Below are 105,100 nucleotides of genomic sequence, written 5' to 3' on the forward strand. Positions count from 1 at the left end.
GGGCACCTGTCGTACCTCTGGTACCAATTCATCTGGGATAGGCCCAGAGCTCCCCTCTCTGGTCTGCTCTCCTGCCCAGCCTCATACCCTCTCTGCTGAATCCCACTCAGGGCAGACTCCCCCTGGTCAGATCCATCCACCACCTGTCACACGCCTCCAACCCCTACAGCATCGGTCTGCTATCACCCCCCTCGCCCAACCACTCCTCACACCACCCCCTCAGAAACTCCTATACCCAGACCTCACGAGTATAGATATGAAGGCCTCCATTTTCCTTCCACATTTATTTATTTTTATTTAACCTTTATTTAACCAGGTAGGCAAGTTGAGAACAAGTTCTCATTTACAATTGCGACCTGGCCAAGATAAAGCAAAGCAGTTCGACACATACAACAACACAGAGTTACACATGGAGTAAAACAAACATACAGTCAATAATACAGTAGAAAAATAAGTATATACAATGTGAGCAAATGAGGTGAGATAAGGGAGGTAAAGGCAAAAAGGCCATGGTGGCAAAGTAAATACAATATAGCAAGTAAAACACTGGAATGGTAGATTTGTAGTAGAAGAAAGTGCAAAGTAGAAATATAAATAATGGGGTGCAAAGGAGCAAAATAAATAAATACAGTAGGGGAAGAGGTAGTTGTTTGGGCTAAATTATAGATGGGCCATGTACAGGTGCAGTGATCTGTGAGCTGCTCTGACAGCTGGTGCTTAAAGCTAGTGAGGGAGATAAGTGTTTCCAGTTTCAGAGATTTTTGTAGTTCGTTCCAGTCATTGGCAGCAGAGAACTGGAAAGAGAGACGGCCAAAAGAGGAATTGGCTTTGGGGGTGACCAGAGAGATATACCTGCTGGAGCGCGTGCTACAGGTGGGTGCTGCTATGGTGACCAGTGAGCTGAGATAAGGGGGGACTTTACCTAGCAGGGTCTTGTAGATGACCTGGAGCCAGTGGGTTTGGCGACGAGTATGAAGCGAGGGCCAGCCAACGAGAGTGTACAGGTCGCAGTGGTGGGTAGTATATGGGGCTTTGGTGACAAAACGGATGGCACTGTGATAGACTGCATCCAATTTATTGAGCAGGGTATTGGAGACTATTTTGTAAATGACATCGCCGAAGTCGAGGATCAGTAGGATGGTCAGTTTTATGAGGGTATGTTTGGCAGCATGAGTGAAGGATGCTTTGTTGCGAAATAACAAGCCAATTCTAGATTTAACTTTGGATTGGAGATGTTTGTGAGTTTGTAAGGAGAGTTTACAGTCTAACCAGACACCTAGGTATTTGTAGTTGTCCACATATTCTAAGTCAGAACCATCCAGAGTCATGATGCTGAACGGGCGGGCAGGTGCAGGCAGCGATCGGTTGAAGAGCATGCATTTAGTTTTACTAGTATTTAAGAGCAGTTGGAGGCCACGGAAGGAGAGTTGTATGGCATTGAAGCTCGTCTGGAGGGTAGTTAACACAGTGTCCAAAGAAGGGCCAGAAGTATACAGAATGGTGTCGTCTGCGTAGAGGTGGATCAGAGAATCACCAGCAGCAAGAGCGACATCATTGATGTATACAGAGAAAAGAGTCGGCACAAGAATTGAACCCTGTGGCACCCCCATAGAGACTGCCAGAGGCCCGGACATCAGGCCCTCCGATTTGACACACTGAACTCTATCAGAGAAGTAGTTGGTGAACCAGGCGAGGCAATCATTTGAGAAACCAAGGCTGTTGAGTCTGCCGATGAGGATGTGGTGATTGACAGAGTCGAAAGCCTTGGCCAGGTCAATGAATATGGCAGCACAGTATTGTTTCTTATCGATGGCGGTTATGATATCGTTTAGGACCTGGAGTGTGGCTGAGGTGCACCCATGACCAGCTCTGAACTTGGCCTACTCAGAGGACCCAAATTCAGAGACCTCCTCGCCCCTCCCTCCCTGTGATTGCCCTCTGGAGGTCCCACAGAGGAAGCCATCTGAAGTGGATGAAGGATCTGTTGGGCTAACACTCCCCAAAGACTGCCCTGATGAAGAGCCAGGTAGGCTACTGTGCCGTATTGGAGAGAGAGACTTGAATACACGGGCATATTCATTACGGAAACCGTTTACCGTTTATAAACCAAACGGAAGCAAAAGAGCAAAACAAGAGTTTCTATTGGACAAATTCAGGTAGGTCCCTTCCCGTTTTGTTCCGTTTGCTTCCATTTAATACAAATGTTGCAATGTTTTGCAACAGAATTGGAGTAATGAATATGCCCCAAGTCTTACTAGGCTTTTGGTAGATTATCTTGTGTTCATGTCAAGTTGTGATTTATCTATGCTTTGCTTCCATAGGCACTACCATTCCTATAGTTTTTTCACTCAGTGACACTAACGCTAGCTATAATGGTGGCTGAAGGTAATAAAACAAATGGAGGGCTGGATGACTGTGCTGGCACCTAAACAACTTTCACTGTAACAAGAACATTTATTTTTCTTCATTTTTTTCATGTAGGTGAATGTACCCTTTAAGTGTCTGTAGTTGAGCACCACAGTCCCCCTGGCTGTACCATGAACCTTTCCATGGTTGTATAATACACACTGTTGATTGCATAAATGTTCCAACCTATTCCTGGGCAACCATGAAAGCTTGCAGACACGTCAACCACACAGGACCAGACGTCTTTGAATCGTATTGTTATTTTCCATGAAGGTTTTGCACATTCTTGTTAAAAGCCCTTGAATGTTCGAGGTATCCAAAGAATGCAGCAGTTTATTCAAAACAACGGGTCTATTATTCTATTCTATTCCCTTCTTACTGTAGATCTTGAGCCCCCGCGGTGCACTTGCCCCTCAGGTCTGACAATGGTGACGACCTTCATCGCTGTCTTCATTCTTCTTTTCATTTTCTTCGCCATTTTAGGTAATCTCACTGACAATACAGTGCTTGGCATTGTAGACCCGGGCTGTGTCTGAAAACGTCACGAGCCTTTGTCACTCAACTCCTCTCAAAGCTCATTGGGGGAGGAGGTCCCTTGCATCCTCTCCTCCAATAAGCTTTGAGAAAGCAAGGATTTTATGGCTAGTAACGTTTTCAGACACAATGTCATATCTTAATATATTTACAGTCATTTAGCAGACACTCTTATCCAGACCGACTTACAGGCACAATTAGGGTTATATTCACAGATTTTACAGGCACAATAAGGGCACATCGATTGGTTTTTGACCTAGTCAGGTCAGGGATTCGAACCAGCAATCTTTCAGTTCCTGGTCCAGCGCTCTTAACTGCTAGGCTACCTGCCGCCCAAGACAAGACGCATTTGACAGTAAAAAAGGATGGAAGCATTCAACAAACATCCATTTTACCTCGTCCTCGCTCACTCTCCTTTGCATCTTGTTTGTCTCCTCCTCAGTCAAGTTCCTGTGTTTCCCACCCAACCTGAAAGACATTGTGCAGCCATGTGGCGTTAAAGGGAACTGCAGTGTCCCAATGCCAGTCCTGCTGCCCAAGCAACCCATCAACTTGACAGGAAACGTCAGTGCAGGTGATGCCATCCGATCCACTGATACATCAGAATTGTATAGGTCTTCATTCAAATGCACAAGCAATCTGTAGACAACTGGCCAAATGACTGGCTATGACAAAACGTACAAACTGAACAATGTCTTGCATAACCCAAATAACGTGTTCAGGTTATGTCTGTGTTGACAGTTCATTTGTTGAAGCACCCATCCCCCATCCCACTCTCCCTCAGGTTGCCTAGGTCCAGTTGGTGCTGGTCGGAAGGCTTGGAGGATTATCGGGGGGATGTTGGCAGAGGACAAGTGGGGCTGGCAGAGCAGTTTACACTGGAGAGGGAAACATGTGTGCAGGGGAGACATCGTCACCCCACTTTGGATCATTGCTGCAGCCCACTGCTTCATCCAGTAAGGGGGAGGGAGAGAGAATAAATGCTTTATTCATTTCTTTTTTATTACGGTGTTCATATTATGACATCCTCAACAACTCCTTTTGACTCTGAGGCTGTGTTAATATAGAAACGGTACTTATTACATTAGATAATATCTGCCTTCTATTTCCCTGCATTCTCCATAAACCAGGTACAACATGTTGTAGGAGTCAGAGTGGCAGGTGGTTGTGGACACGCTCAGTTTGACGGACACATCAGCGGGCCATACATTTTACATTTTAGTAATTTAGCAGACGCTCTTATCCAGAGCGACTTACAGTAGTGAATGCATACATTTTTTCCCCCCCGTACTGGGTCCCCCGTGGGAATCGAACCCACAACCCTGGCATTGCAAACACCATGCTCTACCAACTGAGACACATGGGCCATCGCTACAGAGCACTGCAGATCCTCTATCACCCCAGCTTCTCCATAAATAACAACGACTATGACCTTGGGCTACTGCGCACCGTGGCTGACATAGACATGGGAGGTGAGAAGAATTCATGTTGAAGGTTGTTCAGCGGAGGTTATATGGCTATATGTATGGTTACTCCTATTCTGATTTCACCTGTTCCTGTTTGGCATTTGTCATGTTCATGGTTTCTCTCAGGCATGAAATCTAACTGACAACGTAACACTATATCAACACAAAAAGTATCTCAGTTGGTAGAGCATGGTGCTAAGATGGTGGGTTCGATTTTTTTATATTAAAAGTAGAATGTGAAAATACTACCTCAGGACCGCTTTTGATTTAACCATTGACTCATTGGGTACATGTGAGCTTATCGTCAGTGCAGTACAGTCAATGTGCTGCACAAAACGGAGAAAACTGTCAGAAACGGAGTGAAATGGCGAGGTACTATTTGAACTTGTCTAATAAGAAACTGTTTTCTGTTGCAAAAAGTTTTGCTACGTTGTGTCCTAAATGTGAAAATGCACCACTCCATGTTATGATTTTGACTCTTTTACAGATGGACACATTTGAAGAATCTGGAACCCCAACAATGAATTATACCTCTGACAGCTAGATTTTATTAGCAGCAATATGACCACTTACATTTCTGCAAAGTATTATGTATTTTTGGTTCACATTCCATTTTTGTATTAAATAAAAATGTCCTTTAATCTGACCATTTTATTGAAAGCACATTCTTATTCAAACCATTATATATGGTTAGTATACTAATGCATGGATTGTTGGATTCAACTGGGACTGGGTTTGTTTCTTATCTGGAATTGCTGACAATAGTCACGTAGGGGAAAAAGCAGTGTAAAGTACCTTGTTATATGAATACACATGTGCACAGTCATAGTGACACACCGAACTCTGACCCCCCATCTCTCTCTCTCTGTGTGTGTGTGTGTGCGCGCGCCGCGCGTGTGTGTGTTGAAGTGTTGAGAGCTTGCACATATCCTCTGCTCTAGTGCTTGGAGGTTCGCCTTATCATATTTCTGGGACTTCCTGGATACACTAAACTACATGCACAATAAGTCAATATAGCTCCAATATTTGTGGCAACCATGCTAATTATGTTTTAGGCTATAGCCAAATATACTTCTACGGCAACGGACAGCTAGAGGATAGGGACACAACAAACTAGTCAAACTCGTCTGCTCAGTTTTGGGATTTCTACCCCTGCCCGTCGCCCAGTAGGAAGCCGAAAAAAGTGTCAGTTAAAATAACAGTGAAGAAAAAATGTGTTCAGTTGTAAACCGACTGAAACCTGCTCTGGCCTACAGGCTGTGGCTCCAAACAACCAGGTACTCGCGTAAAGTTCCAGCCCACATCGGCCCGGGTTTACGCATCAGCAAGCAGCCTCTTGAATCGGTCATCATACGACCTTACTGCTCCAGGATGGAGTTGGGAAAAGGACCTTTCTTCAGGCAGGTGAGTTAGCCACTGCAATCATTTATATTTTTAGCTTTTGGCCAAAGTTTGGCATGCTTAAAAGTTCTATGGCTGAAGTTTCAACTGGGTTCCGCCGACTTGTTGAAAGTACAGTGAAAATATGATTTTTTTGTTCTCAGTGCATGTAAACAAGTATTTTGCAATTGGTCAACATGAGAATTAGGGGGAACGTATTTTCCAGGCATCCTTCGTTATTGCATTAACAAAAAAAGTGGAACAATGGAACGTTAGTAAACTGTAGTAGAGGGGGCGTGTTCAAGTCGCCACTCGTACGGAGGACAATGTTTACACATTTTCTGGCAAAAAAAAATCACTAGATTTGTGATAACTCAAATCTAAATAAAATCTAAATAAACCAAACTTAACTAGATAACCAGGTGAAACCAAGAAAAACGTAACTAATTACATAACACAAGTACGCCATCTTCATGCTTGTGTGAGACTTGATATTCTGGATTTCGGGGGCGAATAACACTGTCTACCGGTTTGCTAGTTAGCTACCAGTGTCGCCTCCGTCTGATGTGTACCGGAGCGTCTTTCACTCCCGCTTGCCGAACACTCTGCCCTCGCCGTCGTTAGCAGAACTGCGAGAAAACAGTGCCCGAAATGCGGGGGCGGAGTACACGGTCTACCGGCGTGCTAGCTACCTCTCCCACCGGCTGTGTACCGGAGTCCTAGCTTGTTAGCTAGCACCCAGTGTTCTAAACGCCTACTAACTATCCTCGTCAACAGGAATGCGGGAAAAGTGCCCGACAAGCATGGGCGAAGGACACTGTCTACCATTACCCTTGCTAGCCACCGGTGTTGTCGCGCCCCCCCTCTCCTTCTTCTGTGGAGTTTATCGGCGGTTGGCAACTTTATGGTGCATTACCGCCACCTACTGTACATAATCGCCTCCATACGGGAGTCAGCTTAAAAATGGACCAATAGAAGGATAAAGAGGGGTTCCTGCAATGCCCACATGTAGGACCGCCTCAAAGTATGAAAATCCACCTTGACGGTGACTCTTGACACAGAACTGCAGCCAAAAACAAACCCCTTATCACCATAAAAGACTACACACCCATATATTATCATCCACGATCAATATACAGGCATGATGTGTGTTATGTAATAGCATACTGTACTGCCCCCTCATCTTTTATAACCTATGGTTACTCACTCACCTGTATTTGCTTGTTCCAACCTTTTACAGCTGTTTGAGTCAGTGAGCAGCACCTACACCTATCTACTGGCTGATACAGAGAGCAGGGAGGCGGTCCTCATTGATCCAGTACTGGAGACAGTGGACAGGGATCTGAAACTTGTAGAGGAACTGGGTTTCAACCTGAAAGTGGCAGGTAACTTGGATGTCACTAAAACATGGACAAACACACAAGCATGCACTCGCTAGCACGAGCACGTCAACACACACATTGACATGCACTCACTCACCCATCCACTTACACACTAACTCACTCCTCACACACACACACACACACACACACACACACACACACACACACACACACCACTAATCCTACATCCATTTTGATCTCCTTGTTTATCCTATCCTTGTTTAAGATGACATATGACTCACACTGTACCCTGTCCCCCCCATTAGTGAACACTCACTGCCATGCAGACCACATCACAGGCACGGGACAGCTGAAGAACAGGCTGTTTGGGATGAAGAGTGCCATCTCCAAGCACAGCGGGGCCAGTGCAGACATCCTGCTATCAGAGGGAGATAAGATCAGCTTTGGCAAACATGTGAGGACAGACCTACCTGCAGCCATATAGCTATAGAGAATACAGTATGGGTCTGGGCCTACCCCAATTTGTGGTCACCCAAAATCCATGGTCCTGGAGAGTCATAGGTTTACATTTTTTATTATTTTTTCAATTGAGTACGAGTGCTGGGCTGAAACAAAAGCCTACACATCATGTACTGTTACTCTCCAGGACCAGGGTTGCTGTCCACTGCTCTAAATGCTTCAGCTGTATTCACCTTCTTCATCTCTCCTTCACACTCCCTTTCTCCACTTTACTTCCCCCTCCCTTGTTATCTGTAATCCCTCTTACTGCCTCTCTCGTCCCTCAGTATCTGACGGTGAGGGAGACTCCAGGACACACAGACGGCTGTGTGACGTTGGTGACAGGGGACCAGAGCATGGCTTTCACCGGGGACACGCTGCTAATCAGGGGCTGTGGAAGGACAGACTTCCAGCAGGGTAACGTTAACCTTTTCCACACTACTAAGCTAAACCGAGCAGAGCCAAGACAAAATGTACTGCAATGCACTGGACTGGTTGGGCATCCACAAGACTGAATCCATGCTGAACTTGACAATGTGAAAAGAAAGTATCTAAGCCAACACAGTACTATAGTGTGACTCAGTCATATTCTCTCTGATTTTTGACCTCTGTGTTGATATATCTAGCCATGGAGTTATTATCAGGCTATATCACAGACTTTCATCCCTATACACTATTGTTTCCCAATTCTTTGGTCAGAACTGTTTTTAAACAATGCATGAAAAGTTTGTGGATCATTGCCTCACCCACACTTGTTGCGTTTTATGCTTAGTGGACACAAGGTGGCAGTATTGTAGTCTGATCACAAATAGTCACTGAACCATAGCCTACTCCTGGGTTACGTTCAATAGAGCATGCAACGGAAAACGTTTTGGAACGGAAAAACGTAAATTAGTGTTTCTTATCAGACAAGTCCAGGTAGTCCCTCCCTGTTTCAGTCCGTTTGTTTGGGGTCCAATGAAAACAACCCTGATCTGTTTGTTTATCTACTTCCCAGGCTGCTCTAGGAGGCTCTATGAATCAATCCACCAGAAGATCTTCACATTACCTCCTCAGTGCCTCGTCTTCCCTGCACATGACTACAAAGGTTGACAAGACATCCTCTTTATGCAATAGTGTTATTGTATTCCAGTGTAATGTGTATATCCCCTGACCCCTTTCCTTGCAAGATTTCCTTTTTTACATCTATGCTCTTGGGGATAGCCTCACCAATAATTTCGTACAAGCATACCCAGAAGGCTTGTATACTCTCACAGTGCTATGACTATCCTTTCCATAGACTTTACGAAGTTAACTTGTCCAGTGTACTGTACCACCACTCTTCACCATTTGTCTACTTTAATTTTCAACTCTGTTCTCTTCTGAGTCATACCTAAGCCAGATCAGACTGTGTGTTCTACAGTTGAGTGTAGTCATTGAATCATCACTGTGTTGTATTGCTAACAGGTCTGTTAACCCTGTGCTGCAGGTCAGACAGCCTCCACCGTGGGCGAGGAGAGGAGGTTTAACCCCCGCCTGACCAAGAGCGTGGAAGAGTTTATGGACATCATGACCAACCTGAACCTCCCCAAGCCTGCTAAGATAGGTATCTCAGACAGTCCACCCTCTGCAGCGATTCTATTACAATAGAAGCTGTTATTGTGTATGATATATTATATTACTATAGGGCCTATTATTATCTAGATTATATGCAACTATTGTATTACAATAGAGTTATTATCAGTGGTCTTTCACCTCACTTAAACCTTATCACGGGAATGAGCATGACAGAGCTATCTGTGAAGAAATGGCAATATGTTACACATACTGCACTCTTTCAAACTGTCCTTCGATTTGATTACTTGTTAGTGTAAGCTCTTCTTAACTCACTGATAGAAACAAGATGTTGATTTGTTATTTCTCTCTCTGCCAGATATTGCGGTGCCTGCAAACCTGGTGTGTGGACTCCATGAGGTTTGAATGTCAAATCGATTTCAGGATTTCACTTTAAGCACTATTGGGAGGAAGAGGGAAATGATTTTCACCCAGCCACAACTTAATGTTGTATGTATTTTATTTCCAATTTGAACATGCATTCCTCCTTGTTTGCCTATGGGGGAAAAAAAGCAGTGGTCATGATTTGGTGGGTGTACAGATACTGAAATTGTATAGTAAAAGATGCATTAATGATAATTGAACATTGCCATGTACATTGTAACATTTTATAATACAATCTCCTGGAAAAATGTGAACATTAAGATGACCTAGGTTTATATTAAATCAAGATTGTTCAAATGTAAATGTCTGAATTAACGTTTCTTTGACTACACCTGTATAAATTGTAGAATTGCAGTGTAACTTATTGAAAATGCTCTTATACAATGAGGGAAAAAAATATTTGATCCCCTGCTGATTTTGTACATTTGCCCACTGACAAAGAAATGATCAGTCTATAATTTTAATGGTAGGTTTATTTGAACAGTGAGAGACAGAATAACAACAAAAAAATCCTGAAAAACGTATGTCAAAAATGTTATAAAATTATTTGCATTTTAATGTGGGAAATAAGTATTTGACCCCTCTGCAAAACATGACTTAGTACTTGGTGGCAAAACCCTTGTTGGCAATCACAGAGGTCAGACATTTCTTGTAGTTGGCCACCAGGTTTGCACACATCTCAGGAGGGATTTTGTCCCACTCCTCTTTGCAGATCTTCTCCAAGTCATTAAGGTTTCGAGGCTGACGTTTGGCAACTCGAACGTTCAGCTCCCTCCACAGATCTTCTATGGGATTACGGTGTGGAGACTGGCTAGGCCACTCCAGGACCTTAATGTGTTTCTTCTTGAGCCACTCCTTTGTTACCTTGGCTGTGTGTTTTGGGTCATTGTCATGCTGGAATATCCATCCACAACCCATTTTCAATGCCCTGGCTGAGGGAAGGAGGTTCTCACCCAAGATTTGACGGTACATGGCCCCGTCCATCGTCCCTTTGATGCGGTGAAGTTGTCCTGTCCCCTTAGCAGAAAAACACCCCCAAAGCATAATGTTTCCACCTCCATGTTTGACAGTGGGGATGGTGTTCTTGGGGTCATAGGCAGCATTCCTCCTCCTCCAAACACGGCGAGTTGATGCCAAAGAGCTCCATTTTGGTCTCATCTGACCACAACACTTTCACCCAGTTGTCCTCTGAATCATTCAGATGTTCATTGGCAATCTTCAGAGGGGCATGTATATGTGCTTTCTTGAGCAGGGGGACCTTGCAGGATTTCAGTCCTTCACGGCGTAGTGTGTTACCAATTGTTTTCTTGGTGACTATGGTCCCAGCTGCCTTGAGATCATTGACAAGATCCTCCCGTGTAGTTCTGGGCTGAATCCTCACCGTTCTCATGATCATTGCAACTCCACGAGGTGAGATCTTGCATGGAGCCCCAGGCCGAGGGAGATTGACAGTTCTTTTGTATTTCTTCCATTTGCGAATAATCGCACCAACTGTTGTCACCTTCTCACCAAGCTGCTTGGCGATGGTCTTGTAGCCCATTCCAGCCTTGTGTAGGTCTTCAATCTTGTCCCTGACATCCTTGGAGCTCTTTGGTCTTGGCCATGGTGGAGAGTTTGGAATCTGATTGATTGATTGCTTCTGTGGACAGGTGTCTTTTATACAGGTAACTAGCTGAGATTAGGAGCACTCCCTTTAAGAGTGTGCTCCTAATCTCAGCTCGTTACCTGTATAAAAGACACCTGGGAGCCAGAAATCTTTCTGATTGAGAGGGGGTCAAATACTTATTTCCCTCATTAAAATGCAAATCAATTTCTAACATTTTTGACATGTGTTTTTCTGGATTTTTTTGTTGTTATTCTGTCTCTCACTGTTCAAATAAACCTACCATTAAAATTATAGACTGATCATGTCTTTGTCAGTGGGCAAACGTACAACATCAGCAGGGTATCAAATACTTTTTTCCCTCACTGAAGAAGGTTCCGTTCATGGTTTAGTATTCATGAATGCTGACTGACACAATTGAGCTCTTCCACATGGCCTTTCCAGCATCCCCAAGTCAAGGCAATACACACACACACATCCTCTACACACACACAGTACTCTGACTGTTGCCAGCCATGGCCTTTTTGCATACCAGGAAAACCTAACTCTTCTATTTGCATTTGAAATCACTGTGGGCCAAGTTTCCATTGCGAGAGTCCAAAACTGGTCATTGCCATGCCTTTGTGTGCTTGTTTCTCTATCTGACTTCTATCTACCACTTAATTATCCGGTATCATCCTGTTATTCTCTCAGCCGCTTTATATAATACCATATTATAATGTCCTGAATACATCAACATAATCGGCTTAGCCTTAGGATTCCTCTTAGCTGTGTGTCTAGCCTAGTAGCATACTACATTCGTTTTTGTCCCACGGTCCATTGACTAGTCTACCTGGTAGACAGGTTTGGGGAGATGGGAGTGTCTGGCTCTGACTCAACCATGTCTCTGTCTCTGAACCTGCCTGATGATTTCATAATAATGGTCCACTGTGAGCTCATACTTCTCAGATACTTCTCAAAGGTACTGTATCCTTTCTTCTGTATGTAAATATTTGAGTATGGTTACTTGAGCAGTTCATGCCTTTGATGCTGTGACAAAAGTGACCGCTTGGTTTTGACTGCATTGAAAGACACCGGACACACCATGTGCGAAATGACTGAACTTTTAGGTTTCTACTGTACCCTTCGGATGGAAATAGAGAAGATGTATTCAAAGTGGGAAAAAAAGAAAGAACTAGAAGTCTGAAGAAAAGATGACATTGTGTTGTTGTCACATACATCTTCACACCACTTCATCTGCCAGCTGTCCCTGTCACCACTAGAGACAAACAGAACACCCATATTAGGCAACTCTTTTCTCACCTACCGACTGACAGAAACGCCCGCGTTCATTGTTTTGAAATGCACAGGGTGTAACCAGTGTTGCCATCACGCCTAAGCTATGTTTTATTTTGAACTTAAAAAAAAACAACATACATAGACAAACAATATGCAACTTAACATGTTGTGCCACAGTGTTTCGCCTGTGAAAAGGGCACTATTCTTTGACTTTGTTGTGCGTTTTTACAATTCACCAGCTGTTCGTTCACCCAGTCTGTACCCTGCCCCTTCCATCTGCTCTCTCTTTTACCCCATTCACTCTCTTTGCCCACTCACGGTCTGCTACCAACCCTGACTCCAGGCATTCTCTCTCACCCTGTCCACATGCCCTTGTTTAGGGGAAGACTGAGGGAATAATCTATGATTACACTATCAGCTCATTGAGACAGAACTGTTAAGGGGGCAGGGGCTGATAAAGGCCCTTGGGTATAGTAAAGAGAGTGGAGGAGAGATTTACGTGGCAGCTATTGATGCTTTCCAAGGGCCCTTGGCATTGAAAGTGATACAAGACCCGCGAGGTGTGTTGGCAGTGTGCCAGGCCAAACTGCTTTTGCTTTAGCCTATAGCGAGCCTATAACGAGGGCATTACAATGACAAAGCCATGTCGTCGCGGGAAATCCCAGAGCAAGAGTTCTCATTTCGGTGCGGAGCCCCCTAACAAACAGACCACAGAAACTGTGTAGTCAGTTAGTGACGCGCTCAGGCGCATTTTCACACCAACCTTGTGTCTGTTAGTGTGCCCGCCTCACATGCATTCCATTTCACCTGTTGACGACGACAGCTCACTACGATCTGTCATTTTCACTGGGAGTGATTTGAAAGGATTTAATCAAACCAGAGCGGAGAAAGGAAAATAGAGACATCAAAGGAATCCAGGCGGGATATGACAGCAAACAGAAACTCTGAAAGTTCTCTGGATATAGTTCGTATGATTGAAAGCGAAAGCGCGCGCCCGGTCCAAACCCATCACTTCTTTATTTAGTCACTGTTTTTATGAGCGTCTATTTTCTTCAAATTCAGCGTCAACAATACACGTTCCCCACAACAAAAACGCTTTTGAAGAGAGAACGGCATATTCTCAGGTAAGGCATTAGTTCTGTGTTTCTGTTCTGTGTCGCTGTAGTTTGATGCATTGTAGCTGGTGAATGATCGCGATTTGATAACACTAGGATTATTATTATTCCACAGTAGCTACCTACAGTGTTAATTATCTACTTAAAGTGGTCGTCTGTTTATAAATGGACTTCATTGGTGTCATGAGAAGGTATGATGTCACTTTGAACTTGACAGAGCATGTAAATAAATGGAACACAGAATCTCTATAATTGTTTACAGTACGCCACTAGGCTACTGTAGCCCACTTTCTAAACTATTTATATAAATAAACGGTAGGCCTATGCCATTTATATAAATTGACTATTTTAAATAATACAGCTATCATTAGTCTGTTAGTTCACACCAAGCCAAATAGCCTACTTTTTAAAAAACTATTTATGCAAATTGTGTACATGCTTTAACTTAAATAACAACTTTTCGGGGGGGTTTAGTCGTTTTTAAAATGTCAGAATGCTTGGCTGTATGATTATGAACATCCAGATACTCAAGATTCTATGACAACGTTCTATTTGATTACCCAATATTTGGGACTTTGTGCTTGAGGTAGTTAGATGGGCTAAACATGTCCTCCAGGCCTATAGCTTTTCAATGTGTCATTTTCACTGTGAAGATATGAGATGACCCGATGTGTTTCAGTTCAAACATGTTTTTCTTAATGTCCCAAACCTCCTTTCCCATGGCATCCTCAGTTTATGTAAACTCACATTTGTTTACCAGACTCTTCTGATATATGCTGTTTATCATTGTTTATCATTTCCATCGGGCGCATCGTGTAAACAAAGGAGAGGGGGAGTATAGGATGACGCTGACAAGAGGTGGAGAGAAAAGATTGCCTGGGTGGGTAGCCATCAGGGGAGTCGAGAGCACATATCTCTCTTCTGTGTTCAAATCTCTCCTTCTTTCTTTTTCTCTCACGCCCCCTTTTTTTTGGCTGCACTTGTACAGACATCTCTATATCTGGGAGCTAGCCTGTCATTAATGGGTCGTTATTTCGCTGACCTCAGAACGGAGAGATTTGCTCAGCCCACTGGAATCTCTGCTAATGTTGTTGAACTAGCATATATTCAAAGTCTGTGTAATTAGTGGTGTCTTCGGACCATTCCAGTCAATTTTGCAGTGTTGAAATATGCACAAGTCACATTTGCTGAATTTTTCTATTAATGCAGTGGTATCATAGTGTGATAATCTACTTTATTGGAGAAACAATTAGGCCTATAGGGTATCTTACTTGCTAATTAACATACAGGAAATACAACTAATCATCTTCCCTAACAATCAATGATCCTAGCTTGTATTTTAATCTTCAACCCTTTGGTCCCATAAAAACAAAAAAAATCTATTCCCCAACAGTAGCCAGTTGGCTCAGCTACAGTATCATTCTAGGAGTCTAACAATAGGCCTATCTGCCCTCACACCTAGAAGACAGTTAGTCATGATATCTCACCTCTCATCTGACAGACAAGAGCTGTCCAGCCTTGGTTGTATTCATTAGGTACCAAAGGGAAAAAAACTGACTGAAGTGGGGAGGGACTTCCTGGACTTATCCAATAAGAAACGCTCATGTTTGTTTTTAAAACATGTTTGGGTGCCCTAATGAATATGACCCTGGTTCCTCTCACCTGCTCTTTCTGCTCAGGCTGCAGTGTGGTAATGACAGTTTCTTCTCTCGGCCCATAGTCCCCCTGTAAACTAGAGATCGGCCGATTAATCGGAATGGCCGATTAATTAGGGCCGATTTCAAGTTTTCATAACAATCGGAAATCGGTATTTTTGGACGCCGATTTGGCCGAATTTATTTTTCATTTAATTTTGATCAATCATAATCACTAGTTAACTACACATGGTTGATGATATTATTAGTTTATCTAGCCTGTCCTGCGTTGCATATAATCGCTTAGGTACACGTTGCTCCAACGTGTACCTAACCATAAACATCAATGCTTTTCTTAAAATCAATACACAAGTATATATTTTTAAACCTGCATATTTAGTTTATATTGCCTGCTAACATGAATTTCTTTTAACTAAGGAAAATGTGTCACTTGTCTTGCAACAGAGTCAGGGTATATGCAGCAGTTTGGGCCACCTGGCTCGTTGCGAACTGTGAAGACTATTTCTTCCTAACAAAGACAGCTGACTTCGCCAAACGGGGGATGATTTAACAAAAGCGCATTTGCGAAAAAAGCACAATCGTTGCACGACTGTACCTAACCATAAACATCAATGCCTTTCTTAAAATCAATACACAAGTATATATTTTGAAACCTGCATATTTAGCTAAAAGAAATCCAGGTTAGCAGGCAATATTAACCAGGTGAAATTGTGTCACTTGTCTTGCGTTCATTGCACGCAGAGTCAGGGTATATGCAACAGTTTGGGCCGCCTGGCTCATTGCGAACTAATTTGCCAGAATTTTACGTAATTATGACATAACATTGAAGGTTGTGCAATGTAACAGGAATATTTAGACTTAGGGATGCCACCCGTTAGATAAAATATGGAACGGTTCCATATTTCACTGAAAGGAAAAACATTTTGTTTTCGAGATGATAGTTTCCGGATTCGACCATATTAATGACCCAAGGCTCGTATTTCTGTGTGTTTATTATATTATATTTAAGTCTATGATTTGATAGAGCAGTCTGACTGAGCGGTGGTAGGCAGCAGCAGGCTCGTAAGCATTCATTCAAACAGCACTTTTGTGCATTTTGCCAGCAGCTCTTTGCAATGCTTCAAGCATTGCGCTGTTTATGACTTCAAGCCAATCAACTCCCAAGATTAGGCTGGAGTAACCGATGTGAAATGGCTAGCTAGTTAGCGGGTGCACGCTAATAGCGTTTCAAACGTCACTCGCTCTGAGACTTGGAGTAGGTGTTCCCCTTGCTCTGCATGGGTAATGCTGCTTTGAGGGTGGCTGTTGTCGATGTGTTCCTGGTTCGAGCCTAGGTAGGAGCGAGGAGAGGAACGGAAGCTATACTGTTACACTGGCAATACTAAAGTGCCTATAAGAACATCCAATAGTCAAAGGTATATGAAATACAAATCGTATAGAGAGAAATAGTCCTATAATTCCTATAATAACTACAACCTAAAACTTCTTACCTGGGAATATTGAAGACTCATGTTAAAAGGAACCACCAGCTTTCATATGTTCTCATGTTCTGAGCAAGGAACTTAAACGTTAACTTTCTTACATGGCACATATTGCACTTTTACTTTCTTCTCCAACACTTTGTTTTTCCATTATTTAAACCAAATTGAACGTGTTTCATTATTTATTTGAGGCTAAATTGATTTTATTGATGTATTATATTAAGTTAAAATAAGTGTTCATTCAGTATTGTTGTAATTGTCATTATTACAAATAAATTGTAAAAAATCGGCTAATTAATCGGTATTGACGGTTTTTGCCCCTCCGATAATCGGCATCGGTATCGGCGTTGAAAAATCAGAATCGGTCGACCTCTACTGTAAACCACCATAGCCTATCTCGGTGGGCTCTGTCATAGCTCTGAGGTCATACAGCTCAGACTGGTCACCATGTATTCCTGGGAACCTGATGTGTCAGGACACAGTGTGGGGATGACAGCTTCCTGATAGCCCTCCTTAGACTACCGTATCCCTCCATAGACCACTGAAGCATTGCTAAGTGGGCTCTGAGGTCATACAGCTGAGACTGGTATGGTCACTACCCACTGGGCATACACCGGTTGAATAAAAGTTGTTTCCACATAACTTCAATGAATTTACGTCGAACCAGGAATAGAAGTTGAATTGACCTCTGCCCAGTGGGTAGGGTCCAAAATGGCATCATATTCCCTATATGGTACCCAACTTTTGACCAGGTCAAAGGTGACCATAGGGAATAGGGTGTCATTTCTGACATACAAAAATGTATCATGGCGCTGGAGAGGATGGCTGCTGTTTTATTGGCTCTTAACCAACCGTGCTATTTTTTTTATTTTTTTTCGCATTGTTTCTAACTTATTTTGTACATAATGTTGTTGCTACAGTCTCTTATGACTGAAAATAGCTTCTGGACATCAGAACAGTGATTACTCACCTTGAATTGGATGAATCATTTTTCTTTAATGAGTCGGACGAGAGGGATTTACCTCAGACACCCGAACAGGCACTCATCCCTGTCATTCGCAGGAGAAAGAGATGGAGATTTCGCGGAAGGAGATTGGGGTGCCTTGTGAGGATCAGGCGATGCGTGGCTAATCTGGCTTTGCCATCCGTACTATTAGCCAACGCACAATCACTGGAAAATAAATGGGACAAACTAAAAGCATGTATAAGCTACTAACAGGACATTAAAAACTGTAATATCTTATGTTTCACCGTGTCGTGGCTGAACGACGACATTAATAAAATACAGATGCCGGGTTATACACTCTATCGGCATGATAGAACAGCAGCATCGGGTAAGACAAGGGGTGGCGGTCTATGTATATTTGTAAACAACAGCTGGTGCACGATATCTAAGGAAGTCTCAAGGTTTTGCTCGCCTGAGGTAGAGTATCTCATGATAAGCCATAGACCACACTATCAACCTAGAGAGTTTTCATCTGTATTTTTCATAGCTGTCTACATACCACCACAGACCAATGCTGGCACTAAGACCGCACTCAATGAGCTGTATACCGCCATAAGCAAACAGGAAAACGCTCAACCAGAGGCAGCGCTCCTAGTGGCCGGGGACTTTAATTGCAGGGTAACTTAAAGTAGTTTTACCTAATTTCTATCAGCATGTTAAATGTACAACCAGAGGGGGAAAAAACTCTAGACCATCTTTAATCCACACACAGAGACACGTACAAAGCTCTCCCTCGCCCACCATTTGGCAAATCTGACCATAATTCTATCCTGATTCCTGCTTACAAGCAAAAATTAAAGTTGGAAGCACCAGTGACTCGGTCAATGAAAAAGTGGTCAGATGCTAAACTACAGGACTGTTTTGCTAACACAGACTGGAATATGTTCCGGGATTCTTCCGATGGCATTGAAGAGTACACCACATCAGTCACTGGCTTCATCATTAAATGCATCGATGACGTCGTCACCACATTGACTGTACGTACATACCCCAACCAGAAGCCATGGTTACAGGCAACATCTGCACTGAGCTAAAGGGTAGAGCTGCCACTTTCAAGGAGCGGGACTCTAACCCGGAAGCTTACAAGAAATCCTGCTATGCCCTCCGACGAACCATCAAACAAGCAAAGCATCAACACAGGACTAAGATCGAATCGTACTACACCGGCTCCGACGCTCGTCGGATGTGGCAGGGCTTGCAAACTATTACAGACTACAAAGGGAAGCACAGCTGAGAGCTGCCCAGTGACAGGAGCCTACCAGACAAGCTAAATAACTTATATGCTCGCTTCGAGGCAAGTAACACTGAAACATGCATGAGAGCATCAGCTGTTCCGGACGACTATGTGATCATGCTCTCCGCAGCCGATGTGAGTAAGACCTTTAAACAGGTCAACATTCACAAGGCTGCAGGGCCAGACGGATTACCAGGACGTGTTGTCCGGGCATGCGCTGACCAACTGGCAAGTGTCTTCACTGACATTTTCAACCTCTCCCTGTCTGAGTCTGTAATACCAACATGTTTCAAGCAGACCACCATAGTCCCTGTGCCCAAGAGCACTAAGGTAACCTACCTAAATGACCACCGACCCGTAGCACTCACGTCTGTAGCCATGAAGTGCTTTGAAAGGCTGGTCATGGCTCACATCAACACCATTATCCCAGAAACCCTAGACCCACTCCAATTTGCATACTGCCCCAACAGATCTACAGATGATGCAATCTCTATTACACTCCACACTGCCCTTTCACACCTGGACTAAAGGAACACCTATGTGAGAATGCTATTCATCGACTACAGCTAAAGGCCCAGGTGGTAAGGGTAAGTAACAACACATCCGCCACGCTGATCCTCAATACGGGGGCCCCTCAGGGGTACGTGCTCAGTCCCCTCCTGTACTCTGTACTTCACTCATGACTGCACGGCCAGGCACGACTCTCCAACACCATCATTAAGTTTGCCGATGACACAACAGTGGTAGACCTGATCACCGACAATGACGAGACAGCCTATAGGGAGGAGGTCAGAGACCTGACCTTGTGCTGCAAGGACAACAACCTCTCCCTCAACGTGATCAAGACAAAGGAGATGATTGTGGACTGTAGGAAAGGAGGACAGATCACACCCCCATTCTCATCGACAGGGCTGTAGTGGAGCAGGTTGAGAGCTTCAAGTTCCTTGGCATCCACATCACCAACAAACTAACATGGTCCAAGCACACCATGACAGCTGTGAAGAGGGCACGACAATAACTATTCCCCCTCAGGAGACTGAAAAGATTTAGCATGGGTCCTCAGATCCTCAAAAGGTTCTACAGCTGCACCATTGAGAGTATCCTGACTGGTTGCATCACTGCCTGGTATGGCAAGTGCTCGGCCTCCAACCGCAAGGCACTACAGAGTGTAGTGCATACGTCCCAGTACATCACCGGGGCCAAGATTCCTGCCATCCAGGACTTGGCGGTGTCAGAGGAAGGCCCTAAAAATTGTCAAAGACTCCAGCCACCCTAGTCATAGACTGTTCTCTCTGCTACCGCACGCATGTTAAGCGGTACTGGAGCACCAAGTCTAGGTCCAAGAGACTTCTAAACAGCTTCTACCCCAAAGCAATAAGACTCCTGAACCCAGACTATTTGCATTGCCCCCCCCCCCTTCTACGTTGCAGCTACTCTCTGTTATTATCTATGCATAGTCACTTTAATAATTCTATCTACATGTACATATTACCTCGACTAACCGGTGCCCCCGCACATTGACTCTGTACCGGTACCCCCTGTACATAGCCTCGCTATTGTTATTTCACTGCTGCTCTTTAATTATTTCTTACTTTTATTTCGTACTTTTTTGGGGATGTTATGCATTTCACTGTTGTATTCGGCGCATGTGACAAATAACATTTGATTTGATTTTTGATTTGACATATAGTGCATTACTTTCGAACATTAAAGGAAATAGAGTGCCATTTTGGATGCATCCTAGGTATTCCAGGGCACCTGATCTGTCAGATGTCACAATGTGCTCATGGCTAACAGGTCAGGTGGGGGTTGGATAGTTTCGCTGTAATCCTTTGGAGAGTACTAGAGACCTGAGCAATACAGTAACTGTAGTCTATGGAAATGCCCTTTATTGTTACTGATGTAAATGTCCTTCATTGTTACACTTGACCGCTATTGACATTCTGTGCTAGCCCATTGTGAGGCTGGCAGACGAGACAGACTAGTCGGTTTGAATGGAGCACAATTCATCATAATCAGTATGTTGATTACATACTTCTCCGTCAATATGCAGAATGGCATACACAGATGACAGTAAGTTTCCTTTTTTAAGTCTTCTGGACTCAAGGAAGAGATACACTTTAGCTACTTGAACTGCTGGTGGGTTATGGATGTAACATTGTAACACCTGATGCCTTTCTTGAGGATAGTGCAGCAAAGTGCTCACCAATGCAGAAAATTCTGGTGTTTTTATGTTTCTCAGGTGACAGCAGCTTTTGCTCAATATCAGCCAGACAAAGGTTAAAGGCACAGTCCATACATTTGATTTTCACCCTGAAATTCTCTGGAAGACTGAGGGGGATGTGTTTGCTAGTGTACCCTTCTTAAAAAACTAAGAGTAAGACAAATATGACCAAACATGTGCAAATAATATACTTATACTCATTGGTGTAAATGGTTTTGTTTGTTTGTGTTTATACTTGGTCTGGCCACCAGGGACAGCGAGAGTGTGGACTGTCCCTTTAATTGAATGTCAGGACCAGGTCAACCCCTAGCAGGGCAGTTGTGTTCATGTGTTGTCTGTGTAACATTTTTCCCTGGTGCCCTTGCTTTGAACACATAGTGAAAACAAACCCTCTGCATTCACTCACGCATACAGCATGCCATACTTAAGTATCTTGTTTCTTAAGTTTGTCGCGCTACAGTGCCTTGTAAAAGTATTCACCCCCTTGGTGTTTTTCCTATTTTGTTGCATTACAACCTGTAATTTAAATATATTTTTATTTGGATTTAATGTAATGGACATACACAAAATAGTCCAAATTGGTGAAGTGAAATGAAAAAAATAACTTGTTTAAAAAAATTCTACAAAAATTAAATGGAAAAGTGGTGCGTGCATATGTATTCACCCCTTTGCTATGAAGCCCCTAAATAAGATCTGGTGCAACCAATTACCTTCAGAAGTCACATAATTAGTGAATAGTTATGGACGCTCAAGTTTTCTGTTTTTTTGTCATTGTCTTGTTTCACAATAAAAAATATTTTGCGTCTTCAAAGTGGTAGGCATGTTGTGTAAATCAAATGATGCAACCCCCCCCAAAAAAAAATCAATTTTCATTCCAGGTTGTAAGGCAACAAAATAGGAAAAATGCCAAGGGGGTGAATACTTTCGCAAGCCACTGTATATAGCCTAGCTCTTGTCACTTGTCTTGATTGTGAATGTACGTATGGTTTTGAATAGGCTACACAGTGCTTAGCCTACTTTTTCTTTGTCATTTCTCCATACAATTATATTGGGGAATTATGGTCACAGTCAGTGTGACTCTGTGAGAGACAGGCACTTGCCCTTCTAGTCTTAGAAGTGTTTAAAAAAAAAAAGAAGGTTGTTCTGAACCCAATGCCTGCAAGTTGTTGTTAAATTCGCGTGAAATATGTGTCATTTAATTCCCCGTTAACCTCTATGGGCTAGGTGGGACGCTGAAGTTTAACAGGATCCAAACCTGACCTCAAGTGGTTATTAAAGGGGCTAGAGGAAGACCATTGCCTCGTACACACACACACACACACACACACACACACACACACACACACACACACACACACACACACACACACACACACACACACACACACACACACACACACACACACACACACACACCAATCAGTGTCCTATGGCTGCTAGCAATAATTGCCCCTCAGGGATGAATAAAGTTGTTTGAATTGAATTGAATCACAGTCCTGTAATCCTGTTAACACAGGTGGGTCAAGAGTGAACAGACTTCCACTTCTTTAGATATGATTGCATATTACCAACTGCAGTGCGAGGGAGGAGGGACAAGTATGAATGAACTCCAATTGTGTACTTTTTTTCTCTATCTCTTTCTGTGTGTTTGTGTGTTGGTAGTAAGGATTGTGGAATCTAATTATTGTGGAATCCTTGCTTCTGTTCGTGTATGATCGATCACTGTTGAGAGGGCGTGTATGTTCTTGTGTGTGTTCTAGGGGTATGACGCTTCAACTGTTGCTGGTTATTGCTGAGTCGAGGGGAAAGATTAGAACTACAGTGTGAGAGATTGAGTGAGTGAGTCTTCAGACCTCGGACTTGAGGGTTACGCATTGTGTCACCTCCAGATAGGACAGTAGCTGGGGCCATAAACTGAAAATGATCGACACGACCATACCGACCATGCTGATATTGTTCATTACGATAAGTAGCCTATACTAGAGAAGTTTGAAATGAAATACATTTAGTTAATATGGGTGATTGTTAATGGGACACGTGATGGCTACAATCATCAATCTAGTTGTAGTAGTTTAAAGGGTAATACAAAAAAACTGGTGCACATTCATGTTATAAACTTATCCATCTATTTATCGGTATCGCATCATTTCAGGAAATCTAGCGCAACTGGATCGCACAGCTTTAACACACACACACACACACACACACACACACACACACACACACACACACACACACACACACACACACACACACGCACACGCACACGCACTCACTCCTTGGGACTGCCTCTGTTTCTTCCACTCTCTTATCTCTCCTGACACTCCTCTGTAATCAATACCTATTTTCAGCACATTAACACAAAAATGTTCAGCTTAATCTTCCTCTCTATTATACCTTTTCCCCTTAATTATGTCCCTTTCTACTCACTTTCTTTTCCATCCTTTTAAATTCGTCTCTTTGTGTTCTCTCCCTCCCTCCCGTCCTCTCTTTTCTCTGTATTGTTGTCCATGGGCCCTGGTCAAAAGTAGGCAATAGGGTGCCATTACAGACTCAACCCTGGTGTGTTTGTTTAGCTTTTGTTTTGTTGCTTTTAAATAGCATCTGTGTTGACATGACAGAATGGACTTTACTCCTGCATGACTCTCTCTCCAACACTACAGTCTCTCTTACTGTTGATAGTGTATCTCAACCGGATAATGCAAACGTCCGTTTGGGTCGTATGGATGTGAGTCAGTCTTGGTTTAAACAAAGATTTCTCCTCACCAGCATTCACTCTAATTTTGCCCTCTTCCCAAAGCATGACCTTCATGTGGTGTCCATTACATGTAATATCTACATTTATGGAATGGAAGTAACAGTAACTAATAACTTCACCATATGGAATTTGGCATATGGTATTACTAGGTCAAATATGTATGTGTAATTATGGGTATTGATGAATGGTAGCCATCCTCTTCAACATGCATGCACACACACACACACACACACACACACACACACACACACACACACACACACACACACACACACACACACACACACACACACACACACACACACGCGCACAATTAAAAACACAGTATATACATAGTTCCTGCATGCAGCCATACACTATTATTCTATAAACAACATAGTATTGTATGTTCTGTGTACAGCTCTGTGAAGATATATGCCACACACTCTGACTGTTTTTCATCTCCTCACTGGAAATATGACACTGGCCTCTGACATTTTAGAACCCACTCCCCCCCCCCCCCCCACACTTGTCTCCTCTCCTCCTCCACTCTCTGTCCCTCTCTCTGTCCCTCCTCTGCCTGTCTCTGTGTCAGTGTGCCAGTCTGATGTTTGGAAGCCCTCACTCATATCAGAGTTGTATATTTATCTCCATGCCGCCACTCCTCCAGGCCCCATCGCCTAATAAGGCCTGTGCAGGGAGAGAGAGAGAGAGAGAGAGCAGGAGGAGAGGAGCGAGAAAGGGAGAGAGGAGTTCAGAGAGACGGAATGAGAGGAGTAGAGAGGGAAAAAGGAGAGGGTGGGAAAGGTTTGGACAATGGGAATCCAGACTATTTTCCCACGTGTGTGTGTGTGTGTGTGTGTGTGTGTGTGCATGTGCATGCATGCATGTGAGTGTGTGTGTGTGTGTGTGTGTGTGTGTGTGTGTGTGTGTGTGTGTGTACTCGGATGCTGCCTGTGAGTGTGCACTCGGTTTGCTTGGTCGTTACATCATATTTGCTGCTATTTTACTACTGATTACACTCGTATGAGCAAGTGACATAAAGACATTAAATAACCTAGTTATCGCTGAGAATTCTCCATCTAAGACCTCACCAGTGATGCATATCGTTCATAATGTGGCTTTGTGTTGTGCGGGAGCAGTGTATAGTAGTACTATGTACAGTGAATAGTACTTCAAAGGTGAATCCTCTTGTTTCTATGTATATCTGTGTATGGTTATTGTAAGACCACATCATTGCACTGACTCAAATTTGTGTGCCATTCTTCCCCACAATGCACTTCAAAAAGCTGGGAGGTGAATAGGCATTGTTTACTGTACAGTACCCTCTGTCCATACAGCGAAAGCCTTGCGCTAACAGTCCTTGTCCTGAAATACAATCCCAAGCCACCTTCTCACATCCTGTGTTCTCTCCTCTCTTTCACTATCACTTTTTCCTGAGTGTTTTCTCCATCAACTGTAACATCCTTTCTGGAAGTCAGGGGGATATTCTGCTTTAAAGTGCTTAGTGCTGCTGACACACTGGTGTACTGCTCATAGTGTAGTATCACTTCTGTGAACTGTCACCTGGTTCCTTTTGCTCTTAACCATGCGGTGTATTGAATTACCACTATGTTCAGTGTCCTTGCCATCTGGGATCCTTGGGACGTCACCCCATTGAAGTTCACATTTAAAATGGGCAAGGTAAGGGGTACTGGTCAAGGACATCCAAGGATCCCAGATAGCACTAACCCTATTTCGTCAAGTCATCAAGTCATGTACAATCATCCCATCTCCTTCTATCCTTCTATCCTACAGAAATGCACCTTCACAATATAGACACCCCGAGGAGCCGATGGGAGCAGGGCTTGCGGCCGCCATGGGTCACCCGATTGGCTGGAGGGCAAAGCCCCGCCTCTTCAGGGGTGGAGTCAGACACAGAGAGCAGCAGCACAGAGAGTGAGAGGGTAAGGAGGAGTGGGTCTCACGTTAACTTGCGTCAGGTGGTTGGTTGGGTTGTTTGTTTATTCTGGTAATGTGGTCAGAGTCAGACGCTGCGATCCAAAGCGACTCATCATATACATCAGTGTATGTGTCCAACGCTGGAATTGAACCGGTAACTTTGGCGCCGCAGTCATCGCACTCTAACCAACTGAGCCACCGGAATGACTTTTAGATCCAGGTTGAATAGTCTCTTTTCAGTCTTCTGTGTGTCTCTTCTCTACCTCTCAGTCCCCAGCCAAACGTTTAGAGGCGCGGTCACCGAGGATCCTACTATTGCCCTCCATGCTGCAACAGCGAATCACAGAGATCGACCAGCAGAGGGAGGAGCTAAAGATAGAGGTGAGACACCGATGGATTAATGAATGAACCAAGTCAAACCCTGATTGTGTCTCGTATCAAACCGTTTTTATGAAGAGTGGTGGCTGTTCAGTAAATTAACCTGATGAAGTCTGATTCTGGATCTGTTCAAAACAAACCAACTCCTTTTTTCTAATGTCTCCTTCAAAGGCACATTCTGCATTCTTCTTTGTGGGACTGACCTCTCTATCTCTCTCCTGTCTGCCACTCCAGCTGCAGTTGGAGATAGCCCTGTTGGAGGGCGAGCTGCAGGAGGAGAGGAACGAGCTGCGCAGACACACTCTGGGTCTACAGACACTGCAGGAGGAAGGCAGGCACAAGGAGACACACAGACAGACGGACAGACAGAAGGTCAGTAGTACTGAACACACAAGGAGCATGAGAAGCCACGCAGACAGTCACAGACAGACTGACGGACGGTTAGCGGTACACAGACAGAGCGCCATTCAATACCATCCAAAGCATCCTGTCTTCAGGCGGTATGTTTGTATCTCATGGTTTGGGACTCGAGAGTGATATGGCCCGAACATGAGTAGCTATAGCAGTGAGGTAGACACCGAGTCACTCCATGTGACACTTTACACTATAGGCCTAAGCTATGTGATAGCGGAATGATCTGACAAACAGATGGATCTTTATATAAAGGGACGACTGTTCCCTCTCTCTCATCCTCCTCTTTTCTCTCTCTCTGTAGGAGCGAGCCAGTCTGGAGGTGGAGAGGGCCCGGGTTGAGGAGCTGAGGAGTAGGTTGGTGGAGAAGGAGACACTGATCCCCAGTCAGCCAGAGGGCCAGAGAGAGCAGCTACTGGTCCAACTACAACAGGTGATTTACTGATCCAGGAACAGTCACTGACTGGGGTGGTATTCATTAAGGCACGCAATGTTTTAAAACATTTTGCAAAAGAAAAAGAGCGCTTTTTAAGTCCAGGTTGTCCCTACCTGTTTCAGTCCGTTTTCTTCCGTTTAGTACCTTATGAATAGTACCCAGTTAACTGATTTTATGCCTTGCCATGAGACTGCGTGTAAAAGAGAATGCACTGCATCTTCTTCCTGTTCGTCTGGCTAGATGTACTAGGGGTAGTTCACAGGTAGCCTAGCCTGGCAAGGTGACATCACCTGCCCTGAGACCTGAAGTGAAGTCAACTTTGTGCATTGGAGAGCTAGCTTTTGGTCTAGTCTCATATACAGTTGAATTCAGGTGCTAGTGACAGCATGGTCTCACACTGCCTCTGGTTGGAACCCATTTAACATCATGTGTTCTAATTCAAATCTCTCTGGTCATGGTTATAAAGGATTGCATGAGAACCCAAGGGGAAAGAAGAGGAAAGAGTGCATAAGGACATGAAGACGAAGATACAGTATAACAAACAACAGCGCCATAGAACATAGCCCTAGCCACATTCACAACTTACTGCCTTGGGACACGATAGCTAGCTAAGCTGGCCTCAGGGGCACAAAGACATAGTTCCGTTCTATTTCTGTTAAGTTACTGTATGTTCTTTCTTGTCGGCGGTACTAGTTATCTTTGTAGTACCTCTTCTACCTGATAGGTCAAAGTGTCATAAAGGTATCTGAGACAGACATGCAGGCAGACAAAGGGTTCATTGTGCATTTTGGCAGTGACACTGACATGGCGTGTCATTCTGATGACAGAGGATGTGTCCCACATGGCACCCTATTCCCAATATAGTGCAGTACTTTTAACAAGAGTCCTGGTCAAAAGAAGTGTACTATATAGAGAATAGGGTGGCCTTTGGGACACACACTAGAGACCTAGGACTTAGGGTTTATGGTCTGTGTTTAATTAATGTTCTTGAATGGAGTGGTCTAACCAGTTGTTTTTTGTTTTAGTGTTCTAAGCCACAGGCTCTTTCTGTACTAATCGACAGCTTTCTTCCATTTTCTGTCTGTTCCTCTCCTTCTGCATCTTTCTTTCATCACTTTCTCTCTCTGCATCCCTCCATCACACTCTCTTTTTCTCTCCATCTCTCTCTGTTCTGTCTCTCTTTCCTCTCTCTCCCTCTCCCTCCATCCTGCTCTCTTTCTTTCTCTCTGTTCCATCTCTCTTTCCCTCCGTCCCTCTCTCTCTCTCTTCCAGGAGAAAGAGATGGTGGATGCAGCCGGCCGGGTGTTCGAGGACTGGGAATTCCGTGTCCTGGAGAGTGAGGCCGGAATAGAGGAGGAGGAGAGCGAAGGAAAGATTGAAGGGAAGGAGAGCGGGAACGAGGAAGATAAGGAGAAGGAGATCTCATGCCAAAAGCATGCTGTTTACTCAGCGCAGGTAAGCCAGGGTCGACAAATAAAAGACGACAACATTTCAGAGAATCTCACATCTCCAAGCAGGTTCTACTGGTTTGGTTAGAAGCGTATCCCCCACCACAGACTCTCTCTAAATGCCCCCTCCCCCCCCACTCTGTGACCCCAATGGTAGTCACTCTCTGTTTGGAAACGGCTCCTCACAAGTAATCCCCATCCCCTCATCCTCCTCTTCTCAAACGGAGACATGAACGTGAACTCTCCCTTCTCCTCACACTATACGGCATCACCTTCCACTGTCACATGACTGCACAAACAAGTTAGGCAATTGCATCAGAAGCCCCTTTGGGAGGGAGGGAGGGAGGGAGGGAAAGTGGAGAAAGATGTATAGATGAAGGGAGAGCTGGTCAATTGAGGAATTGGAGGAGGAGAGGAGAGGGACTAAAAGTAGAGAATGGAGAGGGAAGGTTAAAGGGGTATGGTGATAGTGGTGTGGAGGGGTTGAAGGATAAAAGGAAGGATTGTATCGTGAGGAGAGAGAAGAAAGAGGATAAACTTAGGATATCATGTGATGAGGAGGAAAAGTGGGAGAATAGAGAAAGATGAAACAAGTGATAGTGATGGAAAGAGGGGAGGAGAGAGTGGGAGAGAGTTGATTCAGCTGCACTGTGGCCTTGCTTGGGTTGACAGCTCATCTCTATACCACTCTCTCTCTCGGTCTCTGTCTCGGTCTCGGTCTCTATCTCTTTCTCTATCTCCTCCTCTCTCACTTATTAACTGTGCTGAGCTGACATCACTAATTCTTTCTTCCCTGTCATCTCTCACTCATCTCCTCTGTTATTCATCCCTCACTCCTCTCCTCTGTTATTCATCTCTCACTCCTCTCCTCTGTTATTCATCCCTCACTCCTCTCCTCTGTTATTCATCTCTCACTCCTCTCCTCTGTTATTCATCCCTCACTCCTCTCCTCTGTTATTCATCTCTCACTCCTCTCCTCTGTTATTCATCTCTCACTCCTCTCTGTTATTCATCCCTCACTCCTCTCCTCTGTCATTCATCTCTCACTCTCCTCTGTTATTCATCTCTCACTCCTCTCCTCTGTTATTCATCCCTCACTCCTCTCCTCTGTCATTCATCTCTCACTCCTCTCTGTTATTCATCTCTCACTCCTCTCCTCTGTCATTCATCTCTCACTCCTCTCCTCTGTCATTCATCTCTCACTCCTCTCCTCTGTTATTCATCCCTCATCTCCTCTCATAACTCAAATGGATGTTGGAAGGTCTGCCATTGAACATACCTAGAGTAATTGACTATTAATATAAGACATGAGACATAACAGATAAGATACTGCGCATATTTAAAACAACAACTCTATAATACTAACAACAACAACATCATCTGTCTAACATGCCACTGAACATGCAGTACATGAATTACAGGAGACAGAATGATGCGATGTTTAATATTAAGTGCCTGACGTTTCATTGGTCGATTTCTTTTCTTTATTCATTGATTTCTTCAGGAGCGAGTCCAGCAGCTTGAGAAGCAGTTGAAGGAGATGGAGAGAGAGAAGGATAGAGAGATGAATGCCTTGAGGAAGGAGAGGAAAGAGTTGCTCCACCCCACTCAAAGGGTAATAAGGGAACAGACACTGATGATCAGCAAATGTCATAACTTTAACTTTATTCATTTATTATTTATCAGGGAAATGATTATGTCTTATATTCCCGGTGGCTCAAGTATGATAATATGATACATTAAATGAAGTGTCTGAAGTCCCGCTTGTGCCGTCAAACCCCTGCAACTTATCCAGAACACTGCAGCCCGCCTCGTTTTCAACCTTCCCAAGTTCTGTCATGTCACCTACTGATCTACTGATAGCTACGTTATTGAGGAAAAATGAACTTTCTATGCCTGTAATATGTGGTTGTCCCACCTAGCTATCTTAAGATGAATGTACAAACTGCGTCTGCTAAATGACTAAAATGTAAAATATAAATGAAGTGCTTGGAAGCTAGATAAGAATGTCCATTGTTGCTAGTGTTTTTATTCAATATTCATAATGGTTGTCTGAAGCGCCAAAGTGTATGATTTGTCAACTCCCTGCTTGGACAGTGATATTGTTTGTTGTTGAACCAATGATATGCCTTTGATTAGAATTATAACAGGGCAAGTTGAAAAGGGGGAGGAGACTAGTTAGAGACAGGGAAAGAGCACAACTGAGCATAGAGAGTGAGCGAGAGAGAGGCATGACTGAAGGGAGGGAGGGAAGAAACAGGGAAGAGAAAAGCAGAACAGGGGAGGGTGACTATGAGGGAGAGAGAGAGGGAATGCGAGAAGACAAGCTGAGATAACTTAAAAGCGTCGCAACAACACCGGTAAGCTGAGAGACACTACAAATCAAATATGCATGCTTCAAGTGTCTGTAGATTGGGTTAATCAGAAAAGGCATTTAATACAGGCTAAGTGTGTCAGTTAATACTAGGACAAGAGAGGGAGTGGACAAGGGAGTGGCAGATAGGGGGAGAAAGGAGGGACAGACAGTGTGTTTCTGTACAACTGTGTCTGAATGCAATATGACTTTGTATGACATGCTAGGGTAGTCATATGGGTAGTAGTCACTAATGAGAAGAGATGGAACTGTTTTTGGCAGAGAGAAATTGATTTCATTGCTCATCCAGACACGAGAGAGAGAGAGAGAGAGAGAGACTGAGACGGGTTAACAGAGAATACATGCCGCTTCTGAATTGCTCATGTGTCTGTGAGTCAGGGAGAAGGGGTGGGAGGGAAGGAGCGAAAGCGAGATATTGTGAGAGGGAGATCATTTTTTTTAACTCATTAGGGTGGTTCCTGAGAGCTGGCATGCGTTTTCCATTCTCAGTGAGTTTCAGAATGTATTTTACTACTTGTTACACTCCCACTATGTCATTTCATTATGTGCCATGGCTAAATGTTGACACAACCGTCTTAGTGTGTCGTGTGGTCATCCAGGTCTGATGACTGACGGTCTGGCCAACCTAACTGACATGTCTAGGTCATTATAATAACAACATTCACTTGTCTCTTTTTTCACTCTCCTCTTCACGGCTGAGTTTATGCCATAACCGGTTATATAACGGTCATACTCCCATCTCCTATCAGGTCTTGAAAGAGAAGAAGCCACTCACTGATTGGTCCAACATCCCCAGCTCGGTCCCTTGCATGATGTCACTCTCGCCGCTGACCATTCACAAATCACCTCAGGTGTGTTGCCGGGCCGTTACCATTGACATGGATCATGTTTGCCAATTGTATGTGACACATACAGTGGCAAGAAAAAGTATGTGAACCCTTTGGAATTACCTGGATTTCTGCATAAAATGTTAATACAATTTGATCTGATCTTCATCCAAGTCACAACAATAGACAAACACATTCTGCTTAAACTAGTAACACACAAACAATTATACGTTTTCATGTCTTTATTGAACACCCCATCTAAACATTCACAGTTTAGGGTGGGAAAAGTATGTGAACCCTTGGATTTAATAACTGGTTGACCCTCCTTTGGCAGCAATAAACTCAACCAAACGTTTTCTGTAGTTGCTGATCAGACCTGCACAATGGTCAGGAGGAATTTTGGACCATTCATCTTTACAAAACTGTTTCAGTTCAGCAATATTCTTAGGATGTCTGGTGTGAACCGCTCTCGAGGTCATGCCACAACATTTTAAAATCGGGTTGAAGTCAGGACTCTGACTGGGCCACTCCAGAAGGCTTATTTTCTTCTGTTGAAGCCATTCTGTTGTTGATTTACTTCTGTGTTTTGGGTTGTTGTCCTGTTGCATCACCCAACTTCTGTTGAGCTTCAATTGGCGGACAGATAGCCTTTCATTCTCCTGCAAAATGTCTTGATAAACTTGGGAATTCATTTTTCCGTCGATGATAGCAAGCTGTCCAGGCCCTGAGGCAGCAAAGCAGCCCCAAACCATGATGCTCCCTCCACCATACTTTACAGTTGGGGTGAGGTTTTGATGTTGGTGTGCTGTGCCTTTTTTTCTCCACACATGTTCCTTCCAAACAACTCAACTTTAGTTGAATCTGTCCACAGAATATTTTGCCAGAAGCACTGTGGAACATCCAGGTGCTCTTTTGCGAACTTCAGACGTGCTGCAATGTTTTGTTTGGACAGCAGTGGCTTCTTCCGTGGTGTCCTCACATGAACACCATTTTTTTTTAGTGTTTTACGTATCGTAGACTCATCAACAGAGATGTTAGCATGTTCCAGATATTTCTGTAAATCTTTAGCTGACACTCTAGGATTCTTCTTAAACACATTGAGCATTCTGCACTGTGCTCTTGCACTCATCTTTGCAGGACGGCCACTCCTAGGGAGAGTAGCAACAGTGCTGAACTTTCTCCATTTGTAGACAATATGTCTTACCGTGGACTGATGAACATCAAGGCTTTTAGAGATACCTATGTAACCCTTTCCAGCTTTATACAAGTCAACAATTCTTAATATTAGGTCTTCTGAGATCTCGTTTTTTCGAGGCATGGTTCACATCAGGCAATGCTTCTTGTGAATAGCAAACAAAAATGTTGTGAGTGTTTCTTATAGGGCAGGGCAGCTCTAACCAACATCTTCAACCTCGTCTCATTGATTGGACTCCAGGTTAGCTGACTCCTGACTCCAATTAGCTTTTGGAGAAGTAATTAGCCTAGGGGTTCACATACTTTTCCCAACCTACAATGTCAATGTTTAAATTATGTATTCAATATAGACAAGACAATCATTTGTGTTATTAGTTTAAGCACACTGTGTTTGTCTATTGTTCTGACTATGATGAAGATCAGATCAAATTTTATGACAAATTTATGCAGAAATCCAGGTAATTCCAAAGGATTCACATACTTTTTCTTGCCACTGTACATAAACACTGATTTGATTAACTTGTTGTTTTTCTCCTAGTAATGTACTGAAACACAAACTCACAGTGTTATTCCCTAACTTCAGGAACAAGCCAAAGAATCCGCCAGTTTATCCCGGAGACGGAGCTCGCACCGCAACAACAAGCTCGCTGATAGGCCGGTCTCGGCGCAAGGTGAGCTATGATTGGTGTTTAATTATGAATTCCTTTGTGTTTTTCATTTGCTTTACCTCAGAGCATTTATACATTTTTGCTTTCTCTTGCTCTTTGATCCTCTGTCTTTGTCTGTGTATTTGTTTAGTTTCACCCCATCTCTCTCTCTTTCTCTGCTGCTCTCTCTCTCTTTCTCTCTTTCTCTCGCTCTCCTCTCTCTCTCCCTCTCTCTTTCCCTGTCTCTCTCTCCCTGTCTCTCTCTCTCCCTGTCTCTCTCTCTGCTTCTCTCTTTCTCCATCTATTTCTCTGTCTGTCTCTCTCTCTCTTTCTCCATCTCTTTCTCTCTCTCTCTGCCTTTTCAGTTCTGCTAAGGCGTGTCAGTAGCAGACGTAGCTGTTTGTTATTACCATGCCATGAGCAGGATATAGCTGTATGAACTGGATGAGCCAGTGGGGCTACTAGTCTATGGCTGTTCTTTAGAAATTCTGTTCAGTTCGTTTGCTCCACTGTTGCCTAAATCCCATTTCTAGGCTCTCTCTCTAACCCACTGTGTGTGTGTTTGTGCGTGTTTGTATGTCTGCACTGTCATCCATTCTCTCCCTCTAATTTCTCTCCTCTGCTCTCTCCATTCTCTCCCCCTTTCTCGTGCTCTCCTTACCATGTCTCTTATATAATATAATAAGTGCTATGTGTGCTGTTTTTGTGTCCCTTCCTCTTTCTCTCTCGCTCTCTCTATCTGTCTCTCTCTCTCTCTGTCTCTCTATCTCTTTCACAGGGCTGGTGAGAATGGTACCTGACAGTCCGAGCCCAGAGCGCTTCACTTCCCCCCTCCCCTCTCACCGGCACAGCAACGGGCACAGCAACGGGCACAGCAACGGGCACAGACCTGGGCCCAGCAATGGCAGTGGTCTCCTCACCCCCTGTAACAGTGCTAGTAGCTCCCGTGCTGCCAGGTCAGTGGAGGGAAAAAATGTCTAAAGTCACACAAAGTTTAAAGGAACATGTTAGTGTGATTGTATTGTGAGTGAATAAGAGGAGGTATCTGATTGGCTGTCAGGAGGAGAGGGAATGGATGAGTTGTCTGTGGAAGATTGATTGGGTGATTGGGTCAGAGTGGAGATGTAGTTGATGTGAAGGGGAGTGTGATAGACTGGTCAGGTGAGTTTTCTAGGTGTGTGTGAGTGAAATATAAATGCAGCTCTCACTCTGTGTGGGCGTGTGTGCATGTGTCTGTATGTTTCTACGTCTGTGTCTGCGTCTCTGACGACAATAATGCCAATAACTCTGCTGACATGCATGTATTTTTCCTTCTCCCTCCAGCCCGAGTCTGGGACTGTTAAACCTGGTGGAGATTGAGAGGAGACTGAGGGAGGCCAAGGCAGAGAGAGAGCGGCTTCTCAAAGAGAGGGTGAGTCACCACCACTAACATCCCTAATCACCAGGGACACACAGCTTTAGACATGCTGGGTCATATTCATTAGGGCACACTGTAACAAAACGTTTAAAAACGTTTGTTTATTATTGGACGATTAATTCAGGTAGTCTCTCCCTGTTTCAGTCAGTTTTCTTCTGTTTGTTGCTTAATGAACACAACCCTGTTGTGTGACAACTGACTGATTACCATACATAATTAACATGACCACCAGAAGAAAACAGACTGTGAAATGGAAGAACACTTCATAGAAAATGAACAAAACTGAACTATGTCATCACTACTGTGTCTCCAACACCGAGCAAATACACTCCCCAATGTATTTATTTGGACAGTGAAGCTAAAACTTGTTTTATATGAAGCATCAGTACAGAATTTCACCTTTTATTTTAGGGTATTTTCATACATATATGTTTTATTATTTAGAAATGAATGCACTTTTATGTATCTAGTGCCCCCATTTTGAAGGTGTCATAAGTATTTGGACAATTTCACTTATAGTGTATTAAATGTAGTCAAAAGTTTAGTATTTGATCCCATATTCCTAGCACGCAATTATTACAACAAGCGTGTGACTCTACAAACTTGTTGGATGCATTTGCTGTTTGTTTTGGTTGTGTTTCAGATTATTTTATGCCCAATAGAAATGAATAGTAAATAATTTATTGTGTCATTTTGGTGTCACTTTTATTGTAAATAAGAATAGAATATATTTCTGAACACTTCTACATTCACGTGGATGCTACCATGATTATGGATAATCGTGAATGAATCGAGAATAATGATGAATGAGAAAGTTACAGATGCACAAGGATCATGCCCCCAAAACATGCTAACATTTTAAGTGAATTTGTCCAAATACTTATGATACCTTCAAATGGGGGGGATAGATGCATAAAGTGCTTTCATTTCTAAACAGTAAAACATATGTATGAAAATACCCTAAAATAAAATGTGACCTTCTGTACTGTCGCCTCATATAAAAAAAGTAATCTCAAATCCAAAATGCTGGTGTATAGAGGCAAATGAAGTTATAGCTTCACTGTCCAAATAAATACGTAGGGGAGTGTATATGCCTCAGCCTAGATATTGTACTTAATCTTAATCCCCCTGTTTTCAATTAAAAGTATGCCTCTTTCTAAAAACGAAAAACTAATTGAAGAAGGTCTTCAAAGGGAGGCACCTTCTCCAATACGATTAATAAGGACACGAGGAGATAGGATACAAGGAAGTGGATAATTGAGATAAAGCCTGTGTGTTGATCCAGGAGGAAAGGAGGCAGGTGGTAGTGGAGGAGAGGAGGCAGAGGGAGCTGGAGGGCCGAGGAGCAGCAGAACTAGTAGAGTCCCAGACCAGGCCGGTCCCTGACCCAGAGGAGCAGCCCAAAACCACCAGTCCAGTCCCCAGCTCCCCTGAGGTCTGTCTGTCTGTCTGTCTGTCTGTCTGTCTGTCTGTCTGTCTGTCTGTCTGTCTGTCTGTCTGTCTGTCTGTCTGTCTGTCTGTCTGTCTGTCTGTCTGTCTGTCTGTCTCTCTCTGTCTGTGTTCTCTATAGTGCTATACATCCTTTCTCCAACCTCTCCTTTCTCCCGGCTTATTGCTCCCTCAATCTGTCTTTCTTTCTGTCTGTCTCCTTCTCACTAATCTTGTAACGATCTGTTTTTTTTGTGCATATTTATAGTGAAATTATATACATTATACTCATTATTTTCCTCAGCGCTTCCTACCTCTCTTCCTCTCTGCGAACTTTGATCTGCGGGCCCACGTGGAGTCGCTGGGTCACGGGGTGGCGGGGTGCATGGGCCTGCGTATGTCCCCTCGCCGCTGTGCCGGCTTCTTGACCAAGCGAGGAGGGCGGGTCAAGACCTGGAGGAGGAGGTGGTTCCTCTTCGATATGGACCACAGGCGGCTAGCCTACTACACAGGTGAGGGGGCTGAGAGAGAGAGAGACTGTGTGTGTGTGGTGGGTGTTGGTATGTATAAGCCTAAATGCTAGGGTTGTCGCGGTGACCCTTTTACCGCCACACCGGCAGTCATGAGTCATGACCACTGTAAATTTCCATGTGACGTTGAGTTAAGGTAATCTCCTGTTATGCACTCTGGACATGCTTAGATAGTACCCAACTTGCTAATGATCATCAGTTCCTAATGGCCTGGTATTCAGGGCTCTGTTGTCCCTCTAACCACTCTGACATCAATGCAAATGAATTTAAAAATCACATCAAACACTTTTCATCAAAACAGTATCGTGCTTTTAAAACTCACCTCACTGTGAGGATCAATTTGAAGAAAGAAGTTCAACAGCAGGTTGAACCTGAGTGTAAGACATGGTTATTGTAGATGTTGTTTCAAAGCCTAATGGACAGCTTTCTAAGGTGATGATATTTTAAAAACACCCATAGGCATATTATAGTTTATGCATCAAAATAAAAAAAAATCAAACTTTATTTGTCACATGCGCCGAATACATGTGTAGACCTTACCGTGAAATGCTTACTTACAAGCGCTTAACAATGCAGTTCAAGAAAGAGTTAAGAAAATATTTACCAAATAAAATAAAGTAAAAAATAATAAAAAGTAACACAATAAAATAACAATAACAAGGCTATATGCAGGGGGTACCGGTACCGAGTCAATGTACAGGTTAGTCGAGGTAATTTGTACATGTAGGTAGCTGACTATGCATAGATAATAAACAGCGAGTAGCAGCAGTATAAAAAACAAATGTAAATAATCCGGTGGCCATTTTGTTAATTATACAAAAGGCTTGGGGGTTGAAGCTGTTAATTAACCTTTTGGTCCTAGACTTGGCGCTCCGGTACCGCTTGCCATGCGGTAGCAGAGAAAAAGGTCTATGACTTGGGTGACTGGAGTCTTTGACAATTATTTGGGCTTTTCTCTGACACCGCCTAGTATATAGGTCCTGGATCGCAGGAACTTGATCACAGTGATGTACTGGGCCGTAAAGGCATTACCCTCCGTAGTGCCTTGCGGTCAGATGCCGAGCAGTTACCATACCAGGCAGTGATGCAACCGGTCAGGATGCTCTCGATGGTGCAGCTGTAGAACTTTTTGAGGATCTGGGGACCCATGCCAAATCTTTTCAGTCTCTTGAGGGGGAAAAGGTGTTGTTGTGACCTCTTTACGACTGTCTTGGTGTGTTTGGACCATGATAGTTCATTGGTGATGTGAACACCAAAGAACTTGAAACTCTCGACCCGCTCCACTCCAGCCCTGTCGATGTTAATGGGGGGGGCCTGTTCGGCCCGCCTTTTCCTGTAGTCCACGATCAGCTCCTTTGTCTTGCTCACATTGAGGGAGAGGTTGTTGTCCTGGCACCACACTGCCAGGTCTCTGACCTCCTTCCTATAGGCTGTCTCATCGTTGTCGGTGATCAGGCCTACCACTGTTGTGTTGTCAGCAAACTTAATGATTGTGTTGGGGTCGTGTTGGCCACTCAGTCGTGGGTGAACAGGGAGTACAGGAGGGGACTAAGCTCACACCCCTGAGGGCCCCCAGTGTTGAGTATCAGTGTAGCAGACGTGTTGTTGCCTAACCTTACCACCTGGGGGCGGCCCGTCAGGAAGTCCAGGATCCAGTTGCAGTGTGAGGTGTTTAGTCCCAGGGTCCTTAGTGATGAGCTTTGTGGGAACTATGGTGTTGAACGCTGAGCTGCAGTCAATGAACAGCATTCTCACATAGGTGTTCCTTTTGTCCAGGTGGGAAAGGGCAGTGTGGAGTGCGATTGAGATTGCGTCATCTGTGGATCTGTTGGGGAGGTATGCGAATTGGAGTGTGTCTAGGGTATCCGGGAGGATGCTGTTGATGTGAGCCATGACCAGCCTTTCAAAGCACTTCATGTTTACCGATGTGAGTGCTACGGGGTGGTAATCATTTAGGCAGGTTATCTTCTCTTCCTTGGGCACAGGGACTATGGTGGTCTGCTTGAAACATGTAGGTATTACAGACTCAGTCAGGGAGAGGTTGAAAATGTCGGTGAAGACACTTGCCAGTTGGTCCACGCATGCTGTGAGTACACGTCCTGGTAATCCGTCTGGCCCTGCGGCTTTGTGAATATTGACGTGTTTAAAGGTCTTGCTCACATCGGCTACCGAGAGCGTTATCACACAGTCATCCAGAACAGCTGGTGCTCTCATGCATGCTTCAGTGTTGCTTGCCTCGGAGCGAGCATAAAAGGCATTTAGCTCGTCAGGTAGGCTCGTGTCACTGGGCAGCTCGCAGCTGGGTTTCCCTTTGTAGTCTGTAATAGTTTTCAAGCCCTGCCACATCCGACAAGCATCAGAGCCGGTGTAGTAGGATTCAGTCTTAATCCTGTATAGACTCTTTGCTTGATTTATGGTTCGTCTGAGGGCACAACGGGATTGCATACACATAGGCTTATGAGCCCAAGCCCATTTTCTTTTTTTAATTAAAATTATTATTGTGCAGTTATACAGTACTTATCGCTTATTATTCATGGCAGAAAAACATAAAATAAAACTATTTTAAGATGTCTTTGGTGCATAATTACCCCAAAATTAAACAAATTTGAGTAATCAATCGCCTTTGAGTGTGGATTGTATTAGTATGCATACTGGATGGACTGGTTACCTAATGCTATGCTCCAAAATGTCTATCCATGAGTCTGGGAGAGAACGTATAGCCCTAGGCGATGCAGTCAGTAAATTGAGTGTGCAGGGCGATTTTGAATGGCCTAGTAATAGGGAATGAATTGGGTGACACATTACCTTTAGCTATACAGAATATCTCACCACCATGCATTTCCATCTCTTCCTCTCTCCTTTATTCCTTTCTCGAGCAGGCAGACGGGCTGTCAACAGTTTAATGAAATATGTTTCATTTGATAATGGGCATTCTAAATCAAAACTAATTTGACATATTAGTAAAGACAAGATTAAATTGAGAATAGTTTCATGGGTGAAAATATAATCACTTGATGAGAGAACAGCTGTGCAGCCTGAGGCAAGTAACAGAAATGCAAGCTTTTTTAAATACTTTCTCAAATCATGAATAGCCTGTAGTCGCATCATGCAGGGACGCAACTTTGGTTTTAGAAGTGGGAAGGACATAATTATTCAAAAAAAGTGAAGTCAGATAAACACTCTAAACAGCCTACTGCTCGGAGGCATCCCCATGGTCCTAAAGCACACCGTAGCCTAGTTTTGTATCACATTCCAAAACTGGGGGTGGACCATGTCCCCCTCCCCCGTCCCCAGTTAAATTTGCGCCTCTGGCATGCAGCCCATATATGTTTTGATTTCTAAGAGATTCTAAGGTTTGTATCATTCACAACTAAAGTTGTGAAATAACTCTGAATCTAGCATAATATAGGACCTGTTTCAAATGATCACTTTTACGCTCAGGGACTAATTAGGGACTGATTTAGACCTGGGACACCAGGTGTGTGCAATTAATGATCAGGTAGAACAGAAAAGCAACAGGCTCTCAACCTCGTAGGGTAAGAGTTGAGTATCCCTGGCCTATGGCATTGAGCATAGCCAGATAACATACAGTAGGCCAAATCATATTCTGTTCCTCCGAAATACATGTTCTTCATATCATAATGTTTCTTTAGACCTGCCTAAAATAAATAATGGAATGTATTGTGATGGTGTATATTCAATTGATTTATTATACTTATTTTTTTTTGATGTTGCAAGGTGTGCATCAGCAGCTTGTATTCAGGTTGTATTCGTGGAGGTCTGGAGATACTAAACGTGTTTATGTTAATTGCCGGTCAATTACCATGAGACTGGCAGTCTTTTGCATGACAATAACCGGCTGACAAAATGTAATGACCGCCACAGCCCTACTAAATGCCTATGTGATTTGTGTCTGTCTCTCTCTTTCTTTCTCTCGTTCTCTCTCTAATTGACTATTGTTTACCTTCAGACTGTGATGAGAGGAAGCTAAAGGGGGTGATCTACTTCCAGGCTATAGAGGAAGTCTACTATGACCACCTGCGCACAGCCACTTCAGTGAGTCCTCATATACAGTATTTTATCACCATAGAGAGGGAACAATGTGCCCATGATATCACCACAACTGTTAAAAAGATGATCCATTCATGCATTCAATGCTTGAACCAAGTCCCAAGAATTATCGCTCTCTCACCATTCATCTCACTCTCTCTCACTCTCCTCTCTCTCTCTCTCTCTCTCTCAGTCTCCGCGGCCCAGCCTTACGTTCTGTGTGAAGACGTACGAGCGCCTCTTCTTCCTGGTGGCGCCCAGCGCCGAGGCCATGAGGATCTGGATGGACGTCATTGTCACAGCAACAGACGAGCACAGCCGCTACTGACTTTGACTTTACACCTGCCCCCTTTCCTGTGTCTGTCTGACCTTCCCCTTGGGCTGAACCTCCATTCACCTGGCTGACTTGGGTAACCTGGCTACAGTTTCAGCAGTTTACATTATGTGGGGAAAACTGCGCCGAACATAATATTCAGGAAAGCGCTTCCTGAAGGAACTGACATTTGATTCTGGATAGTTTCTTAGGAGCTTTGGTGGCATGGGACTGAGTGGCAGACTGTTACAGGTTCTGTGTGGAACAAGAGATGTTTAGAGGATGGAGGAGGGACAAGGCCATGGGAATATAAAGACGTGGATGTGCAAGCTGGAGCAACCATTGGACATTGTGGAGTCAGTGCCAACCATGATATACTGACAGACAAACCTATGATGTTTTTATTAGTCTCAAATCAGGATTTAATGGTTGGTGTCTCTCTACCAGCTGTGTTTGAGCTCCCTCTTGTGGCCAGATTGAAGTATTGAAGTACTACAGCTTCCGTTGAAATATACAGGTAGCTGCCAAAATAAAGGAAACACCAGCATAATGTGTCTTAATAGGTTGTTGGGGCCACCACGAGCAAGAACAGCTTCAATGCACCTTTGTGTGGATTCTACAAGGGTCTGGAATTCTATTGGGGGGATGCGACACAATTCTTGCATAAGAAATGCCATACTTTTGTGTTTTGTTGATGGTGGTGGAAAACATTGTCTCAGGCACCGCTCCAGAATCTCTTATAAGTGTTCAATTGGCTTGAGATCTGGTGACTGAGTTGGCCATGGCATATGGCTTTACATAGTGTTAATGCTCATCAAATCATTCAGTGACCACTCGTGCCCTGTGGATGGGGGCATTGTCATCCTATGGTGGCATAGCCATGGTAGACAAAATAATAGCCAAAGTAATGGCCTGCCCAGCATTTTTATACATGACCCTAAGCATGATGGGATAGCAATTGTTTTAATAACTCAGGAACAACACCTGTGTGGAAGCACCTGCATTCAATATACTTTGCATTCCTCATTAACTCAAGTGTTTCCATTATTTTGGCAATAACCTGTACATGTATATCTATGTTGACCAAATATATATTTTTCATCTGTCAAAAGGGCTGTTCAGAGTCAATAAAAACACTGACCGAGCATTCAGTTCTCAAAATGGATTGTTTTTTTTTTACTATCAACACAGAAATACTATATGCTTATACATATGTATTATTACTATTATTTTTATTATTATCATTAAAGGTTATTCATACACTTTTGTTGACTCTTTGTGAAAACAACCTTCCCTACTGATTCCCATTGCTTTAATGTCTACTTGAAATCCACTTTTTAAATCATGCTTTTATTTTTACTTTCCTGCCAGACAACTATAGAGCTATACAAACTGGCACAGATATATTGGTATTGACCGTTTCAAATTGATGGGAATTGAATGGGAACCATGTTTCTCTTGCCCCCAGCTGTTGTAACATGAAGAGAGGAGATTGTATTATTTGTTGAATTACAATGACAACAAAATGTATTTCCATTTCAAAATGAAGAAGAAGATAATATTGTCGAAGGTCCTCATCTGTTTTGGGAAGGGTATGTGTATCAAAGGAAGTGGTGCCGTTAAAACACTTACAACATCTGTCTCAGCCATACACCCTATAGATAAAGGTCTCAGAAAGCAATGCGGGTAAGAGTTGAACAATAACGACATGTTTATCAAAAATGTTTTTGCTTATTTTAACTTATCATTAACTACTGTAGTATTTCATTAATGTTATTTATGTGATACTGCCCAAGAAGAAGTGTTTGGAGGATATATTGGAACGGGTTCGTCTTAGGCCGGCAAACCGTGCCAAAACATCTTCCAAACACCGGCTTCGAGGGCATTATCACTCGTATACAATGGGTTCAGTGTTGCCAACTAATTTTCAGGGTAAGTTGCTAGAGGCAGGTTGATTTGTTGCTAAAAGTTGCTAAATGACGTTGTGATGTCATTGCGTGATAATGTAAAACTACATCATTACGTAGAATACACAATAACGTTACTCAAATTGACTGGCCATCTCGGCGAAAAATCTGATTTGACATTTGTTCAGGTACAGACTCCCACTCTTTTCTGTACTTCTGGCTGTACAATTTTGATTGAGACATGTTTATTGATGTTGTAAGTTCTGTTCACGATCAAACATTCGTGACCAACTATATTCATTGAGTTTGGCTTGTCGAACTCGTACTACTGCAGTCAGCTAACAATGATTTGCAATGTACTGAAATTGCTGCTGGCCTTCTGCTGACGTCACTCACAATGCACTTTTGCAGCCAGGCACGTGTGTTGTGACTGAGTGTGTGACAGAGAAAATAGTTTTTGTGTCATTTAGAGGGAAAATACGTGCATTTTAGCATTTGAGTCACTTTTCAAAAGTTGCTAAAAATTCCAAATACATTTTTAAAAGTAGCTAAATTTGTTGCTAGGTGCTGTCTGTTAGGGTTTGACCAACTATTTGTTTGCATATCCTATATAATATAACAATTTGTTTGCATAACCTATATAATATAACACAGAAGCTATAATACACTATTAAGTTTACTAACTATAAGATAATTGCATACTGCTGAGTTAGGGGAAGTGGCTCATGTGATGTTGGGTCATGGGGAGAGAATGCTGATACTGTAAAACAGGGTTTTGCAAGAGCTGTCTGTAGAATAACAGCAATAACAGGAGATGGGTGAAATGTACATTGTGCAGTCACAAGACAAGGCAACTGCTAAAGATAATATCTACGCCCGGCAACAGGATGCGTCTCGAGGTTAGGATCAACCTGCACGCCATCGATAGGCTGGAATAAGTCTAAACCATATTCTAGCCTCTACTATGACAAGCCCTCAGGGAGAGGGAACTAAGTCTGTCAAGTATTTAAAGAAGAACTTATGATGTCATTCCAGTTCTCTGTCTGCCCTGCGTGGTGTTACAGTGAGCCCGTATATACGAACAACATATTTACCATTCAAGTGTTTGCATTAATTAAAGTACAAAGAAATCAGAAGTTACAATGTGCTGACTATTTTGTTCTGATACCAGATTCGAATTGATGCAACCCAACATGTCTGAAAAGAAAGTTGCCAGGGTAGTCTGAAAAGTTGCTAAATCTAGCAACAAAATTGCTAAGTTGGCATCACTGAACGGGTTACCAACATATTCAAATAATTATTGACATATTTTCATTAAAAACGTTATTTTGATGATTTTATTAATTCTATTTCATCCTTCCACAAGATTTAGTCCCGACACATATCTAGGGTTGCTACCCAAGTAGGCTGGCCGTTCATTCTATCGGTTCGGTTGCAAGAGACGCGAGCCAGTCATTAAGTATTTTTGTTCTTGTAGCAATAGCCTAATAAAGTTTGCTTAACTATATATATTTGTCTGCCGTGACTACAACACAAAGCATATTGAAACAGTTCTGTATCTATGGACGCGACCCAGTCGTTCGTTCTAAATGTTCCATTGCCATACTGGCTGGCAACGTTTTTATCCCTTGCTTGCTAGCTAGCCAACTACGGATAACTTACAGTCACGTCAAACAGTGCAGACAGAATAATAACAGTAGCTGCATTTGTTTAAGCCGTTTTCTAGTGACATTTATTTGGTTGCATCCATAACAATGAGCTAATGAGGCGCAATTTTGCCTGGCATAGAACATACTCTCTTGTCAGGATATTGTTATTCAGAGGAGCTAGCCAACAACCCAGCTAACACAAGCTCTTTAAACTGAAGCTGTAAAGACTGCAAACTAGCTGCATTTTGTTTCGTTTGACCTTTTCTTTGTATATATCCATCAAAATTATGCCATCTGATTAATGATTTCAACTGGCTGAGAAACGCTTCCTGTCTGTCTGTCTGTCTGTCTGTCTGTCTGTCTGTCTGTCTGTCTGTCTGTCTGTCTGTCTGTCTGTCTGTCTGTCTGTCTGTCTGTCTGTCTGTCTGTCTGTCTGTCTGTCTGTCTGTCTGTCTGTCTGTCTGTCTGTCTGTCTCGTCCCGACTCCTGACCCTTACACGTGTATTACTATAGGACAGCTGGAGATCGAATTTGAATATTGAAACAATGTTGCAAATGTCAGAGACAGAAAGGTTTATACAAATCTCTGCTGTTGAAAACTAAATGTTAGTCCAAAAAAAGTGAGATAATCTCTAGAGGCTTTTTATAGTGGACATCAAGTTTATAAAGTGCCTGGCTGAGCTGATGAGACAGTGGATTGTGCAGTCAGATGGAACAGAGTAAATAGGCATTTTAACGTAATAGATTTAGCCGGTGGTAATTTGTGGAATAAACACCGGCTGGAATGCAGTTTTAACCATTCAGCATTCAGGATTAGACCCACCAGTTGTATAAACTATATTATACTGTACACTGATTGTACAAAACATTTCATATCCTGAACATCCCTTATCCCCGTTCCTACCTCTCCCAATATTACCTGAACCTTGAATAAGACAACAGTCTTCCATTTGTGTTTCCTGAAAGCGTCAATATTGATGTTAAAGGTGCATTATTACTATTTACAACCGTTCTTTGTTTTTATTTCTGGTGATTGAGCTTAGTTACTGTGTTCACATGTTGATGCAGGTGGTTTATTAATAAGTTGGAGAAAGAGTTTTCATGGAATCCAATGGGCTGCTATAACATTAGCTAGCCTAGCATGTTGACGAAAACGGTTGTTTCATAAAAAACTTGCAGTATTTCAATCTTCTTGATTTGTCAGTTAGGATAATGGAGTACAGCGCCATCCCTGGATTGAGGTACATTTCCCAAGCCGGCTCCACATTCAGGGATAGAACCGTTCTGACTAGAGAGAGAAGTAATGAAAATCTAGTTGGATTTTTTATTTCCTTCATTTAACTAGGCAAGTCAGTTTAGAACAAATTCTTATTTTCAATGACAGCCTAGTGGGTTAACTGCCTTGTTCAGGGGCAGAACGACAGATTTTTACCATGTCAGCTCAGGGATTCAATCTTGCACCCTTTGGGTTACAAGACCAATGCTCTAACCACTAGGCTACCTGCCGCCCCATTTGAATGGCTAGGTTACACCCTGACTACACCGGCCACATTGCGTGTGTGAGCGTTGCAAAATAAATGTACACACTTGTCATTCAATCATCCAACACTGCCTGCGTGCATCAACGAGTGTTTGATGCCACATGCTAAAATAGAAGTTGCGAGTATCGCGTTAGTCAGAACCCACGTTGTTCTCAGGGCAGGTTTGCCAGTTTTGACTAGCAAAAGTGACTTTTCTTTTTCGTAGCAGGTTAGAAGAACTTACGCAACAGGTTAGGAGAATTAACATGGCAGGTTAGAAGAATTAACATGGCAGGTTAGGAGAATTGTCAAAATTCAACAAAGAACCAGCTAGAAAAGGGAACAATATTTTGAGCTGCATAGTCAGGTAAAATAACAACCCAATGTTCATCTCCATGGAGAAACTGCTAGCAGCAGCTATCTAGCTAAATGTCCATGAATGTTTTATGTGTGTTTCGACCTGTCCCCAAATTAATATAGTTGGTTCACAGTTGGTTTTGGCATTTTAACCTGTGTTTCATGATCACGTCTGGTGGGGATACACAACATCAACATACATAGGATGGTGCAGGCGGACGCACCCACAGAACCGGTGTAACCATGGAGTTAGGGTGCAATGGTGGCACCCACTGAATTGACTTTTTTCAAACATTGTATTTTTTTTCGGACCCTCCCAGGAACAACACCTCAGTATTAGCCAGTCCCTAGTGGTAGAGGGCGCTCTGTGACTCTGACCTGCAGCAGCAATGCCAACCCAGCAGTGAAGACTTACAACTGGTACAGAGTCAGTGGGAGCAAGATAGTCCCCATAGAGTCTAGATCTCAGTGTCTGGTTCTGCAGTATATCAGTGAGAGTGGACTGTTATGTTGTGAAGCACAGAATAGCTATGACAAAGATAGGTCCAAGATCTTTGTGTATCTGCACCACTGCATCTCCACACCTGCAGGTAGGCCTGCTCCTGTAACAATCAAAGCATATGTGTTTTGAGAATGTACTTTATTCCTATCACAGATAAAACAGATTGCTGTGTAGTTTTAAGTGTATGCGAGATGAGACTCTATACACAAAGATCACATTGGCATATTACGCCACATCATTATTTTTAATTTTATTTATTTTTAGGGGGTGGATCAGCTTTAATATTGCAGATAGATTGTTGCTTCCATCAATGTAATTGTCTGCGTCATTTCCAATCCCCCATATATTTTTGGGGTAAATATACAGTTGAAATCGGAAGTTTATATACACCTTAGCCAATTACATTTAAACTCAGTTTTTCACAAATCCTGACATTTAATCCTAGTAAAAATTCCCTGTCTTAGGTCAGTTAGGATCACCACTTTATTTTAAGAATGTGAAATGTCAGAATAATAGTAGAGAGAATGATTTATTTCAAGGTAGCATTACCTTTAAATTGTTTAACTTAGGTCAATTGTTTCGGGTAGTCTTCCACAAGCTTCCCACAATAAGTTGGGTGAATTTTGGCCCATTCCTCCTGACAGAGCTGGTGTATCTGAGTCAGGTTTGTAGGCCTCCTTGCTCACACACGCTTTTTCAGTTCTGCCCACAAATTTTCTATAGGATGGGGTCAGGGCATTGTGATGGCCACTCCAATACCTTGACTTTGTTGTCTTTAAGCCATTTTGGCACAACTTTGGAAGTATGCTTGGTGTCATTGTCCATTTGGAAGACCCATTTGCGACCAAGCTTTAACTTCCTGACTGATGTCTTGAGATGTTGCTTCAATATATCCACATAATTTTCCTACCTCATGATGCCATCTATTTTGTGAAGTGCACTAGTCCCTCCTGCAGCAAAGCACCCCCACAACATGATGCTGCCACCCCTGTGCTTCACGGTTGGGATGGTGTTCTTCGGCTTGCAAGCCTCCCCCTTTTTCCTCCAAACATAACAATGGTCATTACGGCCAAACAGTTATATACACTGCTCAAAAAAATAAAGGGAACACTTAAAAAACACAATGTAACTCCAAGTCAATCACACTTCTGTGAAATCAAACTGTCCACTTAGGAAGCAACACTGATTGACAATAAATGTCACATGCTGTTGTGCAAATGGAATAGACAACAGGTGGAAATTAAAGGCAATTAGCAAGACACCCCCAATAAAGGAGTGGTTCTGCAGGTGGGGACCACAGACCACTTCTCAGTTCCTATGCTTCCTGGTTGATGTTTTGGTCACTTGAATGCTGGCAGTGCTTTCACTCTAGTGGTAGCATGAGACGGAGTCTACAACCCACACAAGTGGCTCAGGTAGTGCAGCTCATCCAGGATGGCACATCAATGCGAGCTGTGGCAAGAAGGTTTGCTGTGTCTGTCAGCGTAGTGTCCAAGCATGGAGGCGCTACCAGGAGACAGGCCAGTACATCAGGAGACGTGGAGGAGGCCGTAGGAGGGCAACAACCCAGCAGCAGGACTGCTACCTCCGCCTTTGTGCAAGGAGGAGCAGGAGAAGCACTGCCAGAGCCCTGCAAAATGACCTCCAGCAGGCTACAAATGTGCATGTGTCTGCTCAAATGGTCAGAAACAGACTCCATGAGGGTGGTATGAGGGCCCGACGTCCACAGGTGGTGGTTGTGCTTACAGCCCAACACCATGCAGGATGTTTGGCATTTGCCAGAGAACACCAAGATTGGCAAATTGGCCACTGGCGCCCTATGCACTTCACAGATGAAAGCAGGTTCACACTGAGCACGTGACAGACGTGACAGAGTCTGGAGACGCCGTGGAGAACGTTCTGCTGCCTGCAACATCCTCCAGCATGACTGGTTTGGCGGTGGGTCAGTCATGGTGTGGGGTGGCATTTCTTTGGGGGGGCCGCACAGCCCTCCATGTGCTCGCCAGAGGTAGCCTGACTGCCATTAGGTACCAAGATGAGATCCTCAGACCCCTTGTGAGACCATATGCTGGTGCGGTTGGTCCTGGGTTCCTCCTAATGCAAGACAATGCTAGACCTCATGTGGCTGGAGTGTGTCAGCAGTTCCTGCAAGAGGAAGGCATTGATGCTATGGACTGGCCCGCCCGTTCCCCAGACCTGAATCCAATTGAGCACATCTGGGACATCATGTCTCGCTCCATCCACCAACGCCACGTTGCACCACAGACTGTCCAGGAGTTGGCGGATGCTTTAGTCCAGGTCTGGGAGGAGATCCCTCAGGAGACCATCCGCCACCTCATCAGGAGCATGCCCAGGCGTTGTAGGGAGGTCATACAGGCACGTGGAGGCCACACACACTGCTGAGCCTCATTTTGACTTGTTTTAAGGACATTACATCAAAGTTGGATAAGCCTGTAGTGTGGTTTTCCACTTTAATTTTGAGTGTGACTCCAAATCCAGACCTCCATGGGTTGATAAATTGGATTTCCATTGATTATTTTTGTGTGATTTTGTTGTCAGCACATTCAACTATGTAAAGAAAAAAGTATTTAATAAGATAATTTCTTTCATTCAGATCTAGGATGTGTTGTTTAAGTGTTCCCTTTATTTTTTTGAGCAGTATATTTGTTTCATCAAGACCAGAGGACATTTCTCCAAAAAGTACAATCTTTGTCCCCATGTGCAGTTGCAAACCGTGGTCTGGCTTTTTTTAATGGTGGTTTTGGAGCAGTGACTTCTTCCTTGCTGAGCAGCCTTTCAGGTTATATTGATATAGGACTCGTTTTACTGTGGATATAGATACTTTTGACCTGTTTCCTACAGCATCTTCACAAGGTCCTTTGCTGTTGTTCTGGGATTGATTTGCACGTTTCGCACTAAAGTACGTTCACATCTAGGAGATAGAACGCGTCTCCTTCCTGAGCGGTATGACGGCTGCGTGGTCCCATGGTGTTTATGCTTGTGTACTATTGTTTGCACAGATGAATGTGGTACCTTCAGGCGTTTGGAAATTGCTCCCAAGGATGAACCAGACTTGTAGAGGTCTACAATTGTTTTTCTGAGGACTTGGCTGATTTCTTTAGATTTTCCCATGATGTCAAGCAAAGAGGCACTGAGTTTGAAGGTAGGCCTTGAAATACATCCACAGGTACACCTCCAATTGACTCAAAATATGTCAATTAGCCTATCAGAAGCTTCTAAAGCCATGACATCAATTTTTGGAATTTTCCAAGCTGTTTAAAGGCACAGTCAACTTAGTGTATGTACACTTCTGACCTACTGGAATTGTGATACAGTGAAATAATCTGTCTGTAAACAATTGTCGGAAAAATGACTTGTGTCATACACAAAGTAGATGTCCTAACCGAATTGCCAAAACTATAGTTTGTTAACAAGAAATTTGTGGAGTGGTTGAAAAACAAGTTTTAATGACTCCAAACTAAGAGTATGTAAACTTCCGACTTCAACTGTATCTACACACACACACACACATACATACATACATACATACATACATACATACATACATACATACATACATACATACATACATACATACATACATACATACATACATACATACATACATACATACATACATACATACATACATACATACACCACCGTTCAAAAGTTTGATGTCACTGAGAAATGTCCTTGTTTTTGAAAGAAAAGCTATTTTCTATCCATTAAAATACCATCAAATTGATCAGAAGTACAGTGTAGACATTGTTAATGTTTTAAATGACTATTGTAGCTGGAAATGGCAGATTTTTTTATGGAATATCTACATAGGCGTACAGAGGCTCATTATCAGCAACCATCACTCTTGTGTTCCAATGGCACGTTGTGTTAGCTAATCCAAGTATATCAATATAAAAGGCAAATTGATCATTAGAAAACCCTTTTGCAATTATGTTAGCACAGCTGAAAACTGATTAAAGAACCAATAAAACTGGCCTTCTTTAGACTAGTTGAGTGTCTGGAGCATCAGCATTTGTGTGTTCAATTACTGTCTCAAAATGGCCAGAAACAAAGAACTTTCTTCTGAAACTCGTCAGTCTATTCTTGTTTTGAGAAATGAAGGCTATTCCATGTGAGAAATTGCCAAGAAACTGAACGTCTTGTACAACGCTGTGTATTACTCCCTTCACAGAACAGTGCGAACTGGCTCTAACCAGAATAGAAAGAGGAGTGGGAGGCCCCGGCGCACAGGAATGGTGCAATTTTAATCCCTCAACTAACTGAATTTATACCTTTTATGCCACATCTTTGGTGACTGATTTTGAGTTTCTTACAGTTGTAATACCCTTGTTTGAACTAGGTATTGAGTTTATTCTTGTTTAAACCAAGTATTGAGTTTATTTGTTATAATTCATTTGTATTATATTTAAAAGATGATTGAATTGCTCCTAAACTGTAATGTTGCATTATGCTTTTTGAATAAATATTTATTTAATGTATAAGTGAATAGTTTGGTTTACTTTGAAGTTTAGGTTTTGACCAATTAGGTCGCTTGTTAAGCTGTGGCCAATGGGAGTTGACCTGGTTAACGGGAGGCCTGGGAAAAAAGAGAGGGAGAAAGACGTTGATAAAAGGATGGACATTTTACATTAGGACCGTTGGTGAAGAAAAATTATAAAAGAAGACGACAGAACTAGAACAAAACCCATACCTACTAAGACATGAAGGGAAATACATATTTTATTTTCTAAAAGAGTTGTTATAATTTTGTTAAAACTTAGTAAAGACTGAAGCTATCGTCTCGTCGTGGAGGTATCTGCCAGCCTTGAGGTTAGCCTAGCATCGTGTGACACCGGGAGATAATTGCTTGGGAAGCTTAACGAGTTCGTGTTCCCATGGGATATCGGTTACGGCTAAGGAGTACTGTCTGCATGGGTAGCTGTGCTTGCCTTGGACTTTGTCAGGAAACCTGCATGGAACTGCCATACTTCGCTGAGGGAATATCTACTAAGTAGTGAGTAACCACAACGTGAGGTGCTTCTGGATATTTTTCGGTGTCATCTTTTTTTTTTTTAGCTTCAACGCGGGCCAACGGTTTATTTAAGCAAACTTGAAATAATTTGGACACGGGTTGTGCACGACTCATTGGGGTTTATTATTTTTTTTGATGTTGTGTCTGAAAATGTATTTGTGTTTTGAAAATGTTTTAATACACATATGGAACCTTATGTATGTTGCCTTGGTGGAGTCATTGATTATTTCAATTTAATGCATGGGATAGTTTATCCTGATTCAATAACAGAAACCTTTAATAATTTAATCTGAAGTTAATACCCTATTGTCATAACCCTAGATAGTTTACAATAGGAATTCTTATTGGCGATGTCCTTCTCACCTAACATCCCATGCTGTTGAGATACTCTACATAAGTTAATATTGTGAGAGTCATATTCGACCCTGGTGAGAGGGTTACACAGTCATTTCAATGGGCATAGTTACAGTGCCACAACACTGAAATGCAGCAACCCAAAATGATATCAGTTATGTTAATTGATGCATTATAAAGTATGTTTATTTAGTTGACCAATCAAGTTCAAATTACTATTTTTTTCATATCCACTTCTAAAATGCATTGCCAAAACATTCTCTACATGCCGTTTGAGAATAGGTTTAAAGGGTTTAGATATATTATGTTCTATATGGCTTCATGTGTTACTGGATTCTAGATGCAAGCCATAACCGGTGTGTTTTTACTATTCATCTCAGTCTAAACATTCATTTGTGTTTTTCAGGTGTTCTGTGTCAAAAAGGGGAAGTCTTGATTCCCAGCAGTATAGAGGCTCTGAGTGGATCTTGTGTGCTCATTCCATGTAGATTTACATTGGAGCCTAAATATGAGTCATCCCTCTCTCATCCATGTAAAGGAACATGGAACAGAAGATTCGTGAAACCAGTGTTAATGGCACCCACAAGAGATTACTTGCTTGAGAAGGACTGCACCAGTATCCTGAACATCCCTTATCCCAATTCCTACCTATCCCAATATTTATTCAACCTTGACAAAAGTCTTCCATCTGTGTTTTTATTTCTGGTGGTTGAGGTTAGTTACTGTGTTCACATGTTTATGCAGGTGGTTAATTAAGTGGAGGAATGAATAATTGGGTGGAGAGTGTCTAAGTTCTTGTCACTAAATTCAGGAATACAACTTCAGCAAAAATTACACAAATGCTACTCAATAAAATGTCATGCTTTAGAATATGCCATTTCTTTGTGCCATGTCAGTTACAGTAATACATTGATGTAGCTTGTGTTATAAACTATATTACATCCTTATCTCCTGAAGACACTCCTCCCCAACCCACTCTAATCCCAGCTACAGTGAATGTGAATGAGGGGGAATCAGTGAGTATGATCTGCTCTACTGTAGCCCCCTGTCCCATTCTCCTTCCAACTCTGACATGGATCCCGACTGGGTGACAGTGTGGAGAAGAAAAAACAAGAGAAGGGACCAAACTGAAGTCAAGAGTTCTACTCTGACCATCTACTGCATCATACCTCCATCATGGACAGACAATCTCCTGCACTCCTCTCAACAAACGAGAAGCTAGCAACAGTGATGTATCGTTGGAGAAAAGTCTCACAATCACTGTTCGATTTATGTCCAATTGTTATTCTGGTTATAATGGAATAAGTTAGGCCATGTTTGTGTTGATAGTAAATCATTATGTTTTTCTTTTCCCCAGACCCTCCCAAGTACACCTCAACGTCAGTCCGTCCCTCTGGTTCAGTGGTAGAGGGCAGCTCTGTGACTCTGACCTGCAGCAGCAATGCCAACCAAGCAGTGAAGACCTACAACTGGTACAGAGTCAATGGAAAACAGTTCACATCAACGGGGTCTAAAAGAGTTTGTACAATCCAGGTGTCTGCAGACAACAGCCAGTTCTACTGTGAGGCCAGCAATTATCTTGGATTACAGAAGTCTACTATCATTCAACTAGGTGTGCCATGTCCATTTTTAAAAAATTAAACCAAAAACTATATTGTAGCATGAACCAGATTGACCCACTGCTAGCAATGGGTGAAATGGTGCCCACCACAAAATCTAGTAACATTTTTTTTTATTTTCTCAAACTTTTTACAGACCCCCCAGGAATACATTAGCATCAGTCAGTCACTCTAGTTCAGCGGTAGAGGGCAGCTCTGTGACTCTGACTTGTAGTAGCAATGCCAACCCACCAATGAAGACCTACACCTACTACAGAGTCAATGAGAGTAAGATGGACCCAATGGAGTCTAGATCTCAGTTTCTGGTCCTGCAGGATATCAGTGAGAGTTCTGTTCTGCTGTGAAGCACAAAATAGCTATGGCAAAGATAGGTCCAACTTCCTTGTGTATCTGCACCACTGCACCTCCACAACTACAGGTAGGCATACTGCTGTAACAATGAGAATGTACTTTATTTCCATCATAGACTAAACAGATTATTGTGTATAATTAAATTAATTAACATTAAATTAATTACATTTTAAGCAATTTTACAAATTAATGATTATGCTATTACCTGTATACATTCGTTATAAAGACTATTGGTAAACATACAAAAAGTATAAAGACTGGATTTGGTAACTAACAAAGTAAATCAAACATGTCTTGTAGCTCAAATATCAGTTCCATCCATAATCTGTGGAGTGGTCATTGTCCTGTGGATTCTATAAATATAAACATATCAGGTAAAATGGACTTACTGTAATTGCTAAGCAAGTAGAATCTTGTATTTCATTATTTCATGGACATTCTTCAGAAATAGTCTTATATATAATCTTGGTTATCCCAGAACTAAAATCTAGCGTAATTTGGTCATTGGTAGTCTGTCAGTGAGAAATTAATATACTGCTAAAAAAAAATAAAGGGAACACCTAAACAACACATCCTAGATCTGAATGAAAGAAATAATCTTATTAAATACTTTTTTCTTTACATAGTTGAATGTGCTGACAACAAAATCACACAAAAAGAATCAATGGAAATCCAATTTATAAACCCATGGAGGTCTGGATTTGGAATCACACTCAAAATTAAAGTGGAAAACCACACTACAGGCTTATCCAACTTTGATGTAATGTCCTTAAAACAAGTCAAAATGAGGCTCAGTAGTGTGTTTGGCCTCCACGTGCCTGTATGACCTCCCTACAACGCCTGGGCATGCTCCTGATGAGGTGGCGGATGGTCTCCTGAGGGATCTCCTCCCAGACCTGTACTAAAGCATCCGCCAACTCCTGGACAGTCTGTGGTGCAACGTGGCGTTGGTGGATGGAGCGAGACATGATGTCCCAGATGTGCTCAATTGGATTCAGGTCTGGGGAACGGGCGGGCCAGTCCGTAGCATCAATGCCTTCCTCTTGCAGGAACTGCTGACACACTCCAGCCACATGAGGTCTAGCATTGTCTTGCATTAGGAGGAACCCAGGACCAACCGCACCAGCATATGGTCTCACAAGGGGTCTGAGGATCTCATCTTGGTACCTAATGGCAGTCAGGCTACCTCTGGCGAGCACATGGAGGGCTGTGCGGCCCCCCAAAGAAATGCCACCCCACACCATGACTGACCCACCGCCAAACCGGTCATGCTGGAGGATGTTGCAGGCAGCAGAACGTTCTCCACGGCGTCTCCAGACTCTGTCACGTCTGTCATGTGCTCAGTGTGAACGTGCTTTCATCTGTGAAGAGCACAGGGCGCCAGTGGCGAATTTGCCAATCTTGGTGTTCTCTGGCAAATGCCAAACGTCCTGCACGGTGTTGGGCTGTAAGCACAACCCCCACCTGTGGACGTCAGGCCCTCATACCACCCTCATGGAGTCTGTTTCTGACCGTTTGAGCAGACACATGCACATTTGTGGCCTGCTGGAGGTCATTTTGCAGGGCTCTGGCAGTGCTTCTCCTGCTCCTCCTTGCACAAAGGCGGAGGTAGCGGTCCTGCTGCTGGGTTGTTGCCCTCCTACGGCCTCCTCCACGTCTCCTGATGTACTGGCCTGTCTCCTGGTAGCGCCTCCATGCTCTGGACACTACGCTGACAGAAACAGCAAACCTTCTTGCCACAGCTCGCATTGATGTGCCATCCTGGATGAGCTGCACTACCTGAGCCACTTGTGTGGGTTGTAGACTCCGTCTAATGTTACCACTAGAGTGAAAGCACCGCTAGCATTCAAAAGTGACCAAAACATCAGCCAGGAAGCATAGGAATTGAGAAGTGGTCTGTGGTCACCACCTGCAGAACCACTCCCTTCTTGCTAATTGCCTATAATTTCCACCTGTTGTCTATTCCATTTGCACAACAGCATGTGAAATGTATTGTCAATCAGTGTTGCTTCCTAAGTGGACAGTTTGATTTCACAGAAGTGTGATTGACTTGGAGTTACATTATGTTGTTTAAGTGTTCTCTTTATTTTTTTGAGCAGTGTATATCCATATGGTAATATATCAGTTTCAATATTTCCGTTCTAATCTTTGTCTTCATCTCTATTCACTATCAGATTATCCAGAGCACTTTATCTCACAGTACAGAAAATACTTTGGAGTTTTGAACACAATAATAGGTATCTTATTGTAATTACCTAGAAATAACATGGTAGTAGTCTTTGTTTTCTTTTTATGGTGCTTTTGCTATTAAATACTGTATTACGAATTAGGCACTTATTGTGTGACATGTTCCCATTTCTGCCAACAGGCAGTAGGTGACACATACGCCACACTACAGATCTCCAACGTGACCTCTACTTATGAGGTCATACAGGCGAGAGCACTCTTTAGGCTAGTATTAGTGATTTGCACACCAAAAAAATCTAAGTAGTTCTAGCACTTTTGGAATTGCGTATACAAGTAGAATTTATTTGACCACACATGACATACTTGTGTGTGTGTGTGCATGGGTGCGAGCATGCATGTGTTTGTGTGTTTGTGTGTGTGTCAGAGGAAAGAGTGTGGCAGCAGAGGAGCACGGAGAGAGCCCAGTGGCAGCGATATGTGAATGCTGCAGAGGGGAGAGCAGCAGTCACACCATGAGCGTAGCTCTGGATTCCCGGGTTCGGCTCAACCTGAGAGACGTAATACAGGGACTGTGGAAATAGACCTCATCAGAATCTTTTTAATCTATCAGATAACTGTAAATAACAAGCTTAAATCAAGCTTTTCACCTTGTCATCTCCAAATATTTTAGTTTAACCATCCATTTCCACCCTTTATGTTTCTTTCAATTCATGTGTATTTCAGATTTTATTGCAAATTTTTATATAGCCGTCTACAAAAATCGCAGCACTTCCCATGGCTAAGCAAGAGGGAACTACGTATGCACATATGAGTGGCCCTCGTGTTGAGGGTCAGAATTGCGGTTGTGTTGTTGACTATGTAGTGCTACAGGGCGATAGTCATTTAGACAGGTTACCTTGGCATTCTTGGGCACATGTAAGTATGACAGACTGGGTCAGGGAGAGTTTGAAAATGTCAGAGAAGACACTTGGCAGCCAAATGGCTATTCAATGACATTCATGTTCTTTGAAATTGCATATTATGTCCATGTAGCCTGCCAGTGTAACTACAACGCTCTGGCACTCGCACTGAAATGTTTAGGAGGCTACTGTCAGAATGTTTTAGTCCAGTCCATCCAATCAGCGTTTTGGGTGGGATTTTTTTTTCTTCTTCAGGGAGTCAGACATGCGCAGACTGACCTGTGCTGTGTTAAGAGGGGAAATATTTATGTTTTTTTTTCATGCTGCGCACGGTAGCAAGCTGGGAAAAAATGCACTACCCTCCCCTGTGCGAAATAAAAAACCATCCTCCCCTCCTCTGTGTCCAATAAAAAAACATCCTCCCCTCCCCTGTGTCCAATAAAAAAAACATCCTCCCCTCCCCTGTGTCCAATAAAAAAAACACACCACCCTCCCGTGTCCAATAAAAAACCAGACTACCCTCCCCTGTGTCCAATAAAAAAAAACACACAACCCTCCCCTGTGTTGTCACGACTTCCACCGAAGTCGGTTCCTCTCCTTGTTCGGGCGGCGGTCGGCGTTACCGGTCTTCTAGCCATCGTCGATCCACTTTTCATTTGTTTTGTCTTGTTTTCCTACTTTACAGAATTCCACACCTCACCATGGAGTCAGCAGGAGCAGGTACCCCAGTTATAGGAGTCGAGGAGCGCGTCAGAGAACACGCGGCGATGCTACAACATCTCGGCGTCGCGATGGACCGCGTCGTCCAGACCATGGAGCGCGTCGTCCAGACCATGGACCCCTGGGAGAGACAGGGAGTCCCTCCAGCACCTCCACCAGCACAACAGGGGTTCCCACTACTCGTCCCTCCTGTACGCGGTTCCAGGGGATGCGTCTCGCCCTTCACGGGGAGTATGATGGGACATCGGCACGGTGCCAGGGGTTCTTGCTACAACTGGACCTATACCTGGGCACCGTTTACCCGGCTCCCTCGGGAAGGGAGAGGGTGTCCGCCCTCGTCTCGTGCCTCTCAGGGAGAGCTCTGGAGTGGGCTAACGCCGTGTGGGGAGAAGGAGATGCGGCGTTGGACGACTTCAGAGTTCACCCGCCGCTTCTGGACAGTCTTCGACCACCCGCCCAAGGGTAGAGCGGCGTGTGAACGTCTTTTCCACCTGAGGCAGGGGACGAGGGACGTCCAGGAGTTCGTCCTGGAATTTTGGACCCTGGCCGCAGGAGCGGGATGGAACGACAGGGCCCTTATCGACCACTACCGTTGCAGCCTGCGCGAGGATGTCCGTCGGGAGTTGGCCTGCAGGGATGCCACCCTCACCTTTTACCAGCTGGTGGACCTGTCCATTCATTTGGATAACCTGCTGGTCACCCGTGGACGTCCAGAGAGGGCTCTGTTGATTCCCTCTCCCAGCACCACCGCTCCGGTGCCTATGGAGCTGAGAGGTGCTGCGCTCAGGGAGAGTGGAGGAAAGGCTTTCATGTGTTCCATCTGTGGCCGCAGAGGTCACACTGCTGGTCGGTGCCGGGTTGGTTCCTCTAGGGGTCGAGGCAGTAGGCAGGGCGCTTTGGCGTCGCCCCAGGTGAGCATGCACCACTCTCATCCAGAGCCCTCTGTTGTACACCTGTTTGTAAATGTTTCCTTTCCTGAATTTTCCCCGCATTCCCAGCATAAGGCGCTCGTCGATTCAGGCGCGGCTGGAAATTTTATCGACAGAGCATTCACCCATAGGTTTGGGATCCCTATTGTTCCAGTGGTTAGGCCTTTCCCAGTTCACTCTCTGGACAGTCAACCATTAGGGTCCGGGGTAATTAGGGACGCTACCATCCCCCTGGGCATGGTGACGCAGGGGGGTCACGAGGAGAGAATCAGTCTCTTCCTCATTGACTCTCCTGCATTTCCCGTTGTACTAGGCCTTCCCTGGTTAACTCGTCATGACCCCACCATTTCATGGCAACAGAGGGCTCTCATGGGGTGGTCGCGAGAGTGCTCAGGGAGGTGTTTAGGGGTTTCCATTGGTGCTACTACGGTGGAGAGTCCAGACCAGGTCTCCACCGCGCGCATTCCCCCCGAATATGCCGATTTGGCTCTCGCCTTCTCCAAAAAGAATGCGATTCAATTACCACCCCATCAATGGGGGGATTGTGCGATAAATCTCCTGGTAGACGTTGCACTTATGGAAACATATGTTTCTGAATCTCTGCGTCAGGGGTACATTCGGTCCTCCACTTCACCCGCCTCCTCAAGTTTCTTTTTTGTGAAGAAGAAGGAGGGAGGTCTGCGCCCGTGTATTGACTACCAAGGCCTAAATCAGATCACGGTGAGGTACAGTTACCCGCTACCTCTTATCACCATGGCGATTGAGTCAATGCACGGGGCGCGCTTCTTCACCAAACTAGATCTCAGGAGCGCTTACAACCTGGCGCTTATCAGGGAGGGAGACAAGTGGAAGACGGCGTTCAGTATGACCTCAGGGCATTATGAGTAACTCGTCATGCCGTACGAGTTGATGAATGCTCCATCAGTCTTCCAAGCCTTTGTAGGCGAGATTTTCTGGGACCTGCACGGGCAGAGTGTAGTGGTGTATATTGATGACATTCTGATATACTCTGCTACACGCGCCGAGCAAGTGTCCCTGGTGCGCAGGGTGCTTGGTCGACTGTTGGAGCATGACCTGTACGTCAAGGCTGAGAAATGCCTGTTCTTCCAACAGTCCGTCTCCTTCCTAGGGTACCGCATTTCCACCTCAGGGGTGGAGATGGAGAGTGACCGCATTTCAGACATGCGCAATTGGCCGACTCCCACCACGGTAAAGGAGTTGCAGCGATTTCTAGGGTTTGCCAATTACTACCGGAGGTTTATCCGGGGTTTTGGTCAGGTAGCGGCTCCCATTACCTCACTGCTGAAGGGGGGACCAGTATGTTTGCAGTGGTCGGCTGAGGCGGACAGGGCTTTTGGTCATCTGAGGTCTCTGTTTACCTCGGCTCCCGTGCTGGCCCATCCGGATCCCTCTTTGGAGTTCATAGTGGAGGTGGATGCGTCCGAGGCTGGAATAGGAGCCGTGCTCTCTCAGTGCTCGGGTACACCACTGAAGCTCCGCCCCCGGCCGAGTGAAACTATGACGTGGGGGACCGGGAGCTGTTGGCTGTCGTCAAGGCTCTGAAGGTGTGGAGACATTGGCTTGAGGGGGCTAAACACCCTTTTCTCATCTGGACTGACCACCGCAATCTGGAGTACATCCGGGCAGCGAGGAGACTGAACCCTCGCCAGGCAAGGTGGGCCATGTTTTTCACCCGTTTTGTTTTCACACTTTCTTACAGACCAGGTTCCCAGAACGTGAAGGCAGACGCACTGTCCTGGCTGTATGACACAGAGTGGCCCATGGATCCCACCCCCATACTCCCGGCTTCCTGCCTGTGTGGGAGCTGGACGCGGACATTGAGCAGGCGTTACGTGCAGAGCCCGCTCCCCTCCAGTGTCCCGCTGGGTGTCTGTACGTTCCGTCTGCTGTCCGTGATCGGCTGATCTATTGGGCCCACATGTCACCTTCCTCTGGTCATCCAGACATTGGTTGGACGGTGCGCTGTCTGAGTGGGAAGTACTGTTGGCCCACTTTGGCCAAGGACGTGAGGGTTTATGTTTCCTCTTGCTCGGTGTGCGCTCAGTGTAAGGCTCCTAGGCACCTGCCCAGAGGTAAGCTACACCCCTTACCCGTTCCACAATGGCCATGGTCGCACCTGTCAATCAATTTGCTGACCGATCTACCCCCATCACAGGGAAACACCATGATCCTGGTTGTTGTGGATCGTTTCTCTAAGTCCTGCCATCTCCTTCCTCTGCCCGGTCTCCCTACGGCCCTACAGACTGCGGAGGCCTTGTTTACGCACGTCTTCCGGCACTACGGAGTGCCTGAGGATATAGTGTCTGATTGGGGTTCCCAGTTCACTTCAAGGGTCTGGAGGGCATTCATGGAACGTCTGGGGTCTCCATCAGCCTTACCTCGGGTTTTCACCCCAAGAGTAACGGGCAGGTGGAGAGAGTTAACCAGGATGTGGGTAGGTTTCTGAGGTCTTATTGCCAGGACCGGCCGGGGGAGTGGGCGGCATTTGTGCCCTGGGCAAAGATGGCTCAGAACTCGCTCCGCCACTCCTCCACTAACCTCTCCCCCTTCTAGTGCATACTGGGGTATCAGCCTGTTCTGGCTCCTTGGCATCAGAGTCAGACCAAGGCTCCTGCGGTGGACGACTGGTTCCGGCACACAGAGGAGACATGGGACGCCTCTCATGTTCACCTTCAGCGCACCGTGCTGCGCCAGAAAGCCAGCGCAGACCATCACCGCAGTGAGGCCCCAGTGTGCGCGGTTTTTTGGGGCCATTTAAAGTCCTGAGGAGACTGAACGAGGTGAGTTACAGGTTACAGCTTCCCCCCGATTACCGTATTAACCCCTCGCTCCATGTGTCTCTCCTCAGGCCGGTGGTAGCTGGCCCGCTCTAGGAGTCTGAGGTGCGGGAGGTTCCTCCACCCCCTCTGGACATCGAGGGGACCCCGGCGTACTCCGTTCGATCCATACTGGATTCGAGGCGTCGGGCGAGGGGCCTTCAGTCCCTTGTGAACTGGGAGGGGTACGGTCCAGAGGAGAGATGCTGGGTTCCAGTGGAGGACGTGTTGGACCCTTCAATGCTGCGGGAGTTCCACCGTCTCCGTCCGGTTCGCCCTGCATCTCGCCGTCCGGGTCGTCCTCGAGGCCGATGTCGGCACGCTGCTGGAGCCTCGCGTCAAGGGGGGGTACTGTCATGACTTCCACCGAAGTCGGTTCCTCTCCTTGTTCATTCGGCGGTCGGCGTCACTGGTCTGCTAGCCGTCGTCGATCCACTTTTCATTTTCCATTTGTTTTGTCTTGTTTTCCTACACACCTGGTTCTCATTTCCCTCATTAAGTGTTGTGTATTTAACCCTCTGTTCCCCCATGTCTTTGTGTGGAATTGTTTGTTGTAAGTGCTTGTGCACATGTTTACTGGTGCGCGTCGGGTTTTGTACCCATGTTGGTTATTTATTTATTTATGCCGTTGGTTTTGAAATTAAACTGCTCCGGCTATTATCTAGTTCTGCTCTCCTGCATCTGACTTCACTGCCACCAGTTACGCACCCCTTTACATGTGTCCAATAAAAAACCACACTACCCTCCCCTGTGTCCAATAAAAAAAACACCCTCCCCTCCCCTGTATCCAATAAAAAACCACACAACCCTCCCCAAAGCAAAAAATAAGTTGCACGCTCTCCCCTATTTTGGACCTCCCCTCCCCCTAGAATTTTTCGTACGGTCCTTAAGTCACTTTGGATGAGAGTGTTTGCTAAATGGCATTTATAATATATATATATATTTATAATATATATATATATATATATATAAAACATACGCAACACTGAAAGGTTTACAGTGCCTTGCAAAAGTATTCACCCCCTTGCCATTTTTCCTATTTTGTTGCATTACAACCTGTAATTTAAATGGACTTTTATTTGGATTTCATGTAATACACAAAATAGTCCAAATTGTAGAAGTGAAATGAAAAAAAATTATAAATGGAAAAGTGGTGCGTGCATATGCATTCACCCCCTTTGCTATGAAGCCCCTAAATACGATCTGGTGCAACCAATTACCTCCAGAAGTCATAATAATTAGTTAGATTGCACACAGGTGAACTTTATTTAAGTGTCACATGATCTGTCACATGATCTCAGTATATATACACCTGTTCTGAAAGGCCCCAGAGTCTGCAACAGCACTAAGCAAGGGGCACCACCAAGCAAGTGGCACTATGAAGACCAAGGAGCTCTGCAAACAGGTCAGGGACAAAGTTGTGGAGAAGTACAGATCAGGGTTGGGTTATAAAAAAATATCAGAAACTTTGAACATTCCACAGAGCACCATTAAATCTATTATAACAAAATGGAAAGAATATGGCACCACAACAAACCTGCCATGAGTGGGCCGCCCACCAAAGCTCATGGACCAGGCAAAGAGGGCATTAATCAGAGGCAACGAAGAGACCAAAGATAACCCTGAAGAAGCTGCAAATGTCACGGTTTTCGTCGGTAATGGAGGACCAAAACGCAGCAGCTATGTGTAAGCTCATCTTGAGGTTTATTAACTTCCCAAAATGAACACCAAAATAACAAAACAAGTGAACGAACGATATACAGACAGTCTGGCAAGGCACACGGCTAAACACAGAACAATCTCCCACAAACACACAGACAAACACACCCAACTAATATAGGACTTCCAATCAAAGGCAACACCACACAGCTGCCTTCAATTGGAAGTCCACCCCAATTAACTCTACATATAAACACACTTACTAGACTACACATAGAAATACATAAACATAGACCATAAACCAAAAACCCGGAAATACTAAATCAAACACCCTTTTACCAAAACACCACCCCGAACCACATAAAACAAATACCCTCTGCCACGTCCTGACCAAACTACAATAACAATTAACCCTTATACTGGCCAGGACGTGACAGCAAAGCTCCACAGCAGAGATGGGAGTATCTGTCCACAGGACCACTTTAAGCCGTACACTCCACAGAGCTGGGCGTTACGGAAGAGTGGCCAGAAAAAGCCATTGCTTAAAGGAAAAAAATAAGCAAACATGTTTGGCATGTAGGAGACTCCCCAAACATATGGAAGAAGGTACTCTGGTCAGATGAAACTGCAATTTAGATTTTTGGCCATCAAGGAAAATGCTATGTCAGGTGCAAACCTAACACCTCCCATTACCCCAAGAACACCATCCCATCAGTGAAGCATGGTGGTGGCAGCATCATGCTGTGGGGATGTTTTTCATTGTTAGGGACTGGGAAACTGCTCAGAATTGAAGGAATGATGGATGGGGCTAAATATAGGGAAATTCTTGAGGGAAACCTGTTTCAGTCTTCCAGAGATTTGAGACTGGGATGGAGGTTCACCTTCCAGCAGGACAATGACCCTAAGCATACTGCTAAAGCAACACTCGAGTGGTTTAAGGGGAAACAGTTAAATGTCTTGGAATGGCCTAGTCAAAGCCCAGACCTCAATCCAATTGAGAATATGTAGTATGACTTAAAGATTGCTGTACACCAGTGGAACCCATCCAACTTGAAGGAGCTGGAGCAGTTTTGCCTTGAAGAATGGGAAAAAATCTCAGTGGCTAGATGTGCCAAGCTTATGGAGACATACCCCAAGAGACTTGCAGCTGTAATTACTGCAAAAGGTGGCTCTACAAAGTATTGACTTTGGGGGGGGGGGTGAATAATTATGCATGCTCAAGTTTTCAGTTTTTTTTTTTTCTTATTTCTTGTTTGTATCACAATAAAAAAATATTTTGCATCTTCGTAGTGGTAGGCATGTTGTGTAAATCAAATGATACAAACCCCCCAAAAATCCATTTTAATTCCAGGCTGTAAGGGAACAATATAGGAAAACGCCAAGTGGGTTGAATACTTTCGCAAGCCACTGTATAAATTGTGTAGGGAAACAATTATATCAATTCATCATCAAAGGGACTTTTATTCATTTATTAATTTAATTTTCTCTTTTTCTAAGCCTTTTGAATTGTACATTTATGATATCCACATTAAAGTCTGCTTTTAAACCTTCTTTGAAATGTAGCCCATTGAGTAGTAGCTATGGAAAGCAGCAAGTTATGCAACATGTCAAATGTGTAATATCCATCAGCCACAGATGTCTTGAACAGTTATTGCCCCATTAACCTGGAACTCGTTGTAAAAAGTCAACTTGAAACTTGACTATTTCATTACATTTGTGTATTTAAATCTCTGGTCAAATTACTGTTGGATTGTATTCCTTTGACATAAAACATTTATAAAAAAAGAGAAGTAAAGATAATTATTGCAAGGGGCTATAGCTTTCTGTGTAATTTACTAGCCACTGGATTATATATTTGCGTACGTTTAAAGGAATCAGTGCATGTTGCCCTCCTTGTGAAGCTTGATATATCTCACTAGTAAATGTGAGTAAAAAAATCTGATGATCATTTGATATTACAGAGGAAGTCTAGCGCTTGGGGGTTGACGCTTATTCAGTGAAGGAAATGTCTGTCTTGCAAACAGCAGCGCCACTTCTTCTGACACTCTACCACATTGACAGGCAGGCTGAACAACAGAACACCACTTCAGGTGTCATTTATAAAGCCTGAATTGTGCACTGGATTTGAACAGATGACCATCGCGTGAATACTGGTAAGAGGTCGCAGACACTATTTCTGTTTGTACTATTTCTGTTATGGTAATTCATGCGACTGTTATCGTTTTGCAATGTGGAGTGCAACATTTTAAAGTGTATGTTCCCAGGTGTTGATATTTTCAGATGAGTTGGATTTGGGAACACATTTCAGATATTTATTGCATCAAATTAAAATCAAATTGCTGATATTGTCAAGTTCAACTAGGCTACATTTTCTTAAGTGTGTCAGGTATAGGCTACATCTACATTTGCACAAATATCAACCTAATTAGCTCATAGCTCTATACACTTAATACATTTCTATTGGTCAGTATTTTCAATGGAAATGAATCTACACCCAAAACATGAACCTGTTTGACTTTATTATGCTTAATTTAGGTATTTATACCTACTCAGAATCAACACATCTTCATTGGCTTTAGGGTACAATTGAATAATTTATTTTTTATTCTATATTTATTATGTGTGAAATATGTTCATGTTACTATGATTCAAATCTCATTCTGATACAAATTATTGTGGTGTAGCCAACATGTCAAGTAAAAAAGCAAGAAAACTCACTCTGTCTTGTGGAGAATAGGGTCAATGTGGTTTCAGTTCCCTACAATCAAAATCTGTGTGGAATCATTCTATTAATGACAAATCAAAACTAAAATGTCGACATTTTGATGTGTTTAACTTTAATTAAAGTTATTTTCACTGTTAGTTTAATGTTTAAAAAAATTAAGACAATGTACTGAATGTGTGTGTCTGTCTGTCCAGACAGTGAGCTCATCTGAGTATTTCTGATACAGAGAATCATGCACATGACAGGAGCTGAAAGACTCATCGTCATTGGTTATCTACTGCAAGGTGGGTCGATGTGGGAAAGGCTGGGTCTGATGCACTGCTTTCTTGCGTCTCCCATTGCACGTTACATTTTATAGGTTAGCTAGGTTTCTGTAGCTAGGTTTCCATCCAATTGGCGACAGATGTTCATGTGAATATTTAAAAATCTGCATAAGGAAAATATGAGTTGAAAATGCGATGGGAACACTATGAACTTTAGATTTTTATTTGGTACATGAAAATGTAAGCGAAAAAGTACATGTTGTGTGCACTATGTAATCATGCAGTGATTTCTATCTGCAACAAGTCCATTTGGTGGAAACACCACTGGTGGGAAATTGCACATATTTTCTTTATCGGATTTTAGAATATTCGCATGAAAATCTGTCGCTAATTGAATGTTAACCTAGCTACTGCCATCATGATTTTTTTTAATACGATATGACTTTACTCTCATGAAAACTGTGGATGGAAACATGGTTAGTGTTCTGATCCTTATTAAAAGCCCAGCGCAGTCAACATTCAGTTTTTCCTGTGTTTTGTATCATATTTATACAACAGCTGGTGAACTAACACTGTAAAAATGTGATTGGTGTCATTTCCTGATAGTTGCTGGTTGAAATACAGGACCTTCTAAACAGCAGGTTTTGCGTGGGTGGAGTTTTGGCTTCCCTGGTGGCATCACCAGGGGGGTAAAGTTAATAGACCAATAACAAAGAGCGTTTCAAACCTCTCTGCCAATAACTTCGTTTTAAGGTTGCATATCCATTCTCTGCTCAGGTGGATTGATCCACACTGTGGTTAATGCACCATTTTGTTCCCTTCCCCACTCGAAGACAGTCCTAGCAAAATTCTTGCTTGAGAATTAAAACAAACAACAACAAAAAACATTAAAAATAACTATTACAGTAAGTTGCTTTATTGTTAGCCAGAAATAATGTCATATTGAGATAAAAACGTTTGCACTGGGTTTTTAAAGTGATAGTTTATACAATCCATGTCTACTAGCATTGCTACATCCCCCCAAAATACTAGCCAGATTATTCTGCACATCGCTAAATAACTAGCCAACATATTCTTTTACGGTTTGTAGGAAAAAACAACAACCTAGTGAAGTTGAAAATAACCTAAGTCTAATAGTTTGTTGTGTGTATTTCAGGTGTTCTGTGCCTAGACTTTGCAGCTCTGATGCCTCAGAATATAGAGGCTCTCAGTGGATCTTGTGTGGCCATTCCCTGCTCATTTACACTGGGATCTGGATATGAGTCGTCCCTCACAGCTTCATGTAAAGGAATATGGAGGAAAGGATGGAGAAGAGTACACGTGTTTGATTCTAGTCTCACAGGAACAGGCTTAAACACCATTCAAGGGAATCTAACTGGGAACTTGCAGCAGAAGGAATGCACCACAATCCTGAATGACTTCACATCTTATTTCAATGACTACTTTTGTTTCAGACTTGAATGTGACAATGCTCTGAAATATAATTTTCCAGGACGTGTCACGATTGATGTAAAAGGTAGAGTATCATTAGAATATGCTATTTCTGTGTTGTGTGTGTTGTGATGTGGTGTGTTCATTTAAGTTGCAGGTTTGAACTGGCTGTATTTAATGCACTGCTCATGTAATAAAAGGTTGTTTTTTTTACTCCCTCAGAGTATCCATCCAAACCCACTCTAAGTCCAGCAACAGTGGATGTGATGGAGGGGACCTCAGTGAGTTTGATCTGCTCTGCTGCTGCCCCCTGTCCCTCACTCCCTCCAACTCTGACATGGACCCCCACACTGAGTGACAGTGTGGAGGATTTGCAAGAGACTCCGAATCAAGTCATAACTTCTCTCCTGAACTTTACCGCTTCACATGTCCACCATGGAGAGAAGATCTCCTGCACTGCGCTGTACAAACGACAAGCTGGCAAGAGTGATAAATCATCCAAAACGTATCTGACAGTCACTGTTCTTTGTAAGTTGATTCATGACTTCACATCTTAAGTTAGATTCATGTATGGTAAGTTATTTATTTCTATAGAATTTGACAACTTTCTCTGCACTCTCCCTCAGACTCTCCCAAGAACACCTCAGTATCAGTCAGTCCCTCTGGTTCAGTGTTAGAGGGCAGCTCTGTGAGTCTGACCTGCAGCAGCAATGCCAACCCAGCAGTGGGGCGCTACAACTGGTACAGAGTTATTGGAGAACAGGTTTCAACAGTGGGGGCTAGCAGAATGCTAACTGTCCAGGTACCAGCAGATGATAGTTACTTCTACTGTGAAACCATCAATGACCATGGAGCCGAGAACTCATCTGTCATTCAACTAGATGGAATATGTATGTACACAATGAAACCAAATATTAACAATATTTTCAACTATGGACAGTATCATAACACACACTAAATTGACTCTTGGCGTACAATATCTATTGTTTCTTTCCCCCAGACCCTCCCAAGAACACCTCAGTGTCAGTCAGTCCCTCTGGTTCAGTGGTAGAGGGCAGCTCTGTGACCCTGACCTGCAACAGCAATGCCAACCCAGCAGTGAAAAACTACACCTGGTACAAAATCAATGGGACTGAGGCTGTCACTTTAGGATCTGGAGAGAGCTTCACCTTAGACAGTAAAGCAAGTGATAGTGGGGAGTACTGCTGTGAAGCACTGCATGCACTTGGTACGGAAAAAGCCACAGTTGTTCAGCTGGATATTCAATGTAAGTTATATACATTATACTTTTGCAATGGTATGATAAGGGATGTAATTTAAGGATTTTGGGCACTGGCCAGCCAGGATAGTAATACTGCAATTTTTACTAACCTAGGTCCAAAATATGTGCCACGCAATATTTGAAAAGACAAAATGTCACTAGCTGGCGGGCTAGTCGGTTCACATTTTCTACTAGCCCGGTCTGAAAAGTACTAGACACGGGTTAGCAGGCTAGCTTAATTTCCATCCCTGGGTATAATACAGTATAGCTCCTAGTGTAGGAACAGAAACATAGAAACATCAAGACGCTGCTAACACTTTACCATAAGGCTTCATTATTTGGCATCAACTAATGTATCGTTAAATTGTGTCAATGCATTTGTTAATCATTTACTAATGGTAAAGGAACATGTCATATTTTAGCCATCATTTAGAAATGGTACATGTAGAACCTTTCACTAATATAGTTGATGCTAATCCATAACCTTATTGTAAAGTGTTACCAAGATGCTGTGTTACCAAGACGCTATAAACACTCTATTTATAACTGGTTGAATATGACTCTGTGTTGAGGCACACATCCAGCTGCTGTGGCCAGCCACACCTGGTGTGTGGCCAACGTCTGGGTCATGGGTTCACGCCAGTGCCCAGACTGTCTGGTCCAATGACAGTGGGCCATTGTCCTGTTGCGTGACAACCATGAATCTTTACTGTGTGTGTGTGTGTCAATGGCCCTCCATCACTGAAGCCTGTTGTTGAGTTTGTATGGCAGTGTGAATATGTTTATGCATGGCTGTTTGTTCTGTATTGTCATTGGCAATCTAGTCAAGATTTGTGTTTTATCTCAACTGAAGGGTTTCCGAAGACAAACCTAGAAAGCAAAATTATTATTGGCCAAATCCAGCCCCCAAACAATCCTCCGGCGTGTTAATGTGGCCTAGTAAACACTTGGAATAACGGTCCAAAAGTGGGTCAGGTTTGATTGCCTTAACTTAGCCAGATCATTGCCATGAAAAAGCTAGACCTAGCCTATCAAGTTGGATGCGGCCCACTTCTGGTGTAATTCAAAGTGGTAACTGAGCCACATCTATATGCCAGCCCAGGTTTGGCCCTTATTGTGGAAAGGATCTGGCTTAGGTATGGCAACGGAATCTGGCTCACAGCTGGCTTTATTGTATAGAATTACAGACATGTAGCATGGGAAGTATGGATAGGCAGACTAACACCACTGTTGAGAAGTGTATAATGCACTGTTTTCTTCCAGATCCCCCCAAGAACACCTCAGTGTCAGTCAGTCCCTCTAGCTCAGTAGCAGAGGGCAGCTCTGTGACTCTGACTTGCAGCAGCAATGCCAACCCAGCAGTGAATAACTACACCTGGTACAGAGTTGAGGGATGGGAGAAGGACATTGTAGGGTCTGAAGAGAACCTCAACATCTTCAATGTAACCAGGCTTTCAAATGAACATTACTACTGTGAGGCTCAGAATGTCCATGGACTGCAGAACTCTGAAGCCATCAATATCGATGTGACATGTATGTACTGTACAGTATTTATTCTACTGATTATAAATGGCAATAACTCATTAATGTGAATGAACTATTAACAATAATTGTGACCTCCCTGTCTGTTCGGTGTAGTTGCTTCAGAGATCCAGAACACCTCTCGCTGCATCCGGATTTCAGCTACATCTCAAATCAGATGTTTCTGTGATAGCTTTGGAAACCCTGCTCCCACACTGGTGTGGCAATTGGCTGGAGAGTCTGTCAATCACTCCACTAACACCATCATCAGGGAAGAGCCAATGGGCCGAGCAGGCCTGAGGAGCTCCCTCACCATCCGCCAACCACAGGAAGAGGAAATACCGAGTCTGGTCTGCCTCAGCTCCAACATTGATGGTTTTGACAGCTTCTCATTTAACTTAACATCAATGAAAACATATGAAGGTACAGTTAGGAGACGTTTGTCCTGCTCTACACCAGAATTAGTTGCTAACAGTCCCCCCGGTCCCACTAACCATTCAAGAGCTTGGAACTATAAGGTTCTATCTTTATTTTTTGTCAAAATGTAGTTATTGACATAGCCTTGTTCTGTTCAATGTTCTCTGTGTATATAGTAAAAATACCCCTATTCATGTAAAAGAATACAAGATAAAAATGGCTGACACCATTCAAACCAATGAGGATTCAGAACTTTAAAACCAATTATCTCAGAAACATCTTTATGCAGATAGAACCTCATAGTCCCAAGCTCTCACATCGCCAAATAAGAAGGGTTTTTAATACAAAGAAGGAATGGCGGTGCTTGTTTTACACCTCATTTGTTTTCTCTATGTTTTGATTGTGCAGGTTTCCACCTAATCTCTCTGTTGATCGGGGCTGGTGTGGGGGCAGGAGTGATGATGCTCCTGTGTATCCCACTGCTTCTCATCTGCAAGTAAGTGACTGACACAGGGGCCAGGGCAGGTACGATAATGTGAAAGACCTTTGGATAGATCGGTCCAATTTTTGTCTGGACTGGTATTTGACGACATTATCTTAACATCTCTGTTGTTTTGCTCTCAGGCGTAGGAGAGCCAGGCAATCACCAAACAAAAGACAGAAAGACACAGCAGAGTTCATAGTGACTGATGAGGTAAGTAACTACACTGACATTCCGACATTGCACATGTGTATGTGCTTACAGTTTAACAATGTGGAAAGGCATTGATATACATATTTCACAGAAGAGTGTGCATGAACACCCTATTACATATCCTAGATACTGGTATTTTTGTTGGAGTGAAAGATTGCGGGTAGCTTGGCTGATGGAAATAAAAATGTAAATATGCAAAAATCAACCGTGTGCATGAAGAGGACCTCAAAGTCAGTTTAGAATGCAGTGGTTCATTACTGTAATCAAGTGTTTTGCAACCATATTGTCTGGATCTCATCTTAAACAACTAACTAACAACTAGCCCTTTCCTATCCAGTGGTTGATTTGCTCATATGATTGTTTTGCATTGTGTTTTGTGTGGACACCAGGCAGTTACAGCTTATAGGAGTCAACATAAAAAAAAACTCTGCCAGTAAGTATATAAACCCCTCTAATGTGATGCTTACCCCTCAGACCCTGTTTCAGGAAGAGGACAATGTCTATGTCAATAAAGCCATGCTGGATGAGGCCCTCGGGCCCAACAGGACAGTGGACAGGGAAATTGACGACACAGACCTACTCCACTACGCCAACATGAACTTCACCAAACTCCAGGCCAAGGTGGCCAAGCAGGGGGAGGGGGAGGGGGAGGGAGAGATCAGGGGAGTCGCCTCCAAAACGGCAGAGTACGCAGTGATCCGTCTGCACTCCACAGGTAGTATTGAGGGAGGGGCTAGGAAGAAGGAGGCCAATCCTGCTCTGGAGCAGGGGGATCACGCTGAAGACCATGGAGCTAAAGTCTTAGAAGAAACCCAGGCAGGGCACGAGAGTGATGGGGAAGAAGAAGTTGCAAAGGATTCTGCGCTGCCAGAGCTACAGGGCGTGACTAATTCTGCCCTCAGTGTCCAGGAGTCTACAGAGGCCCCACTGGGACAATCTGAGCAGCACAACACAGCAGAAACAGCTGTGGATGAGGTGACACTGCTTTCTAAGTAGAAAGATTCCTCTAATGGTGAAGAGGAGGTAAGGTATGGGAACATATGTCATGGTCAGGTCATATCTGAGGCAAATTAGGGAAAACCTGAGTTAGATAAGAGGAAGAGGAGGAGAGTATAAAGGCACAGTAAGCTGCTGTATAGAGGGAGTAAAGCTTATGTGCAGATAAGCTAGTGCAAGGTTGTGAAAAACCACCCATAATGCACTGCAGAGACATCATCGTCACCTTTCAAACTGTAGAAACACTACGTCCACCTTTTTTTAACACCAGTCATTCTACAGTGTCTGTTCATCAGTTAGATTTGCATCTCTATACACACAATATATACAAAGTATGTGGACACCCCTTGAAATTAGTGGATTTGGCTATTTCGGTTTAAGATGAAATCCAATTAGGGAATACATTAGATTTTGTCCTGCTGATCTACACAACCAACTCCACATTTTCAAAGTGAAAGAACAATTATACCATTTTTTTTTTACAATTTAATAGAACAAAAAAAAATAAGATGTTTTGATTGCGTATGTCTTCACACCCCAGAGGTAATACTTGGTGGAAGCACCTTTGGCCGCTATTATAGCTGTGAATCATTTTGAATAAGATTCTGTGAACTTTGCACAACTCTTAGGGTAACACATACCCATTGTGTTTGTCAAAATAGCTCAAGCTTAGAAAATTTGGTTTGGGAGTCATTGATGGACAACAATATTCAAACCTTGTCACTGATTGTAAAGCAGATATGTCAGTACAGTCCACAATACTTGAAAATACAAAGGGTTTCACTCTGTGTTGTGTAGTTCTGGATTTGGCCCGTGGTTTTTAATTTAGGACAAAAAGTGTATTTATTTGCTGTGTTTCCTTGCAGTATTACTTAACAGCCTTGTTGCAAACAGAATGGCTGATTTGGAGTGTTTTTTTTTTAAACACAGGCTTCCTCCTTTTTACTTTTCTATACAGGCCAGTAATGTGGAGGGAATGCAATGTTGTTGATCCTCCTGTTTATGGCGACAACATCGTGTTATTGGTATGCTTGACCCCGGCAGGGATTGGGGAGTTTGTCAGGATCATAATAAATATGAAAGGAGCAAAGCCCAGATAAAAAGTTAGAAACCCTCCCTTCTGAATACCAAACACTGGGATAGAGTTGTATTTTTCAGCAAGTCAATTACATACATTTTAATCTCAAAGACAAACAAGAATGGCTTTCCAATAGCTGCTGAGTGTTTCTGAATGGTCCAGTCTCAGTCCTGACTTAAATCTGCTGGATTCAATCCGGATTCAATCTGTATCGCCGAAGTCAAATTAAATGAAAATCAAATCAAGAAGCTGATTTTCAGTCTCTCAGTCGCAGCTTTGATGAACCTGTACTGTCTCCGGAAGATCCGAGTTATAGCTTGATTGAAATTTAAAGGCAATGTTCCCGCGTTTGCGGAGACTACATTCACGTTAAACGCTGCAAATGTCGGCTCAATCATAAATTACATTTTTAAGTAGATCCTACGTGATACTTCAGTGATACGGCTGGAATCCAGCACAAGGTTTGAATATTGCTGTCCATCAATGACCCCCAACAAAATTTACTGGACTTGAGAAGTTTTGACAAAAACAATGTGTATATGTTGCCCTATGAGGTGTGCAAAGTTGTTAGAATCTAATTCAAAATTATTCACAGCCCTAATAACTGCCAAAGGTGCTTCCACCAAGAATTTACTCTGGGTTGTGAAAACATACGTAATTAAGACAGCTCCGTTAAATGTTTTTATTTATTCATTTGGAAAATGTTTTATAATTTTTCTTTCACTTTTAAAATGTGGAGTAAGTTGTGTACATCGGTAGGAAAACAATCAAATGTATTTTTTTTTAAGGCAGCAAAATGTAAAGACTGTGCAAGGGGTGTGTAGACTTTCACTAGGCACTGTATATGTTCTTTTATTCTGACTTTTAACTGTGTGTTTATAGATTAGTGTCATTCCTTACATACATTTTCAATTAATTCCATTTAATCTCGCAACAGTTTAAGAGTGTGATATTTTTGTTTGTTTTTCCCTGAGTTGTTCCTCTTCTATGAATATGTAACTTAGCGTTACAGAAAATGTGTATTTAAGAACTTACAAAATGTGTGTGATGGTTATGAATCACTTCAACATGTTGTATTTTTGTTGTTATTGTATATTTATTTTTTGTTAATGTATTTACAATGAATACAGGTGAATACAGGTTACAAGCAGTCAGTAATTTCAGCATGATTCAGTAATTATGTAAAGTAAGAAGTCAGTAATGACACACATTACAATGTTGAACAAATATTAAAACATGGTGCCAGTTGCATAGCATCTACACAATAGCACATCCTGAAATATGGGAAATTCCTAAACAGTGAAGCATTTCTATTTTGACAGCCAAGTAAGCACACATTGCATTGATGTACCACACGATGTTCAAACCCACTTTGAATGACGTCAATAAATTCTGTTTCCTGACATTTTGGTGTTGACTGACTTATAATTTAAAAGTACAGTTAAGGCAACTACCGATACTTGAATGTGTTTTTATTGCTAACAATCCAGATATAAAGCACTAGTCAAAAGTTTGGCCACACCTACTCATTCAAGGGGTTTTCTTTATTTTTACTATTTTCTACATTGTTGAATATTAGTGAAGACATCAAAACTATGAAATAACACATTTGGAATCATGTAGTAACCAAAAAAGGTGTTGAAAATATATTTTATATCCTTCAAAGTAGCCATCCTTTGCCTTGATGGCAGCTTTGTACACTCTTGGAATTCTCTCAACCAGCTTCATGAGGAATGCTTTTCCAACAGTCTTGAAGGAGTTCCCACATATACTGAGCACTTGTTGGCTGCTTTTCCTTCACTCTGCAGTCCAACTCATCCCAAACCATCTCAATTTGGTTGAGGTTGGGTGATTGTGGAGGCCAGGTCATCTGATGCAGCACTCCATCACTCTCCTTATTGGTCAAATAGCCCTTACACAGCCTGGAGGTGTGTTTTGGGTCATTGTCCTGTTGAAAAACAAATGATTGACCAGCTAAGCGCAAACCAGATGGGATGGTGTATCGCTGCAGAATGCTGTGGTAGCCATGCTGGTTAAGTGTGACTTGAATTCTAAATAACTCAGTGACAGTGTCACCAGCAAAGCACCCCCACACCATCACACCTCCTACTCCATGCTTCACGGTGGGAACCACACACGCGGCGATCATCCGTTCACCTACTCTGTGTCTCAAAGACACAGTGGTTGGAACCAAAAATCTAAAATTTGGACTCATCAGACCAAATGACAGATTTCCACCGGTCTAATGTGCATTGCTCGTGTTTCTTGGCCAAGCAAGTTTCTTCTTCTTATTGGTGTCTTTTAGTAGTGGTTTCTTTGCAGCAATTCGACCATGAAAGCCTGATTCATACAGTCTCCTCTGAACGGTTGATGTTGAGATGTGTCTGTTACTTGAACTCTGTGAAGCATTTATTTGGGCTGTGATGTGAGGTGCAGTTAACTCTACTTATCAACTTATCCTCTGCAGCAGAGGTAACTCTGGGTCTCCTTTCCTGTGGCGGTCCTCATGAGAGCCAGTTTCATCATAGCGCTTGATGGTTTTGCAACTGCACTTTAAGAAACTTTCAAAGTTCTTGAAATTTTCCAGATTGAATGAACTTCGTGTCTTAAATTAATGATGGACTGCAATTTCTCTTTGCTTATTTGAGCTTTTCTTGCCATTATATGGACTTGGTCTTTTATCAAATAGGGCTATCTTCTGTATACCACCCCTACCTTGTCACAACACAACTGATTGGCTGAAACGCATTAAGAAGGAAAGAAATTCCACAAATTAACTTTTAACAAGGCACAACCTGTTAATTGAAATGCACATCAGGTGACTACCTCATGAAACTGGTTGAGAGAATGCCAAGCGTGTGCAAAGCTGTCATCAAGGCAAAGGGTGGCTACTTTGAAGAATGTGATATATAACATATATTGTTATAATTGTTTATAATTGCTATAATTGTTTAACACTTTTTTGGTTACTACATGATTCCATATGTGTTATTTCATAATTTTGATGTCTTCGCTATAATTCTACAATGTAGAAAATAGTCAAAATAAAGAAAAACCCTTGAATGAGTAGGTGTGTCCACACTTTTGACTGGGTGTGATACAAATATTTACAGATATTTACAAATAAACCTTTATACTTTTTTTGACTATGAATGAAACTTCCTCTGATATTTTAACATCAGTATACTGGGTTGTGTAGTCTTCTTCATCTGAGCTGCTGCTGTGGCCTGCTCTGCGGTGGCGAGGGTCAGAACTACAGACTGTCTCGTGTCTTGGCTTTGCTCTGAACGTGACCTCAGAGTAGCTGATCTCCACGTCATCCTCACTGCTCCCTGTCTCCGTGTCCATGTTTGGCTCGATGGTGGGCTTCGAAGCACACACTTCCTTAATGTTCTCGTAGTCATCGCACTTATCAGTCTAAATATAGAAAGAGAGTTATACAAAAAGGAGCCCTAATGAAGCAGCTCGAATGTTGATATTTTGTATATTTGGAGAATATTAACTGACTTGGGCAGCCAGATTTTTTTCTAAATTATTCTTAGCAAATATCTTAAGGCTGTGTGAGTTAATCTGCCTTTTCCAAACGATCAAGTGCTAACATTAAGGTCCAGTAAAACACATGAAGTCATTTTCCCATTTTCTTTGCCGTTGTGATACCCCTTCTGCTACTGCTGGACTGCCTGTACAAACGTCCTTCTAAACGTCCTCTTGCTTTTTATTCCATCAGTATTTCTCCTACTACACATTTTCTATGATGTAAGATGCACCACAAATAGAATTACAGGATCTCTGTGTACTCTTACCTCAATAACCTGTTTCAGTAACAGTGGCGTTTTGGTTTGTTAGTAGATTTGCAGCAAAGTGATTATGACACATCACTTCAAAGTTTCCATTCACAATGCTCGGTTTAACTTTATATTCAGTTGAACTGACATGTGGTTACATAGTTACAGAGTAACTATTCAAATAATTCAATTGAATCAGAATTTGACTAGTTTCCTTAAAAAGCACTCATTATTATATGCAGGCCTATCTTAGCTGCAGTTACAGTGTAAAGCTGAATAATGACATTCTGGTGATCAAAGAAGTTACAGTGTCACTTCATGGCATAAGGGCTAATGTGTGATGTTGCCCATTGTTTTGGTATACACATTTGTTATTACGGTTGACTGACCTTTTCCTTCAGCTTTGGCTTGGCATCCTTAGCATAGACGTCACCCTCTCTCGCTTGGTCTCTAGGACCCAAGCTACCCCTGGAAGACAAGTTGTGTAATTGTAAGCGTTTGACTCATATTTGTTGCCACATCAGGTTATTTCCCTATGTACGTTTTGGTCGACTACTACAGTCATTTTCACAGTAGTGGTTTCAATACATTACAAGGACAATATAAATGTATGATATATTTTAGGCCATTTGTATGTTTTCCCACATCATATGCATTCACTGTTTGGAATTACTGAAGAATGCTCTCTGTGGTACTGTAGTACGGTGTCCATTTTAGGACACCATCAGCCTCAAAAGGTTAAGCTTGAGCCTGGGGGTGCCCTAAAATGGATACCGTACTGTAGCTGTCAATGTAAAAAAAATATTATTATAATTTTTTGGCACATTTTACCCCTTTTTAGTGATATCCAATTGGTAGTTACAGTCTTGTCCCATCGCGGCAACTCCCGTACTAACTCGGGAGAGGCGAAGGTCGATAGCTATGCGTCCTCCGAAACACGACCCCGGCAAGCCGCACTGCTTCTTGACACACTGCTCGCTTAACCCGGAAGCCAGCCACACCAATGTGACAGAGGAAACACTGTACAGCTGGAGACCGAATTCAGCATGCATGCTCCCGGCAGCTACAAGGAGTCACTAGAGCGCAATGGGACAAGGACATCCCAGCCGGCCAAACCCTACCCTAACCCGGACGACGCTGCGCCAATTGTGTGCCACTTCATGCGGCCGGCTTCAGCACAGCCCGGGATCGAACCCAGATCTGCAGTGCCTTAGACCGCTGCCCCACTCGGGAGGCCAATGTGATGTGTTTTTATTTGAACCTATCCTTTTTTCATCTGCCTTCCCCACATTCTCAGAAAAATTGTCAATCTTACATCTCCTGGCCCCTGAATTGCAGCGAGGCATAGTTGACTTCATGTTGCTGTGTGTGTCCAGTGTGTCCATCTTTGTTTCTGATTGGATGGCTTGGTGAAAGAACCTGAATAAATTAGATGGAATGCATTAAAATAATGTCAAGTATTGAAATAGTTCATTCATCCCTTCATTCATAACTGTACAATGTGTATGCTATACTCAGTCATTCATGACTTACTGAATACTGAATGATTGTAAATAGTCATTGATTGAGTAAACTGTAGAGCTACAGTATATACAGCATATAAAGGCCTCATTCTTCCATATTTAACCCCTTCAACAACATTGTTCGATTTCTCTCACCTGCTTTCCACCTGGTACCTTCAGAACACTGTACGCAGTGTACATGTCAGAGGTCGACCTTTAAAGAAATAACAAAGAAATTGAATCACTCTGCCAAGACTGACAAGTAGACACAGGACTATATCTTCCTTTAGATGTTCAAACTGAGACAGAAAGTAGTGGTGATCCACAGTAACTAGTATAATGGAATCCCATTGTGAGTGAGGGAGGCCTGCTAAATGTTCTCATTGAGACTTGCGTATGTCTGCCCATCCAGACGTGTGTCTGTGTGTGTGTATGTGTGCATGCAAACGTGGCTGCTTATGTGTGTTTGTCTACAGTGTGTTCTTGTCTGTGTGACACCATGCCTGATGCTCTTACGTGCTGTCTGGACACGATGTCCTGCTAGGATAGGGATGCTGCAGTTGGGGTAGGGGCTCTGGGTGGTACGGGCCGTCTGGTCACAGCTGATCTCTGCTGCTCCCCGGGGGGTCTGATGCTGACGCACCCCCTTCACTCACCAGGTTCTCACTTGTGCCATTACGCCAGCCCTGACAATGACACACACAGGCATAGAGGTACACACACACACCCAAGTAAGAACACACACAGGCATAGGCGTACACACACACAAACACATACACAAACATGTACAATTAACTAGGGATTTTCACAAAATGAACTACAGAATAAATAGAAGAGAATAATGCAGCATTTGTGAAATGCAACAGTACCAGAAAACCAAAGTGAACACAACATGGCACTTTATTTGATGTCCCCTGCTAGATTGATTTGTTTCTCTTGTGTCTGAAAAAGCGCTAAACAAAAAAACAGTGGTGTTGTGGTGAGTTTCCAGTCATTGCTAACTGTAGTCAACACGTATGGTTAAGAAATATATGTATTTTATAAATAAGAGGAATGAAGTGAGTGAGTGTTGACAGAGGACTCACCTGTAGACCAAAAAGATGAGTAAAAGAACAAGCGGAACACAGCAGAAAAGAAGGACGAGAGAGAAGACATGGAAGACACTTCCTGCGGTGAGAGAAGAGAGGGAGGAGAAACGATAAAGAGAAGTGTGTCAATATTGGACCGTTCAGACATTTTGGCTACAGTCTGGCATTTTGTGTAGAACTGTGACTTTAAATGCCAATGCCACCAATATGTTGTTACAAACTGTCTTACTGTATGCATACAATCAATTGCACATCTTGAAGGATGGTTTTTAAGACCTATATCATCATTGATTCATACATTTCGGTAACATATCAGGGGAGAATCAAATATGCAACACTCTTAGAAAAAAAGGTGCTATCTAGAACCGTAAAGGGTTCTTCGGCTGTCCCCATAGGAGAATCCCTTGTAGAACCCTATTTGGTTCTACGAAGAACCCTTTTGGGTTCCATGTAAAACCTTTTCTACAGAGGGTTCTACATGTAACCCCAAAGGGTTCTACCTGGAACCAAAAAGGGTTATCTTATGGGGACAGCTGAAAAGTGAGATAGAAATACTGAGGTAATAATGTTAATCAGTTGTGAATAAGTCACACTGTATTCTTTTGATTTTCCAAAGTGGCTGTCAGTCACTATGCACTCACGGTTGAGAAACAGCTTGACTCTTTCCGATACCCCCCCCATGTTATTGGTGGCGACACAGTAGTACGTCCCGGGCTTGTCCGGGTGGACAGTGATGTTCTGGTGATTGATGATGAAATGCTCCCTTTCCTCAACCAGCCTGTACCACTTGTAGCTGTTGAAAGGGGGGTAACTGTGACTGTGGCAGGTCAGTGCCACAGGGCTTCCCCCATCACTCTGCCACCTATTGGTCATGTTGTGAATGACCTCTGTGAGCTTTGGCGCATCTGTGATGGAATATAATGGAAGAAAACTATTCTTATACATTTGAATAGAAAGATGCATTTGTATTTTCCTTGTGTTGAATTGTCTTTAGTTATAGTATTAGAAGATTATAAGTTCAGGCTCTACACAAATAACCACATAAGTCTTTATTCGAGAAACCTGAACCCATTTGAAAGAATGACTCTGATCCCAAATGTAGATCTGAGAGGATTGCAGTAGGCTGTATGGTTCATCTCCTCCCATCTTGCCCTCTGATAGGCCAGGTGGAATTATCACCTTATTAATAACATCTATTCATTCCTCTCAGATCTACATAGGGTTTATGTCCTAGGGGTAGTTGTCATAAAGCAGTGACAGAGATGTACTTACACTTGACTATAACTTCAACCTGTTGGGATTTCCCAGTTCCTAAGGGGTTCTGGGCAGTACACCTGTACAGTCCACTATGGGACGGGGTTGTGGACATCACCGTCAACTTCTGGACCAGCCCCACCATCCTGGTCTCTCCTGGGCTGATCTGGATCCAGGTGTAAGTGGTGGCATGGGGGGTTGGAACGAGCCATTGCAGGTAAGAACCAGCTGGCTGTTTTCAGTCAGGACCGTGTCAGGGTGAGCAGAGGCTGTCACATATTTGGGGCTGGAAAATGTTTATGTTGGAAATCGAATATGTTTTAATATTTCATCATAATGTTAATAGAATGATGATGATGGTGATGATGATGGATTGTACTCACATGTAATCTCCGGCTCCTGCTCTGTGCTGCTATTCCCCTCAGAGTTCTGGGCTCTACAGGTGTAAACTCCTCCTTGCAGAAATGTAACATTAAAAGAACCCCAGACAGCATTGGTAGAATGCTGGTTGAGGCTGCATTTGAAGAGGGGAGCTAGACATAGGTGAGTCAGAGGGACGAGGGGTCCATGTCAGAGTGAGCTGAGAGACTGGGAAACTCTACACGGTGGAGTTGATACTAACCAGGTGGCCCTCCTGGGCAATACGCACCATAGAAAGCAATGGTTTGGTTGGGCCATCTGTGGAGAGGATGAGAGTTTTGAAATAACCACCTGTTCAAATGTCTGTCAGAGAGGACTGTAGATACGATATACACATTTCAAATATGAACACAAACATGAATATAGGGGCTGCCATGTATAAAAAGTCATCATGAATAAGCTAACCAAAATATCTTATATAATATCTATTAATCTTAATTTTTCTTAGTCCAAGATGGCGTAGCAGTCGGACGTCTGTTTTTCTCTTGTCCCATCCCATCCAGTGTATATATCGTTTTCTTCGTATATATTTCGCATATATTTTTTATCTCAATTTCCATCTATGGACTGAACATACTCTCCTGCAACCCGCCTCACCCAATGTGGTACGGATCTGCTATTTTTATACTTTAGAACCGGAACCCCCACCAGAAGCTAGCCAGCTAACTAGTTACTAGCTAGTAGTCAGTTAGCCACTGCTAGCGGTCCTCACCGTTAACTCGGACATCAGCCAGCCTCAGCCCGGTCAATTCCTGCCAGTCTGCACAGCGCAATATCAACCCAGAGCATATCGGACTTCTTTTTCTCAACCACATCTCCAGATTCCTACCGCAAGCTCTGAACCTTTACACCAGATCATCACAGCTAGCTAGCTGCTATCCGAGAGGCTACTCCTGGTTAACGTCTCTGTCTCGAAGCAAGCACCAGATAGCCTGGAGCTAGTCTCGAGTTAGGCCCATCTCCCAGCTAGCTGAAGAGGTCCATCAGCCAATTCTTTGGCTAAAATACTTTGTTTGCCAATTGGCCTGGACCCTTAACTGTTGACACAGAGCCCAGCCGATCCATCATGACTGGTCTACCGACGTAACCGTCTGAGGTGGTTTCAACAGGCTCTTCCGTTGCGACGTCCCCGGATGCCAATCTGCTAGCCCCGGCCCGCCTGCTGTCTGAATCACCACGTCTCCAGCTTGCCTAGCGTAGCAGCACTACTGAATTGGCTCCCTGACTCGTCTATTCCTACTCACTGGACCCGATGATCATTCGGCTACACATGCCCCTCCCTAATGTCAATATGCCTTGTCTATTGCTGTTTTGGTTAGTGATTATTGTCTTATAGTGATTATTGTCTTATTTCACTGTAGAGTCTCCAGCCCGGCCCAATATGCCTTAACTAGCCCTTTTGTTCCACCCCCACACATGCAGTGACCTCACCTGGCTTAACTGGTGCCTCTAGAGACAAAACCTCTCTCATCGTTACTCAATGCCTAGGTTTATCTCCACTGTACTCACATCCTACCATACCCGTGTATGTACATTATGCCTTGAATCTATTCTTCCGCGCCCAGAAATCTGCTCCTTTTACTCTCTGTTCCGAATGCACTAGACGGCACGTTCTTATAGCATTTAGCCGTACCCTTATCCTACTCCTCCTCTGTTTCTGTGATGATGTAGAGGTTAACCCAGGCCCTACAGCCCTGTGCACCACTCCCATTCCCCAGGCGCTCTCATTTGTTGACTTCTGTAACCGTAAAAGCTTTGGTTTCATGCATGTTAACATTGGAAGCCTCCTCCCTAAATTTGTTTTATTCAATGCTTTAGCACACTCCGCCAACCTGGATGTCCTAGCCGTGTCTGAATCCTGGCTTAGGAAGGCCACCAAAAATCCAGAAATTCCCATCCCTAACTATAACATTTTCCGACAAGATAGAACTGCCAAAGGGGTCGGAGTTGCAATCTACTGCAGCGATAGCCTGCAGAGTTCTGTCATACTATTCAGTTCTGTGCCCAAACAATTTGAGCTTCTACTAAAAATCCACCTTTCCAGAAACAAGTCTCTCACCGTTGCCGCTTGTTATAGACCCCCTTCAGCCCCCAGCTGTGCCTTGGACACCATATGAGAATTGATTGCCCCCCATCTATCTTCAGAGTTTGTACTGTTAGGTGACCTAAACTGGGACATGCTTAACACCCCGGCCGTCCTACTATCAAAGCTAGATGCCCTCAATTTCACACAAATTATCAAGGAACCTACCAGGTACAACCCTAAATCCGTAACCATGGGCACCCTTCTAGATATCATCCTGACCAACTTGCCCTCTAAATACACCTCTGCTGTCTTTTTTATTGTATTTTTTTATTTCACCTTTATTTAACCAGGTAGGCTAGTTGAGAACAAGTTCTCATTTGCAACTGCGACCTTGCCAAGATAAAGCATAGCAATTCGACACATACAACAACACAGAGTTACACATGGAATAAACAAAACATACAGTCAAAACATACAGTTTTGACCAGCACAAAAACATATTTTGGCGTTCCGCATTAGCATCGAATAGCCCCCGTAATGTGGAAATCATCTTACCAATGTATTTTCTTGTGTGCAAATAAATACATATAAACCAATCATATGGTGATATGTGGTACTGATAACTTTGAATTGTGATTTGTAATCAAATGTTGTAGGCCTGCAGGGTGATACGAGACCCTTTCAATGGTGATTTTGGACAATTAGAACATAGATCGAGTTTGCATGTTCAACATAGAAGACATCACTGGGCAGTGCTCTTGGGAGAGCTAAGCAAACAGTCATACTCAGTGCTCAACAACGGGCAAGTGCAGAACTCAAATCCTTCCTACTAGAAATAGTAGTCATTCTCAGTGCACAACAGCGGACCAGCGCAGAGCTCACATCCCACCTACAATAAATATTATAAATAGTAGGTTGGAAGTGAGGTCTGCGCTGGCCAGCTGTTGTGCACTGAGTTTGACTGTTTGCTTAGCTCTCCCAAGAACACTGCCCAGTGTAATTGGAGATGATTCACTTGGCTCTGTCATATCCTCACATGGTCTCTCCTATCCTTGCTACGCAGACGACACACAATTAATCTTCTCCTTTCCCCCTACTGTTAACCAGGTGGCGAATCGCATCTCTGCATGTCTGGCAGACATATCAGTGTGGATGACGGATCACCACCTCAAGCTGAACGTTGGCAAGACGGAGCTGCTCTTCCTCCCGGGGAAGGACTGCCCGTTCCATGATCTCGCCATCACGGTTGACAACTCCATTGTGTCCTCCTCCCAGAGTGCTAAGAGCCTTGGCGTGACCCTGGACAACACCCTGTCGTTCTCCGCTAACATCAAGGTGGTGACCCGATCCTGTAGGTTCATGCTCTACAACATTCGCAGGGTACGACCCTGCCTTACACAGGAAGCGGCGCAGGTCCTAATCCAGGCACTTGTCATCTCCCGTCTGGATTACTGCAACTCGCTGCTGGCGGGGCTCCCTGCCTGTGCCATTAAACCCCTACAACTCATCCAGAACGCCGCAGCCCGTATGGTGTTCAACCTTCCCAAGTTCTCTCACGTCTCCCCGCTCCTCCGCACACTCCACTGGCAGTTGAAGCTCGCATCTGCTACAAGACCATGGTGCTTGCCTACGGAGCTGTGAGGGGAACGGCACCTCCGTACCTTCAGGCTCTGATCAGTCCCAACACCCAAAGAAGGGCACTGCGTTCATCCACCTCTGGCCTTCTCGCCTCCCTACCTCTGCGGAAGCACAGTTCCCGCTCAGCCCAGTCAAAACTGTTCGCTGCTCTGGCACCCCAATGGTGGAACAAGCTCCCTCACGACGCCAGGACAGCGGAGTCAATCACCACCTTCCAGAGACACCTGAAACCCCACCTCTTTAAGGAATACCTGGGATAGGATTAAGTAATCCTTCTAACCCCCCCCCCCAAAAAAAGAAGATATAGATGTACTATTGTAAAGTGGTTGTTCCACTGGATATCATAAGGTGAATGCACCAATTTGCAAGTCGCTCTGGATAAGAGCGTCTGCTAAATGACATAAATGTAAATGTAAATGATTACCCACTGGCATGGTGGAGAGGGAATGACGGTCGATTTCCACTCTTTGCCAACATCGCCCTCAAATACCTTTGCATCTACACGTCTGAACGTGTTTTCAGTAGGCCTATCATAGGCAATATTGTTACCCCACTCTGCAGTCTATTAAACCAGAAAAGGCAAACATGATTGTGTTCCTTGCCAGAAACCTTTAGGCAGGTTAATATATAAAGAAAATAAAAATAGGCCGAATGGTTCTTCATTGTTCTTCATTGCTTCATTCTTCATTGCTATTGATTGTGGATGACAAAACATGAAAAAAGGCCATAAATGCACTCACAACAAATGTAATAACTGAGCATGAATACAAACTGAGCAAAAGTGATATGAAAAGAACAGGGTCACATTCATTAGGCACCAAATGGAAGAAAAGTTACTAAAACAAGGACTTGGATTTTGCTGCAGTGGGCTAAATCAGGATCACACAGAGTGTTTCTTGGTACTCTTCTACAAATCTACTTTGAAACAACAGAGTTATGTTTTGGGGCAGCAGGTAGCCTAGCGTTTAGAGCGTTGGGCCAGTAACCAAAAGGTTGCTGGATCGAATCCCCGAGCTGACAAGGTAAAAATCTGTCGTTCTTCCCCTGAACAAGGCAGTTCCCAGGTAGGCCATCATTGTAAATAAGAATTTGTTCTTAACTGACTTGCCTGGTTAAATAAAGGTTAAAATATGCATATACAACTCACAAACATGGTTAAGGGCTTAAAAAAAGACACCTGTCAGCTATATGATGTCAGCGTTGCACACTCATTTCTCAACCAGCTTCATGAGGTAGTCAATTGGAATGCATTTCAATTAACAGGTGTGCCCTGTTAATTTGTGAAATTTCTTTCCTTCTTAATGCGTTTGAGCCAATCAGTTGTGTTGTGACAAGGTAGGGGTGGTATACAGAAGATAGCCCTATTTGGTAAAAGACCAAGTCCATATTATGGCAAGAACAGCTCAAATAAGTGAAGAGAAACAACTGTCCGTCATTACTTTAAGACATGATGGTCAGTAAATATTGAACATTTTAAGAACTTTGAAAGTTCTTCAAGTGCAGTCGCAAAAACCATCAAGCTCCATGATGAAACTGTCTGTCATGAGGACCGCCACAGGAAAGGAAGACCCAGAGTTACCTCTGCTGCAGAGGTTAAGTTCATTAGAGTTACCAGCCTCAAAAATTGCAGCCCAAATAAATACTTCAGAGAATTCAAGTAAGAGACACATCTCAACATCAACTGTTTAGAGGAGACTGTGTGAATCATATCAAATCAAATCACATTTTATTAATCACATGTGCCGAATCCAACAGCTGTAGACCTTACAGTGAAGTGCTTATTTACAAGCCCCTAACCAACAATGCTGTTAAAAAAAATACGAATAAGAAATAAATGTAACAAGTAGTTTTCCCATTAAGGGAAGGGCTGATTTCAAGAGCAGCAGTACAATAACAATAGCAAGACTATATACAGTCGATGTAATTGAGGTAATGTGTACATGTAGGTAGAGTTTTTAAAGTGACTATTCATAAATAATAACAGAGGGTAGCAGCGGCGTAAAGGGGGGGGGGCAATACAAATAGTCTGGGTAGCCATTTGATTAGATGTTCAGGAGTCTTATGGCTTGGGGGTAGAAGCTGTTTAGAAGCCTTTTGGACCTAGACTTTGCGCTCCGGTATCGCGTGCGGAAGCAGAGAGAACAGTCTATGACTAGGGTGGCTGGAGTCTTTGACAATTTTTAGAGCCGTCCTCTGACACCGCCTGGTATAGAGGTCCTGGATGGCAGGAAGCTTGGCCACGTACGCACTACACTCTGTAGTGCCTTGCAGTCGGAGGCTGAGCATTTGCCATACCAGGCAGTGATGCAACCAGTCAGGATGCTCTCGATGGTGCAGCTGTAGAACCTTTTGAGGATCTGAGGACCCATGCTAAATCTTTTCAGTCTCCTGAGGGGGAGTATGTTTTCTTGTGCCCTCTTCACGACTGTCTTGGTGTGCTTGGACCATGTTAGTTTGTTGGTGATGTGGACACCAAGGAACTTGACGCTCTCAACCTGCTCCACTACAGTCCCGTCGATGAGAATGGGGGCGTGCTCTGTCCTCCTTTTCCTGTAGTCCACAATCATTTCCTTTGTCTTGATCACGTTGAGGGAGATGTTGTTGTCCTGGCATCACATGGCCAGGTCTCTGACCTCCTCCCTATAGGCTGTCTCGTCATTGTCGGTGATCAGGCCTACCACTGTTGTGTCATTGGCAAACTTCATGACGGTGTTGGAGTCGTACCTGGCCGTGCAGTCGTGAGTGAACAGGGAGTACAGGAGGGGGCTGAGCACGCACCCCTGAGGGGCCCCTTTGTTGAGGATCAACGTGGCGGATGTGTTGTTACCTACCCTTATCACCTGGTGGCGGCCTGTCAAGATGTCCAGGATCCAGTTGCAGAGGGAGGTGTTTAGTCCCAGGGTCCTTAACTTATTGATGAGCTTTGAGGGCACTATGGTGTTGAACGCTGAGCTGTAGTCAATGAATAGCATTTTCACATAGGTGTTCCTTTTGTCCAGGTGGGAAAGGGCAGTGTGGAGTGCAATAGAAATTGCATCATCTGTGGATTTATTAGGGCGATATGCAAATTGGAGTGGGTCTAGGTTTTCTGGGATAATGGTGTTTATGTGAACCATGACCAGCCTTTCAAAGCACTTCATGGCTACAGACGTAGCCGGGTCGATAGTCATTTAGGCAGGTTACCTTAGTGTTCTTGGGCACAGGGACTATGGTGGTCTGCTTAAAACATGTTGGTATTATAGACTCGGACAGGGAGAGGTTGAAAATGTCAGTGCAGACACTTGCCAGTTGGTCAGCACATGCTCGCAGTACATGTCCTGGTAATCCATCTTGAGCCTGCGGCCTTGTGAATGTTGACCTGTTTAAAGTTCTTACTCACATCGGCTGCGGAGAGTGTGAGCACACAGTCGTACAGAACAGCTGGTGCTCTCATTCATGTTTCAGTTTTATTTGCCTCGAAGCGAGCATGGAAGTAGTTTAGCTCGTCTGGTTGCACTACCTAATGAATATGACCCAGGTATTTTTAGCCCTCCTCTTGACCCCCTTCATTTCTCCTCTCCTATACCAGCAGCAGCCAGTATCTTCTCTGCGTCAACCCCCATCTCATCGATGGCCCCATTGAGAGCCTGCAGCATGGTAGTGAAGGAACGACCGGCTGAGCGGGCGTGCCTGGGCATGGCCATCTCCAACAGCCGGGTCGTGTTTGTGGTCAACTCCTTCTCTGCCGCTGCCAGCCGAAGCTTTACTTCCCCCTGAGTGACTTCAACCGACAGGTTACACGTCCGCAGGGCTTTGAGCCGTGCCGGGTCCACTTGGCGTTGCCATGCCAACCGCTCCACAGACTCGTCGTCCAGACAGAGCGAGGCCCTGGCCTTGGTGAGGATCCTCACACCCACTCTGGCGTCCACCATGGAGGCCACCAGGGGCACGGGGATGGCCGACACCCCTCCAGATAGTGACGCGGCCGCCCAGACCAGGGCCTTGAAGGCGTCCCTCTTCTGGGTGACCAGGACTGGGAAGAGAGTGGGCAGAGCCAGGAGGAGGGCGTGGGCCCGGATCTCTGGGAGGTCCCTCTCCATCTCCTCTAGGAGTCCTGGGAAGTCAAGTTTCTCCAGACAGGAGGGCCTCACTAGGAACACCTTAGGCAGGGCCACCCCCTGGGTCTTCATCAACTCCAGGCTGGCATTCCGCCTCTCCTCCAGACCCTTTTCTGTGTCCTTCTCTGAGGCCAGCAGGGCGAAGTACACAGTGTCCCTCTGCACAGAGCGGGCTTCCAGGAACACTGCCACGCTGTTGGCCTGGAGACTCTGTGTGAATGCCATGACCACCACGTTGTACCGCAGGAACTTCACCCGTTCCATGTACCCTTCTGGGTCAAAGGGTGAGGCTGTGGGGGTGGGAGGTAAGTCCCAGAGCCTGAAGTCAGGGTGCTTGGGGTTGGGATAGATGGCCATCTCCTCTGGGGGAGTGGGGCAGGGGGACAGGGCGGCTCCTTCATCCTCAGGCCCCAGGCCGCGGAGGGCGTTGATGAATGCAGACTTCTCGGGCCCCCGCTCTCCTGCCACGGCCAGGTTGATCCGGCTGATCAGGAGGTCCTCCACAGCATCCTTGACATCTGACAGCTTGTTGTTCTCGATGGACTCTTTGAGAGTCTCCAGGAGGTTTAGGCTGTGAGATACAACATCCGCCGCCATGGCTGTGAGAGAGGATGATCATTAGCATAGAACAACACACAGGAACACACACACACATCTTAATAGTGGAGGATTATATTTCTTGGGCACGTAATGGATCAATTCAATTGATAAGTGATTGGCTGTTATGTCTACTCAGTTCAATACTGAGGTATTTATTAGTCTCTGAATAGAAGGCAAGAACAAACGCTAACATACAGTGCAGCCCTCGAGGACCTGGAATCACAACCATTGACAGCTTAATCAATTGTGGTTAAGTGGGAACACAACAACACAGTATTTTAACACATTTCATCAGATTAAATGTATTTAGCAGAATACAAATGTAACGAATTGGTCAAATGACAGGATTGAATAAGTGGTAAGTGTTGTGTTAACAAACACACAATCTTAGCTCCAACTAACTGTCTGGTCTACAGTAGAAATGTATGCTACTGCCTATGCCTTACCTTTGACCTGGATGAAAAACACCTAAGGGCAGACCTTAAAAGGGCAGACCTTAAAAGGGAAATACATCCTTATCCAATGATCAATAGCAGATATATCCTCAATACAAGTGAAGTGTGCTGACTGTCTGCTAGATCTATTTACAGGCTCTGTACTGTGAGTGGAACATTGTAATCCTGTAATCCCACCCTTAATCCAGTATGAGTGTGAGCACATACTGTACACACAAGACAGAGTCCATGATGCTCACACTGACAAATGGCAGGTGATGTCATCTGTAAATGAGCAGTTAACAGCAAAGGGACATGTTTCTTATCTTCATTTTCTTTTCATCCAAACTTGAGGAATAACACAGGTGTTTTTGCGTGGGTTTGTTCTGTAGCTCTTTAAGACTTCCTTGATTGTAACAGGCTAGTTTCTCCTCTTCAACACGTTTCACAGTTTGGTATTAAAACGAAGAAGTAGGGTGTAACTCAGTTACATTTTTTATGTTTCACTTTCTATCGATATTTAGTCAGAGGTGAGTTTCCGACCAGGGCCTCATGCCTGGATATCCATGAAAATAGCAGTTCTATGATACACAACAACTTCCTTCAGTACTAAAGAAACAGCCACCACAACACAACCAGATTTCCAGTGTGAAACAGACTTGTAGTGTCCATTTCTTGCCACTGTAACTCACACACACACCTCTTTGTGTTTTGTGTTCAGAGGAAACCATGCAAGAAACCTCTGCCGACATCTGAGGATTTCAGGGTTCATTTTCAACATCTGCCTTCCAATCAGAGCCTGTTGTTCTGTCTTCACTTACACTAGCAGATGGTTGAGATTACCTTAAATCAGTTTCCTTTTCTGATAAATGAATATTATGATAAAAAAAACCTCGAACTGAGAATGGGTTTAGAAGTGGGCTTGTAAGTAATCTAGCTTTGCAGTTATCATGTCAAATGGAATGTCTCTATCTAGTGGTTGTTTAAAGGATATGATCTTGAACAGATACATCATGTTGAATGAACTGGATTAGTTCTATAGAAAACCTATACTGTTCTCTACAGTCACACCATCTGTATAATCACTGTCGAATACAATTTGTGGAGATGGAAAAATAGACATCCAACTTCTGACGCCATGTGTTACAGAGGAGGCTGGTGGGAGGAACTATAGGAGGACATGATCATTGTAATGGCTGGAATGGAATTAATGAAACAGAGTCATACACCTGGTTTCCATATGTTTGATACCTTTCCATCCCTTCCTTTCCAGTCATTACAATGAGACTGTCCACCTATAGCTCCTCCCACCAGCCTCCTCTGATATATCAATATGTAGACGGGACACCATAGTGTTAGTTTTCGGATTGTCTTTACCAAGATAAGACCGTATATTGATACAGAGCATTATGGGTACTGTAGTAAGCCTACATCATGCTACAAGAGAGTTAAAACATATTTTAAAAAACAAACAATTTATACATTTATAAACAGTAATTTAAAAGGCACTGACACATCTGAGCTATCTTTTTTGCAGGTGCGTGGTAACAGTTGGGTAAGATGAGAAAAAAGAAGGAACCCGCACACTGCTCTTGATAGTATCACTGATCTTTAATAAGCTTTTGTGAGTTTTTAAAATTAGCACCCTTATGTAGATCTAGCCCCACCCACATCCGTTCCATGCATCGAATGGGGTTGGAGGCGAAGGAATAACAAATCAGTGCTACCAAATATAACAATATGCGTTTCATAAATATTTGAATAACGTGTGTACATAAAACGTATTAAACACGTCTGTAAAACCACAATGAGACCATCACCTACCAAGCAAGTTTTCATAAATTATTGGGTACAGTGTAAGAAAATCGTCAGAGTAATCTGAAATAGGGGCATAATTCATTTTCAAATTTACAACATAAAATACATAGGCATTTCATCATTAAGTCCTTTAGGAAATAATGTCTGGAGGGTGAAAATCCCAAAACATTCTCTTTTACTCAGAGTATTTGTCACGTCCTGACCAGCAGATGGAGCTGTTGTTGTAGTTTTGGGGTCAGGACGTGGCAGTCTTGTGTGTGTGTGATTGTTCTGTGTTGGTCTTGTGACTCCTGATCAGGAACAGCTGGGGATCGTTGTTCCTGATTGGGAGTCATATATGTAGGAGTATGTTTGTCACTTGGTTTTGTGGGTAGTTGTTTTTGCACTGCGTGTTGTGTGCCTGCAAAACTGTTCCTGTCTTATATTTTGTTTGTATTGTTAAGTGGATGCTCTACTCCTTTATTTTTATTAAAGATGAGTATTCACATACCTGCTGCACCTTGGTCCATTTCCACAGAAGACAGCCGTTACAGAACTACCCACCACCAAAGGACCAAGCAGCAGAAGAGGAGGAAGCCACAGGAGAGAAAAAGGGAACAATGGACATGGGAGGACGTCCTGGACGGCAAGGGAGCCTACACCTGGGAAGAGATCCTGGCCGGAAGGGATCGCCTCCCATGGGAACAGGTGGAGGCACTCAGGAGAGTGGAGGCAGCAGGACAGAGGAACCATCGGGAAAGTTACGCTGGAACACGGTTGGCTAGGAAACCCGAGAGGCAGCCCCAAGATTTTTTTGGGGGGGCACACGGGTAGCTTGGCCAGGCCAGGGAAGAGCCGTAAGCCAGCTACCCGTGACTACAGGGAGGTGCGTGCCGAGGTGGAGGGCGCCATGTTACGCTGAGGTGCGCACCATCTCGCCTATACGGACGCACAGCCCAGTGCGCCCAGTACCAGCGCCCGCAGGTGCCAGGGCAAGGGGAGCATCGAGCCGGAAGGGGTGATGCCAACCCTGCACTCAAGACCGCCAGTGCGCCCTTCGGTCCGGTGTTTCCCGCTAGACACACTAGCATGGAGGTGCGTGTCTCCAGGCTGGTACGTCCAATACCTGCCCCACGCATCAGGAGTCAACAGTCACCAGAGCTGCCCGCCAGTCAACAGTCACCAGAGCTGCCCGCCAGTCAACAGTCGTCGGAGCTGCCCGCCAGTCAACAGTCGTCGGAGCTGCCCGCCAGTCAACAGTCGTCGGAGCTGCCCGCCAGTCAACAGTCGTCGGAGCTGCCCGCCAGTCAACAGTCGTCGGAGCTGCCCGCCAGTCAACAGTCGTCGGAGCTGCCCGCCAGTCAACAGTCGTCGGAGCTGCCCGCCAGTCAACAGTCGTCGGAGCTGCCCGCCAGTCAACAGTCGTCGGAGCTGCCCGCCGAGTCAACAGTCGTCGGAGCTGCCCGGACTGCGCTGAACTGCCGGAGTGGCCGGACTGCGCTGAACTGCCGGAGTGGCCGGACTGCGCTGAACTGCCGGAGTGGCGGACTGCGCTGAACTGCCGGAGTGGCCGGACTGCCCTGAACTGCCGGAGTGGCCGGACTGCCCTGAACTGCCGGAGTGGCCGGACTGCCCTGAACTGCCGGAGTGGCCGGACTGCCCTGAACTGCCGGAGTGGCCGGACTGCCCTGAACTGCCGGAGTGGCCGGACTGCCCTGAACTGCCGGAGTGGCCGGACTGCCCTGAACTGCCGGAGTGGCCGGACTGCCCTGAACTGCCGGAGTGGCCGGACTGCCCTGAACTGCCGGAGTGGCCGGACTGCCCTGAACTGCCGGAGTGGCCGGACTGCCCTGTTCTGCCGGAGTGGCCCGCCTGCCCTGATCTGCCAGGGTGCCCGGCCTGTCAGGATCAGCCCGAGGGGTCCTCCTGCCCTCCGGTCCAGCCCGAGTGGTCCTCCTGCCCTCCGGTCCAGCCCGAGTGGTCCTCCTGCCCTCCGGTCCAGCCCGAGTGGTCCTCCTGCCCTCCGGTCCAGCCCGAGTGGCCCGCATGCCTTCCGGCCCAGCCCGAGTGGCCCGCATGCCTTCCGGCCCAGCCCGAGTGGCCCGCATGCCTTCCGGCCCGGCCCGAGTGGCCCGCATGCCTTCCGGCCCGGCCCGAGTGGCCCGCATGCCTTCCGGCCCGGCCCGAGTGGCCCGCGATGCCTTCCGGCCCGGCCCGAGTGGCCCGCATGCCTTCCGGCCCGGCCCGAGTGGCCCGCATGCCTTCCGGCCCGGCCCGAGTGGCCCGCATGCCTTCCGGCCCGGCCCGAGTGGCCCGCATGCCCTCCGGCCCGGCCCGAGGGCCCTCCTGCCCTCCGGCCCGGCCCGAGGGGCCCTCCTGCCCTCCGGCCCGGCCCGAGGGGCCCTCCTGCCGCCCGGCCCGAGGGGCCCCTCCTGCCCCCGGCCCGGCCCGAGGGGCCCCTCCTGCCCCCGGCCCGGCCCGAGGGGGCCCTCCTGCCCCCGGCCCGGCCCGAGGGGCCCTCCTGTCCCCGGCCCGGCCCGAGGGGCCCTCCTGTCCTCGGCCCGGCCCGAGGGGTCCGTCTGCCTGGCGCAGCTATCGGCTCCACCGAAGTGGGCGACGCCGAGGGTGGAGCAGGGTCCACGTCCTGCACCGGAGCCACCTCCAGGATAGGTGGGTTGGGGAGGGAGGGTGTAGCACAGTGCCGTCGTTGACGGCAGCCACCCTCCCTTCCCTCCCTTATTGTTTAGGGGTTATTGTTTATGGGTTTTGTTGGGGATTTTGTTTGTTGGTGTTTTTTCGTTGTTAGGTGCATTCCGGGGTCTGCACCTTGAGGGGGGGGTACTGTCACGTCCTGACCAGCAGATGGAGCTGTTGTTGTAGTTTTGGGGTCAGGACGTGGCAGTCTTGTGTGTGTGTGATTGTTCTGTGTTGGTCTTGTGACTCCTGATCAGGAACAGCTGGGGATCGTTGTTCCTGATTGGGAGTCATATATGTAGGAGTATGTTTGTCACTTGGTTTTGTGGGTAGTTGTTTTTGCACTGCGTGTTGTGTGCCTGCAAAACTGTTCCTGTCTTATATTTTGTTTGTATTGTTAAGTGGATGCTCTACTCCTTTATTTTTATTAAAGATGAGTATTCACATACCTGCTGCACCTTGGTCCATTTCCACAGAAGACAGCCGTTACAGTATTATTAATATCACATCCCCTGTCTGATATCTTAACTTTCTCTATGCCACAAAATCTAAAGGTAGAAATGTCATGTTTTAGGTCATTAAAATGTACTGCGACTGTATAATCCCTGTTTCTCCTAGTTGAACTTTTATGTTCACTGATTCTCTATTTGAGAGAACTAGAGGTTTTACCTACATAGCACAGCCCACATGGACATTTAATAAGGTAGATAACATGGGTGGTGGAGCGCATAATAATGTAATTTATTTGTAACCGTTTTCCTGTATGTGGGTGGCAGAAATATTCACACTTCATCATATTGTTGCACTGTGCGCAACCTCTGCATTTATAGCTACCATTTGGTAAAGGGTGTAAAAGAGCCTGGCTGATTTTCTTGCGGCTTGCAGTTGGCATGGACCAATTTATCGCGTAGATTCCGACCTCTCTTATACACAATAAATGGTGGATTCTCAAATTCAGCAGGCAAACCTGGGTCCGTGGATTAAACATGCTAGTGTTTCTTGACCGCATCTCCCACTTTTCGCGAGTTCAAAGTATATGTAGTTGTGAACATTACAGAGTGTTCTTTAGCTCTAGCGTTTTTTTTTTGTAGCAGTTCATCTCGTGTTTTCCCCAATGCCAAATTAAGAGCTTCATCCACACATTGTGGAGAATAGACTCTTCTTAGAAACCTATTGCGCATCTCCGCTGCTTTTTCTAGATAGTCCTCTGCGGAGTGGCATATACAGCGCAGTCTGAAAAAACTGGCTTCTTGGAAGTCCTCTTTTTAATGGCTCAGGGTGGAAGCTGTCCTCCTGTAATATAATATTTCTGTCCGTTTCTTTTCTATACAGTGTTGTAAACATGTTTCCATTTGATTTCTCAATCCATATATCGAGGTAATGAACACGTTTAGTGTCACATTCAATAGTGAATTTGATATTGGGGTCAATGTCATTGAGTAATGCCATAAAGTCTGACAGCTCTTTTCCCGTTCCTCCCAATATGCAAAAAAAGTCATCAATATATCGATACCACTTCAAGACTTTATTCAAAATTTGATTTTTGCCTTTCATTATTAACAAAACGGTCATAAAAAATACCCGCATAAAAGTTAGCATAGCTCGGAGCGAATGTGGAGCCCATATGTTCCATTCGTTTGGGGATAGTATTCATCATCAAACCTGAAATAGTTATACAAAACATATTCAGCTAGCTCTAGAATAACGTTTGTTGTTGGGTATTCATTTACATTACATTTTTACATTTACATTTAAGTCATTTAGCAGACGCTCTTATCCAGAGCGACTTACAAATTGGTGCATTCACCTTATAATATCCAGTGGAACAACCACTTTACAAAAGTGCATCTAAATCTTTTAAGGGGGGGGGGTTAGAAGGATTACTTTATCCTATCCCAGGTATTCCTTGAAGAGGTGGGGTTTCAGGTGTCTCCGGAAGGTGGTGATTGACTCCGCTGTCCTGGCGTCGTGAGGGAGCTTGTTCCACCATTGGGGTGCCAGAGCAGCGAACAGTTTTGACTGGGCTGAGCGGGAACTGTGCTTCCTCAGAGGTAGGGAGGCGAGCAGGCCAGAGGTGGATGAACGGAGTGCCCTTGTTTGGGTGTAGGGCCTGATCAGAGCCTGAAGGTACGGGGGTGCCGTTCCCCTCACAGCTCCGTAGGCAAGCACCATGGTCTTGTAGCGGATGCGAGCTTCGACTGGAAGCCAGTGGAGAGAGTGGAGGAGCGGGGTGATGTGAGAGAACTTGGGAAGGTTGAACACCAGACGGGCTGCGGCGTTCTGGATGAGTTGTAGGGGTTTAATGGCACAGGCAGGGAGCCCAGCCAACAGCGAGTTGCAATAATCCAGACGGGAGATGACAAGTGCCTGGATTAGGACCTGCGCCGCTTCCTGTGTGAGGCAGGGTCGTACTCTGCGAATGTTGTAGAGCATGAACCTACAGGATCGGGTCACCGCCTTGATGTTGGTGGAGAACGACAGGGTGTTGTCCAGGGTCACGCCAAGGCTCTTAGCACTCTGGGAGGAGGACACAAGGGAGTTGTCAACCGTGATGGCGAGATCATGGAACGGGCAGTCCTTCCCCGGGAGGAAGAGCAGCTCCGTCTTGCCGAGGTTCAGCTTGAGGTGGTGATCCATCATCCACACTGATATGTCTGCCAGACATGCAGAGATGCGATTCGCCACCTGGTTGTCAGAAGGGGGAAAGGAGAAGATTAATTGTGTGTCATCTGCATAGCAATGATATGAGAGACCATGTGAGGATATGACAGAGCCAAGTGACTTGGTGTATAGCGAGAATAGGAGTGGGCCAAGAACAGAGCCCTGGGGGACACCAGTGGTGAGAGCACGTGGTGCGGAGACAGATTCTCGCCACGCCACCTGGTAGGAGCGACCTGTCAGGTAGGACGCAATCCAAGCGTGGGCGGCCCCGGAGATGCCCAGCTCGGAGAGGGTGGAGAGGAGGATCTGATGGTTCACGGTATCAAAGGCAGCAGATAGGTCTAGAAGGATGAGAGCAGAGGAGAGAGAGTTAGCTTTAGCAGTGCGGAGAGCCTCCGTGACACAGAGAAGAGCAGTCTCAGTTGAATGCCCAGTCTTGAAACCTGACTGATTAGGATCAAGAAGGTCATTCTGGGAGAGATAGCAAGAGAGCTGGCCAAGGACGGCACGTTCAAGAGTTTTGGAGAGAAAGGAAAGAAGGGATACTGGTCTGTAGTTGTTGACATCGGAGGGATCGAGTGTAGGTTTTTTTCAGAAGGGGTGCAACTCTCGCTCTCTTGAGGACGGAAGGGACGTAGCCAGCGGTCAAGGATGAGTTGATGAGCGAGGTGAGGTAGGGGAGAAGGTCTCCGGAAATGGTCTGGAGAAGAGAGGAGGGGATAGGGTCAAGTGGGCAGGTTGTTGGGCGGCCGGCCGTCACAAGACGCGAGATTTCATCTGGAGAGAGAGGGGAGAAAGAGGTCAAAGCACAGGGTAGGGCAGTGTGAGCAGGACCAGCAGTGTCGTTTGACTTAGCAAACGAGGATCGGATGTCGTCAACCTTCTTTTCAAAATGGTTGACGAAGTCATCCGCAGAGAGGGAGGAGGGGGGGGGGAGGATTCAGGAGGGAGGAGAAGGTAGCAAAGAGCTTCCTAGGGTTAGAGGCAGATGCTTGGAGTTTAGAGTGGTAGAAAGTGGCTTTAGCAGCAGAGACAGAAGAGGAAAATGTAGAGAGGAGGGAGTGAAAGGATGCCAGGTCCGCAGGGAGGCGAGTTTTCCTCCATTTCCGCTCGGCTGCCCGGAGCCCTGTTCTGTGAGCTCGCAGTGAGTCGTCGAGCCACGGAGCAGGAGGGGAGGACCGAGCCGGCCTGGAGGATAGGGGACAGAGGAAATCAAAGGATGCAGAGAGGGAGGAGAGGAGGGTTGAGGAGGCAGAATCAGGAGATAGGTTGGAGAAGGTTTGAGCAGAGGGAAGAGATGATAGGATGGAAGAGGAGAGAGTAGCGGGAGAGAGAGAGCGAAGGTTGGGACGGCGCAATACCATCCGAGTAGGGGCAGAGTGAGAAGTGTTGGATGAGAGCGAGAGGGAAAAGGATACAAGGTAGTGGTCGGAGACTTGGAGGGGAGTTGCAATGAGATTAGTGGAAGAACAGCATCTAGTAAAGATGAGGTCAAGCGTATTGCCTGCCTTGTGAGTAGGGGGGGAAGGTGAGAGGGTGAGGTCGAAAGAGGAGAGGAGTGGAAAGAAGGAGGCAGAGAGGAATGAGTCGAAGGTAGACGTGGGGAGGTTAAAGTCACCCAGAACTGTGAGAGGTGAGCCATCCTCAGGAAAGGAACTTATCAAGGCGTCAAGCTCATTGATGAACTCTCCAAGGGAACCTGGAGGGCGATAAATGATAAGGATGTTAAGCTTGAAAGGGCTGGTAACTGTGACAGCATGGAATTCAAATGAGGAGATAGACAGATGGGTCAGGGGAGAAAGAGAGGATGTCCACTTGGGAGAGATGAGGATTCCAGTGCCACCACCCCGCTGGCTCGATGCTCTAGGGGTATGCGAGAACACGTAGTCAGACGAGGAGAGAGCAGTAGGAGTAGCAGTGTTATCTGTGGTAATCCATGTTTCCGTCAGCGCCAGGAAGTCTAGGGACTGGAGGGTAGCATAGGCTGAGATGAACTCAGCCTTGTTGGCCGCAGACCGGCAGTTCCAGAGGCTGCCGGAGACCTGGAACTCCACGTGGGTCGTGCGCGCTGGGACCACCAGGTTAGAGTGGCAGCGGCCACGCGGTGTGGAGCGTTTGTATGGCCTGTGCAGAGGAGAGAGAGCAGGGATAGACAGACACATAGTAGACAAGCTACAGAAGAGGCTACGCTAATGCAAAGGAGATTGGAATGACAAGTGGACTACACGTCTCGAATGTTCAGGAAGTTAAGCTTACGTTGCAAAAATCTTATTGACTAAAATGATACAGTACTGCTGGCTGGTGGAGTAGGCTAGCTAGCAGTGGCTGCGTTGTTGACTTTGAACGTGTAGCTGGCTAGGTAACCTCGATAGTTTCAGTACTACACCTTGTCATGATACAAAGCAACTTTGTAGCTAACATAACACTAATCAAGACGTTCCTTGTAATGTATTTAGTTTCTACAATGCTGCTCGTCGGTAATAGTTGGCTGGGTTAGGAAAAATGGCGTCGCGGGGGACGGAAATAGCTGGCTAGCTAACCTCGATGGCTGGCTAGCTAACAATTATCAAGCTATGACAAAGACAACTAAGTAGCTAGCTAGGTAACACTGCACTAGTCAAATCGTTCCGTTGTAAAGTATTAGTATCTACAGCGCTGCTAGTCGGTAACGGTTGGCTAGCTGGCAGTGGGTTAATGATGACTGGGTGTGTTGACTAAGTCAGCGCCGCGTCGCGGCTGGCTAGCGCACCTCGATAATACTCAAACTCAAACTACACAATTATCTTAGATACAGAGACAGCAAAGACAACTATGTAGCTGGCTAACTAACACTAACACCACACTAATCAAGTCGTTACGTTGTAATGTAATAGTTTCTGCAGTGCTGCTAGTCGGTAGAAGTTGGCTAGCTAGCAGTGATGACTAGCTAGCTAGCAGTGTTGACTACGTTAGGAGGACGAAGATAGCTAGCCTCGATAATTACTCAATTACTCTAAACTACACAAATTATCTTTGATACAAAGACGGCTATGTAGCTAGCTAAGAAGAATTGCTCAGATCAAACAAATCAAGCCGTTGTAATGTAGTGAAGTGTAATATTACCTGTGGAGCGAAGCGTGGTGCGACTGCTCGCTCCAACCGGAAGTTGTTGTTAGTATCTCTGTCTCTCAAATAGTGAGCTAGAGCTGACAGCGCCCCCAACCCACCTCTCCCAATGTGATACGGATCTGCTATTTGTAGACCTTATAGCCAGAACCTCCATCAGAAGCTAGCCATCAGAAGCTAACCAGCTAATTAGCTACTAGCTATTTAGTCATTGTTAGCCACTGCTAACAATTTAGGACAGACACCAGCCGCTTTTAGCCTGGATAATACTTGCCAGCCTGCCAGTCTGCATATCGGACTGTTTTTCTCCACTACAACATCGAATTCCTGCCGTAAGCCCTGGACCATTACTCCAGATCATCGTAGCTAGCTAGCTGCCACCGAGTGGCCCAGCCCCGAAGCTAGCCTTGAGCCAGGCCCATCTCCCGGCCTGCTCAGTGGACCCTATGATCACTCGGCTACACACCTGATGCCTCCCGGACTCTTCACTAACACGACTAGAATCCACAACACCACTGGATTCCTGCCGTAAACTCTGGACCTTTGCACCGGATCATCGCTGCTAGCTAGCTGCTACCGAGTGGCTATAGTGGCTAATGCCCTTGTCCCGAAGCTAGCACCAGTTAGCCGCGAAACGAGGTGCATCTCCCGGCTAGCAAACAAAATTACTCCAGCTACAATACCTCTTTTGCCAACTGGCCTGGAGCCTTTGTCGACACAGAGCCCCGCCGTTCCATCACGACTGGTCTGCCGACGTAATTCCATCCGTTGTGCCCTCAACCGGCCTTTGCCGGACATCGGAGCAAACGCTTCTACTAGCCCCAGCCTGCTAACATATATACTGCTCAAAAAAATAAAGGGAACACTTAAACAACACATCCTAGATCTGAATGAAAGAAATAATCTTATTAAATACTTTTTTCTTTACATACTGGAATGTGCTGACAACAAAATCACACAAAAATAATCAATGGAAATCCAATTTACCAACCCATGGAGGTCTGGATTTGGAGTCACACTCAAAATTAAAGTGGAAAACCACACTACAGGCTGATCCAACTTTGATGTAATGTCCTTAAAACAGGTCAAAATGAGGCTCAGTAGTGTGTGTGGCCTCCACGTGCCTGTATGACCTCCCTACAATGCCTGGGCATGCTCCTGATGAGGTGACGGATGGTCTCCTGAGGGATCTCCTCCCAGACCTGGACTTAAGCATCCGCCAACTCCTGGACAGTCTGTGGTGCAACGTGGCGTTGGTGGATGGAGCGAGACATGATGTCCCAGATGTGCTCAATTGGATTCAGGTCTGGGGAACGGGCGGGCCAGTCCATAGCATCAATGCCTTCCTCTTGCAGGAACTGCTGACACACTCCAGCCACATGAGGTCTAGCATTGTCTTGCATTAGGAGGAACCCAGGGCCAACCGCACCAGCATATGGTCTCACAAGGGGTCTGAAGATCTCATCTCGGTACCTAATGGCAGTCAGGCTACCTCTGGCGAGCACATGGAGGGCTGTGCGGCCCCCCAAAGAAATGCCACCCCACACCATGACTGACCCACCGCCAAACCGGTCATGCTGGAGGATGTTGCAGGCAGCAGAACGTTCTCCACGGCATCTCCAGACTCTGTCACGTCTGTCACTTGCTCAGTGTGAACCTGCTTTCATCTGTGAAGAGCACAGGGCGCCAGTGGCGAATTTGCCAATCTTGGTGTTCTCTGGCAAATGCCAAACGTCCTGCACGGTGTTGGGCTGTAAGCACAACCCCCACCTGTGGACGTCGTGCCCTCATACCACCCTCATGGAGTCTGTTTCTGACCGTTTGAGCAGACACGTGCACATTTGTGGCCTGCTGGAAGTCATTTTGCAGGGCTCTGGCAGTGCTCCTCCTGCTCCTCCTTGCACAAAGGTGGAGGTAGCGGTCCTGCTGCCGGGTTGTTGCCCTCCTACGACCTCCTCCACGTCTCCTGATGTACTGGCCTGTCTCCTGGTAGCGCCTCCATGCTCTGGACACTACGCTGACAGACACAGCAAACCTTCATGCCACAGCTCGCATTGATGTGCCATCCTGGATGAGCTGCACTACCTGAGCCACTTGTGTGGGTTGTAGACTCCGTCTCATGCTACCACTAGAGTGAAAGCACCGCCAGCATTCAAGTGACCAAAACATCAACCAGGAAGCATAGGAACTGAGAAGTGGTCTGTGGTCCCCACCTGCAGAACCACTCCTTTATTGGGGGTGTCTTGCTAATTGCCTATAATTTCCACCTGTTGTCTATTCCATTTTCACAACAGCATGTGAAATTTATTGTCAATCAGTGTTGCTTCCTAAGTGGACAGTTTGATTTCACAGAAGTGTGATTGACTTGGAGTTACATTGTGTTGTTTAAGTGTTCCCTTTATTTTTTTGAGCAGTGTATATTTTTTGAACGCCGTGTCTCCCGCTTGCAAGCATAGTAATGACTACCTAGCGGCTTCCCTGTTTCATCTATTGCTGTTCACTGGACCCCATGATCACTTGACTACATAGCTGATGCCTGCTGGACTGTCCTTTAATGACGGTACTCTACTTTATTTATCTTTCGGCCCCAGCCTCGAACTCAGGGCCTGTATGTAGTTTACTGACCCGCTCTGCTCATTCATTGCCTTTTTACCTGTTGTTGTTGTCTTAGCTGATTAGCTGTTGTTGTCTTACCCGTTGTTGTCTTATCTAGCTGTCCCAATCAACAACTGTGATTGCTTTATGCCTCACTTTATATCTCTCTCTAATGTCAATATGCCTTGTATATTGTTGTTATCATTGTTTTAGTTCACTGCGGAGCCGCTAGTCACACTCAACATGCCTCAGATACCTCTTTTGTCCCAACTCCCACACATGCAGTGACCTCACCCAGCATAACTTGTGCGTCCAGAGATGCAACCTCTCTTATTGTCACTCAATGCCTAGGTTTACCTCCAATGTAGCCGCACCCTACCATACCCCTGTCTGTACATTATGCCCTGAATCTATCCTACCATGCCTAGAAATCTGCTCCTTTTATTCTCTGTCCCCAACGCACTAGACAACCAGTTTTGATAGCCGTTAGCCGTACCCTCATCCTACTCCTCCTCTGTTCTTCGGGTGAATTCTCGTGACAAGGTTAACCCAGGCCCTGCGTGTCCCCAGGCGCTCTCATTTGTTGACTTCTGTAACCGCAAAAGCCTTGGTTTCATGCATGTTAACATTAGAAGCCTCCTCCCTAAATTTGTTTTACTCACTGCTTTAGCACACTCCGCCAATCCTGATGTCCTTGCTGTGTCTGAATCCTGGCTTAAGAAGGCTACCAAAGATTCTGAGATTTCCATCCCCAACTACAACATTTTCCGTCAAGATAGAACTGCCAAAGGGGGAGGGTTTGCAATCTACTGCAGAGATAGCCTGCAAAGTTCTGTCATACTTTCCAGGTCTATGCCAAAACAGTTCGAGCTTCTAATTAAAACAATGAATCTCTCCCTCAGCTCCCAGCTGTGCACTGGAAACCATATGTGAATGGGCACCCTCATAGATATTATCCTGACCAACTTATCCTCCAAATACACCTCTGCTGTTTTCAATCAGGATCTCAACGATCACTGCCTCATTGCCTGCACCCGCTATGGGTCCGCGGTCAAACAACCACCCCTCATCACTGTCAAACGCTCTCTAAAACACTTCTGCGAGCAGGCCTTTCTAATTGACCTGGCCCGGGTATCCTGGAAGGATATTGACCTCATCCCGT

At 44.6% G+C, this 105,100-nt stretch overlaps 4 protein-coding genes across 5 annotated transcripts; 3 read left to right on the plus strand and 1 right to left on the minus strand.

Moving 5' to 3' along the window:
• The first annotated feature begins 5,293 nt into the window (after positions 1 to 5,293).
• Positions 5,294 to 9,907, plus strand: LOC106605166 (persulfide dioxygenase ETHE1, mitochondrial). Its single transcript, XM_014200541.2, has 7 exons — positions 5,294 to 5,810; positions 7,027 to 7,171; positions 7,435 to 7,583; positions 7,915 to 8,044; positions 8,625 to 8,714; positions 9,096 to 9,212; positions 9,540 to 9,907. The coding sequence occupies exons 1-7, from the start codon at positions 5,619 to 5,621 to the stop codon at positions 9,584 to 9,586; spliced, it is 870 nt and encodes a 289-aa protein (XP_014056016.2). The 5' UTR covers positions 5,294 to 5,618; the 3' UTR covers positions 9,587 to 9,907.
• Positions 9,908 to 13,065: 3,158 nt separating this feature from the next.
• On the plus strand, positions 13,066 to 42,594 carry LOC106605167 (pleckstrin homology-like domain family B member 3). Its single transcript, XM_014200542.2, has 15 exons — positions 13,066 to 13,609; positions 25,735 to 25,883; positions 26,149 to 26,259; positions 26,491 to 26,628; positions 26,972 to 27,100; positions 28,376 to 28,558; positions 30,056 to 30,166; positions 31,675 to 31,776; positions 33,530 to 33,617; positions 34,372 to 34,549; positions 34,917 to 35,004; positions 36,296 to 36,445; positions 36,743 to 36,950; positions 40,939 to 41,024; positions 41,212 to 42,594. Exons 2-15 carry the CDS (start codon positions 25,737 to 25,739, stop codon positions 41,344 to 41,346), a joined length of 1,854 nt encoding a protein of 617 aa, XP_014056017.1. The 5' UTR covers positions 13,066 to 13,609; positions 25,735 to 25,736; the 3' UTR covers positions 41,347 to 42,594.
• A 23,254-nt stretch (positions 42,595 to 65,848) lies between these two features.
• On the plus strand, positions 65,849 to 75,647 carry LOC106605168 (sialoadhesin). 2 transcript variants are annotated; one of them, XM_014200545.2, is made up of 11 exons: positions 65,849 to 66,009; positions 66,776 to 66,865; positions 68,001 to 68,360; positions 68,498 to 68,803; positions 68,902 to 69,165; positions 69,276 to 69,542; positions 70,800 to 71,069; positions 71,175 to 71,480; positions 71,883 to 71,970; positions 72,099 to 72,168; positions 72,643 to 75,647. In XM_014200545.2, the coding sequence occupies exons 2-11, from the start codon at positions 66,814 to 66,816 to the stop codon at positions 73,162 to 73,164; spliced, it is 2,505 nt and encodes an 834-aa protein (XP_014056020.2). In that variant the 5' UTR covers positions 65,849 to 66,009; positions 66,776 to 66,813; the 3' UTR covers positions 73,165 to 75,647. The 2 variants fall into 2 exon arrangements, with proteins under 2 accessions (XP_014056020.2, XP_014056021.2); XM_014200546.2 differs by having other exon boundaries at positions 65,851 to 66,009; positions 66,808 to 66,865.
• A 13,749-nt stretch (positions 75,648 to 89,396) lies between these two features.
• On the minus strand, positions 89,397 to 91,238 carry LOC106605189 (interferon-inducible GTPase 5). Its single transcript, XM_014200570.2, has 2 exons — positions 91,099 to 91,238; positions 89,397 to 90,651 (listed from the first exon to the last, which is right to left on the minus strand). The coding sequence occupies exon 2, from the start codon at positions 90,647 to 90,649 to the stop codon at positions 89,501 to 89,503; it is 1,149 nt and encodes a 382-aa protein (XP_014056045.1). The 5' UTR covers positions 90,650 to 90,651; positions 91,099 to 91,238; the 3' UTR covers positions 89,397 to 89,500.
• Between the last annotated feature and the right edge of the window lie 13,862 nt (positions 91,239 to 105,100).

Source organism: Salmo salar, chromosome ssa05 (genome assembly GCF_905237065.1).
Source record: "Salmo salar chromosome ssa05, Ssal_v3.1, whole genome shotgun sequence".
Taxonomy (NCBI): Eukaryota; Metazoa; Chordata; class Actinopteri; order Salmoniformes; family Salmonidae; genus Salmo; species Salmo salar.

Bases quoted from the DNA above. Each gene is read 5' to 3' on its own strand.
- LOC106605166 (XM_014200541.2), top strand. From the start codon at position 5,619: ATGTGTTCAGTTGTAAACCGACTGAAACCTGCTCTGGCCTACAGGCTG. The intron at 8,045-8,624 runs GTAACGTTAACC...TCTACTTCCCAG, and splicing joins AAGGACAGACTTCCAGCAGG to GCTGCTCTAGGAGGCTCTAT. The intron at 9,213-9,539 runs GTATCTCAGACA...TCTCTCTGCCAG, and splicing joins CCCCAAGCCTGCTAAGATAG to ATATTGCGGTGCCTGCAAAC.
- LOC106605167 (XM_014200542.2), top strand. From the start codon at position 25,737: ATGCACCTTCACAATATAGACACCCCGAGGAGCCGATGGGAGCAGGGC. The intron at 28,559-30,055 runs GTAAGCCAGGGT...TGATTTCTTCAG, and splicing joins ATGCTGTTTACTCAGCGCAG to GAGCGAGTCCAGCAGCTTGA. The intron at 33,618-34,371 runs GTGAGCTATGAT...TCTCTTTCACAG, and splicing joins TAGGCCGGTCTCGGCGCAAG to GGCTGGTGAGAATGGTACCT.
- LOC106605168 (XM_014200545.2), top strand. From the start codon at position 66,814: ATGCACATGACAGGAGCTGAAAGACTCATCGTCATTGGTTATCTACTG. The intron at 68,361-68,497 runs GTAGAGTATCAT...TTACTCCCTCAG, and splicing joins TGTCACGATTGATGTAAAAG to AGTATCCATCCAAACCCACT. The intron at 71,971-72,098 runs GTAAGTGACTGA...TTTTGCTCTCAG, and splicing joins CCACTGCTTCTCATCTGCAA to GCGTAGGAGAGCCAGGCAAT.
- LOC106605189 (XM_014200570.2), bottom strand. From the start codon at position 90,649: ATGGCGGCGGATGTTGTATCTCACAGCCTAAACCTCCTGGAGACTCTC.